Consider the following 115,722-nt stretch of genomic DNA (forward strand, 5'->3'; position numbering starts at 1 on the left):
CCATTAATCTGGAGACAAAGATGGGTTTGCCATCGATTCTTGAGCCACTTTTTTTTCCTTTTTTTTTTTTTTAATTCCGCCCTGTGGTTCTCGCCCTCCTCTGCCTCTCTGTGTTTGTCTCTTTAAATGCTGGAGCCGCTAGGAGCCTGGTGCTATTCTGTGTCTCATTTCCGAGGAGGCGAGGGGAGCTGGGCTGTGGGTGAGGACCTGAGTTGTTAGTTTGGAAATAGCGGGACTGGCCGTGAGTGTGCGTCGTGCGTGTGCAAGGCGCTTGCTTGGCCTCTCCATGCAGGTCCTGTTGGATCTGACCAGGAGCCTGGGCTTAGGGGAGGTGAATAAATTTGTGGGTGGCATAGCCAAGAGATGGGGTGTACCCGGTGGAGGCCTTGCACCTCTCTCCTGCACCCCAGGGCAGAGCCCCGGAGGAGTGGAGCTGGTGCCTTACTTAGGGGGTGCGCGTGCCCTCCTGCCCCCTCCCCTCGCACCTGCTGAGGCCACCCCTCTGGAGAGCTCTGTCCCCACCCCTGTCTCAGGCCACCTACCCTCAGGTGCTGCCCTCGTGCCCTGTCCCCTCCTTGCCCCGCGGTGCAACTTCCCGACCCAGCTAAGGATGGAGCCCCTGACTTCTGACCAAGCCAGAGGGGGCTGCCTGACATGCCCTGGGCTGTCAGGGCAGCCCAGACCTCCCGCTCCCTCCTGCTCAGCTGACCTTGACTCAGTCTGGCCACATCCTGTTCTCAGCCTTTAGTATCACCTGACTCCTGGGCAGGAAGGGGGATCCCTTCCGCCTGGCTCCAGCGCCCCTGCCACCTCCCACATTCGCCTCTGCCCCGGGCTCCCAGCTGGCCCCTCCAGAAGGCCCTGGCCTGGACTCGAGCTGGACAAAGCCTTCCCCTGAGCCTGGGACCTTCCTACAGCCTGGGTGGCGCTGTGCCCCATCCAGCTGCACAGAGCGCCACCCAGAGCGCCCAGCAGCCTGTGATGCCCAGGAGGGTCCGTCTCCTGCCCCACTTTCCCCAAACCCAGTGTTCTGGGGGCGCATGGTAGCCAGCCCCCTCCTTACCATGTCACTGAGGTGCCTGCCCTGAGGCATCTCCCAGAGCCTCAGGAGACTGTCTTGGGGGTGTCTCCACTGCACCCCAATCCTAGGCCAGGGACGGCCACTGGCAGCTCCCCACAGCACGTCTCTCCCTAGTGCCGGGTGGGGTGGCAGGAGAGTGAGCCACAGCCCAACCATGAGGGTCTTGGGCGAGGAGACCTTGTGCCTCAGTTTCCCCCTCTAGGAGAGGCTGGGATGAGATGTTTTCAGGTCCCTCCAGTAGCCGCAGGTGCCTTGACCTCCAGCCTGCTCCCACCTCTCACCCAGGAAGCGCCCCCACCCCCTCAGTCACTCCCACCTTCTCCATCTGTCCCGTCTGCAAGTCACTCCCTGCTGACCAGCCGCCCAGTCCTCCCCACCTGTGACCCTCCCACTCCAGCCTTGGCCACACACCCGCCACCTCTTGGGAGCCATGAAGCTCAGCCACGTGTGACTAAGGTGCCAGCACGTCACCCCGCAACACACACACACACACACACACACACACACACACACACACACACACACACGGGCCTGTGAGCTTCCCGCCAGCCCCTGTGGTAGCACCTGCTGTGCATACGGAGGCCAGGAGTCAGGCCTGGGACCCTGATCAGTGCCACTGCTGGAGCTGGAGGGACGCCTTGCGCCCCAGAGCTTCTCCAAGAAGCTTCTCAGAGATGGGTTCTCTGGGCACAGGGGCAGCCCCTGGAGGGACATTCAGATGATACAGAGGCCTCTCATGGAAGGGGTGGCCCTGTGCCCCCCAACCCCTGCAGGGAGTTCAGCACCAAGAATCCCAGCAGAGGGTCATAGACAAGAAGCTAAAGCTCAGAGAGGTTGGGCAGCCAGCTCAGGGTCACACAGCTATTGACTGGGAGCCTCAAGTCAGGCTCTCACTGCAGCCCCTGCCCCCAGCCTGCGAGCTCCTGGCTGCTCCTTGCAGACCTACTGGGCCTCACTTGGCAGGCACCCCAGCAGCATCCTGCCCCAGGATGGGGCAGCCGACACCCCCCCCCATATCTGCAGCTCCAGGGCCCCCTGGGCCCACTTGGCCCTCAGGGAAGGAAAATGTGAGGGAGGAACTGGCTTCAGGACAGGAGGAGGCCCCGGGCGTGGAGGGGGATCCTGAGAGAAGTGGGGGACAGAGCCTAACAAACAGCTCGCTGAGAGTGGCCGCCTCCAGCCTCCAGGCCACTGAGATTCTACAAGAGTCCATGGGAGCCCGCTATGGGGAGTCAGGCCCACCCCCTTCATAACCCCGGCTGACAGGGACACAGCAGCCGCCCTGGGGGAGACACTAGTTTTGGGGGCTACACAGGATGAAGGGAGGCTGGGGACTGGGGTGGCTCACATGCCCTGTGTGATCCCCAGCACCCCCAGATGTCACCCCCTGGCATTGCCTTGGCACCACCAGGGAAGGCAAAAAGGAAACAGAAGCCAGCGAACCTGCCTAGGCCTGCTCCAGCGTGAAGACCCAGAGACCAGGGGGCAAATGAATGAGCCCCCCCCCCCCCAGGAATAACACCAGAAGGCATGGCAGGAGGGGGCTCCAGCCCAGAGGCCTGGGTGGGCTACTGTCTCCCCCCATGTCCCAGTAGGACAGGGCGGGTCTGAAGGGAACCCTGGAGTTCGGACTGCTTGTCACTAACCGGCTGGGAGACTGGAGAGCTCAGGGAGCCTCAGTTTCCCCATCGGAGTGATGAGCCCATCCGTCCCTCAGGGAAGTGAGCTGCCAGGAAAGGCAGTGAGGCCCCTCCCCCAGGACCCACTGGCCCAGCCTCCTGAGCCTCTGGGGCTGGAGTGGCAGATGGATGCAGGGGACCGGCACCATCCCAGTGGATGTCAGCCCTCCCTGCCTTCTCACCTCTTCTGGGCCTAAAATAGAGTTGGGGTGGGGGTGGGGGGGCTGTCACAAGCCTGAGGCGGAAACAGAGGGAGCAGGAATGGGTTTCCGGCCTCTGGCCTCCACTCCTGCTCCTGAGGCCCTGAGCTCGCAGGGTGCTCTGTCTGGGGTCTAACCCCCACCCCCCCCCCCCGCCCCCCATTACTCAGGCCTCTGCTTCCTGGCATTGCGAACTGAGGTCAGAGCTGCCAGTTCCCGGAGTGGGGGGAGACCCTCTGCCCTGAATCCCAGGAGCAGGGCTGGAGCGGTGGGGGTTGTACAGTTGGGGAGGGAGGCTCGGGGCGAGAAGCTGGGTGCTCGGGAGGTGCGTTCTCAGAGATTGGCCCAGGGACGGGAGAGGCAGAAATGGGGCGCCGGCTAGTAGCGGAGGACGGCGGGAAGGCCAAGTCCCCGTGGTGCCTGGATGACGGCGGTCCCTGGAGTCCTCCCCGAGGCAGGGCTCAGATCCTGAGAAGGGTCTGGACCGAGGGTGTAGGAGTGGGCGCTGTCCAGTTTCCCCCCTCTCCCTTTAGATCTGAAACAGCCCCTGGGGGGGGCGGCGCAATGCCTAACGTGCCACACGGGGCAGGGCAGCACCCCCCGCAGGTCGCACAAGGCCCCCCCCCCCACAGATGGTGGCCCACGGCCAAAGCCAGAAAGGGGTCTCGGCCCCGGGACCCGGCCGCCACCTGCCCCGAGGCGGTGCCTCTTTTGTCCTCCCCTGGCGGGGGCGGGGCAAAACAGGGCCGGGGGCGGGGCCTACCTCCGGGGCGGGGCCTGGAGGGTCGGGCGTGGCGGGGGCCGGCGGGGCGGGGCGGGGCCGGGCGAGGGGGGGTGGGGGGGCGGCAGGGCCGGGCCGGGCGGGGGGCGGCGGGGCGGGGCCGGGGCCCGGCGGGGGGCGACGGGGGCGGCTGGGCGGGGGGCGGCGCGGAGGCCCGACCGGCTCACGTGCGCGCCGCCCCGCCCGCCGCCCCGCCCCCGCCTCCCGCCGCTCGCCCCGCCCCGCCCGCCCGCCCGCCGCCCGCCCGCCCGCGCCGCTCGCCGCCGCAGCCCCGGGCCCGGGGATTATGCTCGAGCCATGAGGCGGCTGCGGCGCTGCGCGACCGCGGCGCTGCTGCTGCTGCTGCCGCTGCTCCCGGCGCTCGGTGAGTGACCCCCGCTCTGCGGCGCCCGCCGCTGCCCGCAGTGCCGGTGCCGGTGCGGCACCACCTGTCCCCCTCCGGGCCGCCCGCCCCGGACAGCCCCCCGCCGCCGCCTGCGACTCCGCAGCGGTCTGCGGGGCTGGGGGTGGGGTGGGGGGGACAGTCGTGACAGCCGGGCAGCGGCAGGGCGCCCGCCCCCTCCCCAGCGGGCGCTGCCCTGCAAGGCAGCGGCTCCTGCGTCCGCGCCGCGGGAGCGCGGGAGCGCGGGGGTCGGGGCGCGTGTCCCTCGCGAGCCCCTCGTCCCCCGGGGGCAGCTGCCTGCAGCTACCACGGCCTTGTCTTCCCCAGGTTTCTGCGCCCAGGCTACTGTCGGAGCGCTGCGCTTTAAGGTGTCCCCCCAACTGCGGAGCCCGGACGCCCCCGAGGTCACCGAGCCTAGCAGGCTGGTGGGGAAAAGCTCCGGGGGAGAGGTCCGACGGCAGCAGCTGGACACCAGGGTCCGCCAGGAGCCGCCGGGGGGCCCGGTGAGTGGGACTCAGTGAGGCCCCAAGTAGGAGCCGGCCCTGGAGCCCAGAGGGGACAGGTGGGGGGTGGGGGCGCGTGCCCAGCTGCTGCCCTGAGGTTTCCCCTTCTGTGAAATGGGCAGTCAGCGGTGCCCGAGCCTCTAGTCTCTGCGCCCACCAGCTCCGCCCGGCATCCACCCCCTCCAACCCCCGTCCGTCGCCCTGAGGATCCCGCCCAGGGTGGACGGCAGGTGTCCGGGGCTCAGGGTAGCCCTGTTCCGCCGTTGGGCATGACCGCTCCTGCCCCCAAGGAACTGATCTATGCAGAGGCTGTGCCGGGACAGTGGGGGACAGGGAGAAGCCGCAAAGGAGCGCCGGGGTGAGACTGGCCTTGTCCCCCAGTGCACTTGCTTAGAACCGTTCAGTGCTTGCTCCTTGCCTCAGTTTCCCTTTCTGCGCTGGCAGGCCTGTTATTTTCCTTTCTATCCTCGCTGAGGGTGGAGGCCCTAAGCTCACCCACAAATACCAGCTCCCCCCCCCACCCCCCTCCCATCCTTTTCAGCCGCCAGGCCCCTTCTGCCTCCCAGAGGAAGGTTAGGAATGAAGGAGATTAATTGCAATTAATAATTAATTAATATCATGTGAATAATAATCGCCCAGCTGGAATATTCATTGAGCACGCGTCAGTTCTCCAGGAGCTGCAAGCTGCAAGTTAGCCAGGCCCGCGGGGGCGGGAGGGCTGGTGGGGAAGGCCTGGCAGAAATGGAGGTGCAGGAGACTGGGGTGCAGCCCAGGCAGGGAAGTTTTGGCAACTGGGAGCAGTGGGAGGGAGGACGGAGGGACGGAGGCTGACATTACAGACATCTGCCCGGCTGGCACCTGGCCCTGCCTAATGCACTTGGTTAAAAGCCCTCAAGGGGGGAGGGGGCTGGGGGGTGCAGGGGGGACTCGGGGAAATGGAGTGGAGCAGGAAGGCGGCATGCATAATAGATAGGCCGGCTCTCAGGACTGGCCAGTGGGAGGGGTGGGTAATGGGCTGAGGGGAGGGGGCGGGAGGCTGCCTCCGGGACTGCCCAGGCTCCCCAGAGGTCTGAGGTGGGGGTGCTGCCTGCTCAGTACCCAGGGAGGGGGTGTCCATCTTGCTTCCCTGGAACCCCCTCGCACCTGGGCACCCCCAGACTGTGATGGCCAGGACATCCTGCCTCCTGGGCCTCCTAGCTGGTATTTTAGGGGGGTTGTCCATATTGGGGGCAGAGCTCCCCAAATAGAAGGGTCTGACATGAGGGGCTGGGGAAGCATGAAGACCCGGAGACTCTTCCGGCCCAGTTCTTCTTGGAGAGAGATGAGGTTCTGGGATGCGGAAGTGCTATGTCCGTGTGGGGAGGGGGCACCGGTTATCTCTGGTGGAGCATCTCGGGATGGAGTCTTCCCAGGACCTGTTTGGCAGCCCCTGGGGGTCCTCACACAGCCCTGCCTAAACCTGCCTCAGCTTCCCTCACAGCACTACTCTCCCAGGTGCCGCTTGTGCTTGAGGGTGGGCAGGGCTCAGGAAGGGAGTACTGGCCCCACGTCCATCACCTCAACAGCAACTCTCCCCAAGATCAGAACTGTCTCCCGGCCCCCTCTGCCGTCAGGGACAGACTCAGGCACCCCAAGCAGGGCAAGGTCAAGGAAGACAAAAGGAGGTATCTGTCCGGCTTCGCTCCCCCGCAAGAAGGAGAAAGGGGGCCGCTGGCCTTGTCCCAGTGCATCGGCCTCCTGCTCACCCCCCTGCCCCTGCTGACCCAAGGAGCTGGAGGAGTGACCGGAGACAGGCGCTTCCTGGGCCCGACCCTGATCTGCCTTCCCAAGGTCCCTCCTGCAGCTCCCGCCTCCCGGGTGGGGGCCTTGGTGCCCCCAATCCACAGATAGGGGCATAGAGGCGGGGGGTCCACCGCAGGTCACACAGCACTCGGGTGTCTGCTTGCTCTATGATGTCCGGAGAAATTTTGTTTTGATTTGGGGGGTCACGCCTAGAAGTGCTTGGTACTCCTAGCTCTGTGCTCAGGGATGATGCTCAGTGGTGACCATCTGGGGTTCCAGGGCTGGAACTGGGATAGGCCACCTGCAAGGCAGGCACTGTACCCCCTGTCCTATCCCTCGGGCCCCCTGTTTCTTCCTGCGCAGGGGTGCTGGGAGGTGGGGGACTCCAAGGACCCTTTGCATCACCCTCATACCTGGCTTGTCTCGTATGGACGTGTGCAGAGAGGTGGGGGGCTTCTAGGTTCCCCGGGAGCTTGTAGCTGAGGGGAGACAGGCCAGTGTTGGGGCAAGGGGCGTTGCTCACTGCACAGGCCTATGGAGCAGCTGCCCGTGTCCTGGGGGGCCTCCCAAGGCACAGGAAAGCTGCTCTTCGGCCACGCTTTCCCGAGGGAACCCCACTCCTGAGGATCCCCGAAAGGGGAGGAGAGAAAGCTTAAACAGGGTGAGTGGGGACAGCATCGGGGGGGCCCCAGGCCTCGGGGAGGGGGCCCTGTCCCTGAGCTGCTGCAGGCGGGCCAGAGAGCCTGGGGGGGTCAGGGCTGTGTGGGCACGGGGGAGCGGGCAGCTGGGAGTCAGAACTCGGATGTGGGCTGCGCCGAACCAGCCCTGCTGGGGGCTGTGCCAGGGCTCAGGGCTGGGCTCAGGGCTGAGGCTCTGCGGAAGTGGCTGTGGTGCCTCGAGTCTCCCAAGGCCGAGCTTGGGGCGCCTGCCCGCACCCCAGGGTGGACTGGCGCCCTGCGTTGCCCACAGGAGTCCCAGCTGGAGCCCCCCACGCTGCCTGCTGTGACTCCCTAGAGGCTATTCGGGGTTCTGGGTGTTAGGGGGCGGCAGGTACAGCTGGGGGCTGGCAGGGTCAGGGCACCAGGGGTCCCTGCCAGGCTCCAGGGCGGGCCGAGTCCTGCACTCTCTCCAGCCAGGTTAGGGGGCCACTTTGGCTCTCCTCCTGACTGTCCTGTGTGTCCCCCAGGACCGTGGCCTGCCCCGGAGAAACTGCACTCAAATACGAGATCACATCCTGTCTTGGAAGTGGCTCTGGCTGTCCTCAAGGGCGACACTTTTTGTTTTGTTTGTTTGGGGTCACACCTGGCTGTGCTCAGGTCTTGCTCTTGCCTCTGTGCTCAGGAATCACTCCTGGCAGTGCTCAAGGGATCTTATGGGGTGCCGGGGATCGAACCTGGGTTGGTCGTGAGCAAGGCGAGCTCCTACCCTCTGGGCTATATCTCCAGCCCCAAGATTTGAAATTTTTTTTTTCTTTTTGGGTCACACCTGGCAGTGCACAGGTGTTACTCTTGGCTGTGCACTCAGGAATTAACTCCTGGCGGTGCTCCAGGGACCATATGGGATGCTGGGAAAAGAACCTGGTTTGGCCGCATGCAAGGCAAACGCCCCACCTGCTGTGCTATTGATCCAGCCCCCCAAGAGTTGAAATTCTTGCTGCTGCAGGCGACCCCACTATCCTGAGGGCCCAGGAGTTACGGTCGCCGCCCCAACAGGTCCCCTGCAGGCCCCCGCCTCTCTGTTCCTCCCTACTGGCCCAGTTTATCCCGCTCACAGACCCAGCAGGTCTTTACACTTCGTGCCTTCGCGGACGCTCTGGTTATGAGGCACTAGTGGGGTTCCAGGGGCCGGAGGGATGGGACAGGGGGGAGGGTGCTCACTGTCCAGCCCCCACCCCTGCCTGTGGTCCTAAGAGCCCTGCCAGGAGAGACCCCAGAGCAGAGACCCCCTGAGCACCGCCAGGCGTGACTCCCCCTCCCACCACCAAAAAGGGGTCTGGGGGGAGCTCTGGCTTGGGGGGCTGAGCGCAGGCTTTGCATGGGGGAGCCCAGGCACCGCAGAGTCCCTTGAGCATCCCTGAAGGACACCCCCACACTCTGCTGTGTGGCCCCCAAGCCCCCATCACCAGCAAAGCACACAATCCTCACGGAGGCCCATCCCGCTGCGTTTCCGTTTCCAGGAGACGAAACAGCCCCTGAGGCCTCTGTTGGCTCCCTGGCACCTGCTCTGAGTGCGTGGGGGCCGCAGGGAGGGGCGGTGTGGGGGCCGCGGTGGGGGGGGGGCACCAGAAGGTGTGGGGTCCAGGTGGGCGGGGCCAAGCTTTGCCCAGGAGGAACTGGTGGGTAACTGCGGGGCAGTGCCTGGAGGTGTGTGTGTGGGGGGGGAACCCTGCAACTTCAGTCTCCCCTTCTCGGGCTGCTGGTATAGCCTCAGTAGAGCCCTGCGGGTGGTGTCTGTAGTTCTGGGACTAGGAGGGGCCTGGCCCAGCCCCCCAAAAAACCTAGAAAGTGTCACAGGGAAGGCACAGCCTCTGCCCCAGGGACTCCAGCTGTTCTCAGGTTCAGCTGCACCCCACAGCATGGTCCCGGCACCCATCTCTAAGTGTCCCCCGAATTTTGAGACACGAGTACCAGATGGCGTGGTTTGGAGGGGTGGGTCGGGCCAAGCACATGAGTGCAGGCACCCGAGGAAGCGCAGGGCAGATTGTGCAGCTGTGGGCCAAGGACGGCAGGGGCCGGGTGCCCAGGGCGGGCGGGGGCCAGCCAGGGGAAGGCCAGGGCTGGAGGCTGGCCAGGAACTCTTTACTGGAACATGGGGTGGGGGCCAGAGAGGGAGAGTGAGTGGGGTAAAAGCGCCTACCTTGTCCCTGGCTGACCTCATATCGACTCCCTGAGCCCCCGCAGGAGTGACCCTGTGTCTCCACTTCCCTGGGCGTTGGGGGGTCTCAGGACTCTGGTACAGCTAGGACCCTGGGGTGCACAGGACTTGGGAGGGAGGTAGGCTGGTCTTTTCCTTTTTTAGCGGGGGGGGAGGGGGCAGGGAGGGTCCGCACTCAGCAGTGCTCAGGGGTTATCCTGACTGCACTCAGGACTCATTCCTGGCGGGCTTGGGTGGACTCTATGGGCTGCCGGGGGTCAGCCCAGGTTGGCCACATGCAAAGCAAGTGCCCTCCCCACTGTCCTGCTGCTCGACCCTGGCCTCTTCCTTCTGGTGCGGTTGGGGTGCAGCCCTGTGCCCCCGGGAGCGTAAGCCAGCCCTCCTTCCAGTACTTGGGCGGCCCCCTTGCTGGGATCGTGGTCATCTGTCCTGCAGGGAGGGGGCCACACAGCCGTTTGCCAGCGCCAGGGCCTCCGCAGGAAGTGGGGGTGAGGACAGGGTGTTTGCTCCCCGTCAGTGCCAAGATCCCCCACATGGGGGCTCAGCAAGGCCGGCACCACCAGGAGGCCAGATGGGTCGGCAGGCTGACTTCCCTGGGGAGCAGCAAGGAGATTCTGCACCCTAGGACGCCCCCTTCCGCCCACACACCGCACAGCCCCGCATCCCCCAACTTCCCCCTTCCTGGACCGAGGAGGGGCTCAGAAAGTTTGCAGCATCATCCCGAGGCTGCACAGCCTGGGAACGTGGAGCTGGGACGGACTGATGGGGTGGAGGGCAGGGTGTCCCAGTCAGGTGGGGGACGGGACAGGGGCCACAGAGGCCCGGCGAGGGGGCAGGTGGGGGCAGAGATGGTCCTCGCCAGCGGGGCGGGGAGGCGCCCCCTCACGCCCCACTTTCTATTTTGAGTATGAGTGATGTTGCAGGGGCCTGGACCAGTGTGTGGAGCTGGGTTGGTCCAGGCCAGCAGAGTGGGGGCGTCCGGTCCTTGAGATTAGGCTGCTCCCCTGCCCAGTCCTAGGCCCAGCTCGCCTGTCTCCGGGGCATCTCCCCCTTGCCTTCCCTTTGGGGTGAGAAAGCCCAGTGGGCCAGCAAGTCTGATTTCTAGGGCCTGAGGGCCCCCTCTGTTCTGGGCCTAGTGCCCCGGGGAGAGGCCTGGATGCTGCCCCCAGTGCAGGGGTGAGGGTCCTCACCTGGGCTTGGGGTTCCAGACCAGGGGGAGAGGAGACGCAGCCCCACGGCCTCTCAGGATGCCCACGCTTCACGCCTTTTCTTTTTTTTGCTTTTTGAAGTAAAAATAGTTTTATTTAGGAAATATGAGCACAGAGGAACTCCATGAAGAAAAAGAAAAGACTAACGTGCCCCAAGGGGGGATGTGAATGACTCCAGAGTGAGGGCTTTTTTTTTTAAACAATGTGTGTATGTGGTGTGAGCACCCGTGTGTTTGGTGTGTGGTTCACATATGTGTGATGTGTGCATGTGTGTGGTATGTGTGTGCGTGCACCTATGTGTATGCACATGTGTTATGCGATGTGTACACGTGTGTGTGGTATGTGTGTGTATGTGAGCGTGTGCGTGTACGTGTGTGTGTGTGTGTGTGTTGCCCAGGGCCCCAACGTACTGTAGATCTTTTCAAAAACCACCAGCTCTAGGAGTGCCCCCAGCGTTGTGTATTTCAGAACCCGTCCTTAGCCCCTGCTCCACCCCTCTTCTCTGGGGGTCGCTTTCCCCCCCAGACACGCCTACTTGGGCCTGAGTCCCCCACAGCCCATGCCCAGGGCTGGTGCGTTGTCATGACAACCGGTGCCTCCAGGCCCACTGCAAAGTACCCTCTGAAAAATTTATCAGGAAAACTTCCGTGTTTAAAAATTAACCATCGGATTGAAATATTAAAGATGAGCTGCTCTGGGTGAGGCAGAGGGCAACAGACGGGGTGCAGGAGCCAAGTCCTCTTCCTGAAAATCATCCCCACTTCCGGCCGCGCTCCCTCCTCCATCACGCCCGGGGCAGGGGCAGGGAGGGAGGCTCTGCTGGGGCCCCCACTCCAGATCCCTTGGGGGGGCTCCTTTGGGGGGTCATCAGGCAGGCCCATCCCTGCAGGCCCCAGACTAGATTTGGGGGGACTCAAGAACCGCCAACCTGGCCTGGCCCAGACTGTCCCTTGGGATCCCTTTAGCTGCTGGGCCGGCCCATCCTCTCTGCCCCTTCAGACCACCTCAAGCGTGACCCCCTTTGCCCACCCCCAGCCTGTCCACCTGGCCCGGGTGAGCTTCGTCATCCCAGCTTTCAGCTCCAACTTCACACTGGACCTGGAGCTCAACCAGTGAGTGGCAGGGGCAGGGGCTGGGAGGAGGCGGGGGGTCAAGTGTGGGGTGGCCCCCTGACCCCCAGTGACCCCCCCTGTCCCTTTTCAGCCACCTCCTCTCCTCCCAGTACGTGGAGCGTCACTTCAGCCGGGAGGGGCCCTCCCAGCACAGCACCGTGAGTGCCTCTGTGGGGGGCCTGGGCATGGGGCCCCCCAGACTGGGGAGGAGGCTGGAGAGCAGGGTGGGCGGGAGGGCTGGACCCCAGCTCCACCTGGACTGGACCTCGCTGCCCTGGGAGGGGCAGGGACGTGCCCTGTGGGAACTCCCAGTGGGGTCTCAGGGCCCAGCAGAGGGGGCATCTACAAATAGCTGCAGGAGGCTGGGTGGGGTGCTGGTCCCCTCTGTGCTGAGAGGCCAGCAGTGGAGGCGCGGATTCCGGTGTGGCAGGTACCGTGGGATGATCCAGAGCTTAGAGCGGAACCCCTGCACTGTTTAGGGTTAGTGGTCCACTAACATGGTTAAGAGCCACTGACACAGTCCTGCAGGCTTCTGGTGTAAGTGAGGCAAGGAGACCAGAGAGGTCCAGCGACCTCCCTGAGGCCACCAGCACAGTGTACCAGGCTGGCACTGCCAAGGGCGCCTGGGACGGTGGCACCAAGCCCGCCCTCCTGCTGCTCTTGCAGGGGGCTGGGGACCACTGCTACTACCAGGGGAGGCTCCGGGGGAACCCCCACTCCTTTGCCGCGCTCTCCACCTGCCAAGGGCTACAGTGAGTAGGGGAGGGGCTGGGGAGGCTTGAGGGGGGTTGGGGTGTGGGGAAGGGCAGACCCCCGAGCCACGCCTGTCTGCCCTACAGTGGGGTCTTCTCCGATGGGAACTTCACCTACATCGTGGAGCCCCGCGAGCTGGCTGAGCCTTGGAAAGCCCCCCAGGTGGGTCCCTGAGCAGTGCCCGGTGGTGCCAGCTCCCTGCCTCGGTAACCTCAACCTTCCTGCCCTCCTCCGTGACCCCAGCTCCAGTGTCCCCTCTGTCCTCCAAACCACCTCTCAGCTGGCTCCAGTGTCCTTTGCCCCGGTCACTCAGGGCGCCCCTGGGTCTTGACCCCGGAATCTGAGCATCTGAGAGATCGGATCCCACCTGGGAGCTCAGGCCAATTCTGGGTCACCGGGGTGGGGGGGTGGGGGCAGGTGGGGCTGGAGTGCTCAGCTAACCCCCAAGACTAACACCCCCCAATCACAGGGACCCCTCCCACACCTCATCTACCGGATCCCTCTCCTTCCAGCTCCCTTTGGGTGCCAGGAACCAGGTAAGGGAGGGATGGGGGGCAGGGCGGGGCCAGCCAGGCCCCCCCCTCACCTGTGGCCCCTCCCCAGGCTGCCTGTTTGCTGCCCCTGCCCGGCCTCCTGCAGACCTGCCCAGGCTGAGAAGGAAAAGGCAGGTAGGGGGCCCGCACAGAGCACGGGCTGCAGACCCCCCCAAGCCCCCACCCGCCGCACACTGGGGCCAGGGTCCCGGCTCTGGGAGGGTGCCCCCTACCCAGGCCGCATGCTGCCTCTACTGACACATCGGAGAAGCCAGACCCTCAGTCTCCCCAGGCCTGGCCAACGCCGGGCGTGGAGGGGACTGATTCCCACCCCCCAGGTCCGCCGGGGCCACCACACGGTGCACAGCGAGACCAAGTACGTGGAACTGATCATCATCAACGACCACCAGCTGGTGAGTGGCAGGCGCTGAGGGGAGGGGGCCGGGAAGGAGCCTCCCTGCAGCCCTCTTTCCGCTCCCCCAGTTCGAGCAGATGCGACAGTCCGTGGCTCTCACCAGCAACTTCGCCAAGTCCGTGGTAAACCTGGCAGATATGGTGAGCTGACCCCCCTGCATCCCCTCCCTGCACGCACAGCCATCGGTCGTGTCCCAGAGGGCCCCTCACCTCCAGCCCCTTCCCTCTTCCCCGCTCTGGGCGCAGATGTACAAGGAGCAGCTCAACACCCGCATCGTGCTGGTCGCCATGGAGACGTGGGCAGACGGGGACAAGATCCAGGTGCAGGATGACCTGCTGGAGACCCTGGCCCGCCTCATGGTCTACCGGAGGGAGGGTCTGCCGGAGCCCAGTGATGCCACCCACCTCTTCTCGTGAGTCTCCCCTGTACCCTGAGCCTCTGCTAGGGGCTCAGGGTCCTGGAGGGCTGCCCAGCCACCTCCCCTTTACCACCGGACCCCTAGGGCTTCCTCTGTCCCCTCTGACTTTCCCACTGTCCCCAGCAGGGCTTTAGATTAGACACGGCTCAGTGGGAACCCGTGTGTGGTTTGTGGCCCAGTGAAGAGGGGCAGGGTAGGGGCTTACATGGCTGAATGCCGACCCCTATCCCCCAGCTCCCCTCGCAGCATAGGGTGTCGTCTGGGGGGAGCCGCGGCCACTGACCGCCTCCTCCTTCCAGGGGCAGAACGTTCCAGAGCACCAGCAGCGGGGCCGCCTACGTGGGGGGCATCTGCTCGCTGTCCAGGGGTGGCGGGGTGAACGAGGTGAGCTGCAGTGGGTGGGTTGGGAGGGGCAGGGACCCCTCTGGAGAGAGGGAGGCATCTCTGATCCATCTTCCTCACCCCAAGTACGACAACATAGGGGCCATGGCAGTGACGCTGGCCCAGACGCTGGGGCAGAACCTGGGCATGATGTGGAATAATCACCGGAGCTCAGCAGGTACGATGAGCAGGGGCTGCTCCGCACCCCCACCCCCAGCCTGTGGGAGGGGCCCTTCACTGGGCCTCAATCCACCTGCCTCACCTCCAGGTGACTGCAAGTGTCCAGACAGCTGGCTGGGTTGCATCATGGAGGACACCGGGTGAGTTCCTAGGGAAAATCAGGGAGGGTCTTGGGACGGACACACACACGGCAGCTCTGGGTCCCTGAGAGGTTCCAAGCAGCCAGAAGGTCTTGGGACACACACACACACAGCAGCTCTGGTTCCCTGAGAGGCTCCAAGCAGCCAGAATGCGAGGCTCGGTGCTCTGCCGGACACCCGCTATCCTGCCTGCGTGGCGCCCAGTGACCACCGGGCGCCGCCAGAGCCCGCTTCATCCGGACGCTCCAGCCTCGCGGCCAGGAGTGTGGGGTGGGTGGGCGGAGACTGCAGCGACATCCGGGCAGGCGGATGCTCGGAGGGACCGAGGCGCCTGGGCACCCTCCTCCTGACCTGTAGAGGGGGCGAGCCAAGGAGCTGGCCGGGGAGGGCGCGCCGCTCCCACCTGTGCCGGGCTCCAGCTGCATCTCCGCACCCCTGCCAGGTTCTATCTGCCCCGCAAGTTCTCCCGCTGCAGCATCGACGAATACAACCAGTTTCTGCAGGAGGGCGGCGGGAGCTGCCTCTTCAACAAGCCCCTCAAGGTACCCGCGCCCGCGGGGGAGGTGGGGCGGGAGGCCTGGGCGGACTCCGGCCCGACTCGCGACCCCCTTTCCCCGTCCGGCCCAGCTCCTGGACCCTCCGGAGTGCGGGAACGGCTTCGTGGAGGCGGGCGAGGAGTGCGACTGCGGCTCGGTGCAGGTGAGCACCCGAGGCCGGGGGCGGCCGGCGTGGGGAGGGGGGTCGGGGGGGAGGGTCGCCGCCCCTCTGCCTCCCTCCCCTGCTCCTCGCCTTCCTCAGGAATGCAACCGCGCCGGCGGGAACTGCTGCAAGAAATGCACCCTGACGCACGACGCCATGTGCAGCGACGGGCTCTGCTGTCGCCGCTGCAAGGTGCGGCGCAAGGGGGCGGGGCGGAGCTGAGGAGGGGCGGAGACTGGCGTGGAGGAGAACCAATAGGGATCAAGGGGCGGGGCCGAGGGCGAGAGGGGCGGGGCCCGCTCGTCAGCCACTCGGACCTGACGTGGGGGGTCCGCGTCCCTTTCTCAGTACGAGCCGCGGGGTGTGTCCTGCCGAGAAGCGGTGAACGAGTGCGACATCGCAGAGACCTGCACCGGGGACTCGAGCCAGGTCCGCTTGTCCCGCCGCTCTGCGGTGCCAGGGACAAGGCCACCTACCCTCTGCCCGCTCTTGTCCAGTCCTCATGTAAAGGGATTCTTCCTGCTCCTGGCTCTGCCCTTCCCATCACTGTATACATAGTCCCGCGGCGCCTGGCATGCGCTCGGGATCAGAGCCAATAGGTAAATATCAGCTCCAGGCCGTCCTTGTAGCGGGCTCAAGTTGGAGCCCCTGCACCACGTGGTCTGCCAAGCACCCACCCCCACCCCAAATATACTAAAGGGCTCTGAAGTCTAGGGGTTATGTGCCAGGTGTTTTTGCACAGCTGTGAAGCGGAAGCAGGAAGCCCATGGACTCCTGGCAGGCTCTAGGGTTTGCTGGTCTGTGATTTGTTCTCAGAACCAGAATTGTGATCCTTGTCCTGATTGAACCCTGTCACAACCTTCCCGGGGTGGGGTGGCCTTGGAGACTCCCGTTGCTCCTCTCAGCACTGCTGCTCTGCTCAGCCCAGCCCTTCTCTCCATAGTGTCCCCCGAACCTGCACAAACTGGATGGGTACTACTGTGATCATGAACAGGTAAAGGGAGCTGGGGTGCCCGAGGGCCTGGCTTCGCAGTCTCATCACACTGGGCCCGCTCACTGTCTCTGTGCCCTGTTTCCTGCTGACCCCTTAGGGCCGCTGCTACGGGGGCCGCTGCAAAACCCGGGAACGGCAGTGCCAAGCGCTCTGGGGCCATGGTGAGTCTCTGGTCTAGAGGAACAGATTCTAGCTGGAGAGGTTCACAGATGTGTGACTCTGGGGCCCCGGGGTCAGCCAGACCATAGGAGGTGGAGGCCCGGGGCCCCAAGGAAGTGGTTTTGGGTGACACCCTCTGCTCTTTGTCCCCGTCATTCCCTGCAGGGGCCGCCGACCGCTTCTGCTATGAGAAGCTGAACGTGGAGGGGACAGAACGGGGGAACTGTGGGCGCAAGGGGTCAGGCTGGGTCCAGTGCAATAAACAGTGAGTCACCTGGGCTCTGGGGGGTGCTGCCCGGCTCGGAAGTGAGGACTTGGTGTGATGGGCCGCAGAGGCCCACCAGTGAGGCCCGAGGGAGGATGTGCTGGCTGGGGAGGGAGATGCCGTCTGGGGCTGAGGTCAGCCATGGGCTACGCTGGCCCCCTGCTGCCCCAACAGGGACGTGCTCTGCGGCTTCCTCCTCTGCGTCAACATCTCTGGAGCCCCTCGGCTGGGAGACCTGGGGGGAGACATCAGCAGTGTCACCTTCTATCATCAGGGCAAGGAGCTGGATTGCAGGTGCCAGCCTGGGCTGGGCTTGGAAGTGTGTGTGTGGGGGGGGGGGGGGGGCTGCCGGGGGGCATGAGGGCTGAGCGCGCCAGCACCCTCTCCCCAGGGGTGGCCATGTGCAGCTGGCTGACGGCTCCGACCTGAGCTACGTGGAGGACGGCACAGCCTGTGGCCCCAACATGCTGTGCCTGGCCCACCGCTGCCTTCCTGCCTCCGCCTTCAACTTCAGCACCTGCCCTGGCAGCGGGGAGCGGCGTGTCTGCTCCCACCACGGGGTGCGTCAGAGGCAGGCGAGGAGAGCCGCGTGCGCTGGGAGGGACTGTGTCCAGAGAACTCCCTGCGACTGCTCTCTCCCCTGCCCACTCCCCCTCCCAGGTCTGCAGCAACGAAGGGAAGTGCATCTGTCAGCCTGACTGGACGGGCAAAGACTGCAGCATCCACAACCCTCTGCCCACGCCGTCACCCACGGGGGAGACAGAGCGCTACAAGGGTGAGGCTGCCGAGCGGGGCGGCGCCTGTGCCCTCACGGTCTCCAGCCTCGCCAACCGAGCCCTGCCCTCCCCCAGGTCCCAGTGGCACCAACATCATCATCGGCTCCATCGCCGGCGCCGTCCTGGTCGCGGCCATCGTGCTGGGTGGCACGGGCTGGGGATTTAAGTAAGACACCCCATCCTCTTGTCCCCTGCATCCCGGGGTCCTCCAGGGTTGTCAGGGCCCCCCGGTCGCTGGCGTTCAGGGCGCCTCCCCGAGAGGTGAGCTGGATCTGTGTCCTGGTCACCCTTAACAGCCTGGGGATTTCACAGCCCTCACCCCCTGCCCTGTGCCCCCCACCCCGTGCTCTGGGGCTGCCAGGATTCTAGGCGGCGGGTCCTCTCAGTTTCTTTCTCTGGGGACCCCAGTCTGTCTCGGGGCGCTGGGTCTCCCCAGGACACCCCTGAAGGCTCCTTTCCTCTCTTCTTTCCTTTTCACCATGGCTCCTGAAGAAACATCCGCCGAGGAAGGTACGACCCGACCCAGCAGGGGGCAGTGTGACGCCGGCCACGTCATCCCTCCCGCTGTCCCTGTGTCCCATCTCATCCGTCACCGCATTCTGTGGATGGGGAGCTGGGGGCCGACCCCCGCTGCTGTCACTCCGGGGGTGGGAGAAGCCGCTCCCGGAAGACGTCTCCCTTGGCCTGCCCCCACCTTCGTCCCTCCCGCCCTCCCCGGGGTCAGACCCCCCCACCCCGGCCAGATGGAGCTGGGCACTGTGTCCCCCACAGTCCGGCCCCGGGGCAGGGCGCCCCCCTCTGCGTCCCATCTGTCGTGTGTTCCATGTCGCCGCTGTCTGACCTCCCACCAGACCCCTCCCTGGCCAGCCTGTGACTTGCTGTCCCCGGCCCAGCACGGACCCACCAGGGCCTGGCTCGGGGGCGCCCCCTCTGGGCCTGCCTCCTGCCCCGCGCCCCTGACACCCCGTCTCCGTTCCAGGTCTGGAGGGGCCTAAGGGCCACCCCCCTCCCTCCACGGCTGGCGCCCACCGTCTCCACCCTGAGCTGCGAGGCCGCCGTGCCCAGCCACGGAGGGAGGCTCCGTGCTTATGTCTTCCGGGCCCAGCCCTTCAGCCCTGCCCCGCGGGGGCGGTGCGGGGGGGGCCGGGGCCCTCCCTGTCAGACCGCCAGGGTGGACTGGACCTGGAGGTCACTCCTCCGGGTCCCCCACCCTACCTCATGCGGCTCGGGCCGCACCCACCTGCGCTCCCTGTGTGAATGTAGCTTCCATCTCCATGGATCCTGCGGCCCGATGGGAAGGGGCAGCTGCAGGGGGACCCGGAGGCGGCCCAGGACGGGCCCCTCTTCAGAACCAGGCGGAGGGGCCTTCAGGGATGAGTGTACCCCCGAGGGCCGGGCAGGGCAGGCATGTGTGGTCTGGCTCAGGGAGCGAGCGCGGTGAGGCCGGGCCCGCCCCTCCGCTGGCTCACTCGAGCTCCAGCACCGGCTCGAACCAAAGCTGCCTGTGCCGCGCCCGGCCGAGAGCAGGGAGGGCAGGCAATCTCATGTGGCAGAGGGTCGTCACCGGCACAGCGACTCGCTGCTGTCCTGCCAGGAGGCGTGCGATGGGGGGGTCAGGAGAAAGTCCCTGGAATTTAATGTCACCTCCCCCCTCTCGAGAAAGGTGACTCTGGGGCCGACTCAGGGTTTGGGCACCTCTGGTGCGGCCCAGAGCTCCCGGCTGGGCCATTTTTCCCAGGGAGAAGATGGGGGTGGGGTTGGGGGGTGGGACTGGTCAGTGCCTGGAGAGGTAGGGAGAAGTGGGTCCCAGGGACAGTCCTCAGCTGCTAGAAAAGCCCCCCAGCCTGCAGCCCCTCCACTCCCACCTCACTCCAGGACCAGGTAGTGAAACTGCAGCAGGTTCCCCATGGGGCTCGTCCGGAGCCGGGCACCGTCCCTGCCTCAGTGCCCCCACGGCTCTCACCGGAGGCAGGAGCTCCTGCTGGTGGGACCCCCGGATGGATGGATGCCCCTCTCCCTCGGGAGAGGCCCCCAGGTTCGGCAGGGGGTTCCGGACGCCCCAGGACCTTCCAGCTGCATCAGTGCCTGTCACTGGGGGGAAGGGTGCCTGGATGACCTCACCGCCCACCGGGACAAGGGTCTGAGCCCCACGGACAGACACTGGGGCAGGCGCCCACTCCCAGGACACCTCAGCACATCATGGCACTGCCCAAGCAAGGGGTGGGTGGGCTACCCCTCGCCAGCTCTGCTCTGCCAGCCCCGGGGTGGGGGGGGCTTGGGGACAGGTGAGGGCCCCTTGCACTCACCCTGCTGTGTCCCCGTGGCAGGGGGACCAGAGTGCACCCCTCCTGTGCCCCGCCCCCTCCCCTGGCAGGGCCTGGAGGAAGGAGGGAAGCAGCCCCCACAGCATCCTGTAAATATGTCCTGGGCTGGGCCGGGAGCAGAGACAGACGCTTCGATTAAAGATCATGTCCTTGGGCTTCCGCGGAGCTCACACCAGTGGCCTCTGTTGTCTGTGAGTGGCCTCAGGGTCTCCTGCTCTGGGGACATGGGGGGTACTGGCCGAGGGTAGCAGTGCCCAGGCTGATGGAGCGAGGGTGTGGGTGTGGGTTTCTCTCCAGAGGACGGAAATTGTTGGGCCTAGGCCTGGCTTCCTTCCTTTTATCTCCCCAGAGAGTAAACTGCAACCCCGCCCCCCTCCCCCCCCAGACCCAGAGCATTCACTGCCCCAATAGCCTGGGGTCCTACATCCTCTTTCTGCTAAAGCCAGAGACAAGATGCCTGGAAAACGCCCAAACTTCCCTCCGGCCCCAAGGGCGTGAGCTGGGCCAGAGAATTGGCTCCTTTCCTGTCTGTGCCTGTCCCATGAGGATTCCTTCCTCTTCTGAAGGCTTTGGGCTCCAAGTGTGACTCTTTGTGGGAGAGCAAGAAGGCCAGGGAGGGGGGGAGGGGCAAGCAGGCAGCACCCCTCTTCGACCCCTGCTGGCAGGACACCCTGGTTCGCCTGCAGAGTGGGGCGCGGGCCTGGATCCCTTGTTGGATGACTCTGCACCCCTACCCCTGCCCTGCTCCTGGACATGGGGCCATGCTGTCCGTGGCGGCACCGGGCCAGCTTCCTCCCAAGAGGCTCCCAGGCGTTTGGCCACTATTCAAGTGACAATGTGGCCCAAAGTCTGGACCCCTGCACCCGAAGGCACTTTTCCCCAGGCCCCCATGCGCACAGCTGCCCAATCTGGACTTTCAGCCTTGATGGGCCCACCGGGTTTGCTGATGGGACAGACCCAGGACAGAGGGCACGCGGAGTCAGTCCTGGGCTTTGGGGTCTGGCCCGTCACCCCGCTGCTCCTCATTAGCTGGGGGTGCACCCCGAAGTGCCAGGTGCTGTGGAGTAGTGGGACAAGGGTGCTGGGAGGCAGTGGCCCTCTGCCCTCCGGGTCCCCTGGGAATGAGGATGGGATGGAGGCATTCTCCCGCTCCCAGGGAAGGTGCTCACGGCTCCAGCACGAGTGGCAGCCGAGGGCTTCAAAGGGTGTGTTGCCTGGAAGTGGGGATCCCAGGAGCCACCGAACACAAGGACTCCCCAGGCGCTTTTTCAGAAGTAGAAAATCTTTGCTCCGATCAGCATTGGTGGTTTAGGTCCCTCCCCTCAGCCTGTGTTCAGGGCTGGAGATTCTCAGGTGGATCCGGGGTCAGAGCCTGTGGGCAGGCAGGAGCCGAGGGGCACTGCACAGCCACCTAGCGGGAGGAAGGATCATAAGACTCATCTGGAACCGCAGGGGGCCTGGGTTGTGGCTCCCTAGCAGGGCATGTGCTGTGCACGTGTGGGGCCCCAACAAACCAACCCAAACCCAGTCGGGCAGGAAGACGGTGCTGACGACTGGGTGCATGCAGGCCTGATGCCCCACCAAACAGGTGAGAAAGGACAACTGGCCGGTGCCATGTGTCCTTCAAGAGGTGGCTCTCCAACCATCCCTGGGGATAGCTGCTGAAGTGTCGGGGCCACAGCACCCCCAAGTCTCTGGCAGAGCGCTGCATGGAAGGGGACCAGATGCCACTTCCCAGACAGCTGCCACCACCACGGACCACCAGCTGTCCTTTAAGGCTGTTCATGTGATCCCACTAACCTCAGGCTGAAACCAAGGCTGGCCTGCCCCAGGGTGAAGGGATGCATCAGGCTCAGTTTCTGGACCCCGCTGTCCTCTTGGACAAGCTTTAGGTGGGAGTCTGCAGTGTTAACTCCCCAAACCCTCATGAAGAGTCCTAGATTTCAGCCAGTTTGCCGGGGGGGGGGGGGGTGCGGAGATGGAGCAAAGGGCAGATCACAGGCTTCGCATGCAAGAGTCCTGGGTTCCACCCCTGCACCTTACAGTCCCCCAGCACTGCCACATAGAGACTAAAAAATATGGGGCTGGAGCAATAGCACAGCGGGTAGGGTTTGCCTTGCATGCGACTGACCCGGGTTCGATTCCCAGCATCCCATAACCGACCCCCTGAGCACCACCAGGAGTAATTCCTGAGTGCAGAGCCAGGAGTAACTCCTGTGCACCACCGGGTATGACCCAAAAAGCAAAATAAATAAATAAATAAATAAATAAATAAATAAAGTGAGTAAGGGGTGAAAAGACAGGACAGGGATGGATAAGCCACTTGCCTTGCCTCCTGGCAACCCAGTGAGACTCCCTACATCACGGGGTCCCAACTCGCGACTGTCCTAAGAAACTGGGCTTCAGCCTGAGTCTCAGTGATCTTTGGGGCATGGACACAAAATCATTCCCTTTGAGACGTACCCCATGGCATGTGCACAGCAGGAAGAATGACATTGCTGTGGCAAGAATGGGGATGAGGGGGTCGGAGTGACAGCACAGTGGGTAGGGCATTTGCCTTGCACATGGCCCTCCTAGGTTTTAACCTCAGCATCCCCTAGGGGCCCTGGAGCACGGCCAGGAGTAATTCCTGAGTGCAGAGCCAGGAGTAACCCCTGAGCACTGCTGGGTGTGGCCCACAAAAAGCCCCTCCTCCAAAATGGGGATGAGTGTCCCAGGCCCCCATTGCCCCCAACCGTCAGCTCTTCTGGAGGCATCAGAGGAATCCTCCTTCCCAGCTCCAGGCCCGCCCTCCCTCCACAGAGCCTGGGAACATTCAGGGGAGGGAGGCGTAGGCCCTACTCAGAGAGGGAATTGGTGGGTCACCAGGGAGGCCTGTTCACCATCTCTGCCTCATGCTTAGGGATGTTCCCACGCACCCTTGAGGACTCTGCTTGCTGCCCCATCAGGTTCCTGTCCTATGACCCAGACAGCAGAGCTCTGAGGAGTCTGCTGGTCTAACACAAGCTCCTTTCCAGGGCTCTGCCCTTTTCCTAGGGCTCCATAAGTGTCAAAAAGTTCATGGTTGGGCTGGAGCGATAGCACAGTGGGTAGGGCATTTGCCTTGCGTGTGGCTGACCCAGGTTCGATTCCCAGCATCCCATATGGTCCCTTGAGCACCGCCAGGAATAATTCCTGAGTGCATGAGCCAGGAGTAACCCCTGTGCATCACTGGGTGTGATCCAAAAAGAAAAAAAAGTGTTTATTTTATTGCCCAGCTGGGGCTGTCTCTTAAGGTAAAAGAATCAAAAGAGTTGGGTTGGAGAGATAGTACGGGGGTGGGGGGGTAAGGTCCTTGTCATGTGACTGATGGGTCTCCACATGATCACCTGAGCACAGAGCTGGGAGTAGCTCCTGAGTACCACTGGGTGTGGTCCAAAAATGGAAGGAAGGAAGGAAGGAAGGAAGGAAGGAAGGAAGGAAGGAAGGAAGGAAGGAAGGATCAGTGTCATTGAAAAGGGACTAAAATCTGACTTATTCTGACAACTGCAGAATCAGAAGACAAGAGGGATGTAAGAAACATCTGTGTATGGGAGCCAGAGATAAAGTGCAGTAGGCAGGACACTTGTCTTATATGTGGATGATTCTAGTTCAATCCCCAGCATCTCTTAGAGTCCCCTGAACCCCACCAGGAGTGATTCCTGAGCAAAGAGCCAGGAGTAAGCCCTGAGCACCACGGGGTGTAGCCCAAATGTTTAAAAACAACGCACCCAGCTTTGTCTCTGTAAATTCCGACAATAATGAGAAACCACCTAAGAAAACAATTTTGGGGCTGAACAGGACAGGTATTAGGCATATGACTGGTATTCTATTAATACGGGCACGAGGCTGGAGCGATAGCACAGTGGTAGGGCGTTCGCCTTACAAGCGGCCAACATGGCCGACCCGAGTTCGATTCCTCCGCCCCTCTCGGAGAGCCCGGCAAGCTACCGAGAGTATTCGATATGCCAGACACAGTAACAACAAAGTCTCCAATGGAGACGTTACTGGGCCCGCTCGAGCAAATCGACGATCAACGGGAGGGCCTTTACCTTTACCTTTTACCTTTTACAGTCCCGCAAGCACTCCCAGGAGGGATCCCTGAGCACAGAGCTATGACTATCCTGAGAGCACTGCAGATGTGACCTCCACCCAACAACAGTTCTCTCAGGAAACACACTGGGACAGGCGCCTTCCTGCCCAGGTCCAGCCTCCCCTTCCTCAGGCTAACGACTCTTTGGAATGGTCTAGCTGTCCCCATGGGTATCCCAGACCTTCCCCCTTGCATCCACGCCCCTCCAAAAGCTTCTCCCAGACAGAGCCAGGCGCCGGGCTTCAGGCCCGACCCAGAGCATGCTGGGCCAAGTTCTTCCCTGAGGAGGAAATCTAACTTCCAGGTAGGTTGTACTGATCACACGGCAGCAGCAAAGCATACTCACTCATCTTCCTCTTAGCAGGAGTGGCCCAGGTCTGTGTGTAGATACTGAAATGGAAAGCGTTAATTGGGTGAAACATAAAATAACTTTTGGTGAGACAGGGAGATGGTTCAAAGGGCCAGAGTACATGCTTTGCCTGTGGGAACCCCAGGTTCCACCTCTGGCATCACCTGGGCCCCCAAGTGCCAAGTGGAGAATAGCCCAATTGTGCCCCAAACCCCAAACAGGGAATAGCCCAATTGTGCCCCAATTATTTTAAGGAAGGTGCCAAAACAAAATGGTCCTTGTGGGGCTGGAGTGATAGTCCAGCAGGTAGTGCATTTGCCTTGCATGCGGCTGGCCCGGGTTTGATTCCCAGCATTCCATATGGTTCCCCAAGCACTGCCAGGAATAATTCCTGAGTGCAGAGCCAGGAGAACCCCTGAGCATTGCCGGGTGTGGTTGTGACCCAAAAAACAAAACAAACAAACAAACAAAAAAACCCAAAATGGTCCTTGTTCAGAGGATGCGTCACATGAAGACATAAGAAGGCATCAGCTGGAGGGACCCTGTGACCTGCCCATGACCATCCATGTGGCCTTTCCTGTTTTGGGAGGCTACATCCCGAGGTGCTGGGAACCCACAAGGCTCCCCGTATGCAGGGCCTGCACATGGGGCCTCTGCACCTTGGTCTCTCCTCTTTTTTTCTCCTTTTGGGTCACACCCAGCGATGCACAGGAGTTACACCTGGTTCATGCACTCATATTACTCTTGGCAGTGCTCGGGGGACGATATGGGATGCTGGGAATCGAACCTAGGTCGGCTGCATGCAAGGCAAATGCCCTACCTGCTGTGCTATTGCTCCAGCCACTTGGTCTCTCCTCTTGTGTGCTGCAAATTCACTCTGAGGGAACGCTCACAGAGACCTGGGTTATAACAAGGCAACAGTGTTGTGAGCAGCGAAGGGTGAAACCAAGGCACCCACAGCTGCCACTGAGCTAGCAAGCTAGTGCTGTGGTTACACATCACAGCGGGTCTACACATCTAGGTCTGCGCAGCACTCTGAGACAGGAAGTGACAAAGCACACTGGAGAAGGTTCTAGGCTGATGTACTCTTAGGAGAAATCTGTGGATTTAGAATTCACAAAAATGGGCCACTGGGGGAGAGAAAATAGGGGAGAAGGGGTATTTATTTTTCAAACATTTAATACTTTTGGAAGTTTTTTTTTTACTTCCCCCACCCCCCACTCACCCAGCAGTGCTCAAGGCTTACTCCTAGCTCTGTGCTCAGGGGGACCATATATGGTGCTGGGAATTGCACCCCATCAGCTATGTACAAGGCAGATGCCCCACCTGCTGTAGTATCTCTCTACTGCGCTATAAACTTACTTTTATTTTTTTTTCCTTTTTGGGTCACACCCAGTGATGCTCAGGGGTTACTTCTGGCTCTGTACTCAAGAATTACTCCTGGCAGTGCTCAAGGGACCATATGGGATTGAACCTGGGTGGCCGCGTGCAAGGCAAATGCCCTACCTGCTGTACTATTACTCCAGCTCCCGCTTTCAGTTCTTCTGGATATGAAATCAGAAGCACTGATAGGTTTTTCAGGGAGCAGGGGAGGGGTCATCCAAGTGGTGCTCAAGAGGTCTGGGGATTCTACTGGTGATTCTCAGGATCTGAGAATGCATTGCTGTTTAGGTGCTACAGGGCTGGGACTCAAACTCAGGCTGGGGAAACTTTCACCCTAACTGCTGTACTATCTCCCGGCCCCACTACACTGTGGAGGAGCGCAGGTTGAGTCTAGTTTATACTCACCACTTTCCTAAGAGTTGACTAAAGTCTTTTCCATCCTCTCTGTAACCAAACCTCACCGCTCGTGTCTGAGCTGAATCGGGGTAGAGCTGTCAGCTTTAGCAAACAAAAATATAGGACACAGTTATATTTGAATATAGGATAAACATAACCTAAAAAATATATGTAAATATGCCCCATGCAATATAATCACTATGGACGGGAATAAAAGAAAATGCTGATTTTTTTTTTTGCATAACCAAGCATCCTGCTTTTTTCTGGGAATCCCAGGCCCACTCGGGCTAGCTAGCCCGAACGCCTCTGCAGAACCAGGTGCTTCACCACACACTAGCACTAGCAGGACATTCTTCTCAGCGCCCGAGGACACCCACACAGCTGTGCATTGGCTTGTGCCGATGCTGAATGCCCAGCGGCCTTCTCAGAGCCACTTTCTAGGCCCATGCAGCTATTATGAAGTGGTGGCTTGTGTGGCCCACGTGATCTCCTGGTGGTGAGCTAGAGCAAGGGACTGGCAGCGCCGGCACACACAGCTGCCCTCCTCAGCCAACAGCCGCTGGAATGGAGCAGCAGTCACGACTGTCCGCCCACTCTGAAGCCCGACTTCCCATCAGAAAGGGATGAAAACAATTCACTGACCATCTGCACTTACTGTTCCCAGGGCAATGGCCACTAAAAGCTACATCTGGGGCCACATACCCAGCAGTGCCCAGAGGACCAGCTGTTGCTAGACATCAAACCTGGCAAAAGAATAATCCAGTCCTTTGAGTCATTTCCCCGGCCCCCCTTCCCCACTTCTGGTTGGTTTTTGGCATGCTTAGGGGCTACTCTCAGTGATTTAGGGACCGTGAGGTGTTAGGAATGGAACCTCTGGCCTCCCACATGCCAAGTCTGTGCTCCAGCCTGGTAAGCGCTCTCTCCCTTCCGTCCATTTCTTTGGCCACACCCAGCTGCACTCACGTCTTGCTCCTGGCTCTGTGCTCAGAGGTCACTCCTGGAAAGGTTTGGGGGACCAGATGTGGTGACAGGGTTGAACCCAGCTGTGTGCAAAGCAGGTGTCTTCCTTGCTGGATCATCTCTGCTCCTCCTTCCCCTGAGATTTCCTTCGTAACCAGTCTAGGCACTAAGACCACCCTCATATTCAGTGCCGGGGGAGAGTGGGCCTGCAGCAACAGGGGTCAAACTCCAGGCGGGACTTACTCCCTGGCTCACAGCCTCAGCCCCCTGGAAGCCACACTCCGTGGGTGGGCTGGTCTGCAGCCGGGCACAGACTGAACCAGCCTTCGCCTGCTGGGCAGAAGCCACAGCTGCAACTTGCTTTCCAAAAATGGGCCAGGCCAGCGGAGCTCTGTCAGTGCCTTTCAATGTTCCCTGGGCAAAGATAAAATTTTGTTTCCACAAGAATACACAGACCAAAAATAAAACGGAGACAACCCCTATCTCGTCTGTGCCGCTCTCCCCCGTGGGCAGGGCCCCTTCAGGTCACTGGCTATGCACTGATGCTGGTTATCAACAGTTGTTCAGCTGTCTTGCCCAGAGTTGAAGGCTGTCAGCTGGCCTGGCTTCTAAGAGGACACGGAGAGTAGAGAGCGGACAGGGCAGTTTGGAGGTTCAGTCGAGGGCAAAAGGGCACCTGGTCGGGGTTTCCTGAAGGGACAATGAAGAACTTTAGTTTTCCGTCAGAGCCTCCAGCTCTAGTGTACAGAGGCAGAGCCAGTTAATGTCATGCCGTGTGCTCAGGGCTGAGGGGGCAGGGGAAACAGAGGCCTGTCACCGCGGCCCCCTCCCTTCCCTGGTGTTTCATACTCCTGTGCTTCTTCCTCTTCCTAAATTCCTCTATGATGCTGCTACATGAGGAGTGTAGGAACTCTAAGTAAAGACAACCGACTCTCATTTACATACAAGGTGGGATGGTGTGTGATTTACATACAAGGTGGGATGGTGCCTTTCACACCGGCTCAATCACTCACAGACTGCCTGGATCCATATCAGGTTATCTGAAAACTTAGGAATGTCACACTTTTCCTAACAGTCCCCTTCCCAGCCATGCCCCAAGTAATTTATGGTTTCACCCACTGTGGTGAGTCTCTGAATTCTGCACTGGACTCCACTCCAGATAGTGGCCTAACATGCCTTGAACCAGATCAAAAATAATTCCTTCCCCTTTGACTCTAGCTCTCACTTGAAGTGATTTCCTTTTCCAAAGCTAAATGGTTCTCAGGAAAGAGAGATAGTGCAGTAACTAAGGAGCCTGCCTTGTATGTGGCTAACTGGGTTCAATTCCTGGTGCCCCATATGGTCCCCTAAACCCCAGTAGGAGCTGAGCACAGAGCCAGGCATAAGCCTTGAGTGCAGGGAGGGACAGAAGAGGGGAGGGAAAGAAGCAAAGAAGGAAGGGAGGGAAGGACAGAAGGACACTCAAAGGGGCTGGGACATGGTACAGCTGTTTGGGCAATGCCTGGCTCGAGACCAACCCAGGCTTAATTTCTAGCACCACAGGGTCCTTGAGCGTTGGAAACCTCCAGAACTGCTAGGCTGGCCTGAGTATCCGAGCTCTGCAGGGTCTGAGCAACACTTGTGCTCAACTAATGGCACAGTTGGCTGAGGATTGTCAGTGGGGCTCCCAGGCCCTGCTCCCCTCAAAAATAACCTAGAGGGCTGGAGAGATAAAATTGCACCTAAGATGCTTGCTTTTCATGAGGCCAACCGGGATTGGATCCCTGGTATCCCACATGGTTCCCCGAGCACCACCAGAAGTGATCCATGAGCGCAGAGCCGGGAGTAAGCCCTAAGCATCACTGGAAGTGGCCTCAAAATAAACAAACAAACGAATCTGCAATTATGGTGGCATCTTATATAAATGACACAACGGTCATTTGGGGGAAATCGCTGTAGCCCATTACAGCCTTCACACCAAGGATGAATCTCTTCTCCCCTCCACCCATGGGGAAGCCCAACAGCAGCTTCTGCATATTTCCCTGGAACAAGAGCAAAGGCTATAGATGGAGCCTCGGAACTCCAATGCAGTCCTAAAGTGCCGTCAGCTACGCCTCTAGCTCTTCACGGCCTGTGCTACCTGGCTCAAATTTGGAACAACTAAGAGGCAGACCCTAAACATGTCTACTGAGATGAAAATAAACTCTTAAACTCTTAAAATCCAGTTCTATAAACTTTTACAAGGAATACGAAATGGAACTTTGATATTCATTCCCTCCCAGGTATCAGTCTATTCAGATGGCAAATCTACCAAAGAATCCACTCTCCAAACGGGCGGAGCACACGCTCACTACCGAATAGGGCTGTCTGGCCAGCTGCTTGAGGCTGAGGTGGGCTGTGTGAGCAGCCAGTCCGCTGTCCTGTGTTTGTGGGGGTCCGAGGGCACTGCTGCAATGATGCAGCATTCCGCTTGGCCCCCTGCCACTCTCTTCCCAGGAGGCTGTGGAAATGGTCCCCACAGAAATCAATCCTTTTGGAGGAGAGGCCTGAAGAAGCAAAGGGGGTCAGAGACAAAGAAGCAAAGGCTGTGTTTCCGACCTCACAGCCTTCCCCTCCTCTCTCAAGGCCACCTACCTCCCCTCCCCAGATTAGGATACCACAAATACACTCATCTACTTTCAACACAGCAGCTTCAGAGGACTCACTGAGAATGAGTATTTTTTGGGGGGGGTCACGCCCAGCGATGTTCAGGGGTTACTCCTGGCTCTGCACTCAGGAACTACTCCTGGCGGTGCTCAGGGGACCATATGGGATGCTGGGAATCAAACCCAGGTTGGCCATGTGCAAGGCAAACGCCCTACCAGCTATACTAACACTCCAGCCCCTCACTTCCTTTCATTGTTGTGGCCATGCTGGGACAAGGGGAGCAAACAGGGCCATACCCAAGGGTGCTTAGCGGGCTCAAGCAGTCAGGACTGAACCTTGGGTCTCACGGCATGTGCTCCACAAAAAAAGGCTATCTTTTAAAGCCAAACTTCTAAAATTTCCTGCACATACATTCCCACTGAGATCAACTTACAGGTGAATGTATGAGAAGAGATTTTAGGATCAAGTTCTCTGTATAAACTATTAAGCTCTTGAGTGCTATTTTATACAAAGAATAGGGCAAAAATCCCCATTTTGACATTTTCTGGCAGCTGACTTTTCAAGTTTTGGAAAAAGATGCACAGACCACAAATAAATCTTCTCAACTGTATTTGGAAGTGACAAAACATTTGAAACAGACAAAATCTTCCTAGGGACAAAGCCCTGAGCACAGAGCCTGTCCCTATCATAAAGTTTGACACCAGCCGTATAGAAAATCGGCAATTGATCTTTGGCACTAAAGTGGATAATCCCTTCGCTCTTCATACAAGATTCAAGCTGCATACCATATATTAGATTGCTGGTAACAATGTTGAAAGTCCTAGCTAAGATTTTCCGTATCAAGATGCTAAGTATATCTAATGCCTGAGATAGAGACTTTTGTAAGAGATTTGGGTTTATTTTGGTCACATCCGGCTGTCCTCAGAGCTTACTCCTGGCTCTGTGCTCAGGGATCACTCTTAGCAGGGCTAGGGGGACCATATGGGGTTCTAGGAATTGAACCCAGGTTGGCAATGTGCAAGGCAAGCGCCTTACTCACTGTACTATTTCTTGGATCCTGTAAGAGCTTTATTAAAGAAAACACAATTTAAAAGTACAATTAAAAGAAATTTTCCCTCAATCTTGGAAGTATATAACAAAATGTTTCTGATGGTTCAACCAGTCAATCCTGAAACATAGAACTCCTATTATTTCTATAGGTATTTTACATAGGAAAACTTTCTTTCATTTGGATTCCTGGATTTTGGAATGTTACAAATTGCTTTGCTGAAACGTCTGATACCATTGTTGTAAAATTATTAATCACAGTGGCTAAATAAAACCTCTTTAAAAAAATTAATAATATTAACTTGGACTGTGCGTGAACCAAACTTACACAACATTATTAAAAACACAACTACGTTATAGATAATAAAATCCTTAAACTCTCCATGATGTATGGTTAGAGCAAGTGACAAGTATGCAATTCAGTCTCAAATTCTAAGTCTGATGGTGCCCGTGAATTACTACAGATTATGATATAAAGCTGAGTTTCAATTTTACTTCCAAACTCTGTACTGCATAGGTGCAGGGGCTTTGCAATTTTTCAGGTGATAAAAGACTCTTTGTGAGAATACATGATTTTATAGAGATAAAAAAAAATTAATCTTCATACCTGAAAACTTCAAATCAAATGACCAGCAATTGTGTATTTTTTTCTTCAGATACTCTTCTTCACAGCTCAGAATTTCATTTATGAAAAGGCATTTGTTTCTTTTGGCGGGGGAGGTGGGTGGGCCATAGGACTCACTCCTGTTCTCTCATTTACATACAAGGTAGGATGGTACTTTTCACATGGACTCAATCACACAGAGAGGGCCTGGATCTGTGGGGACCCAGGGATCACTTCAGGAGGGCTCAGGGAACCCAATATGGTACCGGGGACTGAACCCAGGTCGAACAAATCAAATACCCTACCTGCTGTATTTCACATCTCCCTCCATTTCTGGGCCACACTCAGTGGCTCAGGGCTAACTCTTTGTTCTGCACTCAGGGATTATGCCTGAGAGGCAGGGCTTGGGTGGTCATATGGATGCCAGGGATAGAACCCAGGTTAGCTTAATGCAAGACAAGTCAGTGCTCTACCTGCTGTACTATGTCTCCTGCCCAAAGAGGCATTTCTTAATATCAGTTCAAGTCCAATATTACTACCTTCTGATAGGTGCTGGAACTCTGTATGACTGAAACACAATCATGAACAACTTTGTAACTGTATCTGTGATTTAATTAAAAAATATATATATATACCGCCTTCTACTGAAAGTTAACTAGCTAAAAAATAATCATAAATTATATTGTTTTTAGAGGTGGACTGTCTCTTAAGTGAAATAGAAAGCAAAAGCACAAACATTTAGATGCTTAAGGAGTAAAGCACAGGTATGACTAGTGGAACATCAATTAAGTTCATACTTGGTAGAAACTATTTAGACTGTTTTGATACAGCACTGACTCCCATGATTATGAGCACTGAAGGACATTTACTACCCTCACACACTGCTTTCAACTATTTTTTTAAGTACTAAATTTATACAAATGACCAACAAAAAAATAATATTTCTGAGGGGTAAATGTCTCTTGAAACTTGGAAGAATAAAGTGGTCTGACAAAGAAATGACACAGTAAAGACAGTTAATGAGAATTTCCTTCCTCTTTAAATATATGTCTATTGGGGCTGGAGTGATTTTCAGTGGGTAGGGCGTTTGTCTTACATGTGGCCGAACTGGGTTCGATTCCCAGCATCCCATATGGTCCCCTGAGCACTACCAAGAGTAATTCCTGAGTGCAAAGCCAGGAGTAACCCCTGTGCATCATCAGATCACTGTCACTGTCCTCCCGTTGTTCATCAATTTGCTTGAGTGGGCCCAGTAACGTCTCCACTGTGACAATTATTACTGTGTTTGGCATATCGAATAGGTCACGGGTAGCTCGCCAGGCTTTTCCGTGCGGGCGAGATACTCTTGATAGCTTGCCACTCTACGAGAGGGGCAGAGGAATCGAACTCAGGTCGGCCATGGTGGCTGCGTGCAAGGCAAACGCCCTACTGGCATCGCCAGGTGTGACCCAAAAAGCAAAAAAATAAATAAATAAATAAAAATTAAAAAATATATATATTTCCTTACAAAAGACAGAACTTTGGAGTCCTGAAATGTGACAACCATTTCAGAGGGCAAAATTGATTTTCATCAAAATTAATTTTACAAATTTTAAGTCCTGGAAAATTCCCCTCAAAACATCATCAACAAACTATTTTTAAATTAACAAGTACAGAAATTGGCAAAACTAAGTCATGGAGTGAAGACTCCAGGGCTGGAAATAGTAATCAAGGTAAGGCACTGGCCTTCCATGTGGCTGATGCAGGTTTGATCTCAGCACCTCATGGTTCTTCCGAGGTTGCCAGGAATGATTCCTGAGTGCAGAGTCAGGAGTAAGACCTGACCGCCACTAGGTATGGCACCTACCTCCCAATTAATAACATTTCTTTAGGTGAAAATGTTTTTCAATTCTCCTCTCAAATTTGAATTTCAAAAAAGCTTGTTCATTTTACAAAAATCTTCTGAATAATAGAAAAATGAGCATTTTTGCTCATCTTTCAGAATAATGTTGCACTACTCAATAAATTTCAGCAATCAGGCTGGAGTGATGGTACAGCAGGTAGGGTGTTTGCCTTGCATGCGGCTGACCCAGGTTCAATCCCCGGCATCCCATATAGTCCTCAAGCACCGCTAGGAGTAATTACTGAGTGCAGAGCCAGGAGTAACCCCTGAGCACCGCTGGGTGTGGCCCTAACCCTACCCTCCCCCCCAAAATTTAGCAGTACATTAAGGTACATAAATGTGGGAATTATATCTTGAGTCGACTATGTGAAGAACTATCCACTCAATTTCTATTTAGAGAAGCAAACATGACAATGATGAAGAGTGACTTAAAGGACAAGTCAAAGAATATGACTTTTTGTTTGGGAACCACACCCAGTGATGCTCAGTGGTCATTCCTGGCAGTGTTCAGGGGACCATGGGGTGCTGGAGAACAAGCCCAGGGCTCAACATGCACTCTGGCGTTCTGGGCTAACTTAAAAGCAAGGGATGTAGCCCCTGAGCATTGCTGGGTGTGGCCCGTATCTGACTCCATGGCCCCTCCAAGTAAAAGGCTGAAAGACATTTATTAAGAATGGAAAGATAAGAAATTCAAACCATAATGAAAACACCAGTGAGAAAAATAGATTTTAAAAGCATGTGTACATGGGAAGTAACTTAGAATATCTTTTTATGTATTTTAAGAAGTTGAAGAATTATTCAGACACAAAAGATAACATTCTCATCAGAATAAGCCAAGCTGAAATGCCAGGGGCACTATTTTGGAAACTACTCGACTGCTTCTGGCACAGAATGTCTTTGTCTGGCATCTCCGCTTCTTCCTCCATCGCGCTCACATCTCCGACCTTTCCCCTGGCAAAGGCACTCTCTCCTCCTTCAAGCTCTGAGTGGACGGGCATGAGTACGTTTCTGTCCTTCAATTAACAAATATGCTTGAAGCTCTAGTGACATAAGAATGGTCAGTTCTTTGGAACTCGGGACAGAGTCCAGAAGGTGGGAGCACATACTTCCTATGCCAGAGGCCCAGGACGGATCCCTGGCACTGCATGGCCCCAGGGCACTGCTAGGAGCAGCCCTCAAACACAGTGCCAGGAGTACTGCCAAGGGAGGAGTTGGGGGGTGGAGGGGGAGGGAGGTTGGGAGGGAGGAAGAGGAAGAGGGGAGCGAGGGGCAAAGCAATTTGTATTAGCTAGGCTCAGATGTTTAAAATTCTACTTCCTAGACTATTTTCTTTTTGATTTAAAGGAACTGTACATGTCCACTAATCATCCAAAATACATACACGTATGTTATCATGTGGAATTTCTCCCTTGATTTCACCTGAGTTTTGCTTGAAGTAGAAAGATCCCGAGGGGCTAGAGTGAGAGTGAGAGTACAGCATCAGGTAGGGAACTTGGCTTGCATGTGGCCAACCAGAGTTTAATCCCCAGCACCACATATGGTCCTCTGAGCCCCATCAGGAGTGATCCCTGAGCGAGGGCCAGGAGTAAGACCTGAGCACTGCTGGGTGTAGCCCAAAAATAAGAAAAAGAAAGATCCTGAGCAGCTCCTCTAGGGTAACATCTGTAGATTGAAAATAAGCAAAGTAAAGGTAACTGCATGGCTAGAATTATAAGCTTAAAATTTGTTTGGGGTGGGGGCAGAGTGATAGTACAGCAGGCAGGGCATTTGCCTCGCATGTACCTGTCCTGGGTTGTATCCATGGCATAGCATATGGTCCCCTGAGCCAAGAGTAATTCCAGAGTACAGAGCCAGAAGAAACCCCTGAGCATTGCTGGGTGTGACCCAAAAAGAAAAAATATTTGTTTTTGATGGGGGAGGGAGAGAAATGCAGTACAGAACATGGGAAGGAAGGAAGGAAGGAAGGAAGGAAGGAAGGAAGGAAGGAAGGAAGGAAGGAAGGAAGGAAAGAAGGAAGGAAGGAAGGGGCAGAACAGAGCATTCTGGGATTCTAATAATAAAGAACTGGCATTTTAAAATGAAGACATTTAAAAACAAAAAATGTACCTCTGGAATTTCAGTCAGAGGTGGCTTGCAACAGCTTCTGTAAGAGTGAAACATTCAAAATTAAATATTCCCTGGTGGTGCAAAGGCACCTTTCTTGAATTCTACTGACCTCCTCAGATGTTCACAGACTCTAAGACAAATGAACATTATGGGAGGGTCGAGCTCTCCAACACAAGGCTGAAGATGGCAATGAAATACTGCAAGTGACATGTGGTGTGAATACTAAAGCCTGTCTATATGCCTATAGGAAATGAAGACTGAAATTCTCTCTAGTTCTATTTACAGACAGAACTGCAGTCCTGACCAATCTTTCAGAAAGAATCTTGTAAGGGCAGAAATGCGTAGATTGTATTAGTCCCATAGTAAGTTATTAAAAATAAGGAGTTTGATTTTAGTCTTTTGCCATATGTAGTACTTTTGAGTATTGTTGGCCCAAAGGGGAACTTTTGCATATCTAATGTTAGCACATAAAGAATATAGCCATTGCTGGCTTCTTAGGAAACCGGAGAGGCAGGTTTCTGGATAGTTACTTAAGGCAAATCAAACCAGTCCACAACTTAACATACTATCAGGGTTCATTTTCCAGGCGTGGTTTTTGCTTTGTGATAGAGGAATCTTAGTAACAACTCCAGTCAGGGTCTCATACCCTGGCCATATCACAGACTCCGTGCATCAGCCTTCTCGAAGAATGTAAATTAGAGACACATCATCATCACAGCACACAGTGGCAATGCTTGGTATTTACAGGAGTTCTGTCGTGAATCGTTACTCTCCTTTGAAAATCTAAATAGGTTTTTCAAAGACTGACTACAGCTCATGAATGAGATCTTAGGATTTCTCGAGCAGAGAAGGTCCCAACCTCCTTCTATTGAGCACTTTTCCAAGACTGAACACTGACTGCTCCACCTATGTCTTCTCACATGTCGGAAATGTGTTGGAAATTGGCCCTGCAACATGAGAGGCACTTTTGTTATGTGTAACATCTATTAAAACTTTTAAACCCAGGCTGAAATTTGCTGAACAAAGTAATAACACTTGCCTAATAGGCATTACCTACAAGGATTTTTCCCCTTTAATATAAAAGTATAACTACAGTGGTCCAATGTACAAATACAAAAAAATTTCTCATACTAAAAAAAACCGTACCATAATACTGTACATATAAAAACTGTTCAACAAGAATGATTTAAATATATCTGTTCCTTTCCAGATCTGGAAGACACAAATGTAAAGTTCTGCAACTGTATCACTGCCGGGATACTTGCCCAGGAACACTGTGTTTCCCCTTTTCTCCCCCTGTCCCAGCCCCGCCTTCAGAGTCCCCTGAGCTTGGATCATGAGCCAACAGCATCCCTGAAGATAACCAGAGCCAAATGTTTACTCAATGGAAGTCATTATTCAGTGAGCCGTTGCTTACCATAAACCATGAAAAGCGCAAGTTTTAAGCCCAGTCAAGATTAAATCCAGACAGAGGTTTTCCCATCCCCTGATTTGCTACTAGCACTGCTTTTGTTGGACCCAGCTTTGGACCCCACTTTGGCTTTTTTCCCCCGGGGACCATGGGGATTGTTTTGGTGATTGTAGGCCTGGATTGCTAAATCCAGGCGTTCCTGAGCCATTCTGATCTCCCGATGCAGAGTCTCGAGGTCGGCGGGGAGGTTCTCCTCGTGGCTGCCGTACTGTTGCTCCTGGGCAGTGTTGGCCTTGTTTTGCTTGTAGGTGATCTTAGCATTGGAGAGTTCAGTGTACTGTATTTGATCTGGCTTGACGGCGATGTTATAGCCAGGGGGAGCAGATGGCGTATTCCAAGTGAAAGGATAATTATAAGCACCCGGATCTTCCAGTTCCCTTCTTTTACTGTTTAGTGAGTCTCGAATGGTCCCAAACCCTAAATGAAGCATCTCCCAAATGTTAAGCAGCAGGCACAAGCCAGTGACACCGTACATTATCAGAAGGAAGATGGTCTTTTCAGTGGGTCTAGAAATAAAGCAGTCTATCTTGTGGGGGCAAGGACGTCTGCTGCACACATAGAACGGGTGGACTTGGAAGCCGTACAGGAAATACTGCCCTATCAGGAAGCCCACCTCAAACACAGTCCTTGCCAGCAGCTGCAGCACGTAGATTTTCATGAGCCCATCCTCCCGAATCCGCTGCCGGCCGTCATGCTTGGGTTTAGGTTGGTTTTGCTCTTTATTTTCTTTTTCACTTTCTAATTCCATCTCTGGATACATCATGGGATCCTCTTCATGGTCCTCCTCAGTCTCTTCCAGAGCCCGGTGCTGTTTCCAACGCATTGCATAGGGTTTGCTTCGGGCCGCCTTCTTGTCCGCTTCGCCGTGCTCCATTTTGGCAATCTTATGAATGGCATAGCCCAGGTACATCACTGAGGGAGTTGCCACCAGGATGATCTGGAACACCCAGAAGCGTACATGGGAGAGGGGTGCAAAGGCATCATAGCAGACGTTCTCACAGCCTGGCTGCTCTGTGTTGCACACAAATTTGCTTTGCTCGTCGTAATATATGGACTCTCCTCCGACCGCTGTCAGGACAATCCGGAAGACGATCAGCACAGTGAGCCAGATCTTGCCCACAAAGGTGGAATGGTTGTGGATCTCCTCTAGCAGACGTGTCAGGAAGCTCCAACTCATGGTGACTGGATAGGTTTGCCCTAATAAAAACGAATACCGGAGGTAAACCAGCGAATACTACAATATCAACAACTTTGTTTTTTTTTTTCTTTTTGGGTCACACCCAGTGACGCACAGGGGTTACTCCTGGCTCATGCATTCAGGAATTATTCCTGCCCGTGCTCAGGGGATGATATGGGATGCTGGAAATTGAACCCGGGTCGGCCGCGGGCAAGTCAAACGCCCTACCCGCTGTGCTATTGCTCCAGCCCCCTTCAACAACTTACCGATGACATTTCTAGAATTATTCTGCACACTAAGTCTAATGTCAAAGTTTATACTTGAACTGCTCTATTCACTTTAGCTTTTGTAAAAAAGTTTTTTGTTTTTGGGCTACACCTAGAAATGCTCAGGACTTACTCCTGGTTCACTCCAGGTGAGCTTGGGGTGCTCAGTACCATATGAGTGCTGAGGATCGAGCCTGGATCAGCTCTGTGCAAGGCAAGTGCCTTATTCGCTGTAATATCTCTTTGGCATCATGGTTGGTTTTGGGTGTTCATGGGGCTATTCCAAGCTCTGTGCTCAGGAGTCCCCTGGTGATGCATGGAGGACCATATGCAGTGCCAGGACTAGAATCAAGGTTGGCTGCATGCAAGACAGGCACTTTATCTGTTGTACTCTCTCTCTGGCACCTGTGTACAATTTTTTTTTCCTTTCTGGCTCATTCCCGGCGATGCACAGAGGTTACTCCTGGCTCACGCACTCAGGAATCACTCCTGGTGGTGTTCAGGGGACCATATGGGATGCTGGGAATCGAACCTGGGTCGGCCACATGCAAGGAAAATGCACTACCCACTGTGCTATCGCTCCAGCCCCTGTGTACACTTTTTTTAAAAAAGACATTTTATTTGATATTTTTGTAGGAGGCCGCACCTGGTGATGCTCAGGGGGTCATGTGGGATGCCGAGGATCGAACTCAGATTGGCTGCATACAAGGCAAAATGCCCCACCCCGGGTACTATCTCTCCAACCTGCTACATACACCTTTTTACGGTTAGAAGGTCCTAAGAAGTTTGGTATGCATTGCTTTCATGTCTTCCCTAATTTAAGGCAAAATTGAACCCACCATTTCTGGCATATTTTCAGAAACAGTACACAGAATTTTTTACATAGGCTATTATTTCACAAAATCTTTATTTTTGGGTGGGATGGGAGGGATGAGGGTGGGGAGGGATATTATCCATGGTGGTGGAAAATGGGCACTGGTGGAGGGATGGGTATTTGATCATTGTATAACCGAAACCCAAGCACAAAAATTTGTAAATCTACAACTGTACCTCATGGTGTTTCACTAATAAAAATAATAAAAAAAAATCTTTATTTTTATTTTTTGGTTTTGGGGTGACACCTGGCAGTGCTCAGGGGTTACGCCTGGCTCCACACTCAGAAATCACTCCTAGTGGTGCTCAGGGGACTATAAGGAGTGGCAGGGATCAAACCCAGGTCAACTATGTGAAAGACAACCACCCTATCTACTATACTATCATTCTGGTCCCATTTCATGAGATCTTTAAAACATTTTTTGAGGGGACTGGAGCCGCCAGACGTGGACCCAAAATAAAAACAAGCAAAAAATGTATGCTAAATTGAATTTAGGATATGAAATCCATGCAATAGGCATTTATTTTAAAAAGTATTCTGGAGGGGCTGGAGTGATAGCACAGCAGGTAGAGCTTCTCTGTCTTGCATGCGGCCGACCCAGGTTCAATTCCCAGCATCCCATATGGTCCCCCGAAGACCACCAAGAGTGATTACTGAGTGCATGAGCTAGGAGTAATCCCTGTGCATCGTTGGGTGTGACCCTAAAAGAAAAAAAAGTATTCTGGAGCACAATTTTATTCGAAGTTGCTTAAATTCATGGCCATAATCCTTATAAGTAAACCTAAGTTTGATAATGTATGTAGAAAGGTGAATACAACTATATACAAAGTATACTTCTCCCGCTTTATGCCTATAGAGTACAGATTATTAACACTAATAATGTCTAAATCTTTTTTTTTAGTTTTTTTTGGGGTGGCCCACACCCAGTGATGCTCAGGGGACCATATGGGATGCTAGGGATCAAACCCAGGCCAGCATGTGCAAGGCAAGAGCTTTATCTACTGTACTGTCTCTCTGCCTCCACAGTCTACATATCTTGCCTGGGACTTGGGAGATAGCTTAAAAGACTGGAGAGCATGTTTTGCATGCAGGAGTTTCAGGTTCCGTACCTGGTCCCCCTAACTCCACCAAGAGTGCCCCTGAGCACTGTTGGGCATGGGCCCCTCCACCCACAAAATAAAATAAAATACATTTTACCTGTTATCCGAAACTTCTGTTATCCAGAATATTCTTAGAAAAATGATGTTTTGCTTACAGCTTCTCCAGAATCTCTCTAAAAGGGTAAAAAGAGAAAGTAAGGTCATAGATTTCCTTCCGCAAAAAGCAATGAATCACCAAAATGCCATTTTCAGGAGGAAACAAAGTATTCTACGTGCCACAGGATTCAATCAGTGTAAGATGGCAAGAAACCTGAGTTTGAATACCACTACTTCTCCTAATACATCTGAGTAGGAGGAAATATGTAACAGTGACCCAGAGATTCTTAATCATCATAGTCTGAGAAACTATGACAAGAAGATGAGTCATTTGCAAAATTCCAATGCAGATGAACTCTGGCACTTATAGGAAAAAGCCAAAGTAGAAAAATCTCAGCAAATTTAACTCGGGTCATTAAAGTCCTCGTGAGAAAATCTTCCCCCTGCGTGCTCCAGTCCTGCTCTACTCTGTGAAGCAGCCAGTATCTTTCACTGAGAGCTGAGTAGCCAACGGGGAGCAAGCTGTTCAGTCAGAACACCCAACAGCTGGCTCTCCGTCACCATCACGGGACACCCTCAGACACAGGAGGTGCTTTACAGAAAGAAAACACCTGCATCTGCATTGTGATTAAAAAAAAAAAATCTAGTGTTGGAGAGATGGTGGAAAGGGCTGGAGCCCATGTTTGGCTTACAGAAGGTCTTGATTTGACCCCCCAGAGTCGGCAACAGCTTCAAAATAAAACAAAAATACCCAGGAAAAACTACTGCTCAAGCTATCAACTCTGAACAGCTACGGTTAAAAAAAAAATCACCCATGAAGTACCAACATTCTCATTTACTCTGATTTATTAAATTTTGTATTGGGGTCATGCCTGATTATGCTTAGGTAAACCATGAGGTGCTGAGGACCAAACCCAGGCCTCCTACTTTACACAAAGCCTGCACTCAGTCTGGTGCGCAATATTTCTGGCCCCCTCATTTATTAAATCTAACACAACCTTTGCATGTTATGTGTTCAACAGTAGCTTAGTTAAAAAGTTAAAGATTTGGGTTAGAGTGATAGTACAGCAGGTTTTGCATGCAAGCCAACCCAGATTCGATCCCCAGCCTTCCATATGGTCCCCTGAGGACTGATTGTCAGGAGTGATTCCTAAGTGCAGAGCCAGGACTAACTTCGAGTAGTGCTGGTGTGGGCCACCCCCTCCAAAAAAAGTGAAACTTTTGGTTTTATTATTACTTAAGTTTTGGAGACATACCCAGAAGTGCTCAGGAGACCATATGTGGTGCCAGGGATCAAACTTGAGCTGGGTGCATGCAAATGCATTATCCGCTATACTATCTCTCTCGCCTTGCTATTTATTTATAACTGAGATCACCGTGTGCTGAGGAATCTGAGTTTAAACTCTGGCACCACATAGTTCCCAAAGTGTCACCAAGGTGACCTTGGTCCCTGACACTGCAGCTCCAGAAGCTTGGGCCCCAGCATTGGACCATCTGGCCTGGTTGACCGCATATCTCTAGGAGTGTCCCAGGGATCCCTGACACTCCACTTGGAGGTCTCAACCAAAAATAAATAAATAGCACTGCACTGTCCTCCCGTTGTTCATGGATTTGCTTGAGCAGGCACCAGTAACGTCTCACAACAAATTGTGAGACTTGTTGTTACTATTTTTGGCATATCGAATATGTCACGGGGAGCTTGCCAGGCTCTGCTGTGCGGGCGGGATACTCTCGGTAGTTTGCCAGGCTCTCCGAGAGGAGCAGAGGAATCGAACCCAGGTTGACTGCGTACAAGGCAAACACCCTACCTGCTGTGCTATCGCTCCAGCCCAATAAAGAAATAAAAATTAAAAAAACTAGGGAACGTGAAGACAGGACAGCAGAATTCTATCACACAATTTGAACAACAGAGGGGGAAAAGAACAGGGCTGAAGAGAGAACACAGCAGGTAAGGTGCTCACCGTGCACGTGACTGACCCTGGCACCCAGGTTTCCTGGCACGCTATATGGTCCCTCAAACTCCACCACAGAGCAGAGTCAGGAGTATGCCTTGACCATTGCTGGGTGAAGCACTCCCCCCCACAAAAAATAATAAAGACTCCAGTCTGTAGGACTCCAACAAAGGATCTAGTATTTGTGTCATCAAAATCACAAAAGCAGAACAGGAAGATCATTATTCCATGAAATATTAGCTGAAAACCTCCCAAATTCGGCAAAAGAGTCACTAAGTAAGCGAACCCCAGAAAGGATAACCCAAAAAGGAGTTTAAGGCACACTCACCTTGCATGCACCTGACCCCAGTCTGACCTCTGAGCATCAACAGGAATGACCCCCTGAGGACTTCCAGGTCTGATCCAATCCCTCCCCAGCCTCCCCCCAAAAAACCCAAGGCACCACATGTGGTCCCCCAGCCCCACCAGGAGTAATTCCTGAATGTGCTGCTGAATGTGCACCCCAAAGAGAGAGAGAGAGACAGACAGAGGCAGAGAGACAGAGAGAGGGAAGAAAGAGGGAGCGAGAGAGAGAAGAGAGAGGAGAGAGGGAGAGAGAGAGAGAGAGAGAGAGAGAGGAGAAAAAGAAACCCCCGACAAAGCACCAAAATTAAGGAAATACCTAAAAAAATGTGTTAAGATAAACATGGTCACGGTCCTCCCGTTATTCATCGATGTGCTCGAGCGGGCCCAGTAAGGTCTCCGTCATGAGACTTGTTACTGTGTTTGGCATATTGAATATGTCACGGGTAGCTTGCCAGGCTTTGCCGTGTGGGCGAGATACTCTCGGTAGCTTGCCGGGCTCTCCGAGAGGGGCGGAGGAATCGAACCCAGCTCAGCCGGGCTGGCTGCGCGCAAAGCCAACGCCCTACCACTGTGCTATCGCTCCAGCCCAAGATAAACGTGGTGGGAAAAAAATAAAGTAGGGGCTGGAGAGACAGTTTAGGAGGCACTTGCATGTGGCTGCAGCATCCCCAGCCCTAGGGTGGCTTCCAGCACCACTGTATGATCCAAGTACTCTGTTCCCAGGCATTTATGTCCAGGGGTCAGGGAAATGTACAGTGGAGGGGCATCTGCCTAACCCACACGGCCAACCCAGATTCCACCTGCCACCAGCACTGCCAGGTGTGGCCCCCAAACAGACAAAACAAAAATGTTACACTCTGCCTATTAGCAGAATTTACAATTTTATCTAGGACACAGTGATTATTTGCTGATATGCATCATATTCTCGGCATAGAAAGGCTCAAAACACTTTATGTGAGTTATTATATTATATAAAGCTTAGTTTCAGGGCTGGAGTGATAGCACAGCAGTAGGGCCTTGCATGTGATCGAACCGGGCTCAATCCTCAGCACTCCAGATGGTACCCTGAGCAGTGTCAGGAGTGATACCTGAATGCAATGTCAGAAGTAAGTCCTGAGCACCGCCGGGTGTGGCCCCCAAACCAAAAATAAGTAAATAAATAAATAAATAAAATGCCATCTTCTTTTGGGGCTGGAGAGATAGTATAGCAGGTGAAAACAAGTGCCTCACCCAGATTCGATCCCGGCATCTCATATGGTTCCCCAAGCACCACTGGAAGTTGTTCCTGAGTACAGAGCCAGGAGTAACCTCTGAGCATTGCCAGGTGTGGCTCCAAAATAAAACAAAGAGTAGGAAAATTATTTAAGGGGTAGAGATAGTGGGGTGGGGGTGGGGGTACTTAAGGTACATGCCCTGCATGCGGTCAACCCTGGTTCACAGCTTATCACCACGTGGTCCCCTGAGCATCACCAAGTGTAACCATTAAGGTCCCCAAGCACCACCAGGGCAGCCTATTCATCCCCAGCACTGCAAGACCTAAGCAGTCAGCACCGCATCCCTGGGACCTTACAGGTTGGCCTATTACTAAAGATGCACAAGAGCCCTGAGCCTCCTGAGTACTTGGAAAGAAAAAAAAATAGTAGAACTCAAGAATTCCTGACATAAATTATGCACTTGGATCACCATGGAATTAAATTAGAAAGCACTAAAATTTAGCTCTCATCCCCTATTTTTGTTATTACTGAAAAAATCTCTCTATGGATATTTCTAATCAAAACATGTTGTCATGTTCCCAGAAGAATGATTTTCCTTTCCCCTCATATCCCTTAAATCTTACTCCATTTTTATTATCAGCAAAAAGCACTTTATCTTTTTCTAGAAATAAACCTGTAATTTACCTATGAAACAAGAAACAAGGGCCAGGGAGATGGCACAGTGGTCAGGGATCACGCCTCCGCAGCACTGCTTGGGTGGCCCCAGACCAAAAAAAAAAAAAAACCCAACAAAACACAATTAAGAATTTATTTCATAGGTAAGGTGCTCAAATCCACAGTGGATGCTCATCTGTTTCAATCCCCAGGAAAAACTTACATTTTAGATAAGAAACTGGTATAGAAAAGTCATTTAGTCAGCTGCAGCTAGTGATACAGGGTAGTTCAAGTGGTTAATTAAACTCCCAAGTCTCTTCACTATGCCATTGTTTTGTTTTCTTTTTTGCGGGGTGGGCGGGCTACATTGGGTGGTATCCAGGGGCTATTTCTTATTTTTGGCTCTGTGCTCAGAGTAACCCCTGACGAAGTTCTGGGGACTATATGACAAGTGCCTCATCTCCTGTACTAACTCTCTGGCCCAAACGCCATATTTTCTTAAGTCCTATATTCAACATGACATCATCGTGTGCTCTCAATTACACATGATGTAATGTAATTGAGAGCACACGACGAATTTTTCAATATGAAAAATCAGGAGAATTGGAAACTACATAATGAAAACTACCTAAATGATGAGCCGGAGCGATAGTACAGCGGGTAGGGCATTTACCTTGCACACGGCTGATCCAGGTTCAATCCCCGGCATCCCATATGGTCCACCAAGCACTGCCAGAAGTAATTTCTCAGTGCAGAGCCAGGAGTAACCCCCTGAGCATCACTGGGTGTGACCCAAAAAGAAGAAAAAAAAGAAAAGAAAAAAGAAAACTACCTAAATGACTGAGAACAGATAGATGGTAAACTATGATAATACCCCTTTGACCAAAAAGTACACATACCTGAGCTGGAGAGATAGTACAGAGATAGATGGGTAGGGCGCTTGACTTGTACACAAGTCAGGAGTAACCCTGAGCACTGTCAAGCATAGTCCAAAAACAAAACAAAAAGAAAAGTACACATACTAAGCTTCCACACAACCATCTACCTAAAGTCACTAGCCCCCAAAACAATACATATAATAGATATCAGGATATGTATTCAAAAGTCTGGAAAAGGGGCCTGGAGAGAGAGTACAGCGGGTAGGGTGTTTGCCTTGCACGTGGCTGACCCGGGTTCAATTCCCAGCATCCCATAAGGTCCCCTGAGCACCGCCAGGAGTAACTCCTGAGTGCAGAGCCAGCAGTAACCCCTGTGCATTGCCAGGTGTGACCCCAAAAGCAAAAAAAAAAAAAAGTTTCCAGGAGGACAGTGTTCACTGTATTTAAAGTTTGAAGAAGGGGCTGAAGAGTTAGCATAGCGAGTAAGGCACTTCCATTCAGTTGACCCATGCTTGAATCTCGCCTCCACATATGGTTCCCTGAGCACTGCTGGATGTGTCCCTCATTTAAAAAAAAAAAGTTGACTAAAAAACATTGCTAAATTTGGTAGTGTATAACTTATCAGTGCTAAAGGGAACTTCAGGGCTGAGAGAGCCGCTAGAGAGACAGCACCCCTCGGGAGAACCTCCTCCGGATGCCTATGGCTGCCCGATTCCCATGCCCTGTAGCTGAATGGGCTCCAAAACAGGGACCACAGAAGAGGCCTGCCTCAAAACTGGAGGAAGAGACTTTTTCCTGGACAGGTGGTAGAAGTTTGCAGATGATCATATCACTATTCCCGAGCCACTGCCCCCTGTATTTGTCAGTTTCTCCAAGAGACCCATTCTGGACAAACATCTCTATAAAATACTACCAGCATAAGCAAAGCAATTCATGAGAAGTGCATCTGTGCACTCAGAGAATTCCCAACAAGGCACCGTAACAGATAAGAGTGTCCGGAGAACTCCCTTCAAAAAGGAAAATTTAGTCCTGGATTTCACTGAGGTGCCTCCGGGCTTAGCGATGGTCTGTAGCTTCTTGGGATGGGTGGAAGCCTTCCCTACACAGACTGAAAAGTCCAGAAAATGGCTAACTGATTGTCTATCAGATGAGAAAAGGGTTCACCTTTTTGGCAGAGGAAATGCAAGTACTTGTTCTGTTTTGAGGCCACACCCAGAGGTGCACAGGGCTTACTCCTGGTTCTGCGCTAAGGGATCACTCCTGGCAGGCTCGGGAGGCCATATGTAGTACAGGGGATTGAACCCGTGTCAGTCACACACAAGGCAAGCACCTTATCGGCTGTACTGTCTCTCCAGTCCAAGTGATGCAATTGGTGTCTAAGGATCTGGGGATCACCCGGAGGTGGCACATAGTCCATGATATGGAAAGGTAGAACAAATGAACAGGACCCTCCTAGCACAGCTGGGGAGACTTCCTGACCTACAGAGGGATCAATTACTGCCCATAGCACTGCTTAGAATTAGGTCTAGGTCATCTAAGAGCACAAGACTAACCCCTTTTGAAAGTCTGTTTAAGCAGCTATCCCTATTACTAAAGGACCTCTAGCATGACTTAGGAGAAATTGGTGACTTTACCCTAAGACTGTAGCTGCAGGCCTTAGGAGACCCTAACTCAATAAATAGGTTCAAGAGAGACTTCCTGTTAGCTTAACCACCCTGGTACATTTGTACCAACTTGGGGATGCAATCAGATAGAAGGATGGAGTAACCAACCACCAGAGCCTCTTTTGGAGAGGTCCTTTTGTTGTCATTTTTTATTATTTCCACAACAGTTAAGGTAGCAGAAGTTCTTGGATCCCCCACAGCCTGGGTCAAGCCCGCAAGCTCTGACTGGGTATGCAGCTCCAATCCAATCTCACTGTGCAAGGCCACCCCCCAGGACATCTGAGCACATCCTCTTAACATCATCCTGTGGAACCATCATCTGATCCTGAATCCAGAGACAACAGCCCTTAAGTCTGAGATTCAACCCTTTTAGTCACCTAAGGAGCTGATCTATGCACTCCGAAGTTTGGGGAACCAACTGGATGCAGAGTGGAACATTAGAGAATGTTATCTGCTCACCCTTTCCCGTCTCTGCGTGGAGAAACTGCTCTTGCTCTTCACTGTGGCTTGGATACCAATACTCCCCAAGAGTGGCACTGCGTCTCATGAATTCTATTCACTATGTTATTTCCCCTTACTTTTGGGTGCTTATTTGAGTTTGGCTGTGCTTTATATTGCTCCCAATTCCGATCCTTCAGGGGCTGGAGATATAATACAGTGGGTAGGGTGCTTGCCTTGGCATGTGGCCATGCTCATTTGAGCCTGGAGGCATCCATATGGTCCCCTGAACACTGCCAGGAGTAATTCCTGAGTACAGAACCAGTAGTAACCCCTGAGCATCTCCAGTTGTGCCTCCCCTTTGTCAGTCCAATGAAACCAATTCCAATCCTTCAGATTGTGATCAGAGTCCATGACTGAAAGGAACACAGTGGCATCCCTGATGATGCTGTGGAGATACAAACAAGCTCTGGACAAGAATGGTGATACTCCTTGACCCCACTGGGGTCTTAGGCAGAAATGCAGCAGGAATCCGCAGGAGGTGGAATGTAAGAAAGGGAGGCATGTGGAAAGAGGGAAGAGGGAATGTTTCCTCCATGACAGGACACCTAATAGTCCACTAGACAATATTCTTCCAGAAACAGTGCATCAGACACCTAACAGTCCCTCAGGCAAGGGTCACACCAACCAGCCTGTAGGGAAGAAATGTCCTTATCTAGCAAATGTCCTTATCTGCTTCCAGGTTCTGTAACCAAGCTTGCCGAGGGCTACAATTATTAAACTGATTACCTCAGATGTTCTGGAGGCTCGGACTCTGGATAGAAACCCTCAGAGCCCGTGTAGACATGTTAATAAAGCTGCTTCCCGAGAAATCAGGGCCACGTGCTTCTGTCTCTTGCCAGCATATCCTGCACCTCCTCTCCGGCCCTCTCAAAATTTTTCATCCTTAATATCTAGCTCAAAGGTGACTTCAAGTTTTCTTGAGTAGCCTCTTCTCCAGAAAGCCCATAATAATTTTGTTTGTTGGGCTGGAGAGATGGCACAGTGGGTAGGGCATTTGCCTTGCACGCGGCGGACCGGGTTTGATTCCCAGCATCCCATATGGTCCCCTGAGTACTGCCAGGAATAACTCCTGAGTGCAGAGCCAGGAGTAACCCCTGTGCATCACCAGGTGTGACCCCAAAAGCAAAAAAAAAATGTTTGTTTTGGGGCCACACTGGCTGTCCTCAGGGCTTACTCCTGGCTCTGCACTCAGAGATCAGTCTTGGAGAACTTGGGGGACTATCTGGGGTGCCAGGGATCAAACCCAGGTAGGACACATGCAAGGTGCCCTATCCATTGTTACTATCTTTGAGTCCAATAATTTTTTTTATTCCACAAATATCAGAACTTCTTCTATTAAAGCAAGGCTAGTGGTATTGGTTTCTTTTCTGGAATATGAGTTCCTCAAGGGTAAAATCCATGTTTAAAATTTTTTTTCTGAGTTACTAGCACCCAGTATGCTGCCAGGGATATAAAACACACTCCACGAAGGTGCATGAAATTAAACTAAAAATACAACCATTTGTATTTGTAAACCATTTCTACACAATATAATGAATGCTATAAAACTACAAACTAAAATCACAGAGAAGCAAAGAGACTAATTCCTAAGAACTAAAAAGTATAAGCTGCCAATTATACCTCCATAAACCTGGGGAGAAAAATATAAGCTCACTGTAGAAGCCAAGTGGGTCTCAGAATGATGGGTCTGGTTTCTGCAGGCAGAGCTGGGTGAGAGGTAGAGGCAGGGCAGGGGGAGAAGTAGTGAATGCAAAGTCTCACAAGACTGGAACCTGATGGAGGGTGTTCGGGCAGTAGCTGTGGAGAAGCTGAACAGAGAAGGCAAGCACCAGTTTGCAGAGGACTTTAGCACATCCTGGAAACTAAAATTAAAGATATATGTAAGTGGGGCTGGAGTGACAGCACAGCGGGTAGGGTGTTTGCCTTGCACACGGCCGACACAGGTTTGATTCCCAGCATCCCATAGGGTCCCCTGAGCACCGCCAGGAGTAATTCCTGAGTGCAGAGCCAGGAGTAACCCCTGAGCATCGCCGGGTGTGACCCAAAAAGAAAAAAAAAAGATATATGTAAGTAATCATAAGTAAATGCTTCTCAGATGTGCTCAACAGACCACCTGCCTCAGAATTATCCACAGTGCTCAAGAGTCAGATTCACAGGCGGTTCTACCCGATCCCACTCCCACCCATGCTACCTACAATGATCTGCTATAACACTTACAACTATATACATATCCAGCTATATATTTAGAATATATTTTAGAATTGCTGGGTCAAGCCAGGGATATAGATGGAGGCGGGAGAGCACTTGTTTTGCACCTGTGTGGCTCTGGGTTCAACCCAGCACCACCACGCACACACACACTTACACACACAAACACAAACGCACACACAAACACACAAAGTGCAGGTCAATAGTTTATGGACTGTGAATTTTTGGAGTGTCTGCTTTTGGACTAGAGCTGGCTCAATAGGCTGGCGCAACATTTTGGATGCAGGAGGCCTGAGTTTGGCCCCCATCACTGTCAGGGTAATACCTGAGCACTGACCTGGGAAGCAGTCCCTAGGCTCTGCTGCTGTGGACTCCCTAAAATGATTGTAAAAATGCTGTTACTTATATTTTCACTTTGGAATATAAGAACAGTCACCAATGATTTTAACTTGTTTATTTGTTATACTGCTATATCTTGTGGTGCTCAGGGGTTATTTCTGGTTCCGTGTGACCCCTGGGAGTGCTCAGGGACCAGAAGGGTGGTCTGCACCAGGGTCTCTGATGCAAAACTAAGTGCATTTAAACCCTCTACTATCTCTCCAGCCAACGTTAACATATTTTTAAGGAAATAAAAAGCTTGGGTTAATCTGAGTTCAAACTATAAAAAGTTATAAGCTATTACTATAATCATTAAAGATATGCAAGTGAAAAATCAATGATATATCACTTCACATTCATGAGGATGGGATGGTTATTACTCTAAAAGGGGGGCGACTGGTGGGTGGAGTGCAGAGAGAGCTCAATGGACAGAGGACATGCTTTGCAAACAGGAGACTGGGTTTGGCCCCTTGTACCACATGGTCACCTGTACTGCTGTGAATAACCCCTGAGCACTGCCAAAGGAAAAAGGGAGGGAGGGAGGAAGAATGGGGAGGGGATGGGGAGACAGCTCGAAGAGCTGGAGTGTAAGCTTTGTGTGCAGGATACCTGGGTTTGATTCCCAACATCATTTAGTCCCTCCAGCAATGCCAGGAATGACCTCACAGCACTGCTGAATGTGGTCAGAAAAAGAGGAGAGAAGAGGAAGGGGAAAGAAGGAAAGAAGGAAGGATGGAAGGATGGAAGGAGGGAGAGAGAGAGAGAGAAACAAACAAGCAAGCTGGGCCTGAAAAAATAGTACAGTGGAAAGGGTGCTTGCCTTGTACATGCAAACCCAGGTTTGATCCCCAGCACCCCACACAGTCTCCTGAGTCCCTCCAAGAATGATCGCTGAGTGCAGAGGTAGGAGTAAGCCCTGAGCACCACAAGCTATGCTCCCACCCAAAGAAAATGAAAGGAAGAAAAAAGTTACACACTGTTGATGATGAAGACAATGTGAAAAAAAATGAAAACCCTATGGTTATAATTTCCCCCAAATATTAGCAACCCAACTGTCCACTGACAGTTGACTAAAATTTGTCAACTAGATTGATGGTGAGATATGGTACTCAAACCAGGAGAAAATTATACAGATCGCAACTTAGAAGGCTCCTGATTATTAGCAATCTGTCATAAAAGGGCAAATATGATTCTACTCATATGAGCAACCTATAGTCAGACTCAGAGAGACAGAAAGTAGTATGGAGACTTCCAGAAGCTGGGAGAAATAGGTAATTTCAGTTGTGAAGATAAATACGAGATGAGAAACTGGAGAGAGTACAGTTAGGGCACTTTGTCTGCACACAATCGAATGGGGTTCAAGCCCTGCCACCCCACATGGTTCCTTGGACCCTGCCAGTAGTAATCCCTGAGTACAGAGCCAGGAGTAAACAACCACCAGATGTAGCCCCCAAACAAACAAAAACAAAATGGAGTCAGAAGGAACTCAACAGGCCAGAGGGATGCTCTGCACACAGGACACCCGGATTTGAGTCCCGGTACTACAGAACCAGGAGCAGAGCTTGAGCACCATTGGAATTTTGCTTTGCATAAAACCAAAAATAGTAACAAAAAAGGTTTTAAAAATGTACCGTACCGGGGCTGGAGAGATAGCACAGCGGGTAGGGCGTTTGCCTTGCACACGGCCGACCAGGGTTTGATTCCCAGCATCCCATATGGTCCCCTGAGCACCGCCAGCCAGGAGTAACCCCTGTGCATTGCCGGGTGTGACCCAAAAAGAAAAAAAAAAGTACCATACCACTGAAACACCTGCTTTGTAGTGAGTATGTGCCAGGATGGTGTTTCCCCAAGTGAGCGATGCTGCCCCTAGGAGATGATTTTGGGGGTGTTGTAGCCTCAGAAACAGCTACACTGAGTAATTTTTGTTCTGTAAAGGGGTCACTGGGCCAAATAAGTTTGGAAATCTCTGTGCTGGAAAATGTAAAAAAAGTCCAACAGTTTATAGACCAGACAAAAGACACATACAGTCCAGATAAGTATACCTAGGCTACTGAGACGGTCCCTGAAATCCCAGGCTCACTATCTGGGCCGTAGGCCATAGTGATGACATGTCCAGCTTGCACGGCTGCCAGGCCTAGGGGGTGGCAGTACTGTGAGAGTCACTTTCCAAAGGCCCCTCCCTGCCCACACTGCAAGGTGCTTTACCAACTTCATCAGAAGTTAGTGGCTTGAACTGGATGCTGTGCGTATACCTCTTGTTTGCCACTAATGTTTTTTAGCTTTTATTTTTCTATAGAGCCACATTCAGTGTTCAGTTCCTCAGTCCTTTGAGTTGTCTCCCAAACCCTTTTTGTTTAGGTCTTCTTTGCAGTGGGCTGGAGCGATAGCACAGCGGTAGGGCGTTTGCCTTGCACACAGCCAACCTGGATTTGATTCCTCCGCCCCTCTTGGAGAGTCCGGCAAGCTACCGAGAATATCTCGCTCGCATGGCAGAGCCTGGCAAGTTACTCGTGGCGGATTCTATATGCCAAAAACAGTAACAACAAGTCTCACAATTTGTTGTGAGATGTTACTGGTGCCCGCTCAAGCAAATCGATGAACAGCAGGAGAACAGTGCTACAGTACAGTGCCTTCTTTGCAGTGAAAGCTGCTGGTGTGGTACAAAAGAGGTATTTCATGTACAGCTATGTGTACTATGCAACATAAGACTGCAGGAAAATAACTGGAATCATCTGTTAAAATTTAAATATATTTTATAGCAGAATGACTCTACTGGGAAATGCTGTACTTTCCAGTTTATCTGATTCACTTTTTCCATTACAGTCTCTTTACTATAATCTTGGCCACATGAATATTGTTAATCTAAAAATATTGCTTTCATATATAGCCATGGAAAAGTTTCACTAATTGACTTGTGTAAAAAAATTTTTTTAAAGCTCCCAAGTGTTCCAACATAAAAAACTAAAACCCCATAACTTGTCCCTTGTCAATTTTAATACTTACAAAACTATAGTAATCAGAAAATTAAACATTTAAAAAGTAGTACTGTTTCAATCTCCTTATAACTAAAAAACCACAAACCTTTAGGAGATAACCATTTTTTAAAACCTTCTTTAAATTTTTTTTCTAAACAACAACAAAAATACCCAATATTCTAGAAAATTGATTCCTAACCTTAACTTTTGTGAAAATAAACCACTGAACTAATAAGAGTCTAACAGGCTCTTAAGGAATACATATAGTTTTCTATTTTCCCATTTGTGAAGTGGAGAATATCAGAGTGGGTGATTTCTAAGGTTCTTACTATTAACATTTTAAGAAAGCCACCTCAGCTCAGGGCCAGAATGAGAGTAGAGAGGGTAAGGCACTTGCAGTGCATGGAACCAACCCTGGTTCATTCCCTGGCAGTCCATATGATTCCCCAAGCTCCACCAGGAGCTATCCCTGAGCAGAGTCTGGAGTAAGTTTGATGGGTGTGGCAAAAAAGGGAAAAGAGAGAAAAATCACCCCAGGTAGAATGAAAGTCATAAAAACACCAACAAATTACACATTAGAATTCTAAAAATCAGAAAGTTTCAAAGTAATAGTGGTTAAATTTATTTTATTATTTTTTATACAATTATTTATTTACTTAGCTTTTTGGGTCACACCTGGCAGTGCTCGGGGGACCATACGGGATGCCAGAGATCAAACCCAGGTTGATCAAGGCAGGACAAATACCCTCCTCACTGTCTTATCGCTCCAGCCCACTAGTAGTTAAATTAAAAAAATTAATGATATGGCAGGGGCTGGAGAGATAGTATAGTACAGTGGGTCGGGTGCCTGCCTTGTACAAGGTCAAATAAGGTTTGATCCCCAGCACCTTCTACATTACCCAACCCTGCCAGGGGTGACGCTTGGGTGCAGAGTCAAGAGTAAACCCTGAGCACTGATTGGTATGGCCCCAAAACAGACAAAAAAATAAAATAACATATGAAAGGTCCAGCAAATAGCTTAAAGGGTTCGAGTACAATCACTGCACTCAAACACACAGTACACACACTGTACTCCCACTCCTGTGGGAGCCCGAGGCTCAACCCCAGGCAATGCAGTCACTTGAGCATAAAGACAGAGAAAGAAGCCCCTGAGCACCATCACGTGGCCCCAAACCAAAAACTAAAAGTCAAATTTTCAAAAGGGCATTTCCTAGTCATCCCCCAAATTGGGTGGTCGGACTAATCTAAAATATTTCAATCTTCTATCTGGGTATCCTCCATCATGCGCTGAGCAACTCACTTAGAATTGTACTAGTGACTCATACTTCTGAATGAGACTGCTTTATGTGCAGAGACAAGGAATCAATTAGAGGGTTTACAATGAAGTTTTGTTTAACTGGAACGTTTTAAGTGGAAGTTAATTCTGCATGAGCGATAATAGATGTTTAATAACTAGCTAGTGACAATTTCTAAGCAAAAGCATTATGGTACTAGCAAACAGTAATCTATGTATTACAAACATGAAAACAAAACTTGTTTTCAAAAGAGCTCTTGGCTATGGAAAATATTTTAGAAACACAAAATAAAATTTTGTGAATCAAATTATAAAAACCAAGTAGAGAAAGTAGTTTGAAATCTTGGCTCTATTACCAACAAGGAAACAAAACACACCATTGTGGGTTGAAGTGTCAATTTGCGCTGGCAAAAAGCCATTTTATTTGAATGTAAGAACCTTTGGAAACCAGCTGGAGAAGTACGGAGAACATGGTATAACGCATTCATTCTCAAACCATCATAAGTGGTACTGTCTTCTTGTAAAAAAGGAGCTAAGAACACGAACAATAATTAGTCTAAGAAAATGAACATAGGGCCAGAGCGATAGTACAGTGGGTAGAGTACTTGCCTTGCATGCAGCTGACCTGGATCTGATTCCGGGCACACCATATGGTCTCCCAAACCCACCAGAAGTAATTCCTGAGCCCAGAGTCAGGAGCTGGGTTTAGCCCCAAAACCTGTAGCACCATAGCACTGTCCTCCTATTGTTCATCAATTTGCTCGAGCAGGCCCAGTAATGTCTCCATTGTGAGAATTGTTGTTACTGTGTTTGTCATATCGAATACATCATGGGTAGCTTGCCAGGCTTTGCCGTGCGGGCGAGATACTCTCAGTAGCTTGCCAGGCTTTGCGAGAGGGGCGGAGGAATAGAACCTGGTTCAGCCAGGCCGGCCAAGTGCAAGGCAAATGCCCTACCACTGTGCTATGGCTTCAGCCCTCTCCAAAACCAGCAAACAAAAAGGAAAACAAACATGTCTAAGAGAAAATAAACGTACAGGGGTAGAGAGACGGTGCTAGGTGTACGGGGTCTGCCTTGTACAAGGCCAACCCTAGTTCTATTGCTAGCACCACATGGTCCCCCTCAGCACCACCAGGAGTGACCCCAGAGGACAGAACCAGGAGTAACCCCTAGAGCACTGCAAGGTGTGGCCCAACCCCCTAGTCCAAGTGAATAAAAAATGTACAATACTGGCGCCACAATACATTTTATTTTGGGGTGGGGGCACGCCAAATGGTGCTCAAGGGTTACTCCTGGCTTTGCACTCAGGGATGACTCCAAGCAGGGATAGCGGGACTATAGAGTGCCAGAAATCAAACCCAGGTCAGCTGTGTGCCAAGCAAGTGCCCTACCTTCTGTACTATCTTTGCAGCGCCACCATAACACAGAACTTGCCAAAAACCCACTATCATACACTGATAGTAAGGGTGGTTGTTGGAAGACACTGTGGCAATACTTACTGGAGTCTTTGAAACATTTATATAATTTGGGGCCAGAAATCAAACCCAAGGCTTCTGCATTCTACAAATCTCCAAGCCTATGACGACCTTCTCAGCCCCTTGTGACCATATTTAAAAAAAAAAAACATTCATTATCTGAGATAACGGTCCTCTATAGTAAGGATATAAACAAAAAATCTCTAACATAATATGCCTGAGCGGAAGTACATCAACATTAACAGTAGGCTGTGGACAATTTCTCTATTTACTTTTTAATATTTTCTATAATAAACATGTTAATAACGGAATTTTTCTATGTTTTATTAAAGCCAAGCAAAATTTTTAAAGTACTTTGGGGTATAAATTTCATAAAGCTTGCATACACTTATAAGGACCTAATAAAATGTCACAGAGAATTGAATCTTCAGTACAGTTATTATATCCCTTTGCATTAGAGGGTCCAAGGCAGAACTTACACAAAACTCTGCTCGAGTGAAATAGTACACAGATGGTGAGTCTAGAGGATAGTTCTTAATTTCAAAAGACAGTAGTGCTCTCTTCTATAGCAGCTTAGTATCATAATGCTGCTCTTCTCATCCCTTTGGAGACTCTATAAAATGGTCCAAAGCAACACAGAAAATTAATATACCCAATAATCTCTTTAAAAAACAATTATTGCCACTGCTACTTGCTGTTTATTGCTAATATTGAGTGCTTGGAAAAAGTTACCTTTATTTGAGAAATTATTAAAACAGCTATCAAAAACTTACCAGTCTCCATTAAGATTGAGTTCTATTAATGTTTACTTGACATGTGAAAATGTTTTAAAACTCATACTTCCTGTCCTAATCTCTCCACTTCATTTTCTCTCCTTCATATCAAGGATTCTTCTGTTGGGATAAGAATACACCCATGAGATTCAGTATAAGCCAGAAATATATCTCTCTAGAGAAAATACCAAATGTTAATATCCTAAATAGATTTTTTTAAACCTTAATAATCTATTAGAATTATGAAGATCAACTAAACTATAATTTAGATCAGCATCTTCAACCTTTTTTTTTTTTTTGCTTTTTTGGGTCACACCCAGTGACGCACAGGGGTTACTTCTGGCTCTGCACTCAGGAATTACTCCTGACTGTGCTCAGGGGAACATATGGGATGCTGGAAATTGAACCCGGGTTGGCCGCATGCAAGGCAAACACCCTACCCGCTGTGCTATCACTACAGCCCCGGCATCTCCAACCTTTATGCCAGCCCCTGTCCTGCATAGGAGCTATGTGGCAGTTATAAGAAAAGTAAATGTGTGGCTTCCTACACCTACAGACCGGCCCCAGTTCTATAGATCAGTGGCAGAAGACCACTGAACTATCTCCATTCTTATGCCTGAAGAAATGACACTAAGGGCTAGAATGACAATACAGCAAGACAGGATGCTGGCCTTGTAGGTGGCCTATTTGGGTTCAATTCCAGCATCCCAAATGGTCCCCAAGTCCACCATGAATGATCCCTGAGCACAGCGCTAGGAGTAAGCCTTGAGCACTGAAGATGTGGCCCAAAAATAAAGAACACTAATATATAAGTAATTTCCAGTCACTAAGGCAAAAAAATTTTTTTCTAAGGTAAAATATATAAAAATCAATAGTAAATGAAACTTCTATTAAGAGCAGTCTACCTGGGGTTCAAATGTTAACACTGCTTTAAGTTTCTCATGGAATTTGGTTTAATTAACTTGTAACCAAAATAAATCTACTCAGTAGAATTCTTTGCTAATTAGGTGTATATAGTTTTTCCTCCCAAGATATGTCTCAAATCATAGATATAATCTTGAAATCCTCCTGTCTTTTAAGAGTTCAAGAATAACAGGATATAGGGGCTGGAGTGATAGCACAGCGGGTAGGGCGTTTGCCTTGCACGCGGCTGACCCGGTTCGATTCCCAGTCTCCCATATGGTCCTCTGAGCACCGCCAGGAGTAATTCCTGGGTGCATGAGTCAGGAGTAATCTCTGTGCAGCACCGGGTGTGACCCAAAAGCCAAAAAGAAAAAAAAAAGAATAACAGGATACAATGGGTACAGATAAAAAATTTACTTAACAGAACTGAGACACTCCAATTCTGATTTTTTCAAATTCAAAAGGAAGCCTTTCTGTGGGAGTCAGAGAGATAGCAGAGCAGGTAGGGTGCTTGTCTTGCATGAGGCTGACCCGGTTCAATGCTGGTACTCCAAACACCTCCAGTAGTGATCCCTGAACACAGAGCCAGGTGTAGCTCCAAAACAAAGCAAAAAAAGCCTTCCTTTCAAAATTAATCTAAGATGTTCACGTCTGTTTGAACTGCTCAACCTATAACAAATAAAAATTACATAAAAACTTACTACTAAACTGGAATATGAGGTCAAAGCAAGCTATTTGAACTAGACAGACAACATATTCCCTTTCCCTAAAGCAGTAGTATTATAGCCTCTTTCATCAAAAACATTTTCAGGGGGCTGGAGCAATAGCACAGCGGGGAGGGCGTTTGCCTTGCACGCGGCTGACCTGGGTTCGATTCCCAGCATCCCATATGGTCCCCTGAGCACTGCCAGGGGTAATTCCTGAGTGCAGAGCCAGGAGTAACCCCTGTGCATCGCCAGGTGTGACCCAAAAAAGCCAAAAAAAAATAAAAACATTTTTAGGGCTGGAGTGATAGCACAGTGGGTAGGGCATTAGGCCGACCCGAGTTCGGTTCCCAGCATCCCATATTGTCCCTCGAGCACTGCCAGGGGTAATTCCTGGGTGCAGAGCCAGAAATGACCCCTGTGCATCTCTGGGTGTGACTTCAAAAGCAAAAAAAAAAACAACCCTTTTTCAAGGGAAGGAGGTTGGGCCACAGGCTTAGTCCTGGCTCTAAACTCAGGGATCACTCCTAGTGATGCTCAGGGGACCATATGTGGTGCCAGAAATGGAACCCAGATAGATTACATACAAGGTAAGCACTCTACCCACTGTACTATCACTTCAGTCCCCTTACATTAATTTTAAAGGATGAAAGTGGCAAAAAGATGAACAGATTAATGGCATAGAAGAGAAAGTTCAGAAGATCAAGTACATCTAGAAATTTAATTAAGATAAAGGTGGAATTTCAAATCAATGGGGAAAAAGGATAAAGTAATTCAATACATGGGTACAGGAAGAGATGTATAAAGCTAGTACAACACTTAAGGTACTTTCCTAGCATATGGCTGAAACCTGGCACTGCCTATGAACTCCGAGCACCACCAGGTATGGCCTCTGAGCACAAGCCAGGTGTGACCCCTGAGCATCTTTGGGTGTGGTCCTAGACCAGAAAAAGATAAAATGAGGGTTAAAGAGATAACACAAGGTAAAGGCAACTTGCCTTGCATTCCGCCAAACCTGCAGCACATATGGTTCCTTGAGTACTGCCAGTGTCACTCTTGAGCACAGAGCTAGTACCTGAGCCCCACGTGTGTGGCAACTGCCCCGCCCCAGCAAATGCTATGGGACAGCCATGTGAATACCGGATAGTCATGTGAAAAAAAAAAGTTCTGAGCTAGATAGACAGTACAGGAGGTGAGTCTCTTGCCTTGTATGCAGTCAACCCTGATTTGATCCCTGGTACTGCATATGATTCTCCCAAGTACCACAAGGAGTGACCCTTAAACACAGAGCCTGGAGTGTCCCCTAAGCACTGCTGGGTGTAGCTCCAAAACAAAATAAATTAATAGATAAGTATGCATCTTTAAATTCCAGAGAGGTCAAATATTAAAACTTTAGGGGGCTGAATCAGTAGCACAGCGAGAGTAAATGATGTGTGCATCACCATCAACAGTGTTGCAAGCTTGTGAGCACTGCGCCCAGGATGTGCTGAGCATCACCACGAGACGAGCAGGGCCCTTTCCGAGCACAGGTAGAAGTGCTGCAGCTGGAACTGTGTGGGTCTTGAGCACAACCCCTGACTGGCACCACAGCCACATGTGGCCACTTCAAAAACAGCCATGGCAGTGGGTGGGGGTGGGGGTGCAAGTGGAGAATGAGACCATTTCGCCTATGATAATCTCAAACAAACAAAAATGCGTCAGTGGGGCTGGATGATAGTACAGAGGGTAGGGTGTTTGTTTGTCTTGCACACGGCCCACAAGGGTTCACTCCCTGACATCCCATATGGTTCCCTGAGCACCGCCAGGAGTGATTCCTGAGTGCACAGCCAGGAGTAAACCCTGAGCATCGCCAGGTGTGACGCAAAAAGCCAAAAAAAAAAAAAAAAAGCATTAGTGAAAATTTCAGGTTGTAAACAGTATGCACCGTGCATACAGTTATGCATACATCCATGGTAGGACACAAATTCTGAAAGAATTCACACAAAAAAAGGCAAGCAGTAATTCCTTTATAGGAACGAAAAAAAGTGGATAACTGGGGCTGGAGTGATAGCACAGGGGATAGGGCGTTTGCCTTGCACGCGGCTGACCCGGGTTCGATTCCCAGCATCCCCGATGGTCCCGAGCAACACCAGGAGTAATTCCTGAGTGCAAAGCCAGGAGTAACTCCTGAGCATCGCCGGGTGTGACCCAAAAAGAAATAAAAAGTGGATAACTTTAACTGCATATTTTATACCTTGTTTGGCGGGGAGGGGCCACACCTGGCAATGCTTCAGGGCTTACTCCTGGCTCTGTGCTCAGGGATCACTCCTGGCAGTGCCCAAAGGAATGTGTGCCAGGGATCAAACCCAGGTTGGCAGCATGCAAAACAAGCGCCTTATATATACTGTATTCTCGCTGGTTCCTTTACATCTTTAAAATTTTTTACTGCATAATACATTCTCTGCTCCCTAAAACAGGTGAGCTTTTGTTTTGTTTTGTTTCGAGGCAGGCCTGTTTCGATGACTGGCACCACATGGTACCTCCAGCACTAAAACAGGAATAATAGCCTGTGAATACCACCAAATATGACTCAAGCCTCTGCCTAGTGAAACAGTGAAATTTTAAAAATTAAAAAATACTATTTTTTTCACAGTCCTCCTGTTGTTCATCGATTTGCTCGAGCGGGCCCAGTAACGTCTCCACTGTGAGACTTGTTGTTACTGTGTTTGGCATATCGAATACGTCACAGGTAGCTTGCCAGGCTACAATTAGAACTAGGTATATCAAAGAAAACCTAATCTTCAGGAGCTGGAGAGAGTATAGCAGGTAGAGTACTTGCCTTGCATGCAGCCAACCCAGGTCCTATCCCCAGCACCCCACATGGTTCCAGAAGCCCCACCAGGAGTGATCCCTGAGCAGAGAGCCAGAAGTAAGCTCTGAGTACCACCAGGTGTGGCCCCAATGCCCCCGTCCCCCCCCACCCTAATCTTCAAGTTCTTTATCCATTAGCCTGCCTTAGCCTATGAGTGACAATCTCCCTAGGAGGCAATAATCCCTATTGTGCAAATACCTCCTAGGTGATTACAGGAGCTTTGGTCTACTAAAACTGCTAAAGATTTATCAGATCACTGTTATTAGTAAGTCTGCATCATTAAGTATTTACCTAGGATTTAGTCTGGTATTGCCATATAAAATCAAGATGAAGATATAATAAGGTCTCTAGTTAGAAAAACAAAATCTTTGTCAGAGTCGTTCACTACAACCAGTTGCTATAGATAAAAAAGAAAGTAGCCAGCACTCAAATTGCTGAACATATAAATCAACTGTAAGGTAGGTGCTGGGGATACAGAACTACCCAACAGAGACATTAACAGTGGTGGTGGTGGGGAGAAGTATTTACAAGTAATTAATTAGAATTGTAATAAATCCTACAAAGGGATGTGCAGGGAATGACTAGGTATGCCAATTAGAACCAGTTATGTCAAAGAAAAACTAATCTTCAGGAGCTGGAGAGATAGTACAGCAGGTCGGGTAAAGAGATCTAGGAAAAACTAATCCCTAATCTAGAAAGATCAGAAAAATCTAGGATGATCAGAGAAAGCTCTGGAGAAATGATATTTGAGCAGGTTCTAAAGCAGGAGGAGATGCTTTCCAGGCAGAGGGTTTAGTCACAGCAGGTACAAAGGACCTTGGCTGAGCTTTAAACCTTCATAGAATGGGGAGGAAGGCAACAGAACAGGGGTTCAGGCACTTGGCCTCGCTGGTTCAATCCCTGTCATCACATATGATCCCTTGAGCACTGACAGGAGTGATTCCTGAGCAGAGAGCCAGAAGAAATCCCCCAGTTCAGAGAGAGACTAAGGCAGGGTGGATGCAATCAGCATGGCTCTACCATTAAAAAAAAGAAGTACAAAGAAATTATGTTGGAGTGTCTAAGTAGTCAAAATTAGATCACACCTTGTTAAGTAAAGCCTACAGGCTTTAAAAGGAAAACATTTTCAGATCAGTGACTCGATTACACTTGCTATATAAAGACAATTCTAGCTGCAGTTAGACTAGATGAGAAAATATTGTTTAGTGTTTTTACATATGCAGTACAAGCATAAAGAAATGCAAGGGGAAAACAAAAAAGAAATCAAGGGAATAAAATTCAAGCTGGGGCATCTCTCTCTGAGGAGCTGACAAAGGAAGTGGAGGGGAAGGTGCAATGACATATGGCAATTGAAAAAACATTAACTGGACTGATAATGTTTTATTTCCATAGTTGTGAGGTACGGATACAAGTATGCACAACTTGGAATCTGAGTCCAAGAATGAGTCAAAGGGAATTCCCTAAAAATAGAAACCAAATTCACTTTATTCTCAACATTCCCAAAGGAATGTTGTAACTCAGTTAAGAAACTATAAATTTGGTCATAAGTCCAACTGTTATCATAAAATTATTTAAAAACTTTTCAGAGAAAAATATAATTCTTTAGGGGTTGGAGCAATAGCACAGTGGGTAGGGATTTGCCTTGCAAGTGGCTGACCTGGGTTCGATTCCCAGCATTCCATATGGTCCCCTGAGCATTGCCAGGGGTAATTCCTGAGGCAGAGCCAGGAGTAACCACTGTGCATTGCCAGGTGTGACCCAAAAAGAAAAAATATATACACACATATATATATATTATTCTTTAAAACTTGAACACTGCTCATAGAAATTTAAAAAAATTGGGATTTAAAAAATTTATTCCAATTTTAGAGAAACATCAAAATTCACTCCTATAGTATTTGTTTTTATGGTTTTAAGTAACCTTCGATACTAAACATTTTTAGCATATTAAAACTAAAACCAATTTGAAAACAAAAATTACAAACTATTCATCTTGCAATCTTCAGCACATGGTTCAGTACCTAAACTACAAAAGCACTTGGAGTAGGGGGGATTTCTGTATCAATGGACATCAAAACACTTTGTGTTGGTACCACAGCTAATGTGGCCTTCAAGATAAAGATTTAAATCTTAAATCAAGGACTCTGCTCACTCACAAAACATTTCTTTTATAGAAATAAAAAGTGATCTGCAGAAATGACATGCTTGTCTCAAGGAAAAAAATCTTTAGGCAATACATTCCACTGGTCTGAAAGATAAACCAAATGCTCTTAGATATTGCAGTGTTTGCAAAGCTGAAGACCCTACTGGTGCTGTATGCCAGGATGTCTGGCCACTTATTTTCTGAGTTATGGACAAAAACAATGCTCAGATTAAGACAAAACAGCAATACATATGAATAGGTCCACAGTTGCACACAAATCATCAGTTACAGTAGAATGCTTGAAAATCAATTGTTGGGACTTAGCAAGTATTAAACAGTTCAGAAATATTTCATACTGTCAGAGTGATAGTATAGAGGGCAGGGTGCTTGCCTTGTTCGTGACTAATGCGGTTCAATCCTGGGCACCCCATATGGTCCTTGGGAATCTCTGAGCACAGAGTAAGCCCTAAGCACCACCATCAGGTGGCACAAGAGAGGGAGAGAGAAGAGAGGAGAGGAGAAAGGAGAGGAAGAAAGGGAAGAGGAGAGGGAAGGAGGGAGGGGGAGAGAGGAAGAGAAAAAGAGAGAGAGAGAGAGAGAGAATGCTCCAGATTTTAATGACATGTTTTGTATTCTCTGATTTCAATGACTGAATTGTGTAGGCAATCCCAGATAGGGAGGATTGGGGGTAACTGACCAAAATATAAAATAACTATCAATACATAATAGTACTTAGAGAAGATTGTTAAGGTTGCAACATGCCAATTTCTTAAATCCTTCAGACTGAAGGTTAAAACTCAACCCAATGGGGCTGAAGCAATAGCACAGCAGGTGGGCGGGCGTTTGCCTCGCCCGCAGCCGACCAGGGTTCGATTCCCAGCATCCCATATGGTCCCCTGAGCACCGCCAGGAGTAATTCCCGAGTGCATGAGCCAGGAGTAACCCCTGTGCATCGCCAGGTGTGTTTGCCCCTCCCCTTCCCCCCAAAACGCCACTCAGTTCAACCTTTATAAACGGAATAGAAAGTTAGAGTTCTTTGTTCTACAGGAGCAATAGCACAGCCTTGCATGCAGCAGACCAGGTTAGATCCCCAGCAGCAAGGAGTGATAGTTGAGTACAGCGCCAGGAGTAACCCCTGTGCATCGCCTGATATGGCCCAAACACCAAAAGAAAAAAGAAAAGAAAGAGAAGAAAACCAAACTAAACCCACACAATCTAAAAAGGTAGCAAAGTCATTCATTTTTGAGAAAGATGCTGAAACGCTTCACGAAAGTGTCTCAACAGTTTAAGGCTATTAGCAAATAATACTAAATCAAATATTAACAAATCAGACCAAATAGTAAAAAGAGAACCTGCATAAAATTTCCACGTATTCTCTTCGAAATGTCCTTCACCTTTGACATTCCTCCCAGAGATCGGTTAACACACACACACACACACACACACACACACACACACTCACACACACACACACACTCACTCACATACACACACACTCACACACACACACAATCACTCACACACACACACACACCCCTACAATTTGTTTACTCTAGTTTTTCACCTCTCACCCATAAGAATTATTTCATGCTCCTTTAATCAGACCATTACATAGCACCTAAGAAATGCAAAGCAAAAACTTCCAAGATACAACTCCAAGGCCAATTACTAGAGCAAAACCAAGATCCATCAAACGCAAGCAGGATCCAGAGCATCCCCAGTGGGAACCCCGGGACTGGGGCTTTTCCTGCCTTCCCGCCGGGAGGAACCCCCGCACCTGTCCCGGGAGCCGAGCCCTCGCCGCGCGCCGCTGTGCCGCAGGGCCCTTCCGCAGCGGCGATGCGCACTGAGGCCGGCGTACCTGGGGAGTCCCCGGCGCGGGCTCGGCGCACCTGCACCCGGCACCGGCACCGCGCGGCCGCGCCGCAGCTGCACCCGCCCGGGCACCGGGGACCACGCGGGCCCGCCAAAGCCCGCGCTGCGGCGGCTCTCCACGAACACGCCTCGGCGGGGGCCGGGGGGCTCGGGAGCCCACGCATCCACGCATCCACGCACCCCGCCGCCGCCGCGCCCGCGGAGCCCGACGCCCGACGCCCGGAGCGGGGCAGCAACTCCGCGAAAGCCCCGGCCCCCCCCCACCCCACCCCCGGCACCGGCCTCCCGAGCGCCCGAAGTTTGGCGGCGCGGGAAAGCAGCGACTCGGCCGCGGGCGGCCGCACGTCGCGGGCCCCGGCGCCCCCCGCCCCCCGCGACCCCCCGGCCCGGGAACCGAACCTCGGCCGGGCTCGGCCGGGCCGGGGGCGCGGCGAGGGGGCGCGGCGGGCCGCGCGTCGCGGACAAAGAGCGGCCGGCGGCGCGGCGAGGGGCGGCCCTGCGCCCCCAACCGCCCGGGGGGCGCCGCCGGCTGCTCCCGCCCGCCCGGGCCGTTTCCCTCCCGATTTGGGGGGGCCGCGCGCGCGCGCGGACAAAGGGGGCGGGAGGGCGCGGCGCCCGCGGGCCGCCCCGCACCGCGCCCCCCGCGGGTTCCCCACAAGTTCCCGGGCCGCCCCGGGCCCCGCCCCGGGCCGCTTCTCCTCAGCCCGCCCCGCGGACGCCCCTCACCGGGCGGCGGGCTTCCCCGGAGCCGCCTCCTCCGCCGGGCCTCGGCCCGTCCCGCCGGCCGCCGCCTCATGGGCCCCGCGTCGCCATCGCCGCCGCCTCGCCGCCGCCGCCTCGCCGCCGCCGCCGCCTTCGCCGCCGCCTCAGCCGCCAGCCCGGCCCGCAGCCGCTCCCGCCGCGGCCTCCCGCTCCCGCCGCCCGGACCGCGGGGCGGCGCCTGCGCACTGCGCGCGCGGAGGGGGCGGGGGCGCGGGGGGGCGCGCGGCGCAGGGTGGGCGGGGGCGGCCCGGGCCGGGGCTCGCCGCCGAGGGCCCCGCGCGCCTTCCGGGGGCGCCCCGGGCCGCGGGGGCGTGGGCCGGGGCGGGAGGCGGAGGCGGGGGGCGCGGCGCGGACGACGCTGGCCCGCGTGGGGGTCCGGCCGCGGGGCGCGAAGCGGCTTCGGCCCCCGGCCCGGCGCCGGGGCCCCGCGGGGGGACGCGCCCTACCTGCCGGCCCCGTGAGTCCCGCCGCGGAGCGCGCCGCACGCCGTGCCCGCTGCCCCGGCCGCCGCTCCCGGGTCAGCTCCGCAGCCCCCCGGGGCCCCGCTGCTCGGGCTTGGAGTCGCCTTCTCGATACTTTCGAGGTCCTGGACTTCTGGGATCTGCGAGACCCTAATTGGCCATTTCCTCTTAACTCCTTGTTTCCCGGCGGGAGCCTGTTCCAAGGACTTCGAAAAGTTGTGTGTGGGACTCGCCTCTCAGCAACAGCTTCGGGGACACCTGAAAATTCCTCCGGCTGCCTGCCAGAGGAGTGGACTCGGGGCGCGGGGGGCTTGATTCTGCGCAGGGTCTCCCCACCCCGCGCTCCTGGCCCCGTTGGCTATCACAGTAGAAAAGAAGGCGCTTCTGCTTTACCCCTTTGGCCTCTGACAAGTGACTGCAGGTCCAATTCCCACCCCACCCGCGCCCGGGAACCAGACCCCAGTGTCTAGTTGCAAAGGTCCCCCCACACTGAGCGTTGGGCACCCTGCCCAATGACAGTTAAGCAGCGGGGCCAGCGGGATGCTTTCCAAAAAAAATGTGAATTGCCCTACTTTCAAAGTCAGGATTTCTGGAGAAAGTCAAAGGAAGTGCAATGGCTTGGCCCTGCGTTCAAGGTGGCAGCTGCTTGGGAGTCACTCTTGCCTATCCAGGGCAGCACACCCGCTGCCCCCCCACCTCCCCCGATGCTGGACTCATTTTCATTACCCCTTTCCTAGTACTTCAGTTTTCCCTGTGGGGCCCTGTCCCTGTCCTGTCCCGCAACTCCACCTGTGATCTAAAATGACAGGTGTGAGGGCAGGAGAGAGAAAACATATTGGGGAAGGCATATCTTTGAGCCTGGTTCGATCCCTGGCATTCCATCTGCCATCTGAGCACCACCAGGAGTGATCTCTGTGCTCAGAAACAAGAGGAACTCCTGAGCAACGCCCAGTATGACTTAAAAAACAAAAATAAAATGACAAGTGTGACAACTATACATGAAAAATATAACTAAAGAAAGTGTTTTAAGACTATAAAGTATGATAACATCACTATATATGCAGATTAAATATTAAACCATAGAAATGTGGCCAACCTGGATTCCGTTTCCAGCAACCCATATGGTCCCCCTGAGCCTGCCAGGTGTGATCCCTGAGCATAAAGCAGGAGAAAGTCCTGAGCACCAACAGAACAAAAAACAAAGAAATAGAACAGTAAAACATAGCCTGCTGGGTGCAAGTGTAAACCATTCTGAGTGCAAATACAAATCACTTTGGAGAGGCTGGAAGAAGTACAGCGGGTAGGGGCACTTGTCTTACACATGGTCCACCTGAGTTAGATCCCTGGAACCCCATATGATTCCCTAAACTTGCCAGACTGACCCCTAAGCTAGATCCAGGAGTAAACCCTGAATACCACCAGGTGTGCCCCCTACCAAAATCAAGATGTAAACTGGACTGAAAGTAGCTTAAGGACATTGGTGGAGGGTCTTAGGCATTTTGGTGGTGGTGAGATGTGTTGTGTGCATCAAAACCATACAAATTAAGAACCAGAGAGATAGTACAGTGGGTTCCTACAGTTGACTCTAATCCCTGAGACCACATATGGTCTTCTGAGCAGGAGGAAGCCCTGAGCACTGCTGGTGTGCAAAATAATAATAATAGGACTGTATAGCACTGTCCTCCCGTTGTTCATCGATTTACTCAAGCGAGCACCAGTAACGTCTCCATTGTGAGACTTGTTACTATAAAAAACATGAACGTGATTCTAAATATGTGATCTAAACTGTAGTCATTAAATTATTTTTATTATTTTTAAAGAAACAGCACCCAAGGTTCAGTCTCATAGTCCTCTTTGCCTTCCCTCACAGTTGTGGAAACTGAGACCAGAAAGCTCTAGCAGAAACCTGAATGTCTCTGGTCCAGACATTCAGGGCTGGGAACAAAGTATCTGCAGAAGAGCAGGAGCTCCCAAGGCTCTGGCTAGTTCCCCAGGCAGAGCTCTGCACTTAGTAGGTGATTAGTAAAGGTATACAAAGTGGATGAAGTTTTGACAATTCCCAGCCTGGAGGGGGTGGGGGTGGGGGTGGGAGAAATAGGCCAGTTTCCACTTGGCAGAGAACTGGGACTGGTTTGCAGCCTCCGGGAGTGCAGAGCAGAGCCAGGGCTGTGAGAACTACAGCACTGGTTATTCACAAGGGGCTCAGGCTGGGAAGGATCAGAACCTTGTTTGAGAACTTGAGAGTCACCCTGGGGCTCTGTGGTTTGGGAACTGCAGGGTCAAAGTGAAGACTGCAGTGTGTCAAGCTTTCCATTACATGATTTCTAGGGGCCCACTTGGCTGGTACATGGAGCAGATTCTTGCCCAGGGGGCGGGGGGTAATGGGTGTGTGTGATGGGCGCAGAGCACAGAGAGATGGGCAGAAAGCTCCCTGTTGGCAACTGGAAACCCCAGAGCTGCTAATGGTGATGGGGAGGGTTTATTTATCTATTGCTTTTTGGGTCATACCCAGCAATGCTCAGGGCTTATTCCTAGCTCTGTGCTCAGAAATTACTCCTGGCAGTGCTCAGGGGACCATATAAAATGCCATATAGGACCATATGGGATTGAACCTAGGTCAGCCGTGTGCAGGGCAAACGCACTACCTGCTGTACTATTGCTCCGCCCCTCCCCCCCTTAGAATTTTTGAGGGGGATGTTTGGGCCACTTCCAGCAGTGCCTGAGGGCCATTTCTGGCCCTGTACTTGGGGGTGGGGGTTGCTCCTGCTGATACTCATGGCTCTCAGCTGGCAGCACTCAGGTGCCTGTGCAGTACTGGGGCCTGATTGGCATGGTATGCTCGGCAGGCGCCTAAGCCCTGCACTATCACTTGGGCCCTCCCTACGATCTTTTTAAATGTTTCCCCAGGAAGATAGTGGGTGCCAAAGCACGTTCCTGGTCCCAGGCCCATGGCTCTCTCTTAGGGCTGTCCTTGGACAGTGCTGCCAAGTTCTTGGAACTTGGCACCTGTTTTTAGGAGTCACATCCTTCTCACCTCAGGCACCTTCTAGAGCAGAAAATCCCAAACTTATATGGTCTATCACCCCCTTTTCAGAAAAAGAAAAAAAAAGTTTACTCAGGACCTCCCTGGAAATCGCTTAAGTGAACCAACAGGAAACGCTCCCCAACAGCACCCAAGGCTACTCCTGCCCCCGGGGTCATTCCAGAACACTGCTCTGTGTCAGCTCAGCCACATCTGGAAACTTCCACAGTTCCTGCCTGTTCTGGTTACTCTCCTTTACTCTCCGTTGCCCCTCAATCTCCCCCCTCTGCCTCTGCTAGCCCTGTAGCCGGTTCTCTCCCATCCTGCTTGAGAGAGTCCTCTGACCTGTCCTGTTCACTCCTCATAGTCCCTCACACACAACCCTGCCAAGCTCAAAGTCAGAGCGCACGTCCTTCCCTGCACCTCCTGGCCATTCCACTGGCTTGGGCTATATATAGCACAGCCGGGCCTTAGACTCCAGCGTCAGCCTTGACTCCCTGCCCCCAACAGAACGGGGAGCACAAGCCCGCGGGAGGCGGTGGCCAGGCCCAGGAAGCCCAATAAGGAGAGTTGGAGAGGTAGCAGAGAGGATGTGCTGAATCCCAGACCACCCCGCAGAGGGCAATCTCTTCACCCCCCGCCCCCCCCCCCCCCGTGCCACACCTCCCAGCCTGTGAGCACCTCCTACATTCTGGAGGAAGGGAACGTGCATGTGAGAGAATTCTAAAAATCCTCTAGAAACCGGCCCAAAAGGAACTGAGAGGAACTCCAAACTGGCCAGCTCCACTGGCTGTTGAGAACGGCAAGAATGTTTCCCCTATCATGTCCTTTTTGGAAAAGGGTATGCATGAGAGGGAAGAACCCCTCATCTGAGATCTTTTTTTTTTTTCTGATTTATCGAACAGTTATCTGGCTCTAGCCGAACTGATTGATTACCCAGGCACCCACCATGGCACTGGTGTCGCCATGACCAATCTCAAAATAGTTCACTGGCCCTTCCTTTCCTGCGTTAGCTTCTTCTTGTGACCCAGCAGGCTGTGAGTTCTCCAGGATGGGAACACCATCTTCCAAACTTGTTGCTAATAGACTTATAGCTAATAAACTTTTCTTACACATCAGCTTGTCCCTTGATTCATTGACCCCCCTTCCCCTTTTTCTTTTTGGGTCATACCCTGAGATGCTCAGCAGTTACTCCTGAATTTGCACTCAGGAATCATTCCTGGTGGTGCTTGGGGGACCATATGAGATGCTGGGGATTGAACTCAGGTCAGCTACCCTACCTGCTGTACTATTGCTCCGGCCCCTCACTGACCCCTTAGTCCTAGTAGAAAAAGCTTTTGTGTGTGTGTGCAGTGGGGTGGGGTGAGACACACCCAGCGGTGCTCAGGGCTTACTCCTGGCTCTGTGCTCAAGGATCACTCCTGGCAGGCTCAGGGACTCAGGGGACTATGTGGGGTGCCAGGGATCATACCTGGGTCAGCTGCATGCAAGGCAAGTGCCTTACCTGCTGTACTATCATTCTGGCTCTGAAGTTAGGTTTTAAGGGGGGGACGAAGTGATAGTACAGAGCTAGAATGTTTGCCTTGCATGCAGCTGACCCTGGGTTCAATTCCCACTCAGGAGTAATCCCTGAGCACCCTGAGTGTGGCCCCAAAACAAAAAGAAGAGCCAGAGAGATAGTACAGCAGGTATTTGCCTTGTGTGTGGTCAACTTGGATTTGAACCCTGGCATCCCAGTTAGTTCCCCAAGTCCTGGTAGGAGTGATCCCTGAGAGGTGAGCCTGGAGGAAGTCCTGAGCACAGCGGAGTACGCAGGTGGGTGCAGTTCCCCCCTCCCCCAACAAGTTATCAGTCTGGCTCCTTCTTTTGGTTTGGGGGCCACACCCAAGCAGAATTGGGGATTACTCCTAGCTCTGTGCTGAGGTCACTCCTGATGGTGCTGGGGAGCCCCGAAGTGCCCAGGATTGAACCCAGGGTCTCCTGAATGTTCAATCACTCCAGCTGATTCCTGGTAGTGGTTGTTTGTTTCCCCATGAACACAATCTTGGGTAAGATATTTAACCAAAGTTTCAGATTTCCTATATGAAATGGGATCATCGTAGTGACTATATTATTAAAGTCATTGTGAGGATTTAATTATCCACATAAAGGTTATCAGCCCGGCTCCTGATCCGCAGGTGTAAGACACAGCAACCGCTACTGTTTTCTCTGTCCCCAGGGGCTTGGTTTTGATCCTTTCTTGCCCTGTCTCATCCACACATTTTTTTATCCTCTCTTCTGGCCCTAGACCACCCATCTCTTGAGAATTCAGGGTCCCGTGGGGAGCATAAGAGTCAGTACTGGAAAGTGTGTGAATGGCGGGGAGGAGAGTTCCCATGGACGCTGGGGATACATCATGGCTCTGGGGAGTTACTGTGACCCCGGGTCTCGCCTTAGAGCAGAGTGTGCTGGGAGAAGGGACCAGCTGCTGGAGAAATCTCAGCGCTGAGACCATCGTAGGGCAGGAGCAAACGCCTGGAGTGGAGCGGGACTCTCCACCATGCTGCCACACTCAACTTTTTTTATTAGGTTTGGGGGTGGGGTGGACTCCCCCAGCAGTGCTCGGAGAACCACATGGTGTCAGGTGTCCTGCATGCAAAGTGCAGTTACACATCCCACTTCTTTGAGCCATCTCCCTGAACCACACTGACCTCTCTCAGCAAGACGGTACCTTTATCCTCTTCTCTAAGGGTGCTCTGATCGTTTATTTAGCAGTAGTTTTGGAGAGGGCTTCGCTCTGAGAAGTTAGAGGAATGGCCTTTGGAGCAAGCTGGAACTGGACTAAATTATCAGCTTTGTGCCCTTAGGCCCCTTAGCTTTTCAGTTCAGCTTCAGGTCTCTGAATACAATACTTACCGTACACAAGGGTGGATCAGTCTGTCTTGTGACGAGAACTAGCTCTGTCTGCTAGTCTTGGTGGTCTCTTAACCAAGCACACATCACCCCGCCTAGAGCAAGAGGCTCTGAAACCTGGGCGAGGTCTCAGTTGTTATAGTCCAGGACAAATGTCCCTGGTTCAGGTAGCATCCTTTTTATTGGGGGGGTGGGGGGGACATGTGGTCACATTCGTCAATGCACAGGGTTTACTTCTGGCTCTGCACTTAGGAATTACTCCTGGTGGTGCTCGGGGGACCATATGAGATGCTGGGGATTAAACCCGGGTCGGGAGTGGAACAATAGCACAGCAGGTAGGGCGTTTGCCTTGCACGCCGCCAACCCGAGTTCGATTCCCAGCATCATATATGGTCCTCCAAGCACCACCAGGAGTAAATCCTGAGTGCATGAGCCAGGAGTAAAACCCCTGAGCATTGCTGGGTGTGACCCAAAAAGCAAAGAAAAAAAAAAGTAAATAAAACCCCGGGTCGGCCGCACGCAAGGCAAACACCCTACCCACTGTACTATCACTCCAGTCCCTCAAGTAGCATCCTTAAAGTGACCAGGGCCAACCAGCCTGCCTTCTAAACACCCCACATTGTTCAGAATATCTGACACAAGCATGAGAAAATAAGGGCTGGAGTGATAGAGAGGGTAGGGCGCTTGTTTGCTTGCATTGCGTGTGACCAACCCAGGTTCAATCCCTGACGTTTCATATGGTCCTCAGAGTCCCTCTAGGGGTGATCCCTGAGCACAGAGCCAGAAGTAAACCCTGAGCACTGCCGGGTGTGCATCCACCACACCACTCCAAAGGAAAGAATATCTGATACACGTACTTGGCAGAAACCCAAGACCTCTATCCGTGTCAAACTCTGGTCCCATTGGCTTCCCTATCAAGTCTGTGTTCAACGCAGCTGCAGGTTCCTGAGGAGGGAGATACTGTGGCAACTCTCCATCTGTTCTCTCATCACATGTGTGTCTGCAGCTCCGGTCCAGAAGCTGTAGATGGCCTGTCCGAGTCCAATCTCCTCCCTTCCATCTCCATTCAGACAGCAACGCCTGTCAGACATACCTGCTTCCTTGGCCCCATCGTGGCAGCTCCAGCACTGGTGCGAGTGGAGGCCCTGGCAGAAGCAGACCACCGCTCTCTAGCACCTACTTGGGGCGTGGCAGCATCCCACAGCCCTTGCTCCCCCAGGCCACGAGGGGCGACTTGGAGGAGGCAGTGCCTAGAGCAGGGAGCCATACAGCCCACGGGGAAACCCTGGGTGGGAGGACCAGGACCAAGGTCTCAGCTGTTTGTGATCAAAGCCAGCATTCTATAGGAGTGAGCAAGTGGGGCAACAGGTGGTCACAACCCCAGAGACGGAGATAAGAGATGAAATTATCTGGGCTTGCTCAGCGAAGTCCCAGATCTCTGCTTCCAGCTGAGCCCATGAACGCGAGCAGCTCCCTGGGGCCCAGGTCCTGCTGGGCAGCTCCCCCAGGACCAAGGCCCGAGGCCCTACTCCTCCAGTCGGTTCCTCCCACCTTCCGCTGTGGATCTTCCCAGCTGCTTTTCTTGGCCCAAGGATCAGACCACAGGGCGGTGGCTGGGGGAGGGGGAAGCGGCGCCAAGAGCCAAGTGAGGAGCGGGAGAGGAAGCCGGGGAGTCGGACATGGGCCTGGTGGAGGCGCCTTCGGAGCCGGGAGCCAGGGGCCGTCCTGCCGCATAGGGGTGGTGCTAGGCATGGTGAGAGGAGTAAGCAGCTCCCGCCCCTGCACCCCAGCCTAAGGCCAGTTCTCATTGCGGGGGGCTGCCTTCCAGGGCTGGCCAGGCAGCCGACTAGGAGCCTGGAACCAGGATGTCGGCCAACAAAGGCTGGTGGGTACCACCCGAGGGGGACGACAGCGTGTCCACGAGGCTCCTGAGGAAGACCAGGGAGTCGCCGCTGGTGCCAGTGGGTGAGTGGGAGGCACAGTGGGGGCTGCTGAGGACAGGTCTCCCCAAACTTTCCAAGAGAAAAGTTTGAGTCTGAGAGCAAAGGTGCCCACGGGCAGCCCTGTCCAATAAAATGAGGCCATCTGGGTGGGTGAGGTGGCAAACAACGTGGGTGGTGGGGAAATGGGGCACCAGCCAGCCTCGGGGTGGGAAGGAGCATTTGAGGGCCCCCATTGCAGTCAAGGGAGCAGGAGGGCGAGGGCAAGGTTGGGGCTGCAGGAACCAGTGGTGGGAGCACCACTGGGGGGACTGAGGGGTAGTGTGGACAGGCTGGCATCGGGGCAGGGGTCACCTGAAGGAGGTGGCCAGTCAGAAACACCCCTGGGACTGCCCAGCCTTCAAGGACAGCCTCCCCCAGCCCTCAGCTGCCTGGCCAGCTCTCAGGAGCACGTGGGGCAGTGCCAGCTGTGGCCCAGGGTTCCCGTTCTCCGACACAGGCTTAGGAGGCTGCCTGGTGGTGGCGGCATACAGGATTTACCGACTGAAGGCTCGGGGTCCCACCAAGATGTCCATCCACCTGATCCACACGCGGGTGGCGGCACATGCCTGCGCCGTGGGCGCTATCATGCTCGGTGAGTAGCAAGGTGGGCTGCCAAGAGCAGAGTCTGGGAGGCCTTAGCGCTGAAGGGGCTGGGACCCTGGTTCCCTTCCCGGGCCAGGCTCCATGGGGGGTGGGGGGGGGCGGGGGGCAGGCGTGAAGGCCCCAGAAAGGGACATTTCCAGGGTTCCCTGGCTCATCTCCCTTCCCGCGTCTGTGGAGATGGTATAGACTGTTTCCTGAATTTGTCCTAGCTCAGAAGTATGCAGGGGCCAGGGAGGGGAACAAAAAAGGCCAGAACACAGGCTTCACATGATGGGGCCCGCATGGCCCCCCAAACACTACTGGGTGGGCCCCAAAACCACTCACTGAAGCCAGAGAGATGGACAGGGGTCAGACACTACCAGATGTGGCCCCCAAACCAAAACAAGAAAACTCTCACAGAAGCTATGCTCACTTTCTCCCCTCTGCCCAGAGTCATGTGCCCTTCCAGGACGCAACCCCCTGCCACCCCCCAGGCTGCTGAGGTTCTCAGCGGGCAACAGGCTGGAGGGGCCATGGGAACTCCATAGCCTGCGCCCGATGGGACCAGGCAGGAGGAGCAGGGAAGCTGGACCCTCAAGAATGGGGGAGTCGGGGCCCAGGTGTCCCTCATGGCTGGGACGCTGCCCTCCTCCCACAGGGGCTGTGTACACCATGTACAGAGATTACATCAAGAAGGCGGTGCAGGACACCGGGGAGAAGTAGCAACGCCCACCAGGCTGGCCTTGGCACTCCCAGACCCAGTTTCGAATAAAGCAGCTTTGAAGAAAACCAAGTCTCTTCCTCTATTAGGTAGAGAAAGATGATGGGAACGGAGGTGCTGGTGGCGGGAAAGACCCAGAGTGGTGGGCTGGAAAAGAGAATTCTGGTTCCCAGGCCCAGGGCTAAGGATGCTTGGGGCGGGCAAGGGCAGAGGAAGGAAGCGATGCCAGCAGCCTGCCCACCGCAGGCAGAGTGGGGCGGAGGAAGAAAGCTGCTCCAGGCTCAGGAACTCAGCCTGTGGCAGGTGCTCCCCATCAGGGATGTCCCCGGGACCCAGACAGGAAGTGGGAAGTGGGACAGTGCTGCCTCAGGGAAGGCTCACACAGCCCCAGGGCCAGGGCGCCAGAGGCTGGAGGGGGGTCGGAATGAAAGCAGACACAGGCAGGAGCCAGAATGTTCTGTTCACTTGAAAATCATATCTAAGATCAAACTTATAAAACATAAGACTCCTGGAGACTGGGCCCTTTGTTCTTCGCAGAGCCCAAGATCCACTCTGTTCCCTGGGAACGAAGCCAGCAGTAACGGGGCGTGGGGGGCACCTGCTCCCTCCTTGGGGCGGGGGGTGCCCGACCCCTGGCTGGTCTGACCTCCGCCCAGGACAGAAAGCTTGGGTGTAGCAGGTGGTGGCGCCAACAGCAGGGGGGCTCACATGGGGTAATTGAGCACTACATCCTGCTTGGCGAGCTCCAGCAGCATAGGGTCGTCGAAGAACTTGCTGATGCTCACATCCTCACTCAGGCCCTGCCGAGGGATCGACAGGAGAAGGGGCGCTTGAGTCAGCTGGGGGAAGGTGCAGGGGAAGATGGGAGCATCCCAGGGGAGAATGCCCTCCCGAGCCATGCTGTACCCTGCACCTTGCAAAGCGCCCCATCTGCAAGGTGGCTTCAGGACAACAGTTCCAAATGAAGAAGGGAAGCCCCACTGCACTGAGCCCACCCAAAGACACACACCTTCCGCCGCCGGGTTTTGATCATGAATTCCCGAGCCAGGTGGGGGGCTGGCTGGGGCTCCAGGGGCCGGATCACGATGCTCTTGTCTAGAGGATCACCAGGGACAATCTGGAAGGCAGAGGGGTTCACATGGCCCTGGCCACCTTCCCCGAGCGCTCAAAGGTATGAGAAAGTTCTTCCGGGCTTGGAAGAGGACCAGGTCAAGGGGGCTGGTTTCTCAGAGGGGGGAGGCGGGGCCTTCTCACCTGCCAGTGGTGGAAGACAGACAGGGAAAAGGCCTGGCCCTGCGTGTGAGTCCGCAGATCCGTTTCGAAGCCGAAAGAATCGATGGCAGGGATGAAGGCTTTGATGGTGTAGAGAGGGGAGCCAGGGATGGGCGCATCCTGTGTTACGTGCCCCCTGAGTCACAGAAGCAGAGGCTCAGGCCCGAGTCCCCCAGAGGAAAAGGGCGAGGCAGCCCCACCCACAACAGAGTCACCCCACCACGCCCAGAGGGCAGGCCTGAGACTAAAGGGGCAGCTTTGGGCACTCTCCTGGAAGGGGCACCCAAGAAAGAACAGCATATCCTGTTTTACTGTTCTCGGCTCTACACTAAGGCAGGGCTTGGAGGGGGAACTGCATGTGGTGATGGGGATCAGACCTGGGTTGGCTGCGCCTAAGACAAACGTCCTAACCCCTGCACTAGCTCTCCAGCCTGGGACCTCCCAACTTTAATCTGTGGTGAGTGGAGGGGGTTGCCTCACTGCTGTTCCTATGCCCTCCTTCCCGACAGCCCCGTCTGCTCCCTTCCACGGTGCTTCCCTGAGGATGGGGCTGCTCACCTACGCCTGGCCAGGACAGTGTAGACAGCAGACACGCAGTCCGCAGGGGCCTGCACCTCCACAAAGTAATACGGCTCCATGAGACGTGGCGTGGCCTGCAACAGAGGTGGCGGGAGACTCTTGTAGGCGGGAAGCGAGCCCCACGAGAGGGGGAGCTGCGGGGCTGGCCTGGCCCTTACCATGAGGAAGGCTGAGTAGACGACTCTCCTGGCCGTGGGGATGATCTGGCCCCCGCCCCGGTGCAGGGGCTCCTGGGCAACCACAGCATCCAGGATCTTAAATTTGACGTTTCGGATCACTGGAAAGGAGACGGAGGAGGTGACTGGGGGGCTGTGGTGGGCGCCAGGGACCATGGGCAGAGCCCAGGGAGCCAGAAAGCAGCTGACAGCCACAGTCAATCGCGTGGATGAGCACCTGAGCAGGGCGTGGGGGCCAGCAGCTAAGCAAATGTTCTTGGTGTTGGATCTGGTCCAGGCTCAGACACCACAAAGCTTCCTGGGGGGTCGAGGCATTTCTTTTGCAGATATTAAATGATCTTTTTCTGCAGGGGCACCATGACCAGGGATGCTGAGGGGCTACTTCCTCAGGCGACTGAACCCACACCACATAGCCCTAGATAGTAAACTATCTTGGGATGCAGAGTTTTTTTTGGGGGGGATCACACCCGGCATTGCACGGGGGCTACTCCTGACTCATGCACTAAGTAATTATTGGCAGTGCTTGCGGGACCGTATGGGACGCTGGGAATCGAACCCAGGTCTGCTGCGTGCAAGGCAATCATCCTATCCGCTGTACTATTGCTCCACCCCTGCAGAGTAAGTTTTGAAAATTGCACAGATGTGCAATCTTGGTCTCTTAAACCCCATCTAGCTCTATCTTCCGCCCCTTCCCGTTCCCTTATTTTTGGTCCTTGGGTCATACCTGGCAATACACAGGGGTCACTCTTGACTCTCCATTCAGGAGACCGTATGAGACACACCAGGGATTGAACCCAGGTCGGCCGTGTGCAAGGCAAGCACGCTACCCACTATATTACTGTGCCAGCCCCCACCCCCTGCATCTTCCGTTGGCTGTCAGGAGAGAGGAGCAAATGCCAGGCTAGCAACAACCTCCCTCCAGGGCAGGACCAGCAGAGGCGGCGGGTGGGGACTCACACTCATCACACAGGGGCCCCTCTCTGGTTCCCCACTGGAAACCCTGAACGATGCTGTCCTTCACCGAGCCAAGAAGAGCCTTGTCGACCTGCGGGAAGGTGAGGGAGGGCTCTCAGCAGGGGTGTGTACAGCGGTGGGGTCAAACATGAGGTCAGGGGCCTCACGCTCCTTCACAGAAGGCTCTCAGGAAAGAGCTGCAACTCCACCATGGGGCACCCGCGGGATCCCATACCTCAGAGGGCAGGGTATCGTCCACCAGGATGTTGGGGCCGGTGGCATCAGGCCCAAAAGCCCAGATGGAACGGGCAGCTAGCAGATCCCAATCGTACTTGGTCTGGAAAAACTCTCCCAGCTTCTTCCTGGGGGAGGAGGAGAAAACTAGCATGGCAGGCTCAGTGCCCGCCTGCCTGCCTGGCAGTGCCCACACCTTCCAGGAACAGGACAACAGGGGAGCTGCACCTCCACAGGCCCCATGTGCCTGGCAGATTAGCTGCACCCCCACGGCCCCTGGCCCTGGTCTTACCGGTTCCACGTTATCTGCACCACCTCGTTCTCAATGTCCTCGGCCAGGCCCTTCTCAAGGGGCTCTGCAATCATGGTGATCTTGTTCCTGATCAGAAAGGAAACAGGGAAGGAGGACAGTCAGCAGGATGTGCAGGAGGGTCACTCAGAAGGAAAGATGGCAATGAGCAGGTGGCTTAGGGATGCTTCACTGAGCACGACGATTTGTTTACTTTTAAAATTTTTAAATTTTTCAGTCTTTGGGCCACACTGGCAGCGTTCAGGGCTTATTTCTGGTTCAGGGTTCACCCCTGGAAAATCTCAGGGAACCATCTGAGGCGCCAGGGACACAAATCCAGGTCAGCCATGTGCAAGCAAGTGCCCTACGTGCTGTGCTATCAATCCAGTCCCAGAGGCCCAGGGTTTAATCTGCCCCATGCCCACCACACACACAGTGACAAAGGGATCACAAACAGGAACATCGGTGAAAGGCATGGGCAGGGGACAAGGGGGAAGGGCGGAGAAAGGAAAGCACAAAGGGGTTTGTGCTTTAAAATTTGAATATCCGAGGTGCTCAGACCCAAAGCCCATCTATATTGGGGTGGGAGGTTGGGGGTGGAATATGGTGCTGGGGACCAAACCTGGGCCTTCTCCTACTGTGAAGCATGCACTAAGCTCTTTAAAACAAACAAAAAATGCTTCCCAGGAGCTAGGGAAATAGGAGTGAGGAGCTTGTGTGTTCCATGGCAGAAATCAAACATGAACTCAAGGCAGGTGCTCTCCCACTGAGGCATGACCCAATGCGGTACACTGTAGAGAGTGATCAGAAAGGTGTACAAGGGCCAGGAGACAGCACAGTGCCAGCATGCACCTGACCCAGGTTCGATTCCTGCACAACACGCCCCCCAGCCCTCGCACAGCCAGATGCAGCCCCCAGGTGTGAGCAGCAGCCCATTCTCAGCTCCCAAGCAAAACCCAGCCTGGGGAGCTGAGGACTGCTGCTGGGAGGAACCCCCAGAAAGGCAAGGCCTTGTGCCACAGGAGTAAGGGATGAGAGGCCGAGATGCGGCCTTCAAGGAAAGCCCTCCCCACTCCTTGCAGCCAGCAACCCCCAGCTTACTTCTTGTTAGGCGTCTCGGCAAAGCACTTGAGGGAGGACGTTTCCACCACTGTCTCACAAAATGTGACCACAGGATCGGCCACCTGCAAACCATAGCAGACGGTCAGGAGGCCTGGGTTCCTTGTCAAGAGCATCGTGCTAACCAGTACTGGTGACAAGGATGGTGACAGGGTCCCATCACTGAAAGGCCGGAGGAAACCTCACAAAGTGTATACTCCCCCACTTCTCTGAGTGCTCCCGTGGGTCTGCCAGAGCCACCATGACCCACGCTGCTCTCAAGTCCGGAAAGCCCAGCTCCCCCTCAAATCCACTGACCTGGGCCGGAGACACAGGCTCTCGGCACAATCCAAGGCACCAGATACGGAGGCGAGAAACCAGGCACTTCTGCCCCAATCCCAGGCTCACCAACACTCAGGGAGCCCGCGAGGCAGTGCCCTGCTCTCCTCAACCACCCGCTCAGAGCCCTGGCCACCAGAGGGCTCCTGGGCTGCTGCAGTAGACCACCAACAGGTCCGCGAAGGCCCCCTGCAATGCCCCTGCCCCAGGGTTGGGGCCGTGCACCTTGATGTCTATCTCCGAGTACATCTTGCGCAGGTCGTGCATCACGCAGTCCAGGTAGAGCTCGCCTGTGCCCAGGATCACGTGCTCGCCAGACTCTTCCACCTGCAACGGCCCGGACCGGTCGCAGGCTGCCCGTGTGCCCGCATAGCAGGGGGAACAGATGCACAGGGCAGCCCGGGACCTGCCCGCTCCATGCCCGCCACTGACGGGAGCCCCTGACCCAGGCCTCTCCAACATTTGGGGGGAACCCTGCTCTCTCTGGGATTTCCTTAGTCTTTCTGGCTTTTGGGACCTGCCAGCAATGCTGAGGGGCTACTCCCAGCTCTGAGCTTGGGAGGGAGTTGCTCCCCGCAGTGCTCAAGGAACCATGTGCAGGGCACTGCACCTTGGGCTCCTGTGTGCGAAACACGTGCTCAGACCCAGAGGACCCCCCTGGCCCGCCTCTGAGACAGTGCCTGCTCACTTGCGCTCTCCAAGCCCCGCTCACAGGCTGCAGGGTGGCCTCAGGGAACGGGTGGGCAGACCCTGCAGGGACCCACCTTGGTGGTGAGGGAGGGGTAACTCTTGTTGACCTTGCGCAGGCCATCCAGCATCTTGGGGAGCTCAGATGGGTTGACTGGCTCCACGGCGATCTTGATGACAGACGTGGTGTTGAACTTCAAGGGCCGGAAAATCTGAGCCTGAGACCCGAAACACAAAGGTGTGAAGGCGTGTGCCCAGCAGGCCCTGGAGGGGCAGAGGTGAGACAGCAGTGACCTGTCCCCTGTCCAGTGGCCACACACCACCCCGGGAGCCATCTGGGCCCAGGCAGAGAAAGGAAAAGCACGAACGGGACTTCCCAAGTGCGCAAGAATTCAGCGTGGCCGGCCCCAGGAGTCCCGAGCTCCTGTGTTCCCCCCAGACGCGCTGAGTCACTGTGGCTGCCTCTACCTCCTCATTGCCTCGGGGTTCAGTGATAGTCGCTGTCTTGACGATGGGTTGATCCACGCCTTCTATCAGAACCCAGTTGCCGGCAGGGACTCGGTTCACCTCAATGTGGTACCTGGACAATGGTCAACAAGGGGGTGTGAGCCCCGGACACAGGACTCGCCCCAGAAATGTCTTGCGTGCCTGCTCTGAGCCAGACACCCCACCCACCAGGTCGTCACAAACTGAGGAGTGCTTAGGGCAGAGTATCAGGTTTTGCGAGAGGACAATGCAGGGAACTGGACTGGAGATGGGCCTTGGGGACAGTACAAAAGCACCACAGCAGCTACTGAAGCTCTTGGGTGCTCCAAGGGTCTCGTGCCTGGCGGGACGGGGCTCTGGAGCAGAGGTGGGGCTGCCTGAAGACACACCACAGTCTCAGAGCTGCTTCGTGGCGGAGAAGACACTGAGCAAGCGACAAGCAGCCCAGAGGCCCAGCTGAGCTTGGGTGTACTGGGATGGTGCAGGGCGCCAGGAAGTCTTCCCTCGGTCAAAGAACGGTCAGTGAAGGGGCTGGAGAGACAGAATAGCCGGGGGGGGGGGGGGGGGGGGGGGGCGCTGGCCCTGCACGTCAATGACCCGGGTTTGATCCCAGGCAACACATATGCGCCTCCCCCCCACCCCCCACCAGAAGTTATCCCTGAGTGAAGAGTCAGGAGTAAATATTGACTAGTGCTGGGGCACTGCTGGGTGTGGCCCCCAAACAAACAAACAATAACGGGGGAGTCAAGGAACAATTTTTCTTGGAAAAAAAACATGAAGGTTATGACTCAAGGATCAGAGAAGACAGAGGATTAGGATGCGCAAAAATAGACCACAGGCCACTCAAACACAGGGACCGGCTTTGTAATAGCCACACTCTGGCCAGAGTGAGCGTGAGGGGTAGGAGGAAGATTCACTAATGGGGCCCCTGCGACTGCATTTCAAGAAGTCCTCAAAGAAGCACCTGGGGCCATTCCAGGGTCAAGGCCCTGGTGTGCCCAAGAAGTTGTCATTGGTAGTACCTGGCCACGGAGATCCACAGGCGGCCCACGGTGCAAATCTGCGAGTCCTCCTCGTCCTCCAGGGTGTAATTCTCCCCCAGCACCTTCACCGGCTGCCCAGCATGGATGGTGCCGCTGAGTACCCGGCCAAAGGCATGAAACTGGACCCCATCGTCAGTGCTGTACATCTTCGTGGTGTGGCACATCAGGGGCCCCTAGAGGGGGGGACAAAGCGCCGTCTTAGGCTACTCTCTAGGGAACGCCGATTAGCAATGCTTCCCTTTCACAGTGCTGGTATGAGAGAGGGGATGAGGCCCCAAGAAAATTCCCTGCTTGGTGCCACAGGCATCGCCAGAAACCATTTCCTCCTTCTCATCCTCCCTCCCTTTTTGGAGGGGTGTTTGGGGAAAACCCAGTTACGCTCCTGGCTCCTTGCTCATGAGTGACCCTTGGCAGGGCTCAGGGGTGTGCTAGCTAGTGCCGGGGTTGAGACCGGAGTTGGCATGTGAGCCAAGAGCGCACCATCTCTCTGGCCTTGCTTCCTTCCTTCTGACCTCACCTAGCCATCGCCCCACTCTCTACAGTCTCATGAGCAAGAGTGAGTGAAGTGTCCAAGCTCGCTTCACTGGCAAGTGGTGACCTCTGAACACAGGCCGGCCTGACCCTGCGCTCAGCAGACACAGTGAGGGTGGGAGAGGGCCCTGCCCAGGGACCAAAATAGCACCCCCGCCCCAGGGTGCTCCTTACATCGGGGTCACAGTCGCTCATGGCCTCGCCAAGGTCGGAGTCCACGCCACCCGTGTAGGTGTGTTCGATCTTGGGCTTGGCGCCCACCTTCGGAGACGGGATGTGCTGCACACACATGTCCACAAAGCCTGTGGGGAGACGGGAGCGTCAGGGTTCCCTTGGGGGAGCAGGCACCTAGGAGCAGACCACTTGGCACAGCCCCAGAGCACCAAGGGCAAAGACTGATCTTGAGCTCAGGAGCGGGACAAAGACTCCGGGCGAGCGGCTCCCTGCTCCCCACAGTGAGCTGTCCGAGGGCCCGGAGGCACACCCATGCCAGGAAGAAGTTCCAGGGACAAGGGGTTCCCGGGACTCATTTCTGTAGCAGTTCCTGAGCGTCTGTCTGGCAGTCAGAGGCCCTTACTGACCCTAAGATCTGAGACCCGACTTCTGAGGCACTCAGAACCACCCCAGAAGGGCACTGCCCCTCTGAGACTGGCCCCTGCTCTTCTGGCAGCCGGCCACACATGGCCAATACCTTTGCTCCTGCCCTGCAGTGCCAGGAGATACGAGGGCCTAATGTGTGTGCTCTGCCACTGAGCAGCTGCTGACTGGCATCTGTGTACCAGGCTGACCACCACACTTAATAGTGCCACTCTGCACTCCGGGGATCAGACACCTGTGATCCACAAACTTGGACTCAGATCTGGAGGGTCGTTGGCTGTTGCCCTCTCCACCTCCCTGGCTCTTCTGCGTGAAAGTGTAGGACCCCGACATCTGTGTCCCCGTCTCCTGGCAGGCACGCTGAAATGCTTGTTTCCCCAGACAAAAGTCTTGGTAGTGCCCAGTAGGGAGGGGAAAGAGGGAAAGCCAGGTGCTCTGAACAGTGGCAGGCTCACCACTGCGGGTTGCACCCAGCCCCCCACAGGGTGCTGTTACCTGTGAACTCGCCGAAGAATTTCTTGCACACCAGTCTGAGAAGGGGGCGGATGTTTAGCTTCAGTTCCTCCTTAGTCAGGTGGATGCCGAGTTCATCCAGGGTCCTTGGGAGGCTGGTGTCCACGTCACCCACCACCTGTCACAACACCAGACCCTTTGTCATCAGCAGTGGTGGTCCCAGGGTACAGGACAGAGGACCAGGGAAGGCTGGAAGGCGTTATTTATTTCTTTGCTGTGTCACAGGCAGTGCTGCTCAGGGTCCCTATGAGATGCTGGGATTTGAAGCTGAGTCTGCTGCTTGCAGGGCAGGCGCCTCACCCGCCTGTCCTACCTCTCCGGCCACCAAAGGGCATTTTGAAAGGTCACTGCAGTAGGTTCCCTTCTATGAGGAGATCTTGGCAAGAGCAACAGATTCCTTCCAGGACTGTCTTTGGGACCAGCCCTTCAAACCGACCTGGCAGACACACCAGCCTGACTGTTGCCAGTGCTGCCCCCTGGTGCTAGAAAAGCAGCATCTCCGCCAGCACAGGGAATTTCTGCCTTTCCCTATTTAGAGCCAGAGTCTGAGGACTCATAGCCCAGAAAGGGACCAAAAAAGGTCAGGAGCAGTCCAACCCATGTCAGGGCAGCGCCAAACTACATCATCCCCGTGGCCTCGTCGTCTCTACCGAGACAGGTTCCACACATTTATTTTACTGACCCCTTTCTGACACACGAGTCTACTGTTGAGCACTAATACATTTTCGTCAGGTGTGCGGGCAGCTAGAATGGCCATGTGCCCATGCGCACGTCTGGGTGTGCAGTGGCTGGGCATGTCTTTGTAGAGCTGCTGTGGCGGAACAGTCTGTCTGAAGACCCCATATGTGGCAGCTCCCCTTCATGCTGCCTTTTCCAGAACGCACACTCAAGCCCACACGCAGCAGACCTCAAGCTTCTGAGGCAGACCTCGGCTGTGAAGACGCCCCTCCACGGACAGCCGCGGTGCCCAGAACTGCCATTACGGACACGCTTATGGGCTTCTCTTTATGGGATGCGCCACAGTGCATCACTCAGATTCTCCGGGTGCCCATCAAATGCGCAGCTATTCCCTTCTCTCACTGCTGTCAGAAATGCTGCAGCCAAACCCTAGGGAAATGACTCCCTCACTGGTCCGATTCTACAGATTCAGATTCATGAAATCTTGAATTCATTATGAATTCAAGAGAGGCAAACCAAAGCACTCAAATTCATGGATACACAGGACTCCCGGCTGAAAACTCTGGGGTGCTCTCAGAAGTGGGTGGGCCTGCCCAGTCAAAGCCCCAGGACCACACATAACCCACAGCTGCCGTCACGCCAACGGCCCAACTCCACTGACTCATTATTAATCTCTGCAGATACCAAACCACGGGAATTTCAGGTGCAGGAGTCTTTCAGGCTGAGAACTCTGGGATCTTCTCAGAGTGTGTGTGTGGGAGGGGCTCCCCCATACTTCCGGAAGCCCCAGAAGCCATCCACACCCCACAGCTGCTGCCATGTCAACTCCTTGGTCCAGTTCTACAGATCCTGAAGTTTCTAGACCATGCGGCCACATACACGGCCGCTGGACATCTCCAATTTCCACTTTACTGAAGTTCAAGCTGGAGCGATAGCACAGCGGGTAGGGTGGTTGCCTTGCACGCGGCCAATCCTTGTTTGATTCCACCCCTCTTGGAGAGCCCAGCAAGCTACCAAGAGTATCCCGCCTGCATGGCAGAGTCTGGCAAGCTCCCCGTGGTGTATTCGATATGCCAAAAACAGTAACAAGTCTCACAATGGAGACGTTACTGGTGCCCACTCGAGCAAACTGATGAACAATGAGAGGACAGTGCTACAGTATAGTGCAACAGTGCTACTGAAGTCCCAGTACATAAAAGCCTGCTAACCTCAACAAATAAAAACAACACAGAAGGCTCAACTGGCAACAAACAGCTAGTAAATCCATAGACAAGGACTTAACGACCAGATGTGAGAGAAAATAATTTCCACAAATTTTGAGTATTTTTGGTAATTCCATTAGCCATTTAGTTGTAATTAGCAATATAAAATAAATCATTGTGTGAATAAATTATTGTGTGCCTGCTAAGGGGGCAGGCTTGGGGGGTGGCTGGGAAAAATGGAAAAAACAGTGGCGAGAAGGTGACACTGGTGGTGGGATTGGTGTCGAGTGAATGGCCGTAACAACTGTATTGTGAACAACTCTGTAAACCATGGTGTTGAAATTAAAAAAATAAAAAAAAAATTGAGGGGTGAGGGGAAAATAAACAAACAACCTGGCAATGATATCTGACTAGTCAAATGGAGGCAAACAAAAACTCCTCCCAGTTCTTGACCTTCTTCTTTTGCAACCCCGCCCCGCCCACCCCAGTCCCCTCCCCGTCCCCCTTTATCCTGATTCCAATGGTGCATCTAGGCCCAGATGATTCAATCAGCAGCTGGGATCTGACTGTCCTGTCCTCACGGTCAGTGAAGAAGCTGGCCTGCGGCTCTGCTCCATGCCATCGAGAAGGGCAGATGTGAGCTGGCGGCCAGCACTCACCTGGGCCAGGATCTTATACAGAGGTTCCAAGATAAACTCCACGAAGCTCCTCTGGGAGCTGCTGGTTGGGGCCTTCTTGGTGAACTTTCGCCTACAGAAGAAAAAAGAAAGTGAGAGACAATCCAGGAGGGAGAACCAAACAGCAATGACCAGAACATATGAACCAGAATGAACTCCTACATCCTGAATATTCAAGGCCCAGGGCAGGGAGGTGCATGTGACCCTTATAACACCCAGAGCACTGATGAATCCAGGGTGAGATCCCTGCTTGCAGAGCCAGTGGGCTGCACCCACGGAGGAATGGCTAGTGTCAAGGACTTGCGGCCTCTCTCTGCTCTCACTGGGGATTGGGTCACTTCTCCAGTCACCCCACATGCTACTTACGTCTTGGGGTTGAAGTAGATGTCACCCCAGAGTCTTTTAGCAAACTCCTGGTAGTTAATATCACCTGGAAGAAAACCAGACAATTATAATCAACCTAGAAGACAATTACTTGAAATTCTCTTTTGGGCATATAAATGGCTGGCACCTCGGGCATTCGGGCACCTTCCTATTAGACATTTGCTTCTTGTCAGACAGGCAGAAAAGGGCACTGGGCACAAAGAAGGACCAGAGATATCCCAAAGTGCCAGCTGGGGGCACAGAAAGTGGCAGAGGGGCTAAATGCACCTTCAGGCATGAGGTCATGAGTTCAAAGTGCTACCACATGTGCTGAGCGTGGTCCTCAGGATCCCCCAGCAGCCAAGAAAAAGTGTGCAATTGCTGGAGTGTGGCCAGGTGTGTATGACCCGGCAACGGAATGTGCAGCTAGCAAGCACCACAACCAGAGACGTGTGAGTACAGAACGGGGGTCGCTGACAGGGAGCCATGAGTGCTCCATCACTGGAGCGTGCACGCCTGCTGAGCACTGAGGCCGAACTTGCAAGGGTCGCAATCAGTTACAATCAGTGTGTGTGACATAGGCAATACAGCAGCAGCCACAAAGGGAATGGAAGGGAAAAAAAACAAACTAAATATCCCAAAGCAGGGCTGGAGCACTCAGTAGCACAGTAGGCAGGGCACCTGCCTTGCACATGGCCGACCCGGGTTCAATCCCTGGCACCACATATAGTTTCCCTGAACACTGCCAGGAGTGATTCCTAAGCATGGAGCCAGGAGTAACCCCTAAGAATTGCTGGGTATGGCTCATAAAGCCAAATAAGCCACACAACCCCTGCCCCCTCCAAAAGCTGCTACGCTGTGCTGAGCACACGTCTAAGTCCATCTCTACAAACACTGAGCTGCAGACAAGGACCTGTGCTCCTTTCCGGGGGGGGTGGGGGGGGGTGGCGGCATGGGGGAGCAACTGGGTGCCCTCCGCCTAACCCTGCCCCATCCAGAGGCAAAGCTTAGCACCTCCTCCCCAGTCCCTCCCAGCATACACAAGCTATGTTTGCCCTCTGGCAGCCTTATTGCCCTAGGATACCCACTAACCCTACTTTTTTTTTCCTTTTGGTTTTTGGGCCACACCCAGCGGTGCTCAGGACTTACTCCTGGCTCTGCACGCAGGATGACTCCTGGCAGGGCTTAGGGGACAAAAGGGGATGATTCTGAGAATCAAACCCAGATCAGCTGCATGCAAGGCAAGCACCCTACAAGCTGTACTATCCATCTGGCTCCTAGCCCTACATTTCTTGATCAGACTTGTAGGACTCAGACAAAACACCAATGCCCACTTTGTCTCACCTTTACTGATTAATACTCTCAGCAGAATGGTACCCATCGAATCCTAGTCACTACTGTAACTTGGAAAAGTTTTTGGATTCGGGTTTACACCTGGCTGTGCTCAGGGTTTACTCCCGTCTCTGTACTCAGGGCTCACTCCTGGCAATACTTGGGGAGCAACATGGGGTGTCAGGGATTGAACTCAAGCTAGCTGCATGCCAGGAAAGCCCCATAATCCCTGCACCATCTCTCTGAGCTTATTGAAGTTTTTGGAATTCAAGACGTTCTGAGTTATGACCTCCTGCACCATTCAGTTAGGTCACTGGTATCTGGGTCCCTCTCTCGCACACACGTGGCAGAAGGTCTCCAGCACCTTCTCCTAAGGCAATACGCTCTGCCATGGACTCCCCCATCTCACGTCACCCAGGCGCGGCAGCTCCTCCCTTCCAAGCTATCAGTGATGACCTCCTCCCTGCTTGGAAGCACTGGGCCTTTCACACATGCTGAGTCACCATCACAGACCTCAGTGGCTTGAGTGCTCCTAAGAACCAGCCTAGGGAGATACAGGATCCAGGGGACAGTGTGTGAATGACCTGCGCTTAATCCCTGGCACCACAGACGGTCCCCTGAGCACTGCCAGGCGCGATCCCTAAGCACAGACCCAGGAGTGGCCCCCAAGCCAAAACAAACCAAACCCAGGCCTGATGGAGGTTTCACAGACACTGACGGGAATCAAAGACCCTCCAGTGTTGCTCCCATCAGTTCACAGATATGGCCACGTCGAAACGCAGTATCCTCTGCTCATCTGTGGCCTTCTCTGCTCTAGTCTATCAGTTTTGCCCATTATCACCACCCCACTCCAATTCCTTTTTTGTTTTTGGCCCATGTCTGGTGGTTCTTAGGGGACATGTAGCCAGGGACAGAGCTGGGGTCAGTCACACGCAAGGCAAGCAGCTGAGCTCTGTGCTCTCTCCAGCCCCTGCTCCAATCATGAACAGTTCCAAGCTGCCTGCAGAATAAAGTCTAAACTCCAAAAGCTGGTATTCCAAATCCCACTGTGGTCCCAACCCACCTGCTGCAGTCTGATTGCAACTCTTCTCGGTGAGAACAGGTCACAAGCAGTACAAGACCAACAGATCCACCCAGGTGCCCTCCTCCCAAGCTTAGAATTCCAGGTCCCCTAGCCTCCAGGGTCCCACACCCAGCAGGCAGCCTTCCCTAGCCCCCAAGCCACTGGAACTGAGATCCCAAAATCCCTACATTCCACATCCCTAGAGCTGCTCTCTGGTACAAGACCCATCCTGCCTTCCCACCATTCGTCACTCTGTGGATTCTATTCACCTGTCAGACAAAGGTATCAGAAATCAGAGCAATATTCCTCCTGCTTGCCGTAGTGCTTGTAAGAGAATGTGCGATCAGGTCAGAGAAATACTACAGGTCTAAAGCGCCTGCCTTGCACGCACGCAGCCCACCTGGGCTGGACCTTCGGCATCACATATGGTTCCCTGTTAGGGGTGATAGAACCAGGAGGAACAGCCCTGAGCACCGCCACCGGATGTGGTACAAAACAAAACAAAACAAAACAGAAAAAAAAAACTACCAACACAGGATGACTTTTTTGGCAACATGGCAATATGAGGAGAAAGGAAAGGCCAAACGGTTCTTGTTTTGTCCCCACTGGAGGTTCTGACTCATGGGCCTACATTCTCACATGATAAAACAAAGCAAAGCATCCAAACTTTTCCAGGGTCACCTCCAGCCTAACTTTCTAGAAGCCCACCTGTGACTTATGACAAACAGCATTCAAAGGCCGAGTAATAATCTCTCCTGAGGGAGCTGGAGCGATAGCACAGCAGGTAGGGGATTTGCCTTGCATGCAGCCAACCTGGGTTCGATTCCCAGCATCCCATAATCCCATTTGGTCCTGAGTCCAGGAGTAATTTCTGAGTGCATGGGCCAGGAATGTGCATAGCCGGGTGTGACCCAAAAAGGGAAGGGAAAAAAAAAAAACAAAAAACCAAAAACTTCACCTGAGGCTCAGGGACATTTTCAATCAAATGAAGAATGAACTTTACATCTAATTACTGAAATATCCTAAATTTTGCTTTCCATGCCAATACAAAGTACATTCTGAAACTAAAAGAAGGCTGTTCAGATGAATTTCACGTATTGCTCATCTACTGATCTTTAAAAAAAAATCATCTCAAAACAACCAAAACAACTGACTGATGGAGAATGTACGTACATCTACAGAGAATCCGGAGGCAGACATCTTGATAAAATACATTTTATACATCAACATATTGAAATAGGCAATTTCTTGGCATCTAAAGCTGAGTGCTAATATTGCTATACATCACAGATACCTTGTTCTATAAAATACGACCTAATTTATGAAAAACACTAAATATGAAACTTAACCAAAAGATAGCAATTTCTAATAATGAGGTCTGAGGGGAATTTTCTTTTATTATTCTTTTTTTTTTTTTCGGTTTTTGGGATATACCTGTGCCACTCGCTTTGGTCACCATGCCATGTGGAATCAAATCCAGACCTTCTACATGCAAAGCAAGCATTCCAGCCCATTAAGCTACCTGTCCAGCTCCCAAAATTTTGTTTTCTGCATGAAATTCTACTTTCCTCAGTGAGAATGAATGACATATATGCATATTTAATATATATACACACACACATAGCAACTGTCCATGTTTTCCACAGGAGCAAGACTATCCAAATGGGGGGCTGGAGTGATAGCACAGCAGGTAGGACAGGCTGGAGTGATAGCACGCGGCCCGACCTGGGTTCGATTCCCAGCATCCCATATGGTCCCCCAAGCACGGCCAGGAGTAATTCCTGCGTGCATGAACCAGGAGTAACCCTTGTGCATCACTGGGTGTGACCCAAAAAGCAAAAGAAAAAAAAAGTATCCAAATGGAGGGAGGCAGGCCAAGTAGTAGGGACTCCCGGAGCTTCAGCCCCACCCCCCCCACTACCCCCAGCTTGGAAATAGAGCCTCCTGGGATCTGAGGCAGCCAGGAAGGCCTCGGGGTGGGGAGTGAGAGCCTCTGAGCTGAACAGTGGCACTGGAACTGGTGCAGTCAGAGGCCCACACAATGGCCAGATCAGGCAGGAGCTGCGTGAGGACCACAAATGCAGGCTGACCACCTCCGCTGTACCTACACTGGCCCGAGAGTCCCGTGAGGAGGTCAGGAAGCACCTTGTGGACAGCAGACTGTTTTCTAACAAAATCTGCCACACTCTAGAGGAAATTCTTATTCCTGAAATGAATTCCCTCTGAGTCACCTTTGTTTTTCTATTGTTAGAAACCATTCGGTCTGGAAAGTGTCTCTCCAGAGAGGCCCCAAAGAGCACCACGCCAACAGTCACTGGGGAAAGCATGCACTCCCGAGCAGGGATTCCGGCAGGAAGTCGTGGCGACGGCGGCAAAGACATGCGGGGTGTTGGGGGGGGGGGGGGACTGGCGAGACAGTCTGCCAGCCAGCACTTACCAAAGGTGTCAGCATAGATCTTGGCAAAGGAGCCCAGTGTGAAGCAGATGCTGTACTGGGAGCTCGAGAAGCAGACATTGCCCAGGAGCGGAGACAGGATCAGATTCTCATCCGTGGAGTATATGCTGAGAGGGAGACCCATGTGAGTGAGCGCACAGGCTGCTTGGTCCTCCAGCCCCCACCCACGCCTGCACCCAGGGCGCACTCTGCTTTGCCAACTCCCTCATCTCAGGATGGAATGGAGCCAAGGCCGAGCTCAGCAGCAGAGTAGCTGCTTTGCACGTGGAAGGCCCTGGGCTCGATCCCCAGTCACTGGCACCACAAAAACAAAACAAGCAAAGAGGAAGTAACATGACGAGGTTGTTCTCTGGCTCCCAGTCACAAAAACTCCCTGAGCATTCTGCACAATCTGGGAGATGCTCACTGCATCCAAAAGACAAGGGTGAACTTGGAGGATGAGACAGAGACCTTGGAACACAGGAAGTGATCTAATGTGCTCAAGAATAAACAAATACCAGTTTAATAAAGCCATGACAAATAAAACCTCTGGCCCCATTCTCTTTGGCGTACTCTTTTTTTTTTTTATCCTGCATTGTCTGGCTTTGTTTTATAAACACGTTTTTTTCAAAGCCACTGTGTGTCCCAAGTTCACTACCAGGGATCAGAGCCAGTGAAATGCAGATGTCAAGCCCACAAAGATCCACGGAGTCTTAACTTAGAGATACAAGTACTGGCTTATACAGAACAGTGCCCCCTCGCTCCCCGAGAGCTGCTCCTCAGGAGCCCAGAGCTGCGTTGAAAGCACGCACCTCCAAGGCTCAGTGACTGCCGTGCACTCCCCCTTCAGTGGTGGGGGGCATCTCTTTCCCTCCCTACTTTGGGAACTCAGAATTCGCCTGATTCCACAGACAGACTAAAGCTGTCCCTTGTGTCCCCTTTCAGCCTCCTGCCACTAAAGCACATTCTGGCTACTCTCAGCCACTCCCCGACGGGACAGGGGGAGTAGCCTGTGCAGTGCTCCAGATGGTAGGCTAGAGTCTGATCTTCCGTACCCCAAATGGTCCTCTGAGCCCCACCAGGAATGACCCAAGTGCAGGGCAGGCAGTAAGCTGGGAGCACTGCTATGTGACTCCCAAAACAACAAAGAAAAACCCCAAGTGCAACACTAAAGAGAAGGCTTGGTGCCATGGCTACAGCTGCTCAGCAGGCAGGGAGCCCGGCCACAGAGCCTGCAGCAACGGCAGCGCCTCGGGCTTGTCCACAGGCTCCCTGACTCACGCTGAGAAATGCAACGCAGCCTTAGAGGGCTAGAGGCTGGGGTCTCTCATGGCAAGTCCCTGCGGACAGAGGCCGGCCTCCGGGGATACCAGACCTGATCAGCCCATTGACCTCATCGACGATGTGGCGCAGCTTGTAGTATGCATCCGTGGGTGGCAGCTTCAGCTCCAGGATGAGCCGATCGATCTTGTTGATGCACACGGTGACGGCCAGCCGCTCCTGCACGGCGTGCTTGATCAGTCGCTCTGTGTTCAGCATCACCTGAGGGACAGAGGCCCAGAGCTGGGGGACGCAGGCCCGGCGGAGCCGAGAGCATTACTCCAATGAATGAAGCACAAGGAAAGGAGCTGCGGTACTTGTGCCCGAAGGCAGCCAGAGAAGTTCCAAGAGGGCGTCATGCAGGACAGACACATGAACACATACTTAATGCTGGGGGCCCAGCTTTGGGGTGCCAGAGAGAAGACCTTCAGGGTTAGAATGGAAATCATGAACCTATGTTTTTGGGGTTTTTTTTGGGGGGGGGGTGAGGGGGGTCCCACCTGGTGGGACTCAGAGGCAATTCCTGATGCAGTGCTTGGGAGTCGCCCACAGCCAGCACTGCTCAGGGAACACCGTGGTGCTGAGAACAAACCCAGGGCTCAAAGGGCATGCACTGCATTCTGAAATATTTCCTTTCAAACAGTGCAAGGGGAAAACAGACACATGAGTACAAAGAGAAAGAAGCGAAAAAACAAATGAGGGTGAGTTCTTTCTATTCTTGCAGCTTTTACCTAAATTTGAAATTCTCCCTGAAACACAATCAGGAGGGTCAAACAAGTATCTTTGGCTCCCTCTGCTGGCGAGCTCCACAAAGACTGGATGAGGTTAACTAGATTGAATTTCAGTATTATTATACAAAAGACCTTCCAGAAGATTTGCCCCACATAAGGATGACCCCAGTAAGTCACTCTTGAGCAGAGCCAGGAAGACACAGCAACATGGGGTGTTGCCCCTAAAACAGACGTTCAGGCCAGGGACATGGCTCAGTGGTAGGGTAGAGACTGCACACACTCAGGCCCTAGGATTGATCCCTAGTACCAAAAACAAGCTACTCTGGGCCTTTTCGCTCCAGTCTCCAGCTTAGAGGAGCTGGTTAATAACTGGAATCCTTCATACAGGAACTTCCCGCCCTCCCTCTGATTCACCTTTGTCTGCTATCTTTTCATTTCTGTGCCTCAGGAGAACAGACTGAAGATGGGGGCCGTGGGGGTGGGTGGGACGACGGCACCCACAGAAATCCAGACCACAAGACTGGGGCCCACGCAGAAGAAAAATACTCATTTTTTTTTTCTGGGGGTTGAGGTGGGAGATGTGGAGGGCTGAGGGAGTGTGGAGTGTGGCTGGAGAGCTAAGTAATACACACGAGAAGTTTCTGGGTCTTGTTATAGTGGTATCAAACTCAATCTCCACAGAGCCTGGCGGGTCAGAGCAGTGGAAGCCTTGCATTCGGGGGTGTACTAGGAGAGCAGAACCCACCCTGTGCCACCATTCTGGACTTCTGACACTAGCCTCAAGCCCCGTCTGCTTTGAGCTCCTGTGCTCCAGGGAACCCTATCAGGGCAGGGTCCTGGGGCAGCCAGCACTCACCCCCTCAGCAGCATCGATGAAGAGGACCACCCCATCTGAGATGCGCAAGCCGGCCGTGACCTCATCAGAAAAATTCACATGTCCTGAAAAGCAAAGACGAAGTCAATCACGGCATTGCAGGGGGAGGAGGAATTTCGTGTGAATCCTTCCACCCCCATTCCACAGCTCCAATGTGGAGCCACAGTGTCTAAAATGCACATTTGTATCACATCCAGAGTACAACTTTTTAAGGAGGAAGTCCCAACACGGAAAAGGAAGGAAGTGCTTGACGGATGAGAATTCAGCACCTGCATCCGAGCTGAGTCTACCGGGAAGCAAGCAGAATTATGGGATGGAAGACAGGAGGCAAAGGGTGCCTTTGGTGAACAGAGTTGTTTCAGAAGGTGCTACTGGGGTGGGATGGGGTGGGGTGGGGTGGACAGGCAGAAGATAGAGAAGATAGGGATAGAGGGGTCTCAGGGCCCCAGGCATCTGACTGGGCCAAAGGGCCCAACTGTCAAAACCCTGAACTTTCTTATTTAAAACTCTGCCCAGAGTTGATCTTTCCCCGTGATAGAAGTCATCTGCCTTGGGACAGAGCGACAGTACAGCGGGCAGGGTGTTTCCTTGGTATGCGATCTACCCAGGTTTGATCGCCAGCCACCCGTATAGGTTTCTCGAGCACCAGCAGAAGTTATTCCTGAATGCAGAACCAGGATTAACCCCTGGGCATAGCCAGGTGCTGCCGCAAAATAAACAAAAAAAAGGTAGCAGCCTCAAAGCAAGGCTGTGCATCCTATTTCTCCTTCCCCACCCCCACCAATCCATGAATCAATGGGAGGCTCCCAAGGTCTCCATGAAATCACCCAGAGTGTGATGCCAGGGACCAGATGTGATGCACTTTTGTTCCCTCAGCACTCAGCATGGGCCTCACCCAGGCAGAAACGAGTGACATGCCCTAGAGTTCAATAAACACACTGAGAGGAAAAAGAGGATTAAAACACCAGGTCTAGAACACACAGCTTGCTAATGAACTAGACAGAAGCCAAGACAACCAGAATAAAAAGGATCTCAACGAAGGTGGGGAAAAGGTAAAACAAAAACAAAATCACCCAACAACCCCAAAGACAAAACCCCAGTTCCAGGAAAAGTCAGAGCGTGAAGAACCAATCGGACAAGGGGAAGGTCAAGATGTGCCTACCTGGTGTGTCCATGATGTTGAAGAGGTACGACTTCCCTTTGGTGTCGGGCAAGACCACGGTTACCGGGGTGCTCTTGATGCCCACGCCCCTCTGGGAACCACAGAGGGAGAGAGGTCAGGGCCGCGGCCTCACCACAGCATAGCTGCCAGCACACTGCTCATATCTCTCCTGGTCTCTACCCAGAAAGGACTTAAAGATGAAATATCGTGCTGCTAAATAGCACTGGGGGAGATGGGTGGCAATTTGAAGGCAAAACAGTACTAACTTAAAAATGAACTGGAGACTGGATATACATAAAGCATAAAATTGTTTTTAAATCATTGGCATTCTAAACTGTAACATACAATATATACATGAACGGCCAGAGTGAGTAGGGCAACAGGTAGGGCACTTGCCTCGCACAAGGCTGACCTGGGTTTGATCCCTGGCATCCTATATCCCCCAAGCACTGCCAGGAGTAACCTAACCTCTGAGCATCGCTGGGTGTGACTCAAAAAGCAAACACACACACACACACACACACACACACACACACACACACACACACACACACACACCCCAGAACTCCAGACATATAAATCAAAAGTTAGGTCTGGGCAAGAGTGAGAGTACAGCAGGCAGGGCATTTGCCTTGCATGCAACCAACCTAGGTCTGACCCTCAGCACCACATATGATTCCCCTGAGCCTCCCCAGCAGTCACCCCTGAACACAGAGCCAAGACTAAGCACCGTGCACCAGTGGGGGTGGGCCTCAAACCAAAAAGTTAAAACAAATAAAAAAAACTCCCACCAGGCTTGTGACCAAGAGCATAAAAAGAGGCATCAACTCCTAGGATCTGCCCTTAGAGGCCAAATCAACCTGCGTTGGGGTGGGGCTTGACTACTGTAGTTCAAGTAATAGATCACAGGGTGACTGGGAGACAGGGAGATAGAATGAGCACTCTTGGTCTCATTCACAGGCACTGAAATTTATTATGAAAATAACAAGGTGCTAGGGCCAGAGCAATAGCACAGGATAGGGAGCTTGCAATGCACGTGGCCAATGCAGGTTCGATTCCCAGCATCCCACACACCCCTGAGCACCACCACGATTCCTGGGTGTAGAGCCAGAAGCAACCCCTGAGCACCACCAGGTGTGGCCAAAAAACCAAGTAAACAACAAAAGAAACTTGAAGAAAAAAAAAGGACAAAGTGCTGGGGCCTGAGCAGTAGTATAGCAGGGAAAGCACTCGCCTCGCACATGGTCAGGCCAACCCCATTTCAATCCCAAGCACCCCCTATGATCTCCCAATACACCAGGAGCAATCCCTGAGTACAACCACTGTATCCCCAAAAACAAAACAAAAAAAAGAACAAGGTATGACTGTATCAGATTCTGAGCCTGGGAGAGAGAGGACTGGGCACGACTGTTCTATCACAAAGGCTCCCCTACTAGGGCTGGAGCAACAGCACAGCGGGTAGGGCGTTTGCCTTGCACGTGGCCGACCCAGGTTTGATTCCCAGCATCCCGTATGGTCACTGCCAGGGGTAATTCCTGAGTGCTGTGCCAGGAGCAACTCCTGTGCATCGCCAGGTGTGACCCAAAAGAAAGCAAAGCAAAAAAAAAAAAAAAAAAAAAAGGACTCCCCTCCTCCCTGAAAGTAGTGCTGTAGTGCTGATGGGCTGATGGGTGTGGGAAGCAGACTGCCCGCGGCGCCCTTACCTCCTGCTCTGTGAACAGGATGTCAGTGTAGCAGAGCTGAAAGAATGACAGAAGTATCATTACACCTGAATTCAGGCCCCCTGTTTCCAACACAAATGCCATCCACCATTTTTCCACTTCACCTTTGTGAAGACAATGGGGTGCAACCACAAAATTCCAGACAACAAGACCAGGGCCCTCCCGGAGAGAATATTCCTGGCTGTTTTGAATTTTTTTTTGGGTGGGAGAGTGGGCGGGAAGAGCAGGGGAATTCACTGTAGGCCAGTATGGATGAAGAACTAATTATATCAAATGTGCTTGGAATCCTGGAATAGTGAAGGGCCCACACCAGCCCTCCATGGAGACCAGCACGTCAAAGCACCATCCTGCGAAAGCCAGAACATTATTGCACTGAGATTTGCAGTCACACTTGGCCTTATTCACAGGCATTTAAATTTACCATACAACAACAAAGTCCAAATGTATTATATTTAGAGAGTAGGCTATTACTGCTCCAAAAGCTGGGATACAGAGGAATCCCCCGGTGCAGAACTGATCGTCCAAAATTCTGCAGGTTAATATTCTCTATGCTCCTGGGGAAGGTGAAATTATTTTCTTCAATGTTATTAATAGCAATCACAAGGATAAGTTTCCCTTTTAGGTGATTTCTAATGAGTGAGGGAGGAGAGGAAGTCAAACCCTTGACAGAATTCCCACTTACATCTTGGTCGTAGCGCTTCCTGATTTCTGGGTGAGTCTGCTCTATCAGACAATCAACGAAGCATGTCTGCAAGGGAAGAAAAGGTTCAGGACTCAATGGGAACGGCAAAATCGATTCGACCCTCCCTGCAGCAGCACCACGGCTCAGGAGAAGGAGAGCAAGAATTATGGGGAGGCAAAGGATGAACACTGAAGTCACGGGACTATTTTCAAATCAAAGATGAAATCTTCCTATCTTCCTCAGACAAGCATCTTCCAGGAAATGAAAGCTTGTAAAAATAGAGGCAAGCTCAGTTTCCCCCTTTGACCTGATGTGGACACAGCACTCAGGACGGCATGTTAGACAAAGGCTCAGTCTGTTCTGAGGAAAAACCAGGCGTCCCCAGTCAGCTGCCCAGTCCCCAGCCTCCGTCCATGCGCAGGCGCAAGGGGCTCTGTTTCCATAACCCAGCAGTGCACTGACCTTGCCGTGGTGGAGGTGCCCACAAAGGGTGACATTTCTGATGAGCTCTGAGTTATCCATCAGGTCAGCCAAGAAACTGAAAGGCAAGAGAAGAGGGACTTTGGCCAAAGTTTCCGTGGAGAGGGATGTCTTGCACATGGCTGACCAGAGTTTGATCCCCAGCATCCCACATGGTCCCCTGAGCACTATCAGGTGTAATTCCTGAGTGCAGAACCAGGAGTGAGCCCTGAGCACCACCAACCAGGTATAGACCCCCCCAACCAACTCCACAATTTTATTACTTAATAATTAGACATAAGCACTTCAATATATAGGCATCTTAACTGTAAGTACATTTATTAATAAAAACAATTTTTTTTTTTTGGTTTGGGGACTTCCTCTGCCCCTCTCGGAGACCCCAGCAAGCTACCAGGAGTGTTCTGCCCACACGGCAAAGCCTGGCAAGCTCCCCGTGACATATTCGATATGCCAAAAGTCAAAAACAGTAACAAGTCTCACAATGGAGACATTACTGGTGCCTGCTCGATGAACTGGAGGACAATGCTACAGTGGTTTGGAGACCAAGCCCAGATGCTTAACGATATGGCACCACTCGGGACTGTACTATGATCAAATCCTGGTCAACTGCATGCAAGGAAAGAGATTTATCCACTGTACTCTCTCTTTGGCCCAATGAAAATTTTTTCATAATTACAATAAGGAGGGGTCAGTAGAGCAGGTAGGGTGTTGTTTGCCTTGCACATGAGACTGACCCGAGTTTGATTCCCTGGCATAGCATATGGTCTCTCAAGTACCACCAGGAGTAATTCCTGAGTGCAGACCCAGGAATAACCCTGAGCTTTCCCAGTTGTGGCCTCAAATTAAAAACATAATTGCAGTAAGAAGAACCCAAATTATTTTATATATGAGTCTACTCATCTGGACCCTCCTTTTCAAACTAAAGGGTTATTATGTTCCCAAAAAATGCAGCATATTTGGGGCAGTTAGGACTGGGCAGAGGCTACACCCAGCAGTGCCCGGGGCTCCCTGCTTGCCCTGTGCTCAGGGGTCAGTCTTCATGGTACTTGGGAAACCATCTGCGGTGGCAGGGAACAAATGTGGTTCAGCTACAAGCAAGGCAAGCATTTAACCCATGTACTATCTCTTCAGTATTCATGCTAAGCAATCTAACACATAAAAAAAAAAAAAAAAAAAAAACCGGGGCTGGAGCGATAGCACAGCGGGTCGGGCGTTTGCCTTGCACGCGGCCGACCCGGGTTCGATCCCCGGCATCCCATATGGTCCCCCAAGCACCGCCAGGAGTAATTCCTGAGTGCAGAGCCAGGAGTGACCCCTGAGCATTGCTGGGTGTGACCCAAAAAGGCAAAAAAAAAAAAACCTGTACCCACCTCCCTGCCCCCACCCATGATCATTCTCAAAGCCTGGATTCTCATGCTAAAGATCTGGAAGAAGAAACATCAGTGAGATCTGTCTGAGAACCCACAGAAAACTTAAGATCAATTTTAACCATCCCAATAACCATATAAGTGAAAAAATTCAGCAAGGGAGGGATTTTTGCTTTTACAACTTACTAATTCAACCATAAACCACCACCTCCCACCACCTCCCACCACTATGGAAAATGAGCCCCCATGATTCAGTGCTGAGGCTAAAACTTGGTAACTTACTCCATTTCATACACTGTGACAGGTAACGTCTGCTCCATCAGAGTGAATTTCTTGGTTTTCACCGGCTTAATAATAGGTTCTGGAAGGGGGCGGGGGGAATGAGAGGGAGACGCATAAGGGCAGGCATGAAACGCAAAAGCACAGAGCTCAACTGCTGCAGACTACACCTCCAGGTTTGTTCAGGTTACGCTACCTCACTCAAATGCTGATGAATCAAGGACTGGGACGGTGGTCTGGCACAGGACCCTGGCGGACATGAAAGGGGACAGTGCAATCTGGACTCCAATTTGTGGGAGGAAGGGAGAAGGGCTGAATACAGGCTGAGGTCCACATCAGTTCAAACCTCTCCTTGCTGAGGAAGGGCATGCAGCTCAGCAGTAGAGTTAAATTTAGGTGAGGCCCTAAATTCTGCTTCCAGCCTTGCAATAGCAAACAAAAGATTCATAAAATCCTTGCATTAATAAAATAAATAAAAATCCTTAAAGTGGAAATAGGCATTGTGAAAACTAGTTACAGGACCTTAGATTATTGGCATGGACAAAACCTAAGAGTGGGAGAGAAATTAAACACAACATTCAGACACTTGAATAGTTAATTAGATAAATAACCCCCTGCCCCTGGCAGCTATGCCCAGGGCTTACTCCTGGCTCTGTGCTCAGGGATGTGTGGTGGTGTTCAGGGGACCTTATGGGGTGTCAGGGGTCAAACAAGGGTCAGCCACAGGCAAGATCCTTAATTCCCTCCTTAGCCCCAAATTACTAATACTTATTTTTAGAGTTTTTCTGGACATTAAAACAGCTAACCAGACCTGGAAAGCAGCTCAAAGGGCTGGAGCGCATGAACTGCAGGCAGGAGTGCCAGGTCCATCCCTGGCACCTCATAGTTCCCTGAGTACCCCCTAAGGAACACTGGGTATAACCCCCAAATAAAACCCACAAAACAGTGCTAAAACCAGGGGCTGGAGCACAGACCTCACATACAAGGGACACAAGGTACCTGGAGCACCAGCAAGAACCACCCCTGAGCAGTGCTGGATGCGGCCCAAAAGTCAAAATAATCACTCAAAACAAATGAGTGAACTGACTCTCAACCCAGATATAGGACGTGCAAAGCAGAACAGAGAACCAACTCACTGGAACACGTTCAGGGACTCTCAAGCTTGCTCTCAGCCTTTCCCTGCCCCAGTGTTACCCCCACAGGTGAGGCACCCCCTCACCTGTCAGGGGCTGCGTGTCTTCCTCCTGAACTATGGTCTCCACCTCGGGCCCGTACACCTCCTCCGCTGTGGGGTAGTATTTCTTGTCCTCATGCAGCACCACCTCCATGCCTGGGTGGTCGTCGTCGTGATCGCCGACATCCTCATCCTCCTCATCGTCATCCATCTAAAATAGAAGCAGGAGGGAAGGGACATAAGAGAGCTGCACTGACCTGTCCAGGGACTGACCATCCATGAGCCAGAGCAAGGCCCTGCATGTGCTTCAGCCGTATGGCTCACGCGCACCAGGCATGCTCCATCCCTGGTCCCCTATTTTTATATTTCACTTCAGCTGGTAAACAGCAGGTCCTAGAACAGCAGGAAGCATGCCCCTGTTCTCTACTTCACAATTCCATGCAAATCTTAAGTGCTTCAGAAAACTTTCAATTCTTTTGATTTGTTTCTGGGTTACACCTGGGGATGCTAAGGGGTCGCTCTTGGCTCTGCACTCAGGAATCACTCCTCTGGTGGTGCTTGGGGGGCCACATGGGATCCTGGGGACCGATTCCAGGTTGACCTCATGCCAAGGCAAACCCTCTATCAGCTGTACTATCTCTCTGGCCCCCTCTACAGAAATTCTTATTGAATAAATTACTGAGTGTGCATGTGAGCAGATGCAGGTCTGGTGCTAGTGGCTAAACTCAAATTTCAAGCACAAGACGCATATATTTTACCAACAAGTCACATCCCTGGCTGTCTTGGCCTTTATTCAGCCCAAAACTCCAGTTTATTCAGAGTCTATCATCTAACATACCAGCTTAGGCCACATGCAAATTTTGTACTCCTCCCTTATTCATCTTCACCCAAACCACAGATTAAAGGGCTTAAAAGGATTCACCTAATATGGTGCCAGGGGCCTGGTCTAAGAGCCCTGGCTTAACCTGCTCCCCTTCACCCTGGTCTCAGTGATCTCAGCTGCGCCTTCTTCTAATTGTGCTTTGACCCAATTCCAACTCTTTCTATGGGGTCAGAATGTGCTATGGTGGTTGCCTTGTGAAGGGAAGTAAAACAGGATGATGACCAAGGATGGCCTTTCTATGTTCAGATCACATTCCTGAATTATGAATAAAAAATATGCTAGGGGCTCAAGTGATAGCACAGCGGGTTGTGCATTTGCCTTGCACGCAGCCAACCTGGGTTCAATTCCCAGCATCCCGTATGGTCCCCCAAGCACCCTGAGTGCAGAGCCAGGAGTAACTCCTGTGCATCACCAGGTGTGACTCAAAAAGGGGGAAAATAAAATATATATATAGGCCCAAGGAGACCCTCAAAAAGATTTACACGCAAGAGCACTATGTTTGATCCCCAGCACAGCATGGTCCCAGGCACCAGCAGGAGCGATGCCCAAGCACTGAGCTGAGAGCTGCAACCCCAGCCCTGCCAGGTATGGTTCAGACACCATACACAACAGGCAGAGTGACGATAACATGGGGTGCTCTCAGAGCACTGAGTACTCAGCACTTGATTACTCTGAAAAACAAAATGAAGAAATGATAAAGCAGAGCCGGGGTACAGTACAGCAGCTGAAGCAAACCCTGCATGCAGCTGACCTTGTTTCAACCTGCTGCCATATGGTGCCCCCACTCCCCATCACCAGAGGATGCCCCCGGAGACCCCTAAGTGTGGTGGAGTGGCCTAGGAAATCCCTGCAGAGGCCAAGCAGTACTGTACATGGGCACCACACACTGAAACACAGGGACTCGGTCGAGAGACACTGGGACAGGCCTCCTGCCCCTCAAGGGACATTGCATGTGCTTTACCTCGTCAAGATCTTTGGTTTCTCTGCCCAGTTCGTCATCATCTTCATCTGAATCAAGCTCTGGTCCGATGTAATTCCCAAACTCATCATACAGGTCAGTGTCCATGATGCTAAGATTCAAGGAGAAAGAAGTGAGACTCTGACTATGATGAGGCCCTCCCTCCAGTCCTGATGTGGACAAGCCTTCCATAGGTGCTCCCCTCCAGTGGCACTAGCCTCAAAGTCCTTTCAGCCCCCTCCTCTCAAAGCTGAACTTGAAGTTCTTACGTTCATGCTCTTCTCCCACTTTTTCTTTAGTTTGGGGGCCATACCCGATGGTGCTTAGGGCTTACTCCAGTTTGACGCTCATATGGTGGAACATACAGGGTACTGGGGAACCCCACTGGTCTGGAGAGATAGTACAGTGAGTAGGGCGCTTTGCCTTGTGCACAGCTGACCTGGGCTCCACGCCCAGCATCCCATGTGGTTCCCTGAGAATGACCAGGAGTGATCCGAGTGCACAGCCAGGATCCCATGCTAGCTAAGCGCCCTCCCCGCTCTACTATCTCTCCAACCCTCCCATTTCTTTTATTGCAGAGCCGGGGACTGGACCCAAAAACCACATGCAAGGAAAGTGCTTTACTACTCAGCCACAGCACCAGTCCTCACTTCTTTTTAATACTAAAACCCCTGAGGACCACAGCTGGCAGTGCTCTTGGCTCTGTGCTCATGGATCATTCCTGGTAGGGCTCAGGGGCCGTATGCGGTGCCAGGGATCAAACACAAGTTGGCCATGTGCAAGACCACATGCCTTATCCCTGAACTATCTCTCCAACCAGCCCCACAAAACTATTTTCAAAACTTAATAGCAGAGAGTTGCAGGAACAGTATAAATAACTTTCTTCCTCCTAAACTGTATGAGAATAAGTTGCTGACAGAGTTACTCACCACCCGCTAATGGCTCCGCAGGCATTAATAAACGATGGCCTGTAGCCAAAGCCAGCCTGCCCGCCTGCTTCAAGCAGCCCCTAAGCCAAGAGTGCCGCTTCCATTTTTGAACAGTTGGGACGAACACATCCGAAGAATTGGATTTTATGATACATAAAAATGATAAGGAATTTGAATTTCAGTATTCACGAACAGCTGGACTGGCCCACAGCCATATTCATTTATTTATACAGTCAGGCTGCCATGGCAGAGCTGATGAGTTGCAATTGAGACCATATGGCTCAAAAAGCCCAAAATATTTATTGTCTGGTCCTTAAGAGAAAAAATGTGTCAGCTCCTGTTTTAGCATGTATGATCCTTGCAAACAAGGACACTGTCCCACACAACCACAATACAAACATCAAAAGCACTTCGGGGGGGGATGGAGCAATAGTACAAGCCAGGAGGGTGTTTGCCTTGCACGTGGCTGACCCAGGCTCAATTTCTGGCAACCCATATGGTCCCCTGAGTAGCGGCAGGAGTAATTCTTTAGTGTAGAGCCAGGAGTAATCCCTGAGCACCGCTGGTTATAACCCAAAAAGGGGGAAAAAAAAGGAGGTCTGGAGAGAGAGTATAGTGGGCAGGGTGCTTGCCTTGCGCACAGCTGACCTGGGTTCCATTCCCAGCACCCCATATAGTTCCCTGAGCATGACCAGGAGTGATCCCTGAGCACCACCAGTTATCCCCCCCCACCCCCCAAAAAATAAAAAAATAAATAAAAGCCAAACAAAAAACCAAGAAAGCAGATCAGCATCACACCATTTAATTCAAATATTGTGTCCAAGTCCACAAACAGTCCCGCTGTGTGTGGCACAGCGAAAGACTCACCCAGGGTCCGGGTTTATGGTTAGTGCTTATGTCTGTGGCCTCTTGCCATCCAGAATAGCTGCTCAGTCCCTCCTGACGTGGATGACCTGACACTTTTTTTTGAAACTTCTGGGTGCTTGTTACCGTGATGCTCAGGGGCCAGGGTCATACCCAGCAGTGCCAGAAACCAAAGTTAGGGCCTCGCACATGCAAGGTCTGTGCTCTACCCACCGAGCTGCGTCTCTGGTCCCATGCTGACATTTTTGAAGACTACAGACCAAAAAAGGTGAGAGAATGTCCCTGAATCTGGGTCTGTCTGCTGTTTCATCATGGTTAGATTCAGAGTCCACATTCCTGACAGGAAAACTGCAGAAGGGATAGCTGAGGTACTTTCCATTGCACCCCGTCTTCGGTGGTCCCTGATCTCAGTGTCTGCCACCGGGGAGATTGATGATATGGAGCAGGCTTTTCCACTGTCAAGTTATTTGCTTTCTCCTGGTAATTAATAAGCTGTAGGCTTTCCCCAATTATAATTCTACTCAAAGTCTTCCCTTCCCACTTTCCTAGAGTCTCAGTTTCTCACTCCCCCACACAGCTATATATAGCCTTTTGCACCTTTCTTTGCAAGTTTGGATTCAAACTTGAATGGAAGATAATGATACCAATTACCCAGACTAACAGCTCTGCAGCCATGGTAAAGGGTTAGGGTTCTGGAGCTGGAAGGATCGCACTTGAATTCTAATGCTGGCACTTAGTAATTATATAAATTCAGGGGAGCAGGGAGAGAGCTCACAGTACTAGTCATGTAGCCCAGCTTTGGGCACCACGAGGTCCCCTAGGCTCAGCCAGGGGCCCCAAAACCATGTGATTCACATTTCCAAATAAACAGGTCAGGTAAGTGATTTATCTCTCCAAACATGTTCCCTCAATTGTAAAATGAGAAGAAATAATTGCCACTGCATAAAGTGTCATACAAATTAAAAAAAAATTGTTTGTGCAAAGAATTATCATTGTGGGGGGCCAAAGAGAGGGTACAGCGGGTACACTTGCCTTGCACTTGGCCAATCCAGGTTCAATCCCCAGCACCCCATATGGTTCCCTGAACCCACTAGGAGTGATCACTGAGTACAGACCCTGGGTAATTGCTGGGCATAGTCAGATGTGCCACCCCTCTTAAAAAGAAAAGGGCTGGACAGTCCAGAGGTAGGGTGCCTGCTTCGCACACAACCCCTGTTTGCCACACGGTCTCCCAAGGTCTGCCAGGTGATTCCTGAGTACAGAGCAAGGTACTTCTTGCTGAGCATTGGGGAAAAACAACAACAAAAAGAACTTATCATTGGGTGGGGGAAGAGCATTTGCCTTCTAAGTGCAAAGTTAGGTTCAATTCCCAGAACTGCCTCCTTCCTCCCCTACCCCAAATGGTGCTTTTGGTTTTGGGCCACACCCTTCCACAGCCGACCCCCTACCTGCCAATTATCATTGGACAGGGATGGTGCCCAGTGACAGAACTAGGGGATGCTAGAGGCTCCAACCACAGCACGGAAAAAAAAAATAATTTAACAGTTCCCGGCTCAATAATTATTAGCAAAGTGCCGGAGTGTTTCTTCGAGTCCACCTTCCACGGTGCAAAACAGTAATTTGTTTTCCAAGCGCTTCACGGTACAAGCCAAGCTCCTTCCTGCTTGGAGGCTACCGCACAGACCGTCTTCTCTGGAAACTCTCTTCCTTTCTGTTTTTATGCCCGCACCTTCCCGCCTAAACTCGACTGAAGCATCCCATTCCCTACAAACCTCCCTGGCCCTCTGAGCAAGCCTCCTCCCCATCGCTCGTCTGCTGCTTCGCCGTTCTTAATAACATTTGTTGTTGTCTGACGTTACCGAGTCCTGTGCCGTGTGCCCCACCGTCCCGCTCCCCCAGTTACAACTTGAGGACTTTGGTTCTGTTTGGGTTTGAGTTTTGGTTTTTGGACCACACCTGGCTGTGCTCAGAGGGCCATACGTGGTGCTAGAGACAAAACCCGGGGTCGGCGGTGCTGTGAAAGTCAAGTGCTTTCCCCGCAGTCCCGGCCCCTTATACATTTTGCTCACTCTGCAGCAGATGCAAAACTACCGGGTCTCGCGAAGCACTTGCGGAAGCCAAGGACCCCGAGGAGGCAGGGAAGGGGGTCCTCATCCTCGCCCAGTCGCCTACCGTGGCGGACAGCCCGCCGCTTCCCGCTCACGTGCAGGACCCGCCCCCCCCACCCCCCGCACCTCCGCCGAGAGATGCGGCACCAGGAGGGCGCTGGGAAGGGCGGGGAAGACGGTGTCCGGGAGAGGGGCCGAGGGCGCCATGCCGCCCTTCCCGCCCACCCGGGAGCACTGCACCGAGGGAGACCCCCCGGAGCCAAGGTGCGCGTGCGTGTGGGGGGAAGGGCGCCTTCCCTGACTCCCCCCATCCCCGCCGGAAGCCCGCCACCCGCAATGGGAAAGGGCACACAGCACAGAAGGCGCCTTCCAGACCCGACCCGCCCTCACGTCCCCGCCGCCACCCTCCCAGCGGCCCTGCCGGGTCGTTGGCCCGCGCCCGCTCACCTCCAGCCGGCTCGACCCAAGCTCCGCGCCGCTCTCAGGCGCGCGCGTTTCCGCCCCGCGCCGCCGCGCCGCCTGCGCCCGCCGCCAGGAAAGACCCCACCCGCGCCGCCGCCGCTGTGCCTGAGAGCGGTGCCTGAGGTCCGGCCGGAGGAAAGCCGCCGCAGACGCAGACAGCGACACGGCAGAGCTGACCACCACCAAACCAGAGCGTGCCCTGCGCCAAAGAGAATTTGCACCCTAAGGAGGCAAAAAAATTTTTTTTAATCAGGCGCTTTGGGGCAGCTTGGGAAGCGAGATTGGTGTGGGAAGGGGGCCTTCGCCCTGGTCATGTGACTAGGCTGTTGCTGCGGTCGCTGGGCAACCACCGCTGTTGGGCGTGGTCTTCTCTGAGCGTCTTTTTCTCGCGTTTTAGGGGATCCCCCAAGAAAGCAAGAGAACCAAGCTGCTGGGGTGAAGGTTAGGTGGATCCGTTTTCGGAGAGGGAAGAGTTCGTTCTATTTATTCAAAGTGGGGGGCGCCTCAAAACGGGACAGGACGCTTCTCAGTCCGCCTTGTTCCCCTAGCCCAGTCTGAGTTTTCTTTTTCTTTCTTTCTTTTGCTTTTTTTTTTTCCTTTTTGGGTCACACCCAGCGATGCTCAGGATTGCTCCTGGTTCTGTACTCAGGAATTACTCCTGGCAGTGCTTGAAAGACCATATGGGATGCTGGGGATCAAACCCGGGTCGACCGCGTGCAAGGCAAACGCCCTCGGCCCCCAGTCTGAGTTTTCAAAGCATCACAGAAAATAAATCAGGGCCAGGGCCAAGACTAGTGTCTGTCGGTGATTTCACTGAGGAGCGAGTCAATGAACCCTAAATAACGGGGAGATTTGCAGAACTGCAGTAGCAGAAATAACGAGATTGCCCATGTGCCAAGGGCCTATGCTCCAGTCCTCTGCTGAACAGAGGGACATGGGGTTGGGTATCCCTAAGGACCTGTGCTCCAGAGATGGGTTGAAATAAAAGGATTTGCAGGGCAGGGTTCACTAAGTCCCCTTCTCTGCCTTTTCTGCTTGATCTCCTGCGCAGTCACTGCTTGTGGCTTGACTGGAAAGCATCGTTCCCCATTAAAGACATTTAATGAAGGGTGAAATTGTGTCCCTGGACTGGGAATCGGTAACAATAGTTCTGCTTTTGTGTAAGATCCTTTATTACAACTATTCTATAGAGTGTGCCCAAGTGGAAGAGTGAAGGAATTGAATTCTGCGATCGAAATGCTCTACAGCCAAAGCATCGAACTTAAAATACTTTTGGACAACAAAATTAAGGCCAGACTCTAATCTGAAAGTCAGGACACACTATTCAGTTTTCAGGGATAAGGCTCAAACATATCTTCATTGTGCAACTCAGCTTCCCTATGTAAAGCAGAGAAGTGGGTTTTGTAATATCCAGGACAAATGATAAGAATCTCGAGAGAGCTTTGGGGGGAGGTGTGGTGAGAGAGGTGGAGAGATAGCACAGTGCGAAGGACCTTTACCAATGATCTGGGTTCAATCCCTATCACCTCATATTATCCCTGAGTCCAGAGGCAGGACTGTGCACTTCACATCGGTGTGCCCCCAAACCAAGCTAGCAAAAATAGTGCTTTTGGGTCATTCTGTGGGTTTCAAAGAATCCAAATGGGCACTCCTTCCTCTCCATCCTGATATTGCTGTCCATTTCCTTTGCTTTGTCAGGCATAGACCATGCAAAAGAATTCCATCATTGACTTCAAGGCTTTGGAAAGAGAGCTGCAGGCTGCACTTGATGCTGATGAGAAATACAAAAGGGAGAATGCAGCCAAGTTTCGAGCAGTAGAACAGAGGGTGGCTTCCTATGAAGAATTCAGGTAGCTTAATGCCCCTTTTTCTAAGAACTTTCTGCATTGGTACATTATAGTGAATAAGACCATGGTGGGTTTCTTTGTATTTTTCTTTCTGAGCCCCAGTGGTTCTCAAGGGCTACTCCTGGATCACTGTTCAGGGGTGTCTCCCAAAAGCGCCCAGGAAACTGTGGTGTCGGGAACCAAGCCAGGGCCTCTTGCATTCAAAACATACATTTTAGATCCTTGAACTGTCTCTTCTGCCTCCAAAACATGGGTTCTGAATCCATACCATTCAGGGCTTAGTCTCATCATCCCCTCTGTTACTTGTCTGATTTTGTACAGGCTTTTTTTTATATGTCTGAGCCTATATTCCTCATCTGTAAAAAAGATTGCAGCAGGTAAGGCGCTTGCCTTGCACTCAGCCAACCCGGGTTCAATCCATGGCATCCTGTATAGTTCCCTGAGCATCACCAGGAGTAATTCCTGAGTGATTCCAGATCCAAGAGGTCTTGAGCATTGCTGGGTATAGCCTCAAAATAAACAAAAAAATATTAATTGCCATCATAATTAAAATAGTCATAACATGGAAGATCTGAGGACCATGTCTGCTTCACAGGACAGTGCTCAAAAGTCATTAGCTATTGTTGCTATTGCTGTCATTGTTGCTGTTGTTATTGTTGTCATAGTGGCTTGACAACAGAGTCTGTCTATATTGTGCAAAGTGCAGCTCCCTATGCCCTCAGGCAGCGTTAAGTCTATCCCCCAATCTCGTGTCTATGGCTCACAGGGGCATTGTCCTTGCTTCACATTTGAAGCCACTGGAGAGAAAGGACAAAATTGGAGGGAGGAATACTGCGCCCTGGAATTGCCACTGTACTCTGGAAAGAGCCCCCCAGGAGGAGACCACTAATTTCTCCCAGGTAAGTCCTTCCCTTTTGGTCCCACAGGGTCCTCTACCTTACACCTCTGGTCCTGCCTTTTTTTTTCTTTTTGGGCCATACCCGGTGATGCACAGGGGTTACTCCTGGCTTTTCACTTAGGAATTACTCCTGGCAGTGCTCAGGGGACCTTTGGGATGCTGGGAATCGAACCCGGGTCAGCCATGAGCAAGGCAAACGACTTACCCACTATGCTATCATTCCAGCCCTGGTCCTGCCTTTTTATAACATACCCCTTTTTCTTATTTCTTCAGTGAGGCCAGTCCCCCAGAAAGAAAAGCCAGTTTGTGGTGAAACTAAGTACATGTCTGGAAGCTGAACTGGGCAGGTCTGCAGCCAGTCATTCCACTTGCACTGAGATTATATTTGGGATGTTTCCCTTTCCTGTAATATGGTATCTAGTAGAATGGTCCTGGACAGTGTTGGAGACCCAGCCTATCAGATCTTTGAGTTTCTTTCTCTCTTCTCCGTACAGTCATCCCCTCCAGACTCTTCAGAGTAACTCTTGACTCACCCTCATGGAGCAAGACTGTGTCCACAGCCATCAGCAAGAAAATCCTGGTGCAGGGGCTAGGGAGATAGTTCAGCAGAGAAGGTGGACCTGGGTTCAATTCCTTGGGTCCCATGTGGCGTCTTCAGAGGCTGGAGAGATAATACTGCAGGTAGAGCACTTGCCTTGCATGCAGCCAACCCAGGTTCGAGCCTCAATATCCTAATATGGTCCCCTGAGTATGCCAGGAGTGATTTCTGAGTGCATAGCCAGGAGTGATCCCTGAGCACTGTGGGATGTGCTCTCCATCCCCCCCCCCAAAAAAAAACACAACCAAACAAAACCCTAAAACCTTCTGATCCCACCAGGACTAATCCACCCCGAATGTAGAGCCAGGAGCACAGCCAGAAGTGGCCCCCAACCAAAATAAATAAAAGAAGAAAGAAAAAAAGAAAAAATCCTAGTTAACTGGCAATTTCAAGTCATGACCTGGGTCCTTGAGGCCCCCTTTCCCAGTCCCCACCCTGGGTCCTGCTCAGCTGACACTGGTCCATGAGGTCTGTAGTCTCCCCAGTGAGCCCCACCAGCACTGAGCGCAAAGCCCCAGACACACGTCATGCTCATGGTCCTGGAACCGCTGGGAGAGAAAATAAAAGACCTCCCTTTACTTCCCGCTGCTCCAGGAGAAACCACCCTTCCAGCCTGAGACCTCAGCAGAGTTCTACCGCGACTGGCGGCGACATCTGCAGAGTGGCCAGGAGCGCTACCAGGCTCTGCTGCAGCTTGGGGCCACAAAGCTGGGCAGCCTCTTCCACACCGACGTGGGGTTCGGTCTCCTGGGGGAGCTGTTGGCAGCGCTGGCAGATCACGTGAGGCCGGCAGACAGGCCGAGGGTGCTGGAGATCCTGCACAGCTTGGCCCACACGGGCCGCTTCGCCCTGAACCTCAGCCTCCTGAGCCCAGATGAGCAGCAGAGTTGCCAGGTCTTGTTTCAGAAGCTGCAGGCCATGAGCATCGCCATCCCCGAGGTGGGGCTCAGCCAGGGGGAACGGGGTCCGGAGGATGGGCAGCCTGGTGGGTTCTGGGAGGAAGATGGGCTCCTGCAAGAGCTGCTGGGGCTGTACCAGGTGGACTGACAAGACCAGCCACCTTCAGTGGCCCCAAGGGTCACAGGAGGCAGTTTTTAGAGTGTGGCCTTGAAGTATCCTGTTAAGATGGGTGGAGAGCGCATGCCTCATCCCTTCCTCAACTGGAACCTTTCAGAGAATAGAATAAAACCTTCCCCACTTGTCCAGCCCCTTAGCCACTTGCTGCTCAGAACTGTGCAGGGCCAGGGAAGCCCCGGCAATCGAACGCATGAACCACCTCCACTGCCGCCATGTAAACTGATCCTACTGGCCTGGTTCCAGAGACTGAGACATGACTCTCGAAAGAGATCAACTAGCCACAAAAAATTTCTTGGATACAACCCAATTGAAAATTTAACTCCAGCTGGGCTTCCCAGTTCAAAATTCTGGATTTTTATTTTTTTTTTATTTGCCCTTCCCCCAAATTCTGGGTTTTTAAACTTTACAACACTCAGAACTTTACAACACTGAAAATTCCAGTAGTATCACACCAGATTGGATGGGATGTAATGTGAAGCCAACCAATCTCTTGATAAACAAAAACACACAGGAAGCTTAACTTGTAACAATATCTTAGTAATCCCTCAAACAAGGACTTAATGTCCCCCTGATGAGATGCAACAGTTTTCATGGATTTTCTTCTAAGAAAATGTTTTTGATCATTTGTTAGCAATTTATTAGTAACAAGCAATATAAAAAATTATTGTGGCCCTTTTGGGGGGCAGGCTTGAGGGGTGGTTGGGAAAATGGAGACAGTGGTGGAGGGAAGGTGACAATGGTGATGGGGTTGGAATATTGAATGCCTGTAACAAATCATCATGAACAATTTTGCAAACCACACGGTCATGGTCACGGTCCTCCCGTTGTTCATCGATTTGCTCGAGCCGGCCCACTAACATTGTGACACTTGTTACTGTGTTTGGCACATCACGCAAAACACAGTGTTTAAATAAAGTGTGTGTGTGTGTGTGTGTGTGTGTGTGTGTGTGTGTGTGTGTGTATGGAAGGGGGCGAACAACTGTGCCGGTCCACATGACAGACAAGGGCCCAAGTCAAAAGTTTTGCTTTCCACCCTTAAGAGCTCACTAAGCCTGTAGCTCACGGCCCTGAGAGAGGTGTACAGCCAAATGCTGGCTGTATCTGTTACAGCCTCCACTTTGGAAGAACTGAAAAGGCACAATGATTGCTCTTCCATGGTAAGCAGATCCCATGGTGATTTGTAAGTCTTTGTCACCGTGCATGTAATTGACAAAGGACGGAGTGCTACCTTATTTGCTGTGCAGTATTTTCAGCAGAGGCTGAGCTCCTGTGCAGATTGGCCTTAGAAAGCCCCAAGGCCTCGGCTCAGATGTGCTCAGCCTCCGAGGTATGTGTCTGGACTCTTCCAGGTCAGCCAGAGGGAAACCCTCTCTGGATCGAGCCAGACCTAGGGCAGGAAAGCGACTTAGGGCAACTGGGCCCTTGCCTCCCTTTCTTTCCACTGTCCCCCAGCGCATTCTTGGGTGGTGCCAGTGTTCTAGAAAGGGGAGGGTGAAGGGTTCTAGAATGTGTTTGATCCCATCTGAAACCTTGGGTGGGCAACCTCCTCATGAGCTGAGAATAAATGACCAGGCCTCTGGCCTCTTCCTCCACGGAGCGTGGCTTCTCCTGACGCCTTCGTCTGTTCCTAGGGCAGTTGCCTTTGGCAAATTCTAGAAGCCCCCAGAGGCCTTTAAGATCTTTACCAACTCTGACCTAGCCTGAACCTGGGCATGAACTTGGCTTGCTTCATGGTGCTCCTGTGGGCCTGGGGAAGTCTCCACGCTTTTGAGCTCGTGGGGAAGGAAAACATTTTTCAGAGCACCCCTTGCCCAGCGTTCCTGATGTTCGACAATGCCGCCTACCTGGCTGACATGAGCTTTGAGCTTCCCTGCCACTGTAAGCCCGAGGAGGTGAAGGCCGTGGTCTGGTACTATCAAAAGCACCTGAGAAGCAGCCACACCAGAGTGCTGACGGACTTCGATGGGCGGCTGCTGACAGAGGAGGCCCACGTGCGTGCGGGCAGTGACATGCTGGTCCGTTTCAGCATCCGCATGTTCAGTCTGCTGGTGTTTCGGGCCCAGCCTGAGGACTCGGGCCTGTATTTCTGCGGCACCCGCAAGGGGGACTACTTCTACGCCTATGACGTGGATATCCAGAGCAGCCAGGGGATGGTGGCCACCTTCCAGGACCACGGCCAGGTGCCTTCTGCCGACAGCCACTACGGGACACTGCACATCTTCACCACCTTTTGGGAGTGGACGCCCTGTGACCGCTGTGGGGCACGCGGGGAGCAGTGGCGCATCGGCCTTTGCTACCTGCAGAGCCCAGACGTATCCCCCCGCTACCGGCAGACGCTTCCCCACACTGTGTCCTGCGGCTCCCAGGCTGTGCCCGCACGGCTGCGGACCAAGGCCAGGACCCGGGCGCCCGAGCTGCTGGTGCGCAGCTGCATGGTGCCCTGCAAGAAGAAGAGTGTCCAGAAGGGCATCATGGCCGTCTTCAGCTACGTGTCCAAAGTGGGCAGCCGGCCCTGGCTGCCCACAGTGCCCATTCAGTTTCATCAGCAGAGATTGGGCCACGGACTCATTATCACCTGTCCTGGGGCACGGCCGGAGCACGCAGTAGGCTGGGACAAGGACAGCCAGTTTCTCTACCGCACGCAGTACCTGAAGGGCGTCAACAGGACCATGCGGGTGTTCATCGACCACGGCAACCATCTGCACATCCGCTTCACCGAGCTGGCTGACCGGGGCATCTACTATTGCTGGCGGCAGGGGGTCCGCGTGGCTGGGTTCCGCCTGGGGGTGCTCACCCGGGGGCGCCAGCAGTTCTCGCTCTCGGACCCTGAGACACACGCTGCCATAATGCTCGCCCTGATGGGCCACCTGCTGCTCACGGTAGTCTTTGTCACCATCCACATCTGTCGCTGCTGCTGTTACCTGCTTCGCTGCTGCCCCAGCTTCTCCCCCTGAGATGCTTTTCCCCAGCTCTGAAGACGAGGTGTGCCCCAGGTGCCTGTCAGATCAGCCCCCAGGGACCTCCTGGACAAGACACAGGGCAAGGGAGCCAGTCTCATGAGTTACAACTTGCTCCTCTTTTGCATGGACATGTCAGGGACATGATTAGGGACGTGGGTGGGCAATGAGTCAGAGAGGAGGTGGGGGTCTGCAACCAGGAGGCCCGTCCCTGGGGCTGGCGTGTTTCCAGACTTAACACGCATACATAAGAGAAGAAGCCGTGAAACCAGTTCTTATCCAATGGCCTGCATGGTGTTGAGCAGTATTTGAGGCGCTGTGCTTTCTCACATTAAAGGAAGATCAAGTGGGGGCTGGCAGACAGGGGTGGGGAGGGAGTAGCAAGGATGAGGAAGAAAAGTGGTGACTAGCACATGTGCTCCCCCAGCCTCACCTTTGGACAACTGGTAGAACGTCAGATTTGGGAATAAAGCTCATGACTAGGGCGGGTGGGGCAGGTGGGGCATTTG

The 115,722-nt window shown here is 52.7% G+C and overlaps 6 protein-coding genes across 8 annotated transcripts; 4 read left to right on the forward strand and 2 right to left on the reverse strand.

Annotated features, from left to right (window-relative positions):
* Positions 1-3,967: 3,967 nt before the first annotated feature.
* Positions 3,968-18,672, forward strand: ADAM11 (ADAM metallopeptidase domain 11). 2 transcript variants are annotated; one of them, XM_056126635.1, is made up of 27 exons: positions 3,968-4,105; positions 4,451-4,626; positions 11,526-11,602; positions 11,694-11,760; positions 12,269-12,354; positions 12,442-12,517; positions 12,825-12,891; positions 12,959-13,023; positions 13,227-13,301; positions 13,372-13,443; positions 13,549-13,715; positions 14,021-14,105; positions 14,190-14,280; positions 14,371-14,422; positions 14,865-14,964; positions 15,050-15,121; positions 15,221-15,313; positions 15,470-15,550; positions 16,065-16,115; positions 16,213-16,276; positions 16,440-16,539; positions 16,714-16,833; positions 16,931-17,099; positions 17,200-17,314; positions 17,391-17,481; positions 17,808-17,825; positions 18,295-18,672. In XM_056126635.1, the coding sequence occupies exons 1-27, from the start codon at positions 4,039-4,041 to the stop codon at positions 18,308-18,310; spliced, it is 2,313 nt and encodes a 770-aa protein (XP_055982610.1). In that variant the 5' UTR covers positions 3,968-4,038; the 3' UTR covers positions 18,311-18,672. The 2 variants fall into 2 exon arrangements, with proteins under 2 accessions (XP_055982610.1, XP_055982609.1); XM_056126634.1 differs by lacking the exon at positions 18,295-18,672 and having other exon boundaries at positions 17,808-18,288.
* Positions 18,673-36,012: 17,340 nt separating this feature from the next.
* On the reverse strand, positions 36,013-65,780 carry GJC1 (gap junction protein gamma 1). Of its 2 annotated transcripts, none has more exons than XM_056127378.1 (3): positions 56,104-56,167; positions 40,088-40,163; positions 36,013-37,770 (listed from the first exon to the last, which is right to left on the reverse strand). In XM_056127378.1, exon 3 carries the CDS (start codon positions 37,748-37,750, stop codon positions 36,560-36,562), a length of 1,191 nt encoding a protein of 396 aa, XP_055983353.1. In that variant the 5' UTR covers positions 37,751-37,770; positions 40,088-40,163; positions 56,104-56,167; the 3' UTR covers positions 36,013-36,559. The 2 variants fall into 2 exon arrangements, with proteins under 2 accessions (XP_055983353.1, XP_055983352.1); XM_056127377.1 differs by lacking the exon at positions 56,104-56,167 and adding an exon at positions 65,600-65,780 and having other exon boundaries at positions 36,015-37,770.
* Positions 65,781-73,776: 7,996 nt separating this feature from the next.
* On the forward strand, positions 73,777-75,334 carry HIGD1B (HIG1 hypoxia inducible domain family member 1B). Its single transcript, XM_056127949.1, has 3 exons — positions 73,777-73,975; positions 74,450-74,584; positions 75,233-75,334. Exons 1-3 carry the CDS (start codon positions 73,876-73,878, stop codon positions 75,295-75,297), a joined length of 300 nt encoding a protein of 99 aa, XP_055983924.1. The 5' UTR covers positions 73,777-73,875; the 3' UTR covers positions 75,298-75,334.
* Positions 75,335-75,750: 416 nt separating this feature from the next.
* On the reverse strand, positions 75,751-107,901 carry EFTUD2 (elongation factor Tu GTP binding domain containing 2). The gene is made up of 28 exons (XM_056126757.1): positions 107,822-107,901; positions 103,477-103,585; positions 101,678-101,843; positions 100,462-100,540; positions 98,795-98,870; positions 98,333-98,398; positions 97,633-97,668; positions 95,930-96,020; positions 94,750-94,832; positions 93,218-93,384; positions 91,846-91,970; positions 87,017-87,080; positions 86,633-86,723; positions 84,076-84,211; positions 83,158-83,285; positions 82,432-82,625; positions 81,392-81,503; positions 81,001-81,141; positions 80,462-80,563; positions 79,901-79,983; positions 78,803-78,889; positions 78,512-78,638; positions 78,280-78,367; positions 77,305-77,423; positions 77,126-77,220; positions 76,550-76,703; positions 76,305-76,412; positions 75,751-76,095 (listed from the first exon to the last, which is right to left on the reverse strand). Exons 2-28 carry the CDS (start codon positions 103,579-103,581, stop codon positions 76,000-76,002), a joined length of 2,919 nt encoding a protein of 972 aa, XP_055982732.1. The 5' UTR covers positions 103,582-103,585; positions 107,822-107,901; the 3' UTR covers positions 75,751-75,999.
* Positions 107,902-109,543: 1,642 nt separating this feature from the next.
* Positions 109,544-112,251, forward strand: CCDC103 (coiled-coil domain containing 103). The gene is made up of 3 exons (XM_056128021.1): positions 109,544-109,686; positions 110,450-110,582; positions 111,774-112,251. Exons 1-3 carry the CDS (start codon positions 109,544-109,546, stop codon positions 112,224-112,226), a joined length of 729 nt encoding a protein of 242 aa, XP_055983996.1. The 3' UTR covers positions 112,227-112,251.
* Positions 112,252-113,968: 1,717 nt separating this feature from the next.
* On the forward strand, positions 113,969-115,210 carry FAM187A (family with sequence similarity 187 member A). The gene has a single exon (XM_056128121.1). It carries the CDS (start codon positions 113,969-113,971, stop codon positions 115,208-115,210), a length of 1,242 nt encoding a protein of 413 aa, XP_055984096.1.
* Positions 115,211-115,722: the final 512 nt, after the last annotated feature.

Source organism: Sorex fumeus, unplaced genomic scaffold (assembly GCF_029834395.1).
Source record: "Sorex fumeus unplaced genomic scaffold, SorFum_2.1 ptg000063l, whole genome shotgun sequence".
Classification (NCBI taxonomy): Eukaryota; Metazoa; Chordata; class Mammalia; order Eulipotyphla; family Soricidae; genus Sorex; species Sorex fumeus.

What these genes read in the sequence shown, in the direction of transcription:
- CCDC103 (XM_056128021.1), top strand. Translation starts at nt 109,544, where the DNA reads ATGCAAAAGAATTCCATCATTGACTTCAAGGCTTTGGAAAGAGAGCTG. An exon ending in GCTTCCTATGAAGAATTCAG is followed by an intron (nt 109,687 to 110,449) that starts GTAGCTTAATGC and finishes TATGGCTCACAG; the next exon opens with GGGCATTGTCCTTGCTTCAC. An exon ending in AGACCACTAATTTCTCCCAG is followed by an intron (nt 110,583 to 111,773) that starts GTAAGTCCTTCC and finishes CCGCTGCTCCAG; the next exon opens with GAGAAACCACCCTTCCAGCC.
- ADAM11 (XM_056126634.1), top strand. Translation starts at nt 4,039, where the DNA reads ATGAGGCGGCTGCGGCGCTGCGCGACCGCGGCGCTGCTGCTGCTGCTG. An exon ending in CTTTGGGTGCCAGGAACCAG is followed by an intron (nt 12,892 to 12,958) that starts GTAAGGGAGGGA and finishes GCCCCTCCCCAG; the next exon opens with GCTGCCTGTTTGCTGCCCCT. An exon ending in GTGTCTGCTCCCACCACGGG is followed by an intron (nt 17,100 to 17,199) that starts GTGCGTCAGAGG and finishes TCCCCCTCCCAG; the next exon opens with GTCTGCAGCAACGAAGGGAA.
- HIGD1B (XM_056127949.1), top strand. Translation starts at nt 73,876, where the DNA reads ATGTCGGCCAACAAAGGCTGGTGGGTACCACCCGAGGGGGACGACAGC. An exon ending in GTCGCCGCTGGTGCCAGTGG is followed by an intron (nt 73,976 to 74,449) that starts GTGAGTGGGAGG and finishes TCTCCGACACAG; the next exon opens with GCTTAGGAGGCTGCCTGGTG. An exon ending in CGTGGGCGCTATCATGCTCG is followed by an intron (nt 74,585 to 75,232) that starts GTGAGTAGCAAG and finishes CTCCTCCCACAG; the next exon opens with GGGCTGTGTACACCATGTAC.
- EFTUD2 (XM_056126757.1), bottom strand. Translation starts at nt 103,581, where the DNA reads ATGGACACTGACCTGTATGATGAGTTTGGGAATTACATCGGACCAGAG. An exon ending in GGAAGCGCTACGACCAAGAT is followed by an intron (nt 97,669 to 98,332) that starts GTAAGTGGGAAT and finishes TCATTCTTTCAG; the next exon opens with CTCTGCTACACTGACATCCT. An exon ending in CAACATCATGGACACACCAG is followed by an intron (nt 94,833 to 95,929) that starts GTAGGCACATCT and finishes TTTGCTTTTCAG; the next exon opens with GACATGTGAATTTTTCTGAT.
- GJC1 (XM_056127378.1), bottom strand. Translation starts at nt 37,750, where the DNA reads ATGAGTTGGAGCTTCCTGACACGTCTGCTAGAGGAGATCCACAACCAT.
- FAM187A (XM_056128121.1), top strand. Translation starts at nt 113,969, where the DNA reads ATGAACTTGGCTTGCTTCATGGTGCTCCTGTGGGCCTGGGGAAGTCTC.